Consider the following 105,706-nt stretch of genomic DNA (forward strand, 5'->3'; position numbering starts at 1 on the left):
ATCTAGAGACTGAGGTCCTGTGGTGTGTGCAGACAGCTGCTAAGGACTTTCTATGACACTGTGGCCTCAGTGGTCCTGTATGGAGCTGGGTGCTGGTTGGGGGGGCAGTACAGCATAGACAGGAAGAGACTCAACAAGCTACTTCAGAAAGCGTCTCTGTCCTGGGCTGCACTCTGTCCATGGAGGAGGTGGAGGACAGAAGGATGCTGGTGAACTAGCATCCATCATGGAGAACCCTCCACCCCTGCACCACACGGAGGCTCTGAGCAGCTCCTTCAGCACCACACTGTTACAGCCACCGTGCAGGAAGAAGGAATTTCCAGGATATTGCCATAAGAAAATAGTATTTTCTAGATTGACCTGACTGAAAAAGGACGTTAGTTGTTTTTCTAGTTGTCAATGATCAAACTTTGCCAGACATAGTTTCAAAGGCTCAGACATATATTTATTTCACATATGGCAGCGTATGAACAGAAACCCCTGCTGCTGGCCGACGGTGGATGCCAGAGGATCCTGCTTACTCCCAGGGACCATTCATTCTTTTGCAAGTCAAGCTACAGTAGTTCAGCTACTGTTGCATTCAAACAGATTTCATGAGACAGTACAAACCATCACACTGCAAACCTGTTATTGGGCTGCTCCTTATTTTGATGGATCAGCTCTGTCAGAACCAGCCTTGGTTTTATGAAGCTGGTTTTAACTCTAGACCATATAAAGACGAATTTGTTTTATTAAAACAATTCTATATCCTGGTTCTCAAGTCTTTGTGTTCCACCTCCGTAACCTGAAACAATGTGACGAACCAGCCTCCACCAAGACAGACTGCCCTGAGCGTTATTTGACCTAATCTTGAGGATTCCTGAGTCCAAGGTCTTTGTTGTGTCCGTCGTCGCCATAACCGTCTTTTGTTTCTTGATGTTTTGTTTCATTTTTGCCATCATTCGATCCTTTCTGGCCTCAACCCTGCAAAGATCACAGCAGCCATCACGTTTGTACTTCTCATGTACTTTCCTTTTGTTTTTTAACAGCTGTCTGAGCTCATATACCTCAGAAACCACTGGTCCTTTGGATAATTGTTGAGCCCACGCACCCCGAACTGAGTCCACAGGCACCGTGGCAACCTCCTCTCCATCATCAACGTTGTAGCCACCACCTGCACAAGTGGGTCATGGCTGATGAGTGGACTACTAACAGGGGGTCGTGTGATCTGTGCTTCTCTTAATGTGTCACCTGAGTTCTCCAGAGCTTGTCTCTCTCCTGACCCACCCTGGACATTGTGTCATTCATCATCACCACCAACACATTTGTCAGGAGGACCGAAGAAAACACAGTGAAAGAAATGTGCACCACATAAATGACTGGGGGCGTGGGGATGGTTTCATTGATGGGCAGATTAATGAAGGTCGTGTCCACCACAAATTGTGAGAAAAACATCACAGGCAGACTGGTGTAGTCTGGTACAGACATCGGGTTCTGGGTCATATAATGCGTCCACACGGCTGGGAAGGAAACACACCACGTTCATGTTACAGCTACATAAATGTGTTTGTACGACTTCAGAGGATTAAAGAGCAGCCAGTTACTAACCTGTGGCATAACCAATGATCACAATGATCAGCAGCCACATGAATTTTAGCAGGTCTTCAAATATCATCTAGAGGAAATAAGGCAGGTTAGGCAGTTTAAAGATGTAATCATCAACACAAGTGACCAGTAGAAATGTCAGCCTCATAGGAAACAAATATCAGTACCCGACACTGGACTTACGTTTGTAACTCTGATCAGAGATGGCAGTTGTGTCTGTGTATCCTGATGCCTTCCAACATTTATCTGTCTTTTATGTGACATGATAATAAGCAAAATGCTCCCACCTTCTGTATCATGATGACAAAAGGACCCAGCATTTCAAAACCCCGAGCGAAGAACAAGACGTTGCACCAGCCCAGAACCAAGCACACGGCCATGACGGACATCTCCTGTTGCACCTGGCACAGTCTGAACACGCACAGCAGGACCACCAAGCCTCCGTAGACGATCCTGCTCAACACAGCAGCACAAAGGTCACAAGCTTTTCCCACAGGGGCCTGGTGCTGCTGCCACAAGCCTCGCTTCTCACAGGATGACGTGGAAGGGGCCTCCCAGCGCCGTCTGGCCGAAGTAGCGCTTGGCTCCCACCCTCAGTATGTCTGGGATCTGTGGGCGAGACCAGCACAGCCGGACGTGAGAGCGGCAGCAGCCGGACGCTGAGAGCAGTGAGCGGCTTTGTTCCTTCACCTCTAACAGGATCATTGCTACGGCTCCCACCACGCTGATGATCTCCCCCCCCATCCGCACGTGGTCTCCATACGTCACATAGCTCTCCTGACCAGACAGGACACAGCTGGCTTTACACCCACACTCATTGTTTCAGCTCCACACAACATGTATCTCACTACATTCGTAGGCTTGGTTCTGAGAGACCCACGAGTCGAGGACACGTCCACCTGCTTGTTTTACTTTGACTGACGCACATTGAGGCTTTTCTGGACATAGATGGTGTTGAAGCTGTAGTTGGTGACAGGTTTGGGGTAGTCAGCAGGGATGTCCTTCAGAGGACGCAACACACAACACGCTGTGAAGATGGAGATGTAGAGCAGATACACAAAGAGCAGCATCCTGGACAGAAGCAGAACAACAGTGAACCGAGGCCTCACACGCTGGAAGCCACACACCGACACCTCACGCTACCTGAAGTAGTGTTTTCCGTACAGGTTCCACTTCAGACTGATCAGCTGCTTCACAGGCGTCACCTCCAGGATCCTCCTGGCCTAAAAACAAACCCTTTAGTTGTGTTATTCCTGACTTTACACTATGTGCCTGTGGAGTCCTACCTCTCTGTGGCGACTGCACACCACCACCTCCAGCACAGACTTGTTGTCGGCCCATGAATCTATCTCTGTCAGATCGTAGAGATTAGAGGTCACGGGACCCAGGCTGCACTGGAACACACGGCGTCTATTAACCAGGTGCTGAAACACCTGAGGAACAAACCACAGCAGTGAGGATGTGATGCCGACGCATCTCCTCTAATTCTTCTGCCCATTTCTCTCACCGCAACGTTTCCCTTCTTGGCAGCCAGTTTAAAAGGAGTGAGTCCTCGGACATTTGGAACCATGACGAGTGGCACCGACTGGTCCAGCTCTGCATCACAGGCCATAATCAGGTCCATGATGCGACAGGCGGTCTCCTGGTTGGGCTGCAGAACCAGGACGTGAAGCAAAGTGTTGCCTGAAGAGAAGAAGACATTGTTGGTATCAACTAGTAAAACGAATATAACTCTGCACCGTCTTCCTCCGACAGGAAGCAGCCCGTCCTACCTTTGTGGTCCTGGACTCTGGTGCTGGCTCCTGCATCAATTAACAGGGAGACGATGTCTTTGTTCCCAGTACATGCAGCAAAAGACAAGATGTGTTCACCTGCAGAGAAGCCAGTGAAAGGCGTCACCGTGGTGATCACTACACTCCGAGCTGCTGTGGACTTACGGTACCATAGAAGAAGAGTCCTCCTTTCCTCTTCTGGAAGTACAAGCCGGTGGCCCGAGGCATGTTCACATCAGCACCACGGTCGATGAGATGTTGGACCAGACTGAGGTTCTGGTTGATCACAGCGATGTGGAGCGGAGTCAGTCCTGGACAGAGAACAGACACGGTGAAGGAACCACAACGTCTCACACGGTGACGCGTCGCTTCTCTACCAACCTTGGAACAGTTCCGACGTCATCGGCTCGTCCACAAGTTCAGGAGCCGCGTCCATCAGAGCCACAGCAGCCTCCAGGTTGTCATTCATCACTGCAACGTGGAGCGACGTTTCCCCGAAAGCACCTGAGTCAGAGAGTCCAGAATCCTGGAGTACTACACGTACCTGAAGTACTAGAGGTACCTACAGTACTACAGGTACCTACAGTACTACCTACAGTACAACAGGTACCTACAGTACTACCTACAGTACTATAGGTACCTACAGTACTACATGTACATGCAGTACTACAGGTACCTACAGTACTACCTACAGTACTATAGGTACCTACAGTACTACCTGCAGTACTTCCTATAGTACTACCATAGTACCTACAGTCCTACCTGTGGTACTACCATAGTACATAAAGTCCTACCTGTAGTACTACCATAGTACCTACAGTACTACCTGCAGTACAACCATAGTACCTCCAGTACAACACAGTACCTACAGTACTACCTGTAGTACTACACATTCCTCCAGTACTACACGTACCTGCAGTACTATAGGTACCTACAGTACTACCTGCAGTACTACACATGCCTGCAGTAATACCTATAGTAGAACCATAGTACCTACAGTACTATCTGCAGTACTACAGGTACCTGCAGTACTATATATAGTACTACCATAGTATTTACAGTACTACCTGTAGTACTACATGTACCTACAGTACTAGCTATAGTACTACCATAGTACCTACAGTACTACTCATACTGTAGGTACCTGTAGTACTGTAGGTACGTGTAGTACTGGAGGTAGTACTGTAGGTACTATGGTAGTACTACAGGTACCCACAGTACTACATACAGTACTATTGTGTCAGCCACCGAGTAGCATGTGATTGATTTGGATATTGTGGGTTATTATTAAAGGTCCCTGCACATGCAAAATGTACTTTTTGGACATTCTGGTATGTTTATTTGACTCCCTGGTTCACGTTAAGACACTCCTGGTGTGTTAGAAGTACACTCCCTACTTATTTCACAATTTGCGAGTTTATACAATCCGGTTCAAGAACCATTGGTTTCAAATTTGACGGACTATGTACGTCTGTACTTTATTAACCACTCACAGAAGCAGCTTCGGGCCCGCCCAGACAAACCTGGACCCCTAAATGTACCTGCAACATTGCGTTTCAGTCACTCACTGTGCGCTCTAGCATAGTAGCTGGCGGTAATGCACCTTTCAGTTGGTGTCTACCTGCCATTTAAAAGACAAGAAGAACAAGACGTCACTCACTGCCACACAAACTGACATGAGGCCATTAGGGTGCAGAAGGTGCTACGTTGTTGGTTGTTCCAAACAGCATCGCAGCCTTTTCATTTTACCAGCGGAGCAAAAAAGGAGAACTTTATGTATTAATTTTATTGTAAATGGACCGGTGCTGGCACCGCTGCCTAAATGCTTCTTTGTGTGTGGACACCATTTCACCTCCGTCTGCTTTGAAAACGAGGGTATATTTATTACTGGGCTTGAGGTTGACAAAGGGCTCTGTTCCTACAAGACGTGATGCACTTGCTGCTTCCCTAAACCTAAGTACATGCTTGATACTTATTTGATGTATGTACTACAGAAGTTTCTTTGGTCATAATCTAGCTTCCCTGCTGTGTAAGGAATGATAATTGCTAGAACAGTTGATGCTAACAGCTACAGAGATAGACAGTGTTGCAAGGTGCTGCCAGGCAATTCGGATGAGTCCAAGCCTCTCCAGCATTTGTCCAGTTCGAATCGTGTGATATATGGTACTGAGGTCATTCACTCAGCTCACATTTTAGCTGCTAGCGTCATGTTAGCCGCTAGCTCAGCGTTAGTGGCTAGCATTAGCGGCTAGCACTAGCCTCCACATGATACAAAGTACAACTTGGGTTTGGCTGTGATAGTAAGTTGTGAGAGTCAGCTGTGTTTCTAATTACTACCGAGACTGTCGTGTCTATGTCGTAGCCCAAGTAGACCTGTGAATTTGGGTGATGGCAAGTTCTATCTAAGTCTAACATGTGTGTTGTTGATGTGTACTCATAAGTGTTGCTTATCTGGTCAGCTAACTGTAAATATGACATTGTTTTTTTATACACAAGGAGGTTGCTTCTCAAACTGACGTCACTGCAGGCTGTGGACACACGGGTCAGACGGGCTGTGTGGGTGTTCTACAGAGCTTTTTGACATGAAAAGTTACAGACACCTTACTGAGACATCAAGGTCTAATTCTTTAGCATTGTGTAGCATGAAAAAGGCGTGTGCGTGGACCTTTAATGCATTGCCTCATTTATTGTTGCAATAATGTATGATTAGTTTTATATAGTGCCAAATTGCCTGTTTCCATGTTATTGGCAAGGTGTAGTGCTTACCTCCAAGCAGCAGGCAGCGCTATGATGAGTGGAGGAAAGCATGCGCAGGTGAAGCTAAAATTTGAATTAAAGTGTTGGAACAAGCAGCCCCTGATAACGGAAGGCTTTGTTAGGATATTAGACATCATTCGGCATTGTTTTGTGTTGTGTTCAAATCAATAAAGGGTCTTTTTGATCATAAAGGCAGTGTGTGGATCTTAATACTTAATGGACCTAAATAAATAGGACCAAGAAGAATATACGGCGTGCCAAAACCCGACACCTAGCAAGCTAAGTGGCCTTCAGAGTTGTGGACATGGTAAACGGCCACTAAAACTACAGGTACCTCCAGTACGACACGTACCTACAGTACTACCTGTAGTACTGCACTCACCTCCAGTACTACATGTACCTACAGTCCTACCTATAGTACTACTACTACCATAATACCTACAGTCCTAGTACTGTATGTACTATGATAGTACTACAGGTAGGACTGCAGGTACTATGGTAGTACTACACGTACCTACAGTACTACCATAGTACCTGCAGTACTACCTACAGTACTACCATAGTATCAACAGTACTACACATACCTGCAGTGCGACCTATAATACTACCATAGTACCTACAGTCCTACCTGTAGTACTACCATAGTACCTACAGTCCTACCTTTAGTATTACCATAGTACCTACAGTACTACCTGCAGTACTACACATACATGCAGTGCGACCTATAATACTACCATAGTACCTACAGTCCTACATGTAGTACTACCATTGTACCTACAGTTCTACCTGCAGTACTACCTGCAGTACTACCATAGTACCTGCAGTACCACAACAGTACCTACAGTACTGCCGGTAGTGCTACCATAGTACCTACAGTACTACAGGTACCTCCAGTACTACCTATAGTACTACCATAGTACCTCCAGTACTACAGATACCTACAGTCCTACCTGTAGTACTACCATAGTACCTCCAGTACTACACATACCTACAGTATTAGCTGTAGTACTACCATAGTACCTACGGTCCTTCAGGTACCTACAGTACTACCTACAGTACTACCATAGTACCTAAAGTACTACAGATACCTCCAGTACTACCTATAGTACTACCATAGTACCTCCAGTACTACACATACCTACAGTCCTACCTGTAGTACTACCATAGTACCTCCAGTTCTACACATACCTACAGTATTACCTGTAGTACTACCATAGTACCTCCAGTACTACACATACCTACAGTATTACCATAGTACCTACAGTATAACAGGTACCTACAGTACTGCTAATGAAAACCTTTTTTATTTTATTTTATTTAGTATCTCAGAAAATTTGAATATTGTGAAAGTATTTAATATTCGTTATTACTGTAGACACCTTGTGCCCAACCTAATCAGATATTACCTCAAAACACATGCAAAGGCCATTAAATGGTGTCTCAGTCTGGTTCTGTAGGCTACACAGTCATGGGGAAGACCGCTGACTCGACAGTTGCCCAAAAGACGACCACTGACACCCTGCACAAGGAGGGAAGACACAGAAGGTCTTTGCCAAAGAGGCTTGATGTTCACAGAGCTGTGTCCAAGCACATTAATAGAAAGGCAGAGAGAAGGAAGATGTGGTAGAAAAAAAGTGTCCAAGCAATAGGGATAACCGCACCCTGAAGAGGAATGCAGAACAAAACCCAATCAAAGTGTCACAACCTCAGTCAACTACTTCACTGTCTTAGTCATTTCCGGTCTTATTTTGTCACCACTTCCTGTTTAGCTCCCATATCCAGTCAGACCAGCTTTACTTTCGGCCCTTGTTAACCTCACCTGCACATCATCAGTAATCAGTAGTTCAGTACTTAAGCACCACCTCTCACCCCAGCACCTTGCCAGATTGTCTGCGTTCATTCCATGACCAGCCTTCCAGCGTTGTCGAGTCTCCAGTTCCCGTGCATGACCCAGTTTGGCAATACCGTTTTGATTCTAGCCCAAACTCTGATAGTCCAGTCTAGTGTGTTTGACCTCTGCCTGTTTTTTGACCACGTCTTTGCCCACGCCTTGTCGGATCTTGTTTTTGCCAACCTGTGTATGACCGTTGCCTGCCTGACTACGTTCTTATTAAAACACTCATTTACTCAAGCCTCGCTGTGCATTTGGGTCCTTCCACCATTGTGCCGTTGTGACACAAAGATGTGGGGGAGGTTCACAAAGAGTGGACTGTAGCTGGAGTCAGTGCTTCATGAACCACTATGCCCAGACGTATGAAGACATGGGTTTCAGATACTCTAGAAGAGCAGACAGCGTCAGAAGCGTCTCGTCTGGGCTGAAGACAAAAAGGACTGGGCTGCTGCTGTGAGTGAGTTTTAGAGAACTTAATCCTTCCTGCTGCTGACCAACTTCATAGAGATGCAGATTTTATTTTCCAACAGGACCTGGCTCCTGCACACACTGTCTGAGCTACCAGTGCCTACTTTAAGGATCATGGGATCCCTGTTTGTGATTGGCCAGCAAACTCGTCTGAACTTTTATTGTGAAGCAAAGCATGGTTGGGCTGGGTAGGATGAGGATCGGAGACTGGCTGGCAATACCAGTTGCTATAAGCAGCACAGAGATGTGATATGCCAGAGCCAACAATGGCAAAGTGCTGAAGGCCACTCTCAGAGCAACCTGGGCTCAGAGCACCTGAGCGGTGCCGCAGACGCATGGCCTCCATGCCACACCGCATTGCTGCAATGATTCAGGCAAAAGGAGCCCAACGTAGTATTGAGTGCTGTACATGCTCATACTTTTCATGTTCATACCTTTCAGTTGGCCAGGATTTCAAAAAATCCTTTGTTTGTATTGGTATTACGTAATGTTCAAATTTTCTGAGCTAATGAATTTGGGGTTTGGGCAGTTTTAATCATCAAAATTGAAGAAATTAAAGGTAACTCCTTCAGCGTATCACAGCAAAGCATTCACATTGTTGAATATGGCAAGTTTTTACACCAAATGCCCTTCGTACCGCAACCTCCGTGACCTGAGTGACAGGAGCACAATGCACTACGCACTGCGCCCTGCGCCATGGCGAGGGCCACAAAAAAAGAAATAAACAGTCTGTGTTTAATGAATGATTATAAAATACAATTTACAATCTGAAAGAAAATTAAAATAAATCAACTTTTTAAAATCTCCTAAAGACCAGCACCTGTATAGTACCACATATAGAATATAACATATGTATAGTAAACAGTATATATGAAAATTATAGATTCACACTGAGGGCATCAAAACTTTGAATTAACATGTGGAATAAAATACATAACAAAAAAGTGTGAAACAATTGAAAATATGTCATATTCTAGGCCACCTTTTGCCTTGATTACTGCTTTGCACACTCTTTGCATTCTCTTGATGAGCTTCAAGAGGTCGTTTATACTAAAAAGTTGATTTATTTTAATTTCCATGCAAATTTTAAATTGTATATTATATATATTCATTCATTCATACACACACAGACTCTCTCTCTCTCTCTCTCTCTCTCTCTCTCTCTCTCTCTCTCTCTCTCTACCACACTGTATTCTCACCCTCCGCGGGTGGTCTCATCCACTTTCCAAGCTCGGGTCCTCTACCAGAGGCCAGGGAGCTTGAGGGTTCTGCGCAGTATCCTTGCTGTTCCTAGGACTGCACTTTTCTGGACTGAGATTTCGGATGTTTTTCCAGGGATCTGTTGTAGCCACTCCTCCAGTTTGGGGGTCACTGCCCCCAGTGCTCCAATCACCACAGGCACCACTGTGGCCTTCACCTTCCAAGCCTTCTCCAGTTCTTCTCTGAGCCCTTGGTATTTCTCTAGTTTCTCATGTTCCTTTTTCCTGATGTTGCCATCGCTTGGTATCGCCACATCCACCACTACGACTTTCCTCTGCTCTTTGTCCACCACCACAATGTCTGGTTGGTTCGCCATTACCATTCTGTCTGTCTGGATCTGGAAGTCCCACAGGATCTTGGCTCGCTCGTTCTCTACCACCTTGGGAGGTGTTTCTCACTTTGACCTTGGGGTTTCCAGTCCATACTCCGCACAGATGTTCCTGTATACTATGCCAGCCCCTTGGTTATGGCGTTCCATGTATGCTTTCCCTGCCAGCATCTTACACCCTGCAGTTATGTGCTGGACCGTCTCAGGGGCCTCTTTGCACAGTCTACACCTTGGGTCTTGTCTGGTGTGGTAGATCTGGGCCTCTATGGCTCTGGTGCTCAGGGCCTGCTCCTGTGCAGCCAGGATGAGTGCCTCTGTGCTGTCCTTCAGCCTGGCCCTTTCAAGCCATTGGTAGGATTTGTTGAGATCAGCCACTTCAGTTATGTTCCGGTGGTACATCCCGTGTAAGGGCTTGTCCTCCCATGATGGTCCCTCTTCCAGCAGCTCGTCCTCTGTTCTTCACTGCCTGAGACATTCACTCAGTGCGTCATCTATCGGGGCCTTATCCTTGATGTACTTATGGATCTTGGATGTTTCATCCCGGATAGTGGCTCTCACGCTCACTAGTCCTCGGCCTCCTTCCTTGCGGCTAGCGTACAGTCTCAGGGTGCTGGATTTGGGGTGGAACCCTCCATGCATGGTGAGGAGCTTTCGTGTCTTAACATCTGTGGTCTGTATCTCTTCCTTTGGCCACCTTATTATTCCCGCAGGGTATCTGATCACTGGCAAGGCGTAGCTGTTTATTGTCCGGGATTTGTTCTTGCCATTGAGCTGGCTTCTTAGGACTTGCCTTACTCGTTGGAGGTATTTGGCGGTTGCCGCATTCCTTGTTGCCTGTTCAAGGTTGCCGTTTGCCTGTGGTATTCCAAGGTACTTGTAATTGTCCTCAATATCTTCCATTGTTCCTTCTGGGAGTGAGACCCCTTCTGTGTGGATTACCTTGCCTCTCTTTGTCACCATCCTCCCACATTTCTCGAGCCCGAATGCCACCCCGATGTCTGAGCTATAGATCCTGGTGACACCGGCTCAGACGTCGCCCGGTCTAAGCCGGTGTCTCATGTGATTCATTGTCTCTCATGATATGAGGTAGGCGGTAGCTTGAAGGGTCTTGCCCAAGGACCCACACGGGATGCTTATTTGCCCTAACGGGGATTCGAACCCGCATACAAGTCTTGCGACTTTACCGATTGAGCTATCCAGTGAGCTATATATATATATATATATCTCATCTCGCATCTCAGAGGCCCAGAGAGGTGCAAGGAAAGACCGATGCCAAAGAGGTACAGCCAGATGACCATACCTGAAGCACTCGAAACTGCCAAGCAAAGGCTACAAGCCTTGGCCAGCCGCCTAAAGAGATACACCAGAGACAACGAAGCCAGACAAATAAACCGGCTGTTCGCAACACAACCTGAGAAAGTGTACTGGCAGGGTAATAACAGCAGAGCAGACCCACCAAGGCTGGAAACTGAACAGTACTGGAAGGGTATATGGGAGAGGGAGGCATCACACAACAGTGATGCACAGTGGCTGGTGGATCTGAGGGAAGACCACAGCAACCTCCCTGAACAGAATCCAGTGACTACCACAGTGGCAGACATCCAACAAAGAGTCTCAGGTATGAAAAACTGGACAGCACCTGGCCCTGACATGATCCACGCCTACTGGCTAAAGAAGCTCACTGCAATACATGAGCGCCTGGCAGCACAAATGAACCAGCTGCTAAGGGATGGGACTCACCCTGAATGGCTAACCGAAGGGCGAACAATCCTGATAATAAAGGATCCCTCAAAGGGTACAGTCCCATCCAACTACCGGCCAATAACCTGTCTCTCCACAACATGGAAGCTCATGTCAGGCATCATCGCAGCTAAGATAAGTGGGCACATGAGTCAATACATGAGCGAAGCACAGAAGGGCATTGGTAAGGATACTAGAGGAGCCAAACACCAACTCCTGGTAGACAGAACAGTCGCCCAAGACTGCAGAGTGCGACACACCAACCTGTGCACAGCCTGGATCGACTACAAGAAAGCCTATGACTCAATGCCACACACATGGATCACTGAATGCTTGGAGCTGTACAACATCAACAGAACTCTAAGGGCCTTTATTGCAAACTCGATGAGGTTGTGGAGAACCACCCTTGAAGCCAATGGGAAGCCACTTGCCCAAGTATCCATCAAATGTGGCATATACCAAGGAGATGCACTGTCCCCACTGCTGTTCTGCATAGGTCTGAACCCCCTCAGCCAAAAAATAAACAAGACTGGCTATGGATACCGACTCCAGAACGGGGCCACCATAAGTCACCTCCTCTACATGGATGACATCAAGCTGTATGCCAAGAGTGAGCGAGACATCGACTCGCTGATCCACACCACCAGGATCTACAGCTCGGACATCGGGATGTCATTCGGGCTTGAGAAATGTGGGAGGATGGTGACAAAGAGAGGCAAGGTAATCCACACAGAAGGGGTCTCACTCCCAGAAGGAACAATAGCAGACATTGAGGACAATTACAAGTACCTTGGAATACCACAGGCAAACGGCAACCTTGAACAGGCAACAAGGAATGCGGCAAAAGCCAAATGCCTCCAACGAGTAAGGCAAGTCCTAAGAAGCCAGCTCAATGGCAAGAACAAATCCCAGGCAATAAACAGCTACGCCCTGCCAGTGATCAGATACCCTGCAGGAATAATAAGGTGGCCAAAAGAAGAGATACAGACCACAGATGTTAAGACACGAAAGCTCCTCACCATGCATGGAGGGTTCCACCTCAAATCCAGCACCCTGAGACTGTACGCTAGCCGCAAGGAAGGAGGCCGAGGACTAGTGAGCGTGAGAGCCACTGTCCAGGATGAAACTTGCAAGATCCATAAGTACATCAAGGATAAGGCCCCGACAGATGACGTGCTGAGTGAATGTCTCAGGCAGTGGAGAACAGAGGATGAGATGCTGGAAGAGGGGCCATCATGGGAGGACAAGCCCTTACACGGGATGTACCACCGGAACATAACTGAAGTGGCTGATCTCAACAAATCCTACCAATGGCTTGAAAGGGCCAGGCTGAAGGACAGCACAGAGGCACTAATCCTGGCTGCACAGGAGCAGGCCCTGAGCACCAGAGCCATAGAGGCCCAGATCTACCACACCAGACAAGACCCAAGGTGTAGACTGTGCAAAGAGGCCCCTGAGACGGTCCAGCACATAACTGCAGGGTGTAAGATGCTGGCAGGCAAAGCATACATGGAACGCCATAACCAAGTGGCTGGCATAGTATACAGGAACATCTGTGCGGAGTATGGACTGGAAACCCCAAGGTCAAAGTGAGAAACACCTCCCAAGGTGGTAGAGAACGAGCGAGCCAAGATCCTGTGGGACTTCCAGATCCAGACAGACAGAATGGTAATGGCAACCCAACCAGACATTGTGGTGGTGGACAAAGAGCAGAGGAAAGCCGTAGTGGTGGATGTGGCAATACCAAGCGATGGCAACATCAGGAAAAAGGAACATGAGAAACTAGAGAAATACCAAGGGCTCAGAGAAGAACTGGAGAAGGCTTGGAAGGTGAAGGCCACAGTGGTGCCTGTGGTGATCGGAGCACTGGGGGCTGTGACCCCCAAACTGGAGGAGTGGCTACAACAGATCCCTGGAAAAACATCCGAAATCTCAGTCCAGAAAAGTGCAGTCCTAGGAACAGCAAGGATACTGCGCAGAACCCTCAAGCTCCCTGGCCTCTGGTAGAGGACCCGAGCTTGGAAAGTGGATGAGACCACCCGCGGAGGGTGAGAATAGAGTGTGTATATATACTGTAATGACTCTATGCATGTGTCCATCAGCAGTGGTAGGCAGTGTGTGTTTGTATGTAAGACTTTTGCGGGTCTGATGAGGAGCGAGTGAGTGAATATGTGTGTGTATGTGTGTGTATATATATATATATATATATATATGTGTGTGTGCATGTGTATGTGTGTGTGTGTGTGTGTGTGTGTGTGTGTGTGTGTGTGTGTGTGTGTGTGTGTGTGTGTGTGTGTGTGTGCATGTGTGTGTGTGTGTGTGTGTGTAGTATGAGTGTCCCAGGACTGACCTCGCTCCATCACGTTGGTGTTCCTGTACTGCAGCAGGTTCCGGACGCAACCAACACTGTTGCTTTTAGCTGCGTAGAACAGTGGGATTTCATTGGTGCTGGAAAGTAAAGGACATAAACATAAACTACGAATATTCCCTCAAATCGAGCGGAACGTGGTTCGAGGTACCGACAGTTTGGTGTGAAGCAGAAATGTTTCGTCCAGAAGCTCGTCCCAGCGGTTCTGGTCTCCCCTCCACCAGTGGGTGACGGTGATCAGGGCGGATGAAGACATTGACCTCGGAGGACGTCACTTACTTCCACCGACTGTGGAGCAAAGCGTCCGTCTTTATAAAGGCGGAGCTCCTGCGGGCGGAGCTGCAGACGAGCGGGTTCGTTATCGCTCATCACCTGCAGGTCCAAAAAGCGCTGCGTCATCATTAGCAGCGAACCGAACCGGACCAGTTCAGCGCGTGACGCCCGTCAGCTCGCATCATCCTTCACTTTACGACAGGAAAGAGTGAAGTGATGGTAAGGTGTTTGTGAGAAAAGGCTTTTACAATTGTAAACAAAGAATACAGTTGAAGACGGAAAATATCCATTTTTTCCAACATGAGCGGACAGAAGGCACCAATCAGAGTCGTTGAAACAGTCGCGGTTTTAAAAACGTGACCTCCTCAAAAAATCGGTTTGAACCAACAGCTCCAGTGAAACTGATGTCACACCAACTTTGGTTCTTTTTATTTTTCAGATGTATCCTTGAAGCTTCATATCTGTACACCGTGAACTCAATGCGTAAACTGAACTTCGTACATTTTTTTTGTAGAAGTGAACAGGCGACATCCTGCTGCTAAAAGCCTCGACTTTATCCAGTTTCTCACATTTTTTAGTTTGAGAAAGGCCAGAAGCCGCTTGTCCGTCGTGCTCACGCCACAGAGGCCTGTTTCGTCAGTGTTTTCTTAGGCATCACTGTACCTACGTTAATAAATGATTATTTGAAGGAGAAGACTAAGTAGCACGCAGGTGCTGCTGGACCTCACCTGGTCTGCAGCGCCCTCTGCTGGACGGACAGCAGAGGTTCGGCTACGAGAAAGAGCTACATGGTTCAAGTGTTAATACAGAAGCACACGAACGCAGGAGAAAACAACACACTGAGCATTTGGTTTTACTGTTCTCATGAAAAAGACACGTGTGGCTAGAAACGTGGATTTCGGCATCATGCCTTGTACAACTGCTGATCCACTCATGTCCAACTTTACATGTTTTTATCTGCTATAGCATATATTTCACTGGTTCAACCAGTAAAACAAATTCTTGATATGGTGAAACCTTCACTGTACGTGAAAAGAAAAGCATTTCTGCTTAAAATCTGAATTTATTTAGTCATAGGAAGGTTTCAAAACTGAATGATCAGCTCCATCTTGTAATACACCGACTCAGAGCTGGTTTACTGGTGCTTCTAGAGCAGGTGTCTCAAACTCTGGCCACTCCCTTTCTGGTCTGGTACTGATTAACTGGATCAGGTGTGTTCAGTCAAGGGGAGTCAACAGCTAGATGAGCCAACTGACATCAGCAGAGAACCAGCAGGAACCCTGAGCCTCGAGGTCGGCGGTTTACACTTGTTCTAGAGGTTCTACATATAGAATCGAGCCAAAGCCCCAACTGCCAAGCTCCTCTGTGGAACCAGCTTCAGTTCATGTTCCACTTTTCAACTGTCCTTTGAGCCGGAGAACCGAGGGCCAGACAGCTCTTCTGTGCAGGCAGGGGTGAAGGTTACAGCCAAGAACACTGGGGATTAGACACCAAAGCAGACTGTGGTCGTAGACTCTGTGCAGGTTTAGTCTAAAGTTTATTTCAGCTCAGGTAACGTAGAGAGACCAGTGAGAGGCCGCATGCTGTGAACTGGTCCCAGTTTGACTAAAGCTAGCATCACAGTCAACCACGTGTCAACAGTTACACCGAACATGTTTTAAGGCAAACAGATGAGTCAGTAATGAAAGCGGCACTAACTGAGGAAAAGCATGTAGGCCATAAAAAACAAGTTTTTACATAATACTAAACATAATACTGAACATGGTCCAGAGACGTTCCTCAAGCGTAAAAACACTGTAAAGGTTTCTTTCCGATTGTGTTTGTGCTTTAAATGTCACAAAGCAACACAATGACAAGTCAGAGAACCAGAAAAAACGTTGGACGATGAGAATAATGTCATTCTTGTGTGAAAATGTATTAAAGTCATTCCTAAACACATGAACTTAACCTTCTCTTGTAACATTGAGTGATACAATACTCTTCGTGTCACAAAACTCACGGTTCCTTTTTACAACCGACAGAGTCATTTTCAGAAACACTAACTTTCTTACTGTGGCATCCAGACTTTATTCTCAAACTATTTGACTGAGTTGTTACTAATTTATTCTCAAACTGTCACGTGTCCCACCAGCTGCTTCGATTCATCGCCACTGACTTAACACTGCAGGTGGGAAGCCAAGCGTCGCTGGAGCTGCTAAAACGCTCCACTGGAGCCATGCAGCAGTTTGTAGCTGGAGAAGCAGCAGGCAAGTGTCTGGTCCACTTGGATGTGACTATGTTACAAACTGTTTCTTGTGTCTGTCTTTACATGCCATATAGATCTTCAGATCCAGGAACTGAAGGTCACGTGGAAGTCCTCTAATATCAAAACAGTCAAGCAGTTAATATTCAATTACGGACATTAAACCATTTTGGTAAAAACATTTATATTTTCAGTTTCACATTTCTATCCGTAGTGTCAATCTATAAGTCTCAAAAGAAATCTGATGAATGTAATTTGCAAAATGTGAAGCCGCCCATGCTCATAGTCAGGATTTAGCCTTGTCTCAGTGCTCATTAGAAGAACAGCCACAGTCTGTGCAGCTGCTTGGCAGTGCTGCAAATAAAAAGTGCAAGTGCAAAAAAAAAAAAAAAAAGTGAAGTGTGTCTGAGGGGAAGAGTCAGCGACAGGCCCACTGTTTGCTCCTGCTGGGAGAGAGGTTTCTGTGGGAGCCTATAGTACAGGTGAGCCATTATCTTCTGAGCATCACAGTAACATTAGGTGATCAGGTTTAGCTACACATTTAGACAGCGGGTGAAGTGTCCAGATCCCTCCAAACACCTTACATGAGGCTCTGCTCCAATTGGCCACCTGAGATGATAAGTCCGTTCGTCTTTCAGACTCCCAGCCAATCAGATGTGGGAACAGATGAGCTGATGGTGGAAGACTCAAGGACGGGGAAGCTGGACAACACCGATGTCTTCAAACAGGATGAGGATGGAGTTGTTTACACGTTAGTTTCCACACTTTACCTCCCGATTGGCGGCAGCGGAGGAGCTCCTCTCATCACTGCAACAGTCAAAACAAAGACTTAACTCATTGCGACTCGCTTGTGGTCAATCGGCAGAGAACAATGAATATATAGACGTCACCTCTGTTGGCTTTACTGGGATAAATCTTGGTGAAGTGTCTGAATTCGTCTGGAGGAGGAAAATCGTCCAAAGGATGAAACGAATATTTTGATTCAAAATCATCTGTGGGAAGACAGGAGACATTGATCACCTGCTATTTAATTACAGCTACGTGGAGAACTAACCAATAAAAATCCACAAGTAATTACTGACAAAACTCATGAATCTCAAACGAAACAGCAGATTAATTGATGGAGACTCTGCTGGTCTTCTACTGAAGATGAAAAGACGGAGGCTGACACAGACTCACCAACAAAGGAGTGAGTGATGGTGGATGAGGAAGAGGGGTATCCATTACGGAGTGGGGGAGGAGGCGGAGGAGGAGCGTTGGGGGTGCGGGTCGGCGGAGGAGGGGGTTTCCCTCTTGCAGGGGGGTCAGAGGAAAGGGAGGGACTACCATATGTCCTGTAAGGCGGAGGAGGAGGAGGTGGACCGTCTCTGCCTCCTGCCCTTGAGGATGTGGACTGAACTGGAACAGGGGGAGCTGAGGGGGACAGAGATGGGGACATCAGTACAGTGAAGTTTACCAGGATGCACCTGGACAGATCTGATGGCATCATTAACTCACCTGCTCCCCTCCCTGGAGCCTCTCTGACAGGAGGAGGGGGCCTATTGGTAGCCTGCCTGGAAGGTGTGGGGGAAGCAGGGGGTGGTGGAGGGGCGGGGCCCCGCGTGGGGGTGTGGCCTCCAGGCAAGGGAGCGGTCCTCTTGTTGCTCAGGGAGTTATGACGCTGGGGCAGCTCCGGTGCTGCTTCTCCGCTGGCACCTGTTGGACCATTAGCAATGCGGTAAGTTGGAGGAGGAGGGGCGAGAGAACTGGAGGAAGAGGAGGTGGGGTTTCCTCCAGCAGTAGGAGGACGTCTGCTGTGTCCAGGGGATGGGGGAGGTTTAGAAGGGAGGGGTGGTGTGTTGTTAGGGGTTGGGGGGAGGGGTTTCTCTCTGTTATAACATGTGGAGGAAGATGGAGGCGAGGGCGCGTTGCAACGTCGACCAAGAGGTGGAGGAGGGGGAGCTGAGGAGGAGTGCTTCATGTTGGTGGAGGGGGAGGACACTGCAGGGGAGGGGGAGGGGGACAGGGTGGGAAGCGAAGGACGCTGGGAATCCATCGGCGACGACGCCTGGGATGAGGGGCTCTCTGCGTGACTGGGAGGCCTAGGGGCTGCAGCTCGGGTGGAAGGAGAACGTCCAGAGGAGCCATCTACAAAAAGAAGCAACAAAAACATTGGGTTTTTATTGAATCATTACATCTTCTGCTTCATGTCAAAACGTGAAAAAACAAAAATTTAATTCAAATCTACATCACCTCCAACTGGCCTTAGTTTGGGAACACCGCCTGTGAACAAGCCTCCAACTGGTGGAGCAGAACCCGACGGGCTTGATGCCCCATTGCCATTGGCTCCTCCTGCTGCGGCCCCGCTTCCTTTAGGCTCTGACAACCATAACCAGTGGACAGGTGAGTAAGGCCCCGCCTCCTGAGCGTATGACATTGAAGTACAACTGACACAGATGAGGTTACAGAATGTGTGAATGAATGAAGGTGAGAGGGTGAGGCAGGATGCAGGTAAGACTAGGGAAGCACATCACACACAGCTCAGGTGGAAGGTGGTGGTGGTGGGTAGGTTGTGGGGGGGGTCAGAAGTTGTGGATATAGTTTAAATGGAGGTGTTTACGCTCCCACGCAGTCCCAACAGCCAGCGTCAGCAACAAACAGTGGAAAATGTTAATCAGCATTTTGACATCACAGGTGATCAGAGCTGGTGCTGAAGCTAAAGCTTCCCTGGCTTTATTTCTAGCGTTTATCAGCAGTAAAACCTGGAAACCTGCTCAGAGACCACCTGCATCGCCACGTCTGTGAAGACTTCATGCAGATGATGGATGACACAACCAAAATAAAGCCAGAGTTAGAAAAACTGAATTATCCATTAATACGTTTGAGCAGCTTCAGGTTCAGCTTACACTGCACACATGATCCGGATCAAACGGAAACCAGAACCTTTATAGTTGGGTTAATGCTTGGTGTTTGTGGTGGAGCTGCAGCCAATATGCAGCCGTGAATATTTGTCCACTGCCATGCAGATCGTCACAGCAACCCTGCATCTAGCAGGACTGAGTCAAAGACAGCTACGTTCAGATCGTTCACATCTGAATCCAGTTTGCCTCCATCTGACAGTTTCTGGGATTTTATGGTGTAGACTGAACCTGGAATCATGCAGCATCAGTAAGCAGGAGCTCAGCCGACGCCCCGGCATGTAAAGCAGCTCATGCTACTGTTACATGAAGGCACTATGCTAACACATTCGAGCCGTGCAACGCATCTGTGGAGTTTCATTACCAGCTGTGGTTCAACAAAACAAGTGTCTGCAACAATTTCTTCAGTTCTACCTGAAAACATGCTGCTTCTTAATCTTAGACTCCAAACAATGGTACAACCCTGAGGTTTTCTTCTTCTGAGTTGCTGTTGACTAGCACGTTATGTCCCTCTAACAACTTAATGCATCACCAGAGGAATGAAACTGAAAGCGTTGGCAGCACTGCAGGAAGCTGCAGGGTCGGCTCTAGCAGCCGCTCCATCCCTGTCCATCCACGACATGACAACAGTTTGATGCACTGATATGAATCTGCAGTAAAATGAGTTGATGTCTCAAACTCCAAATTAACCCAAACTCAAAAGGAGATCAGCAGGAAAAAGAAGAAACAGAAATCATTATTATAACAAACGCCAGATGTGAGGAAACAGTAAAATGTGAAACAGAAACAAACAGTAAAATAATGATCAAACAGTGGAAAACGCTTGACGCAGCAGAAAAGTGGTTGTGTGTGTTTGGACTAATCTCACATTTATACACTTATCGCTGGCTCTGAGATGTTCCGCATTAGGAGAGGTTTAACATCGATGGCCGTTTGCATTCCTGTCCATTTCTTACTGTAATTTGCTGATTTTCCGGCTCCTCCAACTGCAGATGTGATGCGGTTTAGGTTTTTATTTTCTGGACAGCTCTAGGTCCAGACAAGCAGTTTGAACACACTGGTGGCAACTATAACGTCTGTGTGTCAACGTTACAAACCATCACTTCTGCATCACTGCATCAAACTGTGGAACGCTGAGAACGGAGTAGAGGCCTTGGACTATTAAAAAGCCCTCACATGAATGCTGAGTTCATTCACCAGCCATGAAGCTCATCTGGGGCCACTTCTGAAAGGGACCTGACCTGGAAAAGGTCCAATTTGGTTCAAACTGAATAGTTTCAAGTCTGTAGTTCTTCTATGTCTCACTGGTAAAGACGTCATTTTATATAGTTCGGCACATTGACAGGTTGGACAGGAGACGAGGCAGCTCTGTCCCCTCTGGCCCTGAGCCTCCTGCAGCCTTAAACCAGAAAAGGTTTGAAGTCTTACTCTCTAGAGACGGACCGGCTGTCGTCCTCTGCTCCTCAGACGGCGCCCCCTGCTGTTTAGGCTGGCTCTGTTGCTGGTGTAGGTATTGGTATAAGCGAATGTATGGGTGCTCTGTGGTAGGTGCTGGGCTCTTACTGTCGAGTAGCGGAGCACTGCGGTCGTTCACCACCGCCACCTTCTTCAGCTTGGTGCCTTTACAGATGTCTGACAGCAGAGCGCCGCGACCATCGGCGTCCTCCCTGCTCCCCTTTGGAGGGCTGGTGTTGGCCTGGAGGGACAAATTAAAGCATTGCTCCCATCATTAGCCTCACAGGAGATGGGCTTTGCAGAGGCCACTCAGTACTTTCAAAGTTACCAGTTTGCCTTCCTCAGAATGTTTGTGCAGAATCTACCAAAACATTTCTTTGAGCTCACATAAATACTTTACGTATAAAAGCAGGATTTGGATTAACTCGTTTGGTTAAAAGGAGGGTGATGTATACGGTTACATGTTTATAGGAAACCTTCCAGTCAACTGGAAGATTTATCCTGGTGTGTGGGGCTTGGTACCTGGCAGAAGGTGGGGGGAGGCGGGGGACCCCCTGGTGGAGGAGGAGGAGGAGGAGGAGGGGGAGGGATGGGCATCCTGCTGCTCAAAAAACACACCTGAAACACACGGTTTTACAGTGTCAGCGCAAAAATCAGTTACCAACAACGAACCCAGACGAAACAGGCCCGGATTAGATTTAAGTGATGTGGAATCATTCCGACAGAAACTCAGCTACCTGGGATGAAGGAAGCTCATGCACGTTATTCGTCCGGGGCACATCAAGCAGAAAATCAGACAGAAGTGGAATTAACAACAAGCCCACAGAGACCGATTCAGACGGGATTTAATATAGTCACATTTGGTCTCCGTTGTCATCGTGGGTGTTAGTGTAGGCTTTAGCTACATTAGCTTAAACACCATCATCAGCACCGGGGGCTCATCCGCATCCCTGCGGGATGATGTGGAGTCAGCGCTCCTGCACCTGTCTGCGTTTAACGGTCAATATATAATTACATACCGGTGTTTACAGCTTCACGCGCCCAGCAAAGCACAAGCTACACATCAAGATGTGCTAGCGGACTAGCTAGCCCAACATTCCTTTTAGCATTAGCATCGCTGGAACGTGTCCGCAGCTGAAATAAAGCTTACCTGTGGACGTTACCGCCTCCTTCCAGAAACAACCATATTTGAACGTTTTCGTTTGCTGGTTTACGCCTGTGAATGTGCAGCTGTGCTTCCCTCTGAGCACGGTTTGCCTCTCCGTTTGCCTCTCCGCCGCAGAGCTGAGATTTTCTTCCCTTGGGCGAAGTCACGGGAGCACGTGACCCAGCGGATGACGAGCTACAGGACGGGGAGGTTCGGTTCCAGTCCACTGTGCTGCTGCTGCTGCTGCTTCTTTTGTGTTTATCGGCTGCTTGCATCCTCATTGTTGCACTACCGCCACCTGTCGATTTATGTCACCCTCAGATTCTTTTCCTCAACTCAGTAACATTTAAAAACGTGAACAAGGCTTCCATCCCTCTCTCTGATCCTCCAGCACACATCTCAAACACATCTTTCATTCCTGCTTCCCTCATCCCTCTCACCATTCCTTCCCTTTCCCTCCTATACTTGTCACACTCCATTATAACATGTTCTACTCCCTCCACTTCACCACAAAACTCACACCTCCCGCCCACGTTTCTCCCCATCAACCGTAAAGTTCAGATACGTGTGGCCTATTCTTAATCTACTTAAAATGACCTGTTCTCTTGTCCCGCGCCCACCTAGTCCTCCTCCTGTCCCCACTTTCTCTTTGATACTATAAAGCTTCTGTCCTTTATCCTCTTTGAGCCAACCATCCTGCCACTCCTTCACAATATTCACCCACACTATGCTTTTCTCTTCACCTTTTGACAATTTAACATGTTCCACAACCTCCTCCTGCTGTTGCCCTTTTCGCCACTCTGTCCACCCACTCATTCCCTTGAATACCCACATGGCCTGGGACCCACATTAACACGATCTCCCTGCTACTATTTATACTTAATAATTCCAGAACATCAAATAACACCTCCTGATGGTACTTTGCTTTTTCCCCGGTAGCGACTGCAACACTGACAGAGAGTCACTGCAGATTAATACCCTATTCAGCCCGTTAAGTTCCACCCATCTCATTGCCACCCTAATTGCAACCAATTCCACCGCAAACACACTTAGATGGTGAAAGGTTCTGTTTCCGAATTCTTTTCCTGCAGTTTCCACTACAACTCCAGCACCCGTTTTCCCCAAATTTTGATCTTTAGACCCATATCCGAACATGCACCTTATACTTATCCACTATTTTATAAAACTCTCTAACAGCCCACTGCTCGTTGGCTGGGTCGTGCACAGACATTTTAAGGGCAGTGGCCCAAAACAAAAAGAAGGGCAGTTACACAATATCCAAATAAAAGAGGAGACTTTTCTGTAATAATCATAAAAGCATTATGATAAGCTATGTTGGAAGTGGGAAGGTGGGGGATTGAAATGCAGACCATCTGCACCACAGCCCTACATGTTACCTACTGAGCTACCAGCACCTATCAAAAATTCTGAAAATAGTATATATATATAGTCTATATAATATATAGAAAAAACATAATATATATAATTGGATAAGTCTTTAGCTTAGCTTTTTATTCAAATACATAAGGTCCCATCATCCACACTTTGGCTTTGGCTTTGGTCAAATAATGATCTTATTGGTAACTGCCTGCTCTGACTGATCCCTCTTTCCCTGACTCACCCTCTGCCTCATATTAAATGAAGGCAATTACCTGCAATTTCATTATTATTGATACTACTTTACTTGCTATACAACACACACCCAGAAACACTTTGAGTAGACAAGGGAACTTTTGAAGATCTGAATATTTTTTTACTTTCCTTACAAAACAAAAAAGCTCCAGCGGCGACCAAAACGAGTGACTTGTGTACAGTCAAATTAGCCGCTACCACAGCAAATATCAACCTATTTTACTGTATAGTTTTGGAGTAATCCCTCAATAAAGTATCATACTGTAAGTTTATTTTACTTTGACTTTCAGCTCATTCTACTGTATACTTTTTCACATATTAGAGCCATCACCCTATCCCCCCAATATGATGCAGTGTCATCCCTAAGAACAGTGGTACTTTACTCAAAGTTTACAGTAAAATGAGTTGATACTGTTTGGGGCAGCAGACTATGAAGTAATCAATAGTACTTTAGGGGAATGATAATCTACCAATTTAAGGAACCGGATTTATTCAAAACCAAATTTTGCTCATTGGTGTTTTGTTATTTACCATATGACAGTTGAGTAGTACTTTACTCATAAAATGTATTGTAGAATAAGTTGATATTTGCTGTAGTAGTAGTCCATAAAGCACTAAGTAGAACTGTGAAGGAACGATGATGTACCGATTTGAAGAAGTCATTTTATTGAAATCCCAGTTTTAGAATAGAGGCCTATTGTCTCTTTATATTTTCATCCGTGAATATTTTAAAACATATACTGTAAATTCCATAATTTCTTAAATTTATTTTGTTTCCTTACGACATTAATCCTAATATCGTCTCAGTTGCTCATTAGAGTGAGTGTATCTGCTCTTCCTAGTGATTGCAACACTGTTACCGTAACTATTGCACAAAAAAGTGAACAGCGGCTCATTTGACCGCGGTCGTGTACCGGAATGAGTGGGAAATACCAGAGCGCACAGGTTTGATTACGCATGCACGCTTCTGGTTACGCATAAACAGATAGATTTACGCACGCACAAATCTAATCTGACCCTAATTTGACTCCATAATTTTTTCCTAGTCAGAATGTAGGTGCGGATATCTAAAATTATAGTTTTTACTAGTCAGAAATACATTCCAGATTTCTGTCATTTTAATTCTTACTGTCTACGGCTTGCCATAGGGAGCCTGTCCTTCTCTAATTTGCAATTCAATATGCAATATCGACATTTTGCAATTCAGTACTCAGTTTCATTAATTAAAAGTATAAATAGAAACTTAAACCGCCTTCTTGAAACGGGCCCCTGTTCATCTACCTGCACGCCACACAGTATCGCTGCACCGTAACGAAACCTGTCGAAATCCACACGAGCGAAATCGGGTCTCACAGTATGAAACTGAGCCCCTGCAGATGCCACTAACTGCAAAGTTTGTAATTTGTAATATTTATTGTAGTTTGAATATAATACACTAATATTGTTAGTGACTAAACATATTCTTACTTTTGTTTTACCTCTCTATTTACGTAGCTCTAACAGCCGCCACTTGGCGGCGCTGTCGTATTATTTTTAATTTCCAGGCAAATTATTTGCGTCACAGGCTTTCTTTAGTAAATGTTTCTCGTGATAGGCTGGAATCGACAGACGTTATCAGAACTGACCAATTGAATCATCGAATCAACTTTGCCGCGGAGATTCGAAAATAAAAATGGCTGAGGTTCGAGTGTAAGTCTTGCTTCTATTGAATGTTTAAGGCCGTCTTTTAATAGTTAACGTTTATTAGACGCACAACAGAGTTGATGTTTTTACACTTATACGTTTATTTACGCCTCTCAGACGCAGTTGACGGAAACGAGAATCTTGACTTGAAATCCTTGCGAGCTAGCTAAAGCTAAAGATAACCCACTGGTGGTAAAGCCCTAAACATTAGCACACAAGTGACGCTACATTATTAAAAGGGTGTAATAATTTATTTACAACTATTGACGGTTCGTGCAAGGTCAGATGTCCTTGATCTGTAATAGCTGGGTAGTTCACGTTCAGAGTAGTTCACTACCGAGTTGTACTTCAGTGCAGTACGTGTTGCAGCATTTATTTACTTTCCATCAGTAAGTTGTGTCGTTCCAGTATAACATGCAGCTTGGTTGTCGGTTGCAGTGTGTTGCAGCGCTGTGATCCATCTCTCTTGGATCCCTGTGGAGAGTCGTATCAGCTAGATTGTTCTGAAGCAGCCAGGATGGTCCTCTACCTCATGGTGTGTGTGACTCTTCATTATATTTTGACATTCACCAGCTCAGAGGTTGTGACACTCAGTTTGCTGTGCTCAGCAGAGGCATCCTAGTGGATCTTACCTGAACCTGTAATATACTGTGAAATGATTACTGTGCAGGATAGTCGCCGGGTCAAGAAGGTTTTGTGGCGTCAGCTGCGTGTTCTTGGCTCCATATTGTCTTCCCTGGAAGGTTTGGAACCCGCCCGGCAACTCGTCACTCAGCCCTACCTCTCTCAACCTGGTGTGCACAGTACTCATAGTACACACATTATAGACTGCTGGCACTAGATGAAATACATGTAAATCCACTACATAGCATACATGCCGTGTGTGTGTGTGTGTGTGTGTGTATGTGTGTGTATGTGTGTGTAGAGGGTGGAGCTCACGGCAGGTGGAAGGCTCTGAAAGTGTGTAGCAGGGAAAACGTGGAGGAGACGGAGACTCTGCTCAGATCACTGCAGGAGAAAGTCCAACAGATCCACAAGAGGCGGCAAACACTTGCAGAGCTGATCCAACAGCTGCATAACCAGGTGCCAGCAAATGCACACGGACACAAGTTTATGTTTAAACTTTTAAGTTAAATTTTTTGTGGTGGACAAATAATATTACATGTACACCAACGAGGAAGAAACGTGCTAGTGTTTATAATGTCCCAAATGTCCCACACTACCCAGAATCCACTGCTGATACTCCTACCTTCCTCTCCTCATCTCTTTGTTTGCCTCTTTCAGAAAGGACAGAGTGAATACCTGGATGAATCTCTGCAGAAGGCCCAGAATGCTTTGCAACTATGTGATTGTGAGCTAATCAAACTGAGGGTGGACTCTGACACAGTGATCAGTCAGCTGTTGGGATGGCACCAGCTCAGAGATGAGTGAGTGTCATCAGGTCATGTGACCCCCCCACTCAGGTGTGATTGATCCCTAACTTAGCTGTTTTCTGTTTACCTGTCAGGTTGCAGGGGTACCTCTCCACTACACAGGATGTAATGCACATCAATCTGCTGTCCTTCAACCAATCAGAGCTATGTGTGGAGCTCAGGCCACGCCGTTCCTCCTCCAGTGAGCTGGAGCCGCTGAAACTGTCAGTCAGCTGGAGCCACGATGACCGTTTCACAGTGCAGGTTCTGTAACACAACCATGTTCAGAATCCGAACCGTCAAAATGCAGCAGGTTGTTTTCTATCTGTTCTGACTGTGACTCACCACGTCTGTCGGTGCTCTTGGTGTTTGTGTCTGTGCAGGTGAATGAGGGGATGGCTGGTGTAGTGGAGGACTGTCTCTCGGGCAGGTGCTCAGAACTCAGCATGGCCCTGGTGGAGGTGATGGAGTGTTATATGGGTCACACTAAGCTGCTGTGTGAGATCCAGTTTCTGAGATCCAGGTGGTTATTACATCTTACTTGTTTAAAGACATAAACCTTCTTTATTCATGAGTCAATGACCTTATTGATAATCTGAGTATCTGATTAAGAATAAGAATAAGAATAAGAATAAGAAAACCTTTAATAGTCCCGCAGTGGGGAAATTACCTCTCACAACAGCAGTACAGATGAGCAAGAATACAGGTACAGAACAGTATGTGTTAGCACAGTACAAAGCAGTACAGTACAGTTAGAGTGAGTATGAGGTCATTGCAGGGTTATTGCACAGTAATGGGTATAAGATTTGTACCGGTAACAATATACATGATTGTTCACAGATTTACACAAATATTGTGCAGAGCAGGTTGCTATATAAACCACTGATGCAGTGGGTGAGTGACTGTGGTGGGATGTGGTCAACAGTTCTGATTGTACAGTCTGACAGCAGCAGGTAGGAAGGATCTACGATATCTCTCCTTCACACAGCGAGGGTGGATCAGTCTGCTACTGAAGCTGCTCTCCAGAGCAGACAGTGAGTCCTCCAGTGGGTGAGAGACCTGGTCCATGATGGATGTCAGTTTAGCCAGGACCCTTCTCTCACCCACCTCCTGCACCGTGTCCAGAGTGCAGCCCAGGACAGAGCTGGACTTTCTGATGATCCTGTCCAGTCTCTTCCTGTCCCTCGCTGTGATGCTGCTGCCCCAGCAGACCACACCGTACAGGATGGCTGATGCCACCACAGAGTCATAGAAGGTCTTCAGGAGTGGCCCCTCACTCCAAAAGACCGCAGTCTCCTCAGCAGGTAGAGTCTGCTCTGACCCTTCCTGTACAGTGCATCCGTGTTATGAGTCCAGTCCAGTTTATTGTTCAGATGCACTCCCAGGTACTTGTAAGAGTCCACTCTCTCAATGTCCCTTCCCTGGATGTGCATCGGTGGGATGAGAGCAGGCTGCTGTCTGCGGAAATCCACCACCATCTCCTTCGTTTTCCCTACATTGATCAGGAGGTGGTTCCGCTGGCACCAGTCCACAAAGTTCTGAGTGAGTCCTCTGTACTCTGCATCGTCATCATCGGTGATCAGTCCGACGATCGCAGAGTCATCAGAGAACTTCTGCAGAACACAGCTGTCCGTGTTGTGTCTGAAGTCTGACGTGTAGAGGGTGAAAAGGAAGGGGGCCAGTACAGTCCCCTGTGGGGCCCCCACACTGCAGGTCAGAGTGTCAGACACACAGTCCCTGGCTCTCACAAACTGAGGCCTGTTTGTGAGATAGTCCATAATCCACTCCGTCAGATGAAGGTCCACACCAGCCTCCTCCAGTTTGTGTTTCAGAAGCATCGGCTGGATGGTGTTGAAGGCACTGGAGAAGTCAAAGAACATGATCCTCACAGTGCTGCCGGGCTTCTCTAGGTGGGAAAGGGCTCGATGTAGGAGGAAGATGACGGCGTCGTCTACTCCTATGCCGTGTCGGTAGGCGAACTGCAGCGGGTCCAGGTAGGTTCCCACCGCAGAGCGGAGGTGACCCAGGACCAGTCTCTCCAGTGTCTTCATCAGGTGTGATGTCAGAGCCACTGGTCTGAAGCTGCTGGGGTCTTTGGCGTGCGGTGTCTTGGGCACTGGTACCACGCAGGAGGTCTTCCAGAGCTGTGGTACCACCCTCAGCTTGAGGCTCAGGTTGAAGACATGCTCCATAACTCCACACAGTTCGCCTGCACAGGACTTAAGGAGTCTGGAGCTGATGCCGTCTGGTCCAGCTGCTTTCCTGGCCTTGATCTTCCTGAGCTCACTTCTCACCTGGGTGCTGGAGAAGGATAGGGGTGGAGGGAGTGTCTTAGTGTGGTGTGAAGTGAGGGGTTGAGGAAGTGACTCAGTGTGGTGTGAAGTGAGGGGGTGTGGTTGGGATGAGTCACCAGTCGTCAGGGCTGAGGGTAGAGGGCTTTGTGTAAAGGTGTGAAGGGCTGTGGGGGCTGGTAATCCAGTGGTATGAGGTGACAAGAGGTTCGGAGGCAGCTGCTGGGAGGTGTGAGTGGGTGCTTGGTCAAACCTATTAAAGTGAGTTCAGCTCGTTGACCCAGCTCAGGTCCCCCTCAGCCTGTGGGTGTGGAGCTTTGAAGCCTGAGATGGTTTTCAGGCTCCTCCACACCTCACTCACATTGTTCTGCTGCAGCTGCTCCTCCATCTTCCTCCTATAGCTGGACTTCCCCTCACGGATTTTCCTCCTCAGCTCCTTCTGCACCCTCCTCAGCTCCTCCCTGTCCCCTGATTTAAATGCTCTCTTCTTCTCCTTTAGCAGAGCTTTAATATCAGGGGTGACCCATGGTTTGCTGTTAGTGAAACACCGAACCCGCCTGGTGGGAACAGTGTTTTCACAGCAGAAGTTGATGTAGTCCGTTACACAGTCTGTTATTGCGTTAATGTCCTCCCCATGTGGGTCGCAGAGCTCCGTCCACACAGTGGTGTTAAAACAGTCCCTGAGAGCCTCCTCGCTCTCAGCTGTCCACCTCTTCACTGTGCGGGGCACCACCGGCTGCCTGTGTACAACAGGTTTATACACAGGCAGGAGATGCAGGATGTTGTGGTCAGCTCTGCCCAGTGGTGGGAGGGAGGATGCAGCGTAGGCCTCTTTGGTGTTGTCATAGAATAAGTCCAGTGTTTTCTTGTCTCTGGTGGGGCAGGTCACATACTGGGTGTATGTAGGCAGAGCAGCTGAAGGAGGTGCATGGTTAAAGTCCCCAGAGATCAGGAAGAGGGCCTGTGGGTGCTGTGTTTGCAGCCTGCTGGTGACTGAGAGCAGGGTCTCAAAAGCTGTGTCAGCGTTAGCGGAGGGTGGGACGTACACAGCAATTATTATAACGTGTGTGAACTCCCGTGGCAGGTACTGTAGAATGGCCTCATGCCCACCGCTAACAGCTCAATGTCTCTGTTACACAGCTTCATTTTGACAGTGCAATGTCGTGGCATACACCACCTGATGTTCACAAACACAGCCAGACCCCCTCCCTTCCTCTTACCGCTGTTCTCCGTTCTGTCCGCACGTAGCAGATGAAAATTGTCCAGTGCGACAGTCGAGTCCGGGATGAGTGACGTCAGCCAGGTCTCCGTGAACAGCAGGACGCTGCTCGTTCTGTACTCCGGCTGGTACCGTGTGAGCGCCGCGAGCTCGTCGATCTTGTTGGCGAGAGATCTCACGTTCCCCATGATAACGGAGGGGACAGCGGGCCTGAAGCGTCTCGTTTTCTCCCGTCGTAGTTTTCCGGCGCGGCGCCCACGTCGGGACTTCACCAGCACCTCAGCGGTGATCTCGTGTCTGTCTCTGGGCAGAACTACGGCGCTGCGCAGCGCGATCAGCTGCTCCGCGGTGTAAACAATGCGCGCTCTGACCCCGACGCACATCGTAGCTTTAAAAACAGCGTTTGTACTGCGCCAAACTTAGAAAAACTATAAAAAAGCTGTGTACAGGTTGTGTACACTAATGTTACTAACAACACACTAGAAAGACAAACTTGAGTAGGTGATGAAAGTAATAAATAGAAGTAAGAGGACAGGAGCTGTTGTGACCAGCAGCCAGCTCGACTGGCGCCGGAGGAAAAAAAAAAAAAAAAAAAGGTAATCAGTGATTAATAATCACTGATTACCTTTGCTGAAACAGACTCTATCTCTCCTCATCAGACCCGCAAAAGTCTTACATACAAACACACACTGCCTACCACTGCTGATGGACACATGCATAGAGTACATTATATATACACACTCTATTCTCACCCCACGCGGGTGGTCTCATCCACTTTCCAAGCTCGGGTCCTCTACCAGAGGCCAGGGAGCTTAAGGGTTCTGTGCAGTATCCTTGCTGTTCCTAGGACTGCACTTTTCTGGACTGAGATGTCGGATGTTATTCCAGGGATCTGTTGTAGCCACTCCTCCAGTTTGGGGGTCACTGCCCCCAGTGCTCCAATCACCACAGGCACCACTGTGGCCTTCACCTTCCAAGCCTTCTCCAGTTCTTCTCTGAGCCCTTGGTATTTCTCTAGTTTCTCATGTTCCTTTTTCCTGATGTTGCCATCGCTTGGTATTGCCACATCCACCACTACGGCTTTCCTCTGCTCTTTGTCCACCACCACAATGTCTGGTTGGTTCGCCATTACCATTCTGTCAGTCTGGATCTGGAAGTCCCACAGGATCTTGGCTCGCTCATTCTCTACCACCTTGGGAGGTGTTTCCCACTTTGACCTTGGGGTTTCCAGTCCATACTCCGCGCAGATGTTCCTGTATACTATGCCAGCCACTTGGTTATGGCGTTCCATGTATGCTTTCCCTGCCAGCATCTTACACCCTGCAGTTATGTGCTGAACCGTCTCAGGGGCCTTTTTGCACAGTCTACACCTTGGGTCTTGTCTGGTGTGGTAGATCTGGGCCTCTATGGCTCTGGTGCTCAGGGCCTGCTCCTGTGCAGCCAGGATGAGTGCCTCTGTGCTGTCCTTCAGCCCAGCCCTTTCAAGCCATTGGTAGGATTTGTTGAGATCAGCCACTTCAGTTATGTTCCGGTGGTACATCCCGTGCAAGGGCTTGTCCTCCCATGATGGTCCCTCTTCCAGCATCTCATCCTCTGTTTTCCACTACCTGAGGCATTCACTCAGCACGTCATCTGTCAGGGCCTTATCCTTGATGTACTTATGGATCTTGGATGTTTCATCCTGGATAGTGGCTCTCACGCTCACTAGTCCTTGGCCTCCTTCCTTGCGGCTAGCGTATAGTCTCAGGGTGCTGGATTTGGGGTGGAACCCTCCATGCATGGTGAGGAGCTTTCGTGTCTTAACATCTGTGATCTGTATCTCTTCTTTTGGCCACCTTATTATTCCTGCAGGGTATCTGATCACTGGCAGGGCGTAGCTGTTTATTGCCTGGCATTTGTTCTTGCCATTGAGCTGGCTTCTTAGGACTTGCCTTACTCGTTGGAGGTATTTGGCTGTTGCCGCATTCCTTGTTGCCTGTTCAAGGTTGCCGTTTGCCTGTGGTATTTCAACGTACTTGTAATTGTCCTCAATGTCTGCTATTGTTCCTTCTGGGAGTGAGACCCCTTCTTATATATATATATATACACACACTCTATTCTCACCCTCCGCGGGTGGTCTCATCCACTTTCCAAGCTCGGGTCCTCTACCAGAGGCCAGGGAGCTTGAGGGTTCTGCGCAGTATCCTTGCTGTTCCTAGGACTGCACTTTTCTGGACTGAGATTTCGGATGTTTTTCCAGGGATCTGTTGTAGCCACTCCTCTAGTTTGGGGGTCACAGCCCCTAGTGCTCCGATCACCACAGGCACCACTGTGGCCTTCACCTTCCAAGCCTTCTCCAGTTCTTCTCTGAGCCCTTGGTATTTCTCTAGTTTCTCATGTTCCTTTTTCCTGATGTTGCCATCGCTTGGTATTGCCACATCCACCACTACGGCTTTCCTCTGCTCTTTATCCACCACCACAATGTCTGGTTGGTTCGCCATTACCATTCTGTCAGTCTGGATCTGGAAGTCCCACAGGATCTTGGCTCGCTCGTTCTCTACCACCTTGGGAGGTGTTTCCCACTTTGACCTTGGGGTTTCCAGTCCATACTCCGCGCAGATGTTCCTGTATACTATGCCAGCCACTTGGTTATGGCGTTCCATGTATGCTTTGCCTGCCAGCATCTTACACCCTGCAGTTATGTGCTGGACCGTCTCAGGGGCCTCTTTGCACAGTCTACACCTTGGGTCTTGTCTGGTGTGGTAGATCTGGGCCTCTATGGCTCTGGTGCTCAGGGCCTGCTCCTGTGCAGCCAGGATGAGTGCCTCTGTGCTGTCCTTCAGCCCAGCCCTTTCAAGCCATTGGTAGGATTTGTTGAGATCAGCCACTTCAGTTATGTTCCGGTGGTACATCCCGTGCAAGGGCTTGTCCTCCCATGATGGTCCCTCTTCCAGTATCTCATCCTCTGTTCTCCACTGCCTGAGACATTCACTCAGCACGTCATCTGTCGGGGCCTTATCCTTGATGTACTTATGGATCTTGGATGTTTCATCCTGGATAGTGGCTCTCACGCTCACTAGTCCTCGGCCTCCTTCCTTGCGGCTAGCGTACAGTCTCAGGGTGCTGGATTTGGGGTGGAACCCTCCGTGCATGGTGAGGAGCTTTCGTGTCTTAACATCTGTGGTCTGTATCTCTTCCTTTGGCCACCTTATTATTCCTGCAGGGTATCTGATCATTGGCAGAGCGTAGCTGTTTATTGCCCGGGATTTGTTCTTGCCATTGAGCTGGCTTCTTAGGACTTGCCTTACTCGTTGGAGGTATTTGGCTGTTGCCGCATTCCTTGTTGCCTGTTCAAGGTTGCCGTTTGCCTGTGGCATTCCAAGGTACTTGTAATTGTCCTCAATGTCTGCTATTGTTCCTTCTGGGAGTGAGACCCCTTCTGTGTGGATTACCTTGCCTCTCTTTGTCACCATCCTCCCACATTTCTCGAGTCCGAATGACATCCCGATGTCCGAGCTGTAGATCCTGGTGGTGTGGATCAGCGAGTCGATGTCTCGCTCACTCTTGGCGTACAGCTTGATGTCATCCATGTAGAGGAGGTGACTTATGGTGGCCCCGTTCCGGAGTCGGTATCCATAGCCAGTCTTGTTTATTATTTGGCTGAGGGGGTTCAGACCTATGCAGAACAGCAGTGGGGACAGTGCATCTCCTTGGTATATGCCACATTTGATGGATACTTGGGCAAGTCGCTTCCCATTGGCTTCAAGGGTGGTTCTCCACAACCTCATCGAGTTTGCAATGAAGGCCCTTAGAGTTCTGTTGATGTTGTACAGCTCCAAGCATTCAGTGATCCATGTGTGTGGCATTGAGTCATAGGCTTTCTTGTAGTCGATCCAGGCTGTGCACAGGTTGGTGTGTCGCATTCTGCAGTCTTGGGCGACTGTTCTGTCTACCAGGAGTTGGTGTTTGGCTCCTCTGGTATCCTTACCAATGCCCTTCTGTGCTTCGCTCATGTATTGACTCATGTGCCCACTTATCTTAGCTGCGATGATGCCTGACATGAGCTTCCATGTTGTGGAGAGACAGGTTATTGGCCGGTAGTTGGATGGGACTGTGCCCTTTGAGGGATCCTTCATTATCAGGATCGTTCGCCCTTCGGTTAGCCATTCAGGGTGAGTCCCATCCCTTAGCAGCTGGTTCATTTGTGCTGCCAGGCGCTCATGGATTGCAGTGAGCTTCTTTAGCCAGTAGGCGTGGATCATGTCAGGGCCAGGTGCTGTCCAGTTTTTCATACCTGAGACTCTGTGTTGGATGTCTGCCACTGTGATAGTCACTGGATTCTGTTCAGGGAGGTTGCTGTGGTCTTCCCTCAGATCCACCAGCCACTGTGCATCACTGTTGTGTGATGCCTCCCTTTCCCATATACCCTTCCAGTACTGTTCAGTTTCCAGCCTTGGTGGGTCTGCTCTGCTGTTATTACCCTGCCATTGAGAGTACACTTTCGCAGGTTGTGTTGCGAACAGCCGGTTTATTCGTCTGGCTTCGTTATCTCTGGTGTATCTCTTTAGGCAGCTGGCCAAGGCTTGTAGCCTTTGCTTGGCAGTTTTGAGTGCTTCAGGTATGGGCATCTGGCTGTACCTCTTGGGCATCGGTCTTTTCATTGCACCTCTCTGGGCCTCTGTCATTTGGCTCACTTCCCTCCGAGCTGCCTTGATTTTTGCCTCCAACCTTTGTTTCCATGGTGGGTATTGTTTCTCATGGCTCCCATGGTTGCTCTTATAGCCAAGCACCTCTAGGATCACTGATGCTGAAGCGTATATCAGCTCATTGGTTTCTGTGATTGTTGTGGTAGGGATCGCTCTCAATGCTGCATTCACATCTTCCATGAGACTTTCTGATGGTACTTCACTTAGCCGTTGTAGTGGGGTTTGGGGTTGCCTGTTCAATCTCGCCATGATCTTATCTTTCAGGTCAGTCGCTGCCTCGCTCAGCGTATCTGTGCTTATTGGGGCTTCGTACCCAATTTCCGGTTGGGGAGATGGTGAAACCTCCCCTCTGACCTGGCGTCCTGGCTCCCCCTTGCCGTAGCATTTGTGTTGTATCTCGTCAATCTCAAGTTGTGATAGCAGTTGCCGTTTGTGGATGTTGGAACACTGAGCTACTAGTTGCTTTGCCGTCAGCCTTGAATGTGGGTTTCTCCGTTCCCATTCACCGCACATTCTTTGCATGTAACCCCTCTGACTAGGGTTACTTGAGTAGTAGCATTCCAACAGAGCCTTGTTCTCTCATCTCAGCCATTTCTTTCTTGTTCCAGTAGCCCACTTCTCGCTGGATGCCTATTCGCCCTAACGGCGACCCTTCAAGCTACCGCCTACCTCATATCATGAGAGACAATGAACCACATGAGATACCGGCTCAGACGTCGCCCGGTCTAACAAGGTCTGCGTCAGGTGTTGGGGAACCAGAGCACCTTGGCGTATATATATATATATATAAAATTACTATTGCAACAACACATCATCAGCACATCATCAGCAATTACTATTGCAACAACACATCATCAGTAGGGTGAGACAGGTTAGTTTTACAACGGTCTAATCCCAGCTCACGTTATATTATGACATGAATACATTTCAATCAGAAGTTTTGTGCCTTAACAGTAAAAGTCTGGGTCGTTCAAATGTCACTATCTAAAGAGCAAATAGATCCTTCCAGTCTTGGTGCTGTGCTGAACACCAAGTCCTGTTTGCATTCTCTTGAGTGATATGATATTGAATTATTACAACAAGATGTGATTGTGAACATCAAACTAACCAGACTGTGTTTTTGTTTCCAGGTTTCCCATTGACTGGCGTCCTGCTCAGCGGCTGCTGATCTACCTGAAATCTGCTTCACTGGTGTGTCACATGGAAGTGGAGGACGGCTACCCAGAGAGTGGAAAAGTCCGACTGCTCTCAGTACGAAGAGACGGACAATCTCTGGACACATCTGGACTGAAAGTAAGAGCACAGTCATTTGAAAACCAAAACACGTTATCCAGTTTTACTATTAAATAGAAAATATATAGAAAAATATTTACTTATTATTAGACAAGATGCAATCAGCGTGTTTACCTTTTTTAAGTAGTACTATCTCTTAGATAGGATAGGATACAACTTTATTAATCCCACAATGGGGAAATTTTTGTGTTTACAGCAGCAGCATTACGGACTGATTGATTGATTGATTGATTGATTGATTGATTGATTGATTGATTGATTGATTTTTGGACAGAAGACTGGCAATCTTCATACAGGTTATTCCCACTAAGGTGGTCAGATAATTGTTTAGCCACGATTTTTTCCAGAATCTTGGAAATAAAGGGTAAATTTGAAATGGGCCTATAGTTGGCTAGTTGTCCAGGGTCCAGGGTTGTTTTTTTCAATAGAGGTTTGACCACAGTCACCTTAAAAGCCTGTGGTACATAGCCTAGTTGTAAAGATTGGTTGATTTGATTTAGAATGGACGAGCTGATTAAAGGTAGAACTTCTTTGAGTAATCTGGTTGGGATTGGATCTAAAAGACAAGTTGACGACTTGTAAGAGTTTATTATTGAGGTTAACTCCATATGAGTTATGGGGAAGAAGCTGTCTAGGTAAGACAGAGGATTTAATAAATTTAAAGTTGATGGATCTAGACAGTGCTTTCTGTCGTTTGGAAGAAGTCGCTGCTGAATGTTTTTTCTAATGATGATGATTTTATTAGTAAAGTAGTTCATAAAGTCATTGCTGCTGAGATTTAAGTGGATAGTAGACTCAATACAGCTATGACTCTTTGTCAGCCTGGCTACAGTGCTGAAAAGAAACCTGGGGTTGTTTTTGTTTTCCTCAAAACGTGGAAACGCTTCACAAATTTGCGCGTCATCCTTTCGCAGGCGCCATGCCAATTTTCTCCGTATCGATTCCAATTTATCATATGTACTGCCTGAGCAAGCACATGTGTTGTGTTGTCAGTCCAGTTTATTGTTGAGGTGAACACCAAGGTATTTAAATGAGTCCACAGGCTCAATGTCTGAGCCCTGGATGTTCACCGCTGTGTGTGGTGGAGGGGACCTCCTGAAGTCCAGAACCAGCTCTTTTGTTTTGCTGGTGTTAAGGGTTAGGTGGTTATTTTCACACCAGACCACAAAGTCAGTGATGACCTCCCTGTACTCCTGCTCGCCCCCCTGACGTGAGCGTCCGATGTGTACAGAGTGCACAGAAAGGGGGAGAGCACCGTCCCCTGAGGTGCCCCTGTGCTGCAGACTACCACATCAGACACAGTCCTTCAGCCTCACAAACTGTGGCCTGTCTGAGGTAGTTGATAGTCCAAGCAGCCAGATGTTGGTCCACGCCTGCCTCTTCCAGCTTCCTCCTCAGCAGTGATGGCTGGATGGTGTTGAAAGCACTGGAGAAACCAAAAATCATGACTCTCACAGTGCTCCCAGATGACTCCAGGTGAGACAGGGCTCGATGCTGCAGGTAGATGATGGTGTCATCTACCCCAATGTCTGGTCAATATGCAAACTGCAGCGGGTCCAGTGCAGATTCATAATCAGTGATCACCTCAGGGTGGGCCATGGTTGGTCTGGAGCTGTGGGTTGTGGGCCCTTTGTTGCAGTCAGAGGAAGGGCAGAGTGGACTGCATGGTGCTATGGTGTGAACAGCTGCAGCCGGAGGGAGACGCCTGGACTGGAGAGGTGTGAAGCTGCGGCCGTGTGGATGGAGACTGGGGGCAGGGCAGAATCAAATGTATTGAAATACAGGCTTGGTCACCCGTGACCTGGAGACCATTTCCAGCCTCACCGTGGCCTGAGATGTGTACCAGTCCTCTCCACACATGTCTCATTTAGCAGAGTGACCCAGGGCTTAATGTTGGAAAAGCACCGCACTGTCTTTGTTGGTACAGTGTTTTTCAACCAAACATTTATTACAGTCCGTTATGCAGTGTGTGATGCTGTCAATGTCCTCCCCATGTGGACTGCAGAGAACGTCCCAGTCGGTGGTGTTGAAACAGTCCTTCAGTTGCTCTGTTGCCTGCTCAGTCCAGATCTACAGTTTTAACCTGTGGTGTCTGCTGTTTCACCCTGGAGTGTAAGCAGGATGGAGGTGAACCAGGTTGTGATCAAAGCGTCCTAAGGGGGGAGGGGGGCGGAGGTATATGCGTTTTTGACATAGGAGGTCCAGAGTTTTATTGTCAGACTGGCAGAGAGGGAGGTGCAGGCATGGTTAAATCAGAATCAGAAAAGCTTTATTGCCTTGGCTTTGTCTCTGGCCGTGGCCACAGTGAACCAGACTGTGATGGAGGACGTGAGGACGGATTCAATGATGGCAGTGTAGAGGTTCACAAGCATCTTCACAGGGAGGTGGAACTTCTTCAGCTGCCTCAGGAAGTACATCCTCTCCTGAGCCTTCTTAGTGATGGAGCTGATGTTCTGCTCCCACTGGAGGTCCTGGCTGATTATGGTGCCCAGGAAGCGGAAGGACTCCACAGAGGATGAGGGGGGGAGGGTGGCTGGGTCCTTCCTGAAGTCCACTGTCATCATCACTGTCTTCAGAGCATTGAGCACCAGGTTGTTAGCGCCGCACCATGACACCAGACTGGCTATCTCACTTCTGTAGGTCGACTCATCTCCGTCAGAGATGAGGCTGACGAGGGTGGTGTCGTCAGCAAACTTCAGGAGTTTGACACACTGGTGTCTGGATTTGCAGCCATTTATGTACAGGGAGAAAGTGAAAGGAATCAGCCTTGCGGCGGATCCGGTGCTGATGGTCCTGGTTTTAGAGACAAGCTTCCCCAGCTTCACATACTGCCGTCTGTGAGTGAGAAGGTCTGTGATCCACCTGCAAATGGAGTCAGGCACATTTAGCTGGGAAAGTTTGTGACAATCTGTTGGCTCTGTAGGTGAATTGCAGGGGGTCCAGGAGGGGGTCTTTAATGTCTTTGAGGTAGGAGAGGACGAGACGCTTAAAGGACTTCATGTCTTACCTTGGTGACATCCTGTTAGCTGTCTATGTCAATGCCTTGGTTTACGTTACCTCTATGTTAAAGTGTGCGCTCTCCACGACAGAGTGATCTATGGACGGAGCGTAGCGTTTAACTTGTGTTTTGTGTCGTGCTTTTTGTAATCGATCAGGAGCGTCTCTCCTTTACCGATGTACCTGTTGCCTGCCGACAGGCGCTGTCAGCGCCTAAGTAAACTGTGAATGAAGCGAAGCAGAGTCAGAGCAGTGCAGGTCTCAGCAGACGGTTGAAAGTGAATCCTGCGAACTAAATAAAGGATCACGCAGACCAAGCTTTCTGCCCGTGTCTTTGGTATTATGACATCTAGAGAGATTCTGCAGCAACACTGGGCGTCTGTCTCCTTGTAGATGACGTTGATCAGTGGGAAGCACCAAGATCCTGCACTAAAATCCAAACCTGTAACAACTACATTACATTTCAGGCTGTTAAAAAGCATTTTTAAAGTAAACGTGTTTATTGTGTGTCTGATAAATTATCACAGAGTCACATACACATGAATATGAGCCGTCATGTCTGTCTGATCATTAAATATAATTAAAGTCATCAGTCAGTGGACTAGCTTGTTGCTGCTTGTGGAGCTTTCAAAATCTGCTGTGCCACGTCAAAGGACTGCGACAACTTCCTGGTTCATTAGTCAATCAGAGCGTGGAGGCAAATTAAGGCCACAATTTGAGCTTAATTTTTTAAAGTGTAAGCATGGTATAGCCCCACTACGTCTAAGGGTACAAATCTGGTTACACACACACAGATTGGTTTACGCACACACAAATCAAACAGATATGATTACGTACACACGCATCTGGTTACGCACATACAAATCTAATCTGACCCTAATTTGACTCCATATAAATCCGTTAAGATCAGAATCCTGTGTGTCCTGACTGAGCCATGTCTTGGTGAAACACAGCAGGCTGCTCTCTCGGTACACGCAAGAAACATAACAACTCTCATTTTAAGTGTTGAGTTTAGAATTAAACCCACTTTCATTTTACTGTAAATAACTGAATCAAATTACGGCTTTGTTCCTTCGTTAGTTTCAAATTCTGATGCTCTGCCTTATGAAACATGTTTGTTTGATAAGCAAATTGAATGACTTTGTTTGTTTCTGTCCATTGTTCTTTTAGCCTCATAAATCTGATCTGGGTCTGACTGACTGGTTGGTTTTTCTAAGCTGCAGTCCACTCGACGACTGACGGACTCACATTTGTCATGTTTTTGTACACATACTAATCTGATTCTGTTCTCATATTAAACATGTGTCTCAGTTTCTCATACCGGTTGCATTTGTTGTCACTATTCCTGTTTTAGCTTTATATTCGTACGTCTAAGTGTGAAATGTTTACACAGATTAAAAACTGGAGATTCTGCAAAGTCTGATTTCTCTAATATTTCACAAAACTTATATACAGATGGTGAAGATGAATAAGTATTAAAACCAATCTGATCTATTATAAATATATAATAACAAATGCCTGTGGGATGTAACAAAAAGTCAAACTCTGATGATGATAATAACAATGATGCAGATTCCAGAAGTTGCAAAACTCCAAACAGTTTCATGCCATCAAGGTCCAAAAACTTCCCGAAGGAATCCTCCCAAACAAATCCCTCTGCATCATACGCTGCACTTACAGGACGCACAGAGGAGTAAAGTGGGTCAAACTGCAGCCTCGTAACTTCCTAATCTGGTTTCTGATTGGTCCAGTCATGTCCTCTCCATTTGCTGATTGGCTGCCTCCACTACACCTCAGCTTCCTCGGGGACCAATCAGAGAACAGCAGGCGGAGACAAGCCGTGTCCCGTTTTTGCAGACTCACCGGTTCCATTATATAATAACTTGACGCGTGATGAGGTAATACACACTGCCTACAGGTAGTTTGGAGCGTTATCTCTCCACAAATTAAACTTTATCTACTTAATCTAGCGTTTGTCCAAGTAAAAAGCTATGTAATAAATTTAAATAAATTGTCTGACTTAATGTGATTACTATGTTTTGGTCATTTGATAAAAGAGCTAGTATTGTCAAATCCTATTTTGGCCTCATTACCACGGTGACATTAGAGAGGACATACTTTAGTAATCCTTTGGGGAAATTCTGTTCTTTGCATTTGACCCAATTCCTCACTGGAGGAGCAGCCACACACAGGGCACTAGTGTGAAGTAGCTTGATTGACTGGGTTCAAACTGGCAACCTTCTGATTCCCAGACTCTACCCATTGAGCCGCCAGGCCAATAACAGTGATCGGTGCCTCGAGGATGCTCTGAAAAAGAACTGAAGGCGGCCGAGTTGTGATACTTATTCATATATATTTGTGATGCCTTTCCAACATTTAGCACAAGTTAAACTTTTATAATATTTTCACAGGCATACATTTATAATCATACTATAACAAATATATAACAAAAATATAGCTGTACAGATTAATATCTGTGAAACGGTATCAGTGGATATTTGTGTTTGAGAATTCACACTTTGTACAGAACATCTGCTGCATATTGAGTGAGAGACGCAGATGCGGGTGATTACCGACCCTTCGCTGTTACTCCTCATTTTGACCTTGGTGTCGGGATGGAAGCAGAGGGAACTTGGGCTCTGCTTATAGACGTTTCCCTCGTTGCAATAAAAAGCCAGAAATAATTTTCCAAATAAAAAGAACTGAGTTTATAGAAACCTCTAAGAGCTAGATCAGAATATATCGTCTGAAAACTCTCAGAATATTCAGACTTTTGAAAGAAGATAGTCTCTTAGAATAAAGTCAAATATAATGAGAATATTTATTGTGTTTTTCCAACATGCACAAGTCAACGAATACTTTGGAAGTTCTGGACTTCCCTCTTTACTTCAAGACTGTTTGTGCTGGAAGAGTCTTGTTTTTTTTTCATTAAACTGTTTCAGGTAAATCAAAAAGCAGCTTTATAAAATGGCCAAACTGCTCCTTTAGGTCAGGACGATTGTGGTACCCAGGCAACTCTTCTGGCAGCTGGAGGCCTTTTTTTGGCAGTGAGCTGTGGCAAGTTGCTGCTGACATCATCGCGTCAGCATTTACAAATGGTCCGTCAGTCACATTTGGTGCCGCTGGTGAACATCACGCGTTGATGCGGAAAGACAGCAGCTTCTCTGAGTGCATGTTGTTGAGCGTCCGCAGGTCGGCGAGCTTCAGCAGCAGCTTGGTGAAGCGCGGCGAGTCCGTGTTGTGATTGTCGTTGCCAGAACCAGACGACTCGTTGACCAGCGAGCGCAGAGCCTGAATCAGCTTCTCTTGAAGTCGTTCCACCGAGCCCACGTTCTCAATACCGGACCGATCTGCAGGAGAAGGACAGCTGTTCAGTCACACAGACCAACTCACATTAGCTGCTGTTAGCTCACTGAGGATATGGTGCAGATTCATGACTTGTGCCTGCGCTAGTGCTTTACACTAGTTAAGTATTTAATATGCCCATGTCTGACTCATTGACCAGCTAAAATGTAACTCATTTCAAACGACTCCACCTGAATCAGGGTCTTGACAAACACTACCAAACATCCAATAACGTCTTCCTCCTATCCATACACTACACATGTTCCTTCTATGCAGATACACAGAGCTGTCCTTCTGTTGGCTCCTCTGAGCCTGTCCATCCTCACCTGCAGACACCAGCACCACAGCAGTGAATAGTCCCAGTTCATCCGTGTTTAGCTCCAGTGCAGCCAGTTTGTGGCTGAAGTCAAACATGGCTCCCAGCAGCTCACCCATCCCCATCAGCTGCAGCTCTGCCAGGCTGTAGGTGGCACCAGAGATGAAGGTCACCGTCTGCTCATTCAGGTTGAACAACGACGCAAAGCGCACCATCAGCACCTGCGGCATGAGAGTGGAGACAATAAGCTGCAGCGTGAAGGATGAGTGCTGCATCTGGACCCGGCTGGACCCGGCTGGACGCTCATACCTCGAAGGTGCCGGCCTTCAGCAATGCCACCTGGTCGTTTTGGGACAGAGCGCTGAATCCTGGAATATGTTTGGCGAATTCCACCACGTCTCTGACAGCCGGGGTAAAGGACAGAGAGAAGTCCTCCCAGATCTCCTGAGGCGTCTTCAGGGGGTGGGCACGGGGCTGCATGTTCATTGGACAGGCCTGAAACAAGGGGCACCATTTAACCAGGTACCTTAAACGCACCACTCGATGCATCTGGACAAAACTAACAAACGGGACGGGCTCCTACCAGAACAATCCCGGTCCGGTTCGGACACGTCTGCTCGTCTCCTCCAGTCACATTACTGTTGTGCAGGATAATCTTTCCGTTGGCATGGTAATGATTTGTGATGTTTCTGCTGTTGTTGTTTTTGTTGTTGTTGTGCTGATAAATGGTGTTGAGGCCGTTGGCATGGTTACCGTTGGGGCAAAGGTTTGGTCCCCAGAGCTCCGTCTCCTCACCATTGTGGTGGGTGTGGTTATTGTAGTGCTGGTGCTGAGGTGATGCGTTGGGGTTGGTGAGCTTGTCATGGGCATAGACGAAAGTCTCACGATGAGCACGGGCGACAGCAAGGATGGTGGAATCCATCCTGAGGCTGGAAGGAGGGGGGGAGGGGCTCTGACCGAGGGGGGGTGGGGGTGAAGAAGAGGAGGCAGGAGCAGGAGGGGATGGGGAGGGAGGGCTGGGCTGGGGCTGTGGGTCAGTGTCCACCCCCAGGCACTGAGTGGAGGAGGAGATGCTGGCTAGCTGGAAGTCGCTCTGCAGTTGGTCGTTGACCACGTTGTTCATGGCGCTCCGCATCTCAGCCAGCATCCTCTGCTTCTCGCGCTTGGGGATCCGGCCGAAGCGAACAGCTGTGGACAGAAGAAGCGGGTGAGACACTGACGCAGCAGAACAAAGGCTGTACACGGAGCGGTGGCGCTGACGGACCGTCTCGGCTCATGCCCACAGACAGGCACTTCTTGAAGCGACACTGCTGGCAGCGGTTCCTGTTGATTCTCACGATGGTGCAGCTCTCATTCTTGAGGCATTTCTTGTACTGGATGTTCTGTTGGATGCTGCGACGGAAGAAGCCCTGCAGAGAGAGACGGGTTAGCTCCCAGTAGGCCCGTCAGGACCCGGACGTGTGGCTGGCGGCTCACCTTGCAGCCTTCACAAGCGTGGACGCCGTAATGGAACCCGGAGGCTACGTCTCCGCACACCTTACACAGCAGCACCATCCCGTTGAGCTCTAAAACAGTGGGCTGGTGTCAGCGCATCTCAACTCATTCACACTCAATAGTGGAGCTGCTGGTGAGTTCTTACTGGTGAGACTGGCCACGGACTTGCTGGGTGACGCTCCATCGTCTCTGCCTCGAGGGGAACCTCCCGAAGAGGAAGCAGAAGAGGAGCCGTCGTCTCCCGTGAAGCCTGAACTGGAGCTGCTGCTGCTGCTGAAGCCGGGCTGGGAGTTGGAGTTCTCACTGTACACGGACACTGGACTGGTTCTGGACGGAGAGCCGCCACAGGAGCCCACGTAAGAGATCACGCCTCCTGCAGGAGAGACGAACGAAGCAGTGAATGACCATTCATTATGTTCATCGTGATCATATTAGCGCTGCTGGGTTTTCCACACAACCCAGTGAATAGCCTTGAGGTGATCTGTCATGGAACTGAAGTGATGCTGAGTGGTACTGAAGTGTGGGACGGACCCGAGGATAGAGCACGTCATTCATGCCAGCAGGATAAACCGATTCGCTGTCCACGTGTTGGAGCTGCTGCACGTGACGCCTGACACGCTCAGCGCAGCCTGGACTCACAGCGGAGGAGGAACCAGCCTCACGTGCCGGCTCCATGTTTACGCCCGCAGCAGCTGAGCAGCAGCTGAGCGGCTCTGAACTCCGGCTCACTTCCTGCGTTTGTCTGCAAACAAACAGCTCATTTGTGTTTTTGTTGATCATTAGTTTGATCAACACTGAGGCGTCGACCCTGGGATCAAATCAAAGCCTCTGTGCAGATTGACGGACAATTTCACAGCTTTTACTGCTTGATCTGTTAACGGGCTTTGACTTGAAGTCAACAGTCACCTTCCTGAAACAAGATCCTGTCTGACCACTCAACCTCTGGGTAGGTTCACCAAGCGTGCCTGTGAGCCTCCTCCTCCTCCTCCTCAATCACGCCCCTGAGCCACGTGCCTCCTCCACGCAGCCGGCTCCACAACGAGACCGGCGTGAGACGGGCCCGCCTACACCCCTCCCACCATGCATCACGTGCACGCACGCACGCACGCACGCACGCACGCACGCACGCACGCACGCACGCACGCACGCACGCACGCACACACACACACACACACACACACACACACACGCACGCGCACGCACACACGCACGCACACACACACAGGACCAAAGGCTGTTGTGTCTAGCTTCACCTACTCACCAGCGGCCCATGTTCCTGGAAAATGTGACGTAATGTCCCCGACTGAATGACTTCAGAGCACGTGTTTACAGCTCGGACATGTTACTACAAAGACTCTGACTGGATCTGTCAACTAATGACGGTTCCACATACAGTATCACCAGCTGCAGACTGTTCAGTCTGCCATGCTGCAGTAACCATGGAGACAACTTCAGGGCTGCTCCTCCGACTCCGACAGCAACAGCTGAGGCTCATTCAGACTGGAGCAGAGCATTTAGGGGATCTTTTCCACAAAGGAGCATGTGTGAAGCTCCGGCCGCTGGAGGACGTGCAGCCTGAGACGTCCAGAGGACACGGGAAGAAGCCACGGGTCCGTGCCGCTCGGATTCTCACCCGTCTGAACAGGAGCAGGAGGAGATCAGGTGGAAGGCGGTGGGAAACGGGCTGCGCCCTTCATTTTTAGTCTTAATAAAAAGCAAAGCCACAGACGTAACAATAGCGTGGATCATGGTCATCATCAGTTGTGTCAAATGTGTCTTAAAACAGCAGAAGAAAACATGTGACACTGTGACAACACAAACACAGAGACACTCAGACAATTAATTCATGGAAGGAGGAGAAAGAAAGAGGGAGGAGAGAAGCATGTTTTCAATTGAAATGCTGGGTTTCCAACAGTTGTGAGGTCTTGAAGCTATTAGTACTTTAAGGTGACTTTTGTTGTTATTTGGCACCATGATAATTGAACTGAACTGAGTCGAGGGGGGGGGGTGTTATGCAATGAGCTCACTCTGACCAGCAGCCAATCACGCCACGGAAGCTCAGTGAAAACAAAGCGCACATGGCTGCGTTTGTGGATCCATGTGAACCGGCAAAAGCAGCGGTACACGTCCGTGCGCGTGCACCCGCCCACGTAAGCTATTCCACCTGACACCGAACGACCCACAGGCCGAGGGCTGTCATCGTGACCCACTTCCCCGCAACGCAGCTGGAACAGTCCCCGCGACGACCCGCTTTAGACGCAAACATAAGCCCAAGTGGCAAGGCAGCACCGAACCCACTGAACCCGAACAGAAGCGCTTCACACGCTAGCGGATGCTAAGAGTTCTGAGCAGACGGACATCAACAGGTCCATCAGAACGTTCAGAAGAACCCGACGACTCGGCCGTTTTAAAGACTGCGTGTGTGATGTTGCATACCTGTGTTGTTTGTGTCCATGGCAGGTGTTGTCATCACGAGTCCCCGCAGATTCACGCGCAGCAGCGTCTTGAGTAAAACCCTGAAAACTGCCGCTCCGCAGTTCGCATAACACGAAGCAAAGTAAAACGGAAAGAATGGAACTCAAAAGAACGAGGAGCTTCTACTGCATTACTCTAGTGTTCTACTGAGGCGATGACAGTCAGCAGCACGAGGACATGTCATTTGCCGCACGCGCTGCTCTACCTCTCTCTCTCTCTCTCTCTCTCTCTCGACCTTCTTTCAAACAGGGCGCGCGCCCTGCAGGTCTAGGATGAGAATTCACCAGGCTGCCGTTCCAGCACGCGGCAGAAAACGGGACCATGTGACCGCGAGGAGAGCCTCGTGCCCCAGTGACACACTTTCCCGCCCCTCCTCTTCGTAGTAGACACTTTAAATCTACAGGCACGTGGCGCTGCCGCAGATCTGTGGCACGGAGGGCGGGGAACTGTGGGAAGTGTAGGCGGAGAGGTCGTTGCCTTTACAGTAACTGGGAAGAAAAGGGATTTTACTGTACGTGAACACGGAAACAGCTTCATGAGTTTTAGAAACGTGAGAAGCTTCATGTACAGATTTATTCAGAGAGAAAAAGATGCGTCATATCAGTATTTATGAAAGAGGAAACATTTACTAAAGTCAAATGTCAAACTTAATTATAAAAAGAAGAAAACAACTACAAAAATGAGGTCCAAAGGTCCAAATCACAGCTACCTGTTTTAGGTACTTTCCGTGTTGCTGATCGAGTGTAATCAGTAATTCGAGGCGAGGTGGTCAATCCATTCATATTTTCCTGTGAAATTCAGAGCACAAAAAGGAGCAACTTATTTAACCTGGACGAGATGTTTGCTCTTTTCAGTTTGGCTGCAGTGATCTGACACTGACCAGACTCTAGAGGCTCTGTGAAATAATCTGTAATAATAAGCTGCTAATAAAAGCATGACACGTTTAATAGTGTCATTCTGTTCTGTGGTGAAAATGGGGTGGGACGTTGCGTGAGGGTAATTACACGACTGAGCTCAGTGAAAGCTGCGTAATTAACCTGGGGGTTCAGGCGGTGGGGACAGGTACAACAGTGGCATCTAGTGGATCCCACAGACACCAGCTGGGTTCACTGGGACAGACACGCAAGGTGGGCAAATACCAGGGAGCTAAACATAAAACCCAGCAATGCCCCTAACCATTTACCTAAACCTGTGTTCAAGCTGAAAATAGGTGGATGGACACTCGCACACCTTATGAGAAACCGGCACCCGTCAGACAGAGAAACATCAGCTCCACAAGACGTGGAGATAAATCAAAACGACCACTGTTCGCCACATAACTAAATAATTAAATAAAAAAGGATTTCAAAGTTTTCCAAACTATTTTGTAACACTGGGGACAGTCAAGCAAACATAACAGGTAAAAGATCTGATTCTGGACAGCACCTGCATGATGGAAGAATCATAACGCATAGATTATGGAGGCAAAGTGCATCAGCAGGTCTGTCTGCAAACATAACCGTGTGATCGTGACTCATAATTCAGCCTGTGGCTAGAGAAATATACAGAAAAGACAGGGTTGTAAAAACAGCCAACTTGGACTCGCCCCCGAAGATGGAGAAACAAAGGAAGGACTGTGACTTAGTGCCAAAGCAGCATGGGATCAAGAGGAGTCCTGCAGCATCAGGCCGGAACCCAGAACCAATCCAGGCCCTTGGATCGTGTCTGAAAGGTTTTTCACGCCCAGCAAACTGTGGTGAATCCCACCCAGACGTAAACACATTTAAAGGAGAGCGTGGGGGTCAGGGCCTGTTCGTGTCCTTACAACGCTGAACTATCGGGGTTTTTCATAGCTTTGCAGTCAGAAGCTTTTGACAGGTGCAGCTGAATACTTAGCTTCTGCTAAACCTCTGGATTGTTTTGTCACTGAAAATGACCTGGACCCGTTTTCTGACTGCACTAGTGATCTTTTTAAGATGTATTTGCCTGAACCCGAGAATTCTGTGTTTGTAGCCCGGCCAGACGACATGCTGACCGCTGCTCGAAGCAGGTGGCTCCACAGGCCGTAGGGGCTGGGACCAGGAGCCCGACCTGCCTCACTCTGCTGTTGTATCTGAGGAAGCATGTGGGTCTCATCCTGGACCTGCTGTACTTTGGTCACGAGGCGTCCATCTTGATCTTTGAATAAGTACCTTTTCTGGAGACTGCTGTCCCCAGTATCATTTGGGTTCATATGTGTAACATGGCCTCATCTCCATGACTCACCAAGACTCTTTATCCAGTCCATTCCAAGTTGCAATTAATGAGCCCATCCTATCAGCACAGAAGTACCGGCCTGTCAGTGCGTTGTTGGAGTAGTGGGCCGAGTTCTGTTCTTCGGAGCAGAGGTTTTAATGTTAAGTGAGCCGTTTTGTGGGTCTGGGTTTGTGTCCTTCGGTGGAAGAAACGGATCACAGACCAACTACTCCACATTCACCCGATGCGACTCTGTCTGTGGGTCTGTGGGACTTCACCGTGGCTCAGAACCAGGAGTTTGACGAACTGCATGTTTCAGTTTTGCATTGCCCTGAGTAACGTCTGTTTTGTTCCTTACACTAAAATAAAGTCAAACTTGGAGCACTGGCCCAGACTTCCGGTTCTCCGACCATCATTCAGTCAAAGCAGAATCTGCAATTCCTGTGAAGGTGTTGATGGTGGAGGGCATCTAATGGAGAACTGGACCTAAAGAGGGAAGTTCTGAGCCCCGGGAACCAAACCGGTTCCACCTGCATCAGACTGAGCCTCGGCGTCTGTTGTGTCTTTCCCATTGTCACTGTGCTTGTGGAGCAGTTTCTTTAAAGCTGCAGAACATGAGCCAACCCGGATCGAAGGTGCGGTTCCCTGACACGGTCTGCCCTTTCGAAGCAGCACTTGTGGGTTTTGTTCTGCTCGTTTGGAGAGATCAGGTTTCTCACGTTGAACCTTTAGTGACGAAATTAATATTCTGTACTCTAAAGCACAGACAAAACAGTGAAACAATGGGGAGTGAAGTGACGTGGAGCAGAACAGCTGTGACGAACGGCATGAACCCAAACTCCAAAGATAGAGGAAGTTTGTTTCTAGTGGGCAGTAAATGAGTCCAAAGTGAAAACACAGGCCACTAAAAGAGTTTCCTCCAAGTGACACGGGCTCAAACACTTCTGTAACCAGATAAAAGAGGAAACGCTTGACCTACTTTCATGTCGCTTCCTCTTTCAACCCGGCACAAAAACCTCCCGAAACCACAAACACTGGGACTTTTATTGAAAACGGGTCTCCCGCGTCACACGTCACGTGACTGCGCGTGTTACAGGTCGCCGCTCGGCGGATTCAGCCTCTAACGTCACATTCAGCTCACTGCGAGTCCTACATTTTACACTTCTGTTTTGGCACTGCATCGTGGGTAACGGCATATCACCAGAATGCAGGAGTGACACTAAAGCATCTAATAAAAAGCCGCTGCTGTGACTGCACACGAGGCCTCGTCGGTACAGCTCCCGCCTCCGTTAGCTCTTGGTGGACTTTATTCTGCAGTAGAGGATCATGGACACGGCCATGGCGCATATCTGAGGGGAGGCTGGGTATCAGTGGCATGTTCAGGTCAAAGGTCACGGTGCAGGCGTGGCGGCGTCATACTGCACCTCCAGAGCTGCGATCCCCAGAGCTGCAGCCACGATGCCCACCGTGTTGCTGTCGATCAGCTGCCTGATCTTCGGGAAGCAGCCCAGGACCTTGGGACAAAGCACAACAGGGCTTTCATTTCAGGGCCCGATGCCTGCGGACGCGGCGCCGGCTTTGGGCCGTACCGTGCTGGTAGCGGACGCCGTTGCGTTACACGGCCTGGTGAAGCCCGGACAGCACGGCGGTGGGAACTGTTGGCTGTAGTTGTAGTACGGAGAGCCCTTGAAGTCGGAGGCGTTGTAGAATCCACAGCACTGGAGCTGAAAAGCAGCGGCACCGGGAGCGTTACACACAGACGGGGGGCGCTCACAAACCCGGCGGACCCACTCACCGTGCTCATGGTGCTGTTCCACAGGCCCGTCACGTCCACGTTCGACCCGTAGTCGCTCCGGATGCTCTGAACCGCCGCTGTGCCGATCTTAGCGAAGAGCTCATCTGCCTAAGGGAGGGGTGAAACCCAAATGAACCCGTAGGTCCAAACCCAGACTCACACCCTTTGAGGTCCAGCTAGCCGCGCTGACGCAACTCACCACGGGCCTGAAGACCAGAATCACGATGGCTCCCGCCACCTCCGCCACGAACACCAGCAGCACTATGACGAAGAACTGGAGACAGACCCGTCACTAAAGGAAGCGCCGGCAGCGGGCCGGGCCGGCCGGGTCAGGACCTACCAGCAGCAGCATGCAGGGGCTCTCTCTGATGGCACCGCAGCAGCCCAGGAAGCCGATGACCACCAGCAGCACCCCGATGGCGATCAGCAGGTAGCCCACGTTCAGGACCTGGCTCAGCTCGGCCGGAGCGTTGGGGATGTTGCCCAGGAAGCCGAGGACGGAACCGCTGTCCACCTTGACCCAGATGCCCACACCCAGGATGGCGGCGCCGGCCAGCTGCAGGAGGACGGCGCGGTAAGATTACTGGGACCCGCTTCCCAGCTGTACTGGGCCGGACTGGAGTGTGGGACTTACAAAGATGATGCCGTTGAACAGGAACATCATGGTTTTGAGGAATCCAAAACAGCCCATTTCTGCTGATCGCTGACCCTGTGAGCAGAACCAGACGTTTGGACTCGTCAGAGTGTTGCTGCCTCCAGCGCTTTCAAACTATCGCTTTACCTTTGTCTGCTCCAATGGAACCGCAGCTGACGTTTCACTATTCAAATCAAATGTAAAATGGTGGTTTGCAAATGAAAAGACACCTGGAAACGCAGACCTGGGTCCGACGTGGCCCCAACGGGACCGGAGCCAACAGGGAGGAACAAACTGAGGCAGAGGCGCCGGGTGTGGGTGATGAATGGTGTCACACATCCGTGTGTTGTGTGTGTTGTGTGTTTTATGTGTTATGTGTTATGTTTTGTGTGTGTGTGTTGTGTGTTTGATGTGTGTGTTGTTTGTGGTGTGTGTTGTGGGTGTGTTACGTGTGTGTGTGATGTGTGTTATATGTTTTGTGTGTGTGTTACAGTATGTGTGTATGTTGTGTCTGTGTTTATGTTATGTGTCCTGTGTGTCTATGTTATGTGTCTGTGTTGTGTGTGTCTGTGTTTGTGTTGTGTGGTATGAGTGTGTTGTTTGTGATGTGTGTACTTTATGTGTTAAGTGTTATAAGTTATAAGTGTTGTGTTTGTATGTTGTGTCTGTGTGATGTGTGTGATGTGTGTTGTATGTTGTGTGTGTGTTGTGTGAGTATGTTGCGTGTGTGTTGTATGTTTTGTATGTTGTGTGTGTTGTATGTTGTGTGTGCGTGATGTGTGTTGTATGTTGTGTATATGTTGTGTCTGTGTGTGTGTCTTGTGTGTGTATGTTGTGTGAGTATGTTGTGTGTGTGTTGTGTGCTGAGTGTGTGATGTGTGTTGTATGTTGTGTATATGTTGTGTGTGTGTGTGTGTGTCTTTTTTGTGTATGTTGTGTGAGTATGTTGTGTGTGTGTGTGTTGTGTGTTGTGTGCTGAGTGCGTGTGTGTCTGTCTCCAGGGAGAACAGAGGCCTTTGTGTAGACTGACAGGTGAGGCTCGTTGTGTGGGAACAGGTTTGATGGACCTCACAGCTTCGTTCTTTCTTTCTGTCCCACCGCAGCTCGTTAGCTTCACCGCTACAGGAAGCGACGGCTCTGTTCCCGTAGAACTGCTCATTGTTAGTTAATGGTGCCCCAGGGACACAAGCAGCTGCTTTGGCGGCTCTTCCAAACTCCCTCAACACTTTCTGACCTGAGTTTGGAGAAGGTCAAACCACGGGTCAGAGTCCAGTAATGAGTCAACTTCATTTAAGGCGTTAATACAACTTCTTCCATCGGATCCAACCCTTTGCTTCTTACTGAGGAACTAGACCTTTTGAGCCCAGCTCAAACCAGGCGCTCTCGTCTCCATGTTTCCCAGTCAGACATTTGTTAGTTTCCTTCGTCACAATTGCCGCTGTCTTTGTTGGCGGTTTTGTTTTCCCCCGTTTTTGATGCTGGTGTTTTTTTATTTCACCCCATTCTGCCACTGTTTGGCTCCTTGTTGTTTCACGTCTGATTTCTTGGAAATTAATTATTTTCACTTTAGGATTAATTCTTCTACAACTACAATAAACCACATCGATAGCAAACGTTGGCAAAACAGAAGACAAAGAAGCGAGCGAGTCTCAGAGTAGGATCATTGATCATCCCTGTCTGTGTTGGCACCAAACCGCTCAACACGGTCAACAGACATGAAACAAAAGGCCCAAATAACAAAGCTGATAGGAAGTTTGAAGCCAAGTGGAGCTCACCTGTCGCAGATAGAATCCAGGTGAGCCGAGGTCCGGGATCAGGTTCCACCTGTGAAGGATGAAAACGAGTGACGCTCTCTGCTTTGTGCCCTTATTTTGATAGAGGGGAGGGAGGGGGAGCAGCAAGGCGTGACCGGAGCTGCTGAGTAACACACATCGCCATGGAAACAGGCCACCCACTCCTGAGGGAGGGGGGGCGCTCACCTGTGGCTCACTACAACACGACTGTTAGTTACAGGTAAGAATAACTTCACACGACACAATGGAACACATTCGCTCACCTGCTGGACTGAACCGGTCCCGATATAAGTCCACATGACGGAACCATCCCCGGTTCATCCCAACCCTTTGGCGAAAACAGACAGGACAACTCTGAAACCTGTATGAAGGTTCTGAGCCAAGCAGGAGTGGACCAGGGTGGATTCTGAGGGGAAGTTGCAGCTTGTCACTGTTCTGGGTCTAGTCGTTCCCCTAGGGGAGCGAAGATGAGTTTACATGCCTGAATGCATTTCCTGGTTCTCTGGTTCACTCAGCCTGTTCGCGGAGCTGCTCGTGGTCCAGTCTGCTGGGATCCAGATGTGAGGTTCTGGTGTCCTACCCCCCAGGACATGAAGCTGGCTGGAAACCTGACGGAGCGCTGGTGCAAATATTCAGTCTGGTGGTTTGTGGCTATGAAAGAAGTGGCGTATCCTGGTATTTGAGCATAACCTTTAGACAACAGACGGGCCGGATGTGGGAAACCGTCAAGACGCCATTAAGACTCAGCAGAAGGAGGAACATGCTACGTGAAATGAATCATCTGCATCCAACATGTTTAGAAAACATCATCATTCATAACGTTTAATCGTTCATCTGAAACATTGACAGAACAAAGACCGAGTTGGAGCCCCGGTCACTCCTCACGGACCGCTGTAAAGCCTCTGGACTCTTCCTGGTCCTGGCCCTGGCCCACTTAGGCATGCAGACCAGCTCAGGTGTGTGGTTCTGCTTCTAATGTGTGTGTTCATGTTCGCCTCAGCGGCATTTACCTGAGTTAATGTGTTTAATTAAGTTACAGCTTATAAAGTATTCATTCAAAGTGAATAATCCAACGGTGGATTAACACAGTTCAAATGGGGCTTGGTTCCGAGTTCGGAGCAGCTGCTGGAGCGGCCCGTGCCGGCGGTGCCACCTCGGGTCCTCCTTGGGCTTCAGTTGGTCTGTTTGTCCGGGTGGCTCTTCAGCTTGTGGAACTTGACGCTGTCCAGCTTCTCAAACCTCTTGTCGCAGAAGTCGCAGGTGAAGTTGTAGTGGGCCTCAGGCGTGTGTTTCTTCATGTGCCAGTTCAGAGACGCACGCTGGCGACACTGGTAGCCACAGATCTCACATCTGATGGAGGAGAGCACAAACAACAAACAGCCGCCATCACATCATCAGCCACTGGTCTGGACTTTACTCAGACTTTACTCCAGATGTCCAGAAGAACCATGGCAGAACCACACTACTACTACTTTAACCTGTGACTGACTGCTGCCTGGTCCTGAGGTCCCGTGACCCGGATGTGGGGGAACCTCAGTTACTTAGATGTGTGGAAATCTGTGAGCTGCATGTGTCAATGTTGGGCCACGATGGGCCCAGCAGACTGCGACCCGATCGGTGCTGGGCGGGTTGCTCCAGCTGTGTGTCGCCACAGCAACTCACTGCAGCGGCGTCTCTCCGGTGTGCGTCCGTCTGTGAACCTCCAGGTGATTCTTACGCTTGAACGACTTCCCACACGTCTCACAGATGAAATCCCGGACCCCTGTGAAGACACAGCGTTACGCTTGGAGGTTTACGGAGACGCCGGCGGTACAAGGCGTCGCGAGCGTCTACCTGAGTGGATGATCATGTGACGATGCAGGTGGTTTGACAGGTAAAACTTTTTCCCGCAGCCTGGATGAGGGCACACCTTGGTCCGGCCTTTCCTGTGAACTAGGTTTACGTGATTCTACAGAGAAAAGCTAGATTTGATTTTTGTTCACGGAGACAGAAGCTGGAAGGATGAACAGGACATCCTCACCTGAAAGCTGCTGATGGCCACGTAGACCTGACTGCAGCCCTCGTACGGACAGTGAAACATCTTGAGCATCCCGTCGGCCTCAATGACCGGCCCTCTTCTGCTCCTCTTTGACCTGTAAGATATATGCTAGAGACTCAGCTGATCCCGTCTTCATTGTGTTGAGTGTTTGGGCCACGAACCTGCTCAGACTCCTCTGCAGCTCCCTGTTACGACTCAGCTCCAGAGCTTCGACAGACGCCTGCAGCAGCTGTTTGTCACTTAAACCTGCAGAGAAACAGCACAGATCCCACTTCAGCAGGACTTCACGGGTCCAACTGTCTGAATGGAAGATGCGTGAACAGCACGTTAGTGGGTCACCACCAGTAGAAAGAGGCAAGTGTCAGGATAAATGACCCCAAGAAGCAATTTGACTTAGTTGACAATAGCCTAAAAGGTTCTTACTGGGTTTCAGTGGGTGTTTACTGGACCTGGACAGTCTGAACTTTTGGTTTCCTCCTCTTTGAATTTAGCCAGTTCTGAACACAGCTCACCTGTCATGGAGTCTTCTTCATCATCTGCCGTTTCTTGCATTTTGGAGTCGGGCGTGCACACCTGGTTGTAGACGCCCCCGATCACTGTGCAGGTGACTTCCTCCACGCCGCCGCCGCCCACATTAAGCTGGATGCCCTCTGACGCCAGGGCCTCATAACTCGGACCAGTGATGATAATTAACTGGGAAACAAGACATTGGTTGAGTAAATAAAACCTTTCATCGGGTGACTATGGTACCCAATTACAAACAACTAGGTCCTAGGTAAGTTCAGTTTACAAAAGTCAGATTCTAAAACCACCTCAACCAAATGAAAGCAAACAGGGAGCAGCTGACAGCAAAGAGCCCGAGTAGCCTGGGACAGGGCGAGGTGCTCGGGGCCCTACCTGTGAACCTTCCAACGTTGTCCTCTGGTCTGGGATCTCACAGCTGCTCACCACCGTCGGCAGATTCTGGGGGTCAAACAGGTTACTCTGCTCCTGAACCTGGAAGGGCGGGGGGACCGACAGCTCTGGCTCAGTGTCCAGCAGCACTGAGCCACTGAGGCTCGGAGGCAGCACCAAGTCCTCGTCTGTCTTCTCTAGTTTGTCCACTATCGACGTGGGCCCACTTGTAGGACACTCGTAGCTGTGTGATGTACTCCTGGTTTCTCCTTGTCTGTCCCCTTCCTCGGCTCCATCACGCCTCAGATCCTCCACCAACTCCTCCTCCTCCTCCTCCTCCTCCTCCTCCGAGGGGACGGACTGAAAGACTGCACCAGGGGAGGCTTGCTCTGGCTCCATGACCATCTCCCACAGGGGCTGATTCCTGAGCTGAGCAACCCTGGAAGCTGCTTCTCCACTGGGTTGGTGGCCTGAAGCTGTAGCCTGCTGCACCAGGTTCATGCTTGGGTGTTGGACCTTAGAAACGTCCACATTTTCTGTGATATCTACAGAAAATGAATAAAAACTGTGTTGATCACTGAAGAATCCAACAATGAGCAGCTGCTAATAAATGGTTTTCATTCAGCACCTTTAACATTTCTCCTCCTCCTGCCCACTTTTGCCACCAGCTCATCTGGTTTTGCTGCACCCTCGCCATCAGCCTCTGCAGCTGTTCCTTCTTCGTGCTCCGAGTCTCTGGCCTCCCACTGTGGTGAATACAGGTACTGCACAAATGCATGGTTGGAGTTGCACTGCCAGATGGCTGCAGTGGAGAGGTCCGGCTGTGGCTCCAAGGCTCTGAGCTGGGGCTCCAGTGGGCAAGAGTGCGAATGTTCTTGGTACCAACACATCAGACTCTGTAGGCTGGACCCCGACTCTTTGCTGCCTGGGAACCAAGACAAGTCCATAGATGCAATAATTCAACTGTTTGGAAAGATTCTGAGCATTTTACGTATCCCATGAACACATTATGCAGCAAGTGGAATCCTTTGACCATAACCGGATGCCTGCCTGCACAAGCTGCACCTGCTGCATAGTCCTGGGACTTTAAAACTCCATCTATCAGTGGATAGATGGATCAGTGGGCACTGAGGTGTGTAACAGTCCTGTACTGAGCCTTCACTCTGTAAACTCTGGCACTCTGGTAATGCCATCATCAAATGCAGGTACTGAGATGAAACTGCCTGATTAGTGCAGGGATCAGCTTGGTCCTCAACATCACCACAAAGAGGTTGTAGTGGACTTCAGGAGAACCGAAGCAGACACTGACCCCTGTTCTTTAGTGGGGACAGTGTGGTGAAGATGACCAGCTCATGTTCTGGAGTATCACCACAGAGGGCAATCTAACAGGTGGGGGCTTTTCTTCCTCAGACTCGTCCTCACACAAAAAAATTATGACAAGCTTCTCCCACCATCTACATATCTCTGCATATTTCACCCTTTACTGTACACATTTTAGCACATTCAACTTGGATATATCAAAGTACATATTTACATACACACTGTACATTTATATAGAAACCATCGTAGATCTGTTGACAGTAAATCTATTTGCTGCCCACTGCACTTCTGGTTAGACACAGAATGCATTTCGTTCATACTTTCGCCTTGTACTTGTACTAGTGCAATGACAATAAAGCTGAATCAAATCTAATCTAAAGCCATAATACTCTACAGAGAACATTCATTCATGTGTGGTTGTATTGTTGCTTTCTGTAATGTTTTAAACTTTGTAAGGTGGTTTGTGATGAGTTTTGCTGTAAATTGTCACTAAACAAACAGCATTGATGTATGAAGTATTAAATCTGTTAACAATTCATTAAAATTCACTCACCCTCTTTCTGTTTGGCCAGCGGCTCAGGAACAGTTTTCTTCCTTTAAGATAGAAACATGCCGTTTATATTGAATGTACTATTTGTATCATAAGAAATAAATCTGATGTCCAAAAGGAGTGGGGGCCGTAACACGCCTGTGCCCAGGGACCCAGCGCGTTACAATCCGCCCATGCGTCATGTAACTCAGTGATGTTCGGGTCTCAGAATAAAACCCCACCAACAACTGAGAGCGGTCCGGACGTGTCTGACGGGTTCGGTGGTGCCTACCCGGACTGGTGTTGCTCTCCGTAGGTGGAGTGGAGCAGGATCAGGTACTCCGCCAGCCCGGCATCGCTCAGACTGGTCCGCCGGCGGAGCTCGCTCCACAGCCGGTGGGACTCTCCCAGGTACACCCGCCGCACGTCGTACTTCTTACGGGATTCAAGGCGCCTCTGGGCCCGGTCCGAGTCCGTGAGCCTGGGACGTCCTCTGCACCGCCTCAGAGACGCCTTCCCTCGGTCCCCAGCTGGGTCCGCATCCAGGGGAACCTCCAGCTCCGCCATCTTGGCCGCTAGAGCTGCAGCGTCCCGGATGTTGTGTCCATCCCAGCTGGAAACCGCACAGAGACGGTTCGGTTCCTGTGGTTCCGCACTACGGGGCTATAAGAATTTATAAATTTGTCACACGCCACACATTTGCTCCCTTCTGTCACTAAGCGAAGAGAGACGGTCAGGTTTAAAGGACCGGAGCGGAACCAACGGTTGTCAGTAGTTTCCACACGGACGAGGAGTACCCACACCAGCGTGCAGCATGTAAACAGGCACGGGGATCACGTTCCGACATAGCTAGAGAACAGTGATGGCAGACATTCTGACCCTGACGTTAAGCACCTTGATGTCAGAACCGGGTCTAAAGAGATCCACTTCACCCAGTAGCAGCAGCACCCTGCTGGTCGGGGGCCGGGGCATCAGCCGGTCCCTGCTGCTGCTGGCGGCCGTCACAGCGGCCTCTGAGCTGCGCGTCAGAGTCGTGTTCTTCACGCGGACACAGATCCAGAGTCTGCCGGCGCCTCTGCAGAAGCGGCTCCCGAATCAGAGTCCGGAAGGCCTGAAGGTAGAGCCTGCTCACCCTCCGAACTTTACACATCTGTACATGTGTTAGGAAGGTTTCCCTCAGCAGGACCAAGAGGGAGCAGCTCAGGTTCCATTCAGACACCAGTGATGCAGTTCAGGGCTCAGACAGTTCAAGCTCTGGGGGTAAACACTGAAACCTCGTCTCTGGGGACCGAATGTGCAGTTACCAATAACTCCAAGTGTGTATCAAAGTTTAGCTGATTCAAGTGAAGAAAAGTTTGAAGCAGTACATCACGAATCAAATGGCCAAAGTGACAGCATGGTAAAAGCCACAGGGTTCATTGGAGCTGCTCTGACTCTGGACTCTCGTTTCTGTTTTTGAAGAAAATCACCTTTTGCTATCCCAGGACTGTGGAGGAGCTCCTGCAGCAGGTGGCCAGCCTTCACGATTCCCCCCCCCCGTCTCTGATTGTCGTGGACAGGCTGGAGGATTTCCTGTGTGCTCCTGGGCTTCACCCAGGTGAACGGTCCTGTGCTGCTCACCTGTCCGCGCTGCTGTGTGACACGGCCGCCTTTCTCACACAAGTCCTGGAGCAGCGGCCGTCTGGGTCGGCTCCCTGTCGCATCCTCGCCTCTTACCACTCAGAATTGGACCCTGGACCGGCTGAAGCGGACGACTGTCCCACAGACCCTGTCCTGGATGTGCTGGATCGCTATTTCCAGATACGCTGCACTCTGGACCAAGACAGAGGCTATGGAGCTGCAGCAGCTGGACTGCAGGAGCTGTGGCACATTTACGTGTCTGGTGGAGAAGCGACCGCCTGGGAGGACGGGCCAGGCGGCGCCCAGGACTGGCAGCTGCTGGTTTCCCCTAGTGGTTCGATAGAGTTTAAAGTGGTTTGTAAACATCACTGTCGCTCCACACATCAAGCTCACGATTTGTCTCCTCAGTGATGATAAATCACTGTGTTGATTTCGAGCCTTTCCAGCTCTAAACAGCAATCTTTCATGTAATATTTACAATTCTACTGTTCAAGTGTAAATAAACTGTTTTGAAAAGCTGTGCTAAGGTACAACAGGCCTGACTGACTCAATGTTCAGATTCTATTCAGTTGGAACCTGCTGTTTAATGCTTCATGTCTGGGGACCTTTCTAACCAGAGCTCCGTGACCCGGACTTGACTCAGACATTTCTACTGCAAGTAAAAAAATGCAAACACTTGGGAACAAAGTCCCAGGTTGTGATGTCAGCGCTACCAGTGTCGAGCTGCACTTGAGACCAGAACCAGTCTTTGGCTACACAATTAAATGTTTTATTGGGGTTTTTGACAAAGAAAATGACACGATGAGTTATATTCTTAAACAAATGTCATGGTGAAGGAACGAGCATTTACACGATAACAGGATGTCAACAAATGAAACACTTGAATCGGTCACAAAGGGTCAAGTTATATGAGCACATGTGGACATATTTACAGGTCGGGTTCTAAAGATGGCACTGAGCCACCCCCTCCGGTTCTGGTGTAAGGACCAGTGGTCGTCGGCGGGTTTTGTCCACAGATCAGGACTGGCTGGAACCTCTGAACCGCTGGTGGCAGATGGCGCAGCTTCAGGTGAAGGTTCACTTCGTCCGTCTTCAGCCGTCATCGTGGATAGAGTTCTGCCTGGTCAGAACGGGCCTTGAGAAAGCAGGCATGTCGTTCTTGTAGTCGTTGGCATAAAGAACCACTTTCCCAGTGTCATCTGCTCTGCTCATGGGGCTGTAGTCCATAGACACGCCAGAATCGGCCCCTGCCATGTAGATGTAGCCGGGCCCTTTGGGCATCCAGCTATGGGTTGGGTACTCAAAGCTGGACTGAGACGACAGGCGACCCGATCCGGAGCTCTGCGGCACAGAGCCCAGGTCCGAGTGGCACTCGGACAGCGCTGCCTTTCTGGGGGCAAGGAGCACCTCCAGGGTTAAGGCCTTCTCAGCAGGGTGCTGACCGCTGCACAGGGTGACGTACGCGTCCTTGGACTCCAGCAGAGACGACTGAGGGCTGGGCTCGTGCTGGTGAAGTGCTCGTAAACGGTTCATCAGGCGGTCACGTGGTGCAGCTCCCCAATCCTCTGCCGCACCACAATCCTGCTCCCTCCCGTCTGACGCTCTGGAGGCTTTGGGCGACGGCAGCGTTGGGCACACGCTGAGCTCGGACAGCACCTCCAGGGGGAACGGACATTCCTCCGAGTAGCAGAACGCTGGAGTCAACCACAGGCCTCCACTGCTCTGTCGCAACCACTCCTGTAGAGAACAAGGACTATGGAAGCTCAAAAGCTCACATTCTGGCCTGTTCCAGGACGCAGAGCGGGTTTGGACCCTACAGGAAGTGGCTGGCCTGGAGTCGGTTCTTACCTTGAAGTCGCCTCCGTGAACGCTGAAGAGACCGTGGAACTTGTTGTCTGGTGTTGGAATCGTTGGCCAAATCTTCTTTTGAAGAAACCTGAGATGAACACAAAGTCCAGTTCTCAGTTTACAATGTCCAGAACCAGAAATGTCTGAGTTTCACAAATGATCCGATTAACTGACCTGCGATGGGACAGGAACACACTGAGGGACAGCACAATGAGGATGAGAGAGATGATGAGGGTCAGGGAGATGATGAGCGGGTTGGGTTCTGGAGGAGACAGGGACCCGTCAACATTTGGAAGCGTGGCTTACTGAGCTGTTCAGTGTAGCAGATGCTGCTGACCTGCAGGCAGAGTCTCCGTCAGCACCGGCTCGCTCCAGGCGCTCCAGAAGCCGCCGTAGGTGATCCCGTCCAGCTTCACACGCACCCGCACGCCGTACGTGGTACCGGGCTGCAGGCCTCGGAGCCTCAGCTCAGTGCTGGCCAGAACCGTCTCCACCTGAGTCAGAGCGTCACAGCTCATTATGGGATGCGCTTGGCTTCTCGGCGCCTTGGAAAGCTAAGCGGGCCTCGTACCTGCTCGGCGCCGCCGCCGGCCGCTGCGTAGCTGACCTGGTACATCAGGCTGTCGTCCATGTACTTGATGGGGGGCGGCAGCCAGCGGGCGTGGAGCTGGCACCGCTGGCCCGCGCTGCTCACCGTCACGTTAGCAGGAGGGTCCAGCAGAACTGACACAAACACACCAACATTAGGACGCAGCAGCTTCGTCCAACGTGTGGAACCGGTGCCGCCACTTACACAGCTGGTCGATGAGGAGGCTGCGGTTGTACACCGGTTTCCCATCACGACTAATGTGGACGAACATCTGGACAAACATCTTGGTTCGGTTCAGATGGCAGAGGAACAGCCTCCTGCCGCCCGCAGGCTCGGCTCTCAGCCGGCACCTGCTGCTGTTCTCATTTCTGCACAGAACAGGGCAGGGTGAGCTGGGCCGCGGGCCTGCTGTTCTGATTCGGTTCTGTGTGAATGGCTCTCTACACTCATCATTTGCTTCTTACTGGACTCCCACTTTTATACCATGGTGTATTTTTCCCTCCATTCTCTCGCTCACAGAAACAACAGCTGCATGAATTATTGATCTTACTGGAAACCATGGTTCCATAACCTACTGGTAGCTGTATGTGAAGGTGTACTGGTCCACGGAACCAGTCCTCTCCTCGTCGTCCTCCCAGAAACAGGTGAAGTCCGTCAAGGATTGAGCAAAGCACTTTGGGTTTGTTGGTTCCTTTTCCAGCAGCAGAGACACTGAAAGTCAGAGAGAAGCACGACAGACTCAGACGTGTTGTGTTTACGCGAAACCAAGAGTTCGTTGGTTCCATCAGACCCACGCGGAGTCTCACCCTTCCGGTCAAGCCCTGCGACGGACGCCGCTCTCACGGCGCAGATCGCCACGCAAAGAAGCAGAACTCGGCGCAGGTGCTCACATGTCATCCTTTTGTCACCGGAGAACAATCTGCTAGAAACGCAGCTCCTGCCTCGCAGACGCGTGTGCTGCGGGCGGAACCCGCGGACGGAGCAGCGCCGTTACGAGCCTGCTGCCGAGTGATAAGGCGTCAGAGCTGAGCTGTTTACGTCCTGCCAGAAGGGGGGGCCGGGGGCGCGCGCTCATTCATGTTTACCACTGCTGCCACGTGCCGTGCGTAAACGCCAGACAGACAGACAGGCAGGCAGGCAGACAGGCCGGACGGCAGGCAGGTAGAGAGTAAGACAGGCAGGCAGGTAGACAGACAGACAGACAGGCATTTAGACAGACAGACAGGCAGGTAGGCAGACAGACAGGCAGGCATTTAGACAGACAGACAGGCAGGTAGGCAGACAGGCAGACAGACAGACAGACAGGCAGGCAGGCAGACAGGTAGACAGGCAGGCAGGCAGGCAGGCAGACACACAGACAGTCAGGCAGGCAGGCAGGTAGACAGGCAGGCAGGCAGGCAGACAGGCAGGTAGACAGACAGAAAGACAGACAGGCAGGCAGGCAGACAGGTAGACAGGCAGGCAGAAAGACAGACAGGCAGGCAGGCAGACAGGTAGACAGGCAGGCAGGTAGACAGACAGACAGACAGGCATTTAGACAGACAGACAGGCAGGTAGGCAGACAGGCAGACAGACAGACAGGCAGGCATTTAGACAGACAGACAGGCAGGTAGGCAGACAGGCAGACAGACAGACAGACAGGCAGGCATTTAGACTGACAGACAGGCAGGCAGACAGAAAGACAGACAGGCAGGCAGGCAGACAGGTAGACAGGCAGGCAGATAGACAGACAGGCAGGCAGGCAGGCAGGCAGACAGGTAGACAGGCAGGCAGATAGACAGGCATTTAGACAGACAGGCAGGTAGACAGACAGGCAAGCAGGCAGGCAGGCATTTAGACAGACGGGCAGGTAGACAGACAGGCAGGCAGGCAGACAGACAGACAGACATGCAGGCAGGCAGACAGGCAGGCAGGTAGAAAGGCAGGCAGACACACAGACAGTCAGGCAGGCAGGCAGGTAGACAGGCAGGCAGGCAGGCAGACAGGCAGGTAGACAGACAGAAAGACAGACAGGCAGGCAGGCAGACAGGTAGACAGGCAGATAGACAGACAGACAGACAGGCAGGCAGGCAGGCAGGTAGACAGGCAGGCAGATAGACAGGCATTTAGACAGACAGGCAGGTAGACAGACAGGTAGACAGGCAGGCAGATAGACAGGCATTTAGACAGACAGGCAGGTAGACAGATATGCAAGCAGGCAGGCAGGCATTTAGACAGACAGGCAGGTAGACAGACAGGCAGACAGGCAGGTAGAAAGGCAGGCAGACACACAGACAGACAGGCAGGCAGGCAGGTAGACAGGCAGACAGACAGACAGACAGACAGACAGACAGACAGACAGGCAGGCAGGCAGGCAGGCAGGCAGGCAGACAGACAGACAGACAGACAGACAGACAGGAAGGCAGGCAGGCAGGTAGACAGACAGATAGACAGACAGGCAGGCAGACAGGCAGGTAGACAGGCAGACAGACAGAAAAACAGGCAGGTAGACAGACAGACATGCAGGCAGGCAGACAGGCAGGCAGGTAGAAAGGCAGGCAGACACACAGACAGTCAGGCAGGCAGGCAGGCAGACAGGCAGGTAGACAGACAGAAAGACAGACAGGCAGGCAGGCAGACAGGTAGACAGGCAGGCAGATAGACAGACAGACAGACAGGCAGGCAGGCAGGCAGGTAGACAGGCAGGCAGATAGACAGGCATTTAGACAGACAGGCAGGTAGACAGACAGGTAGACAGGCAGGCAGATAGACAGGCATTTAGACAGACAGGCAGGTAGACAGACAGGCAAGCAGGCAGGCAGGCATTTAGACAGACAGGCAGGTAGACAGACAGACAGACAGGCAGACAGGCAGGTAGAAAGGCAGGCAGACACACAGACAGACAGGCAGGTAGACAGGCAGACAGACAGACATACAGACAGACAGGCAGGCAGGCAGGCAGACAGACAGACAGGAAGGCAGGCAGGCAGGTAGACAGACAGATAGACAGACAGGCAGGCAGACAGGCAGGTAGACAGGCAGACAGACAGAAAAACAGGCAGGTAGACAGACAGACAGACAGACAGACAGACAGACAGACAGACAGACAGACAGGCATTTAGACAGTCAGACAGACAGGCAGGTAGACAGCCAGACATGCAAGTAGACATGCAGACAAATAGACAGACAGGCAGACAGTCAGTCTGGTAGACAGGGAGACAGGTAGTCAGACAGACAGCCAGCCAGACATGCAAGTACACAGGCAAGCAGGTAGACAGGTAGCCAGCCAGCTAGACAGACAGACAGGCAGACAGACAGACAAGCAGGTAGACAGATAGCCAGCCAGACAGGCATTTAGACAGAGAGACATGCAAGTAAACATGCAGACAGATAGACAGACATGTAGTCAGCCAGACACGAGAGTAAACAGGCAGACAGAAAGGCAGGAGGACAGATAGACATGCAGATAGACAAGCTGACAGACAGGCGGAAATGCCAACAGACTGGCAGACGTGCAGGTAGACAGGCAGGCAGGCAGTTCAGTTTTAGTTGCCCTTAGCTCCATTTCTTTGTGGACGTCTGGTCTACCTCTGAGGACATGTGTCCATCAGTCTTTGCAGGTGGCTGAAACCAGCTGACCCCCTTTCAGGTTGTGAACTAGGTCCTGGAGGCGCGCAGTTCTGGCAGAGCTGATGAAACAGATCTAAACGGTTTCTTATCAGCGTTCTGCACGCGCATGTTTTCTTCATTTGAGGGTCATTATCAGCTCTTTCTCCACTCTTGATACGTAACTGAGGGAGTGGAGGCCCAGTCAAAATGTTAGAGTTTACAGAACCTCTGGTCCAGAGTCCAACACATCCAGCAGCTGCATCTTCCTCACTGAAGATGAGGAAATCCGCATTGTTGTGGCAGAATGTGGTTTGTTCAGATAAAAGGAGGAAAAAAGCTGTGAGCTCATAAATCACACTTCATACTCAGTGGAACCACAAACTGCAACTCACTAAAGCAAATAAGCGTTAAAAGAAACTGAAACCGCAGGGGCTACACAAAGACTCTGAGTGAACATGTTCTCATTCTGGATTTCACATTTATTCATGTTTATAGGACAAACTTTGAACAATTTTTCCATCGAACCACCACAAACAACTGTCATGATAAATATCAGAAACACGAGGGTGAGAGGAGCTTGGATGGAGCCTTCATCCCAGCAGGTGGATGCACAGACTGGAGACAGGACGTCCTGGGTCCACCTCAGTGTTTAGGGCCAACTGTGCCCGATGAACAGTAGCTTCTGGTGGAACGAAGCCAGATCACGGCTCAGACACATAACTGTAACTGAGTGGCCACTCTATTAGGAAAGAACTAAGAGGCAAAGGGCTCTGTTTGCAATGGACCACCACAAACAGAACCATCAGCATCAAAGTCAAATCAGGTGAAACGATTCCTGCACTGAATCCAAAGTGACTGTAGTGTTAACATAGCGTATATTCAACAACCAAACTCAGTGGAACCATGTCACTTTAGATCTGCGGCAGAACCTGAACCGGGTCTGCTCAAGTCCACGAACAGTATTTACTGGCCCCAGCAGCCAGGCTACTGTCGGAAACGCCCATGGAAACGGGAACATCGGATTTCCTCAGTTCATCTGTGTTTACGCAGCAGGCGGTCACGTGCAAGTGAAACTAAGCTGAGCTGAAAGCGGATCAATGGTGTCAGGCAGGTTTGGTACTGACGCCGAAGCGAGGAGCTGTGTGTGGAGTCACAGCAAACAGGCTGACGGACCCAGTTCTGTTGAGCACAGGTCAGTGATGGGTCTGAGCCGCGCCAACGCTGCTGACAGGGACAATCTGGTCCAAGTGTCCATGAAATGTGGAGCTGAAGTAAGGAGAGGAAGAGGAGCACACAGCTGTGTGTGTGTGTGTGTGTGTGTGTGTGTGTGTGTGTGTGTGTGTGTGTGTGTGCGTGTGCGTGTGCGTGTGCGTCTCTCTGTCTCTGTGTGTGTCTTCAGCAGCCACATCCTCCCTGGTTCTCTGCAGCAGAGTCTTTGAGGCCCAGGCTGTTGTGGCTGGTGGTGAAGCCTCCATCTCCCTCCACGCTTTCGTTCATCTTGTCACAGATCACGTCCACCAGTCGCTGGAACACCTGCTTCACATTGATGTTGTCTTTGGCGCTGGCCTCGAAGAAGTGGAACCCTGCGGAGAGCTTCAGCTTAGTACAGAGACTAAGACCCGTTGTAAAACCCCTGCTCAGACCCAACAGCACCGAGTGTAAGAGGATTCAGGAAGAAGTCCTTCAGTGGAAACTAAAGAAAAGGCTCTGGACCAACGCCAGCTTCTACAGAACCGTCCAGTCGTGTGCTGTGACCCTGTGACTGAGCCGTGTTACATGATTGTCACCTAGCTCGTCCGCCAGCCGCTGGCCGTCCTCGGTGGGCACCAGCCGCTCGTCCTCCAGGTCGCACTTGTTGCCGACCAGGATCACCTGAGCGTTGTCCCACGAGTATGTCTTGATCTGCGTGGCCCTGCACGACAAAGGCACAGGTTCACTGCAGACTCCAGCTGCTCGCCGACTGACGAGGAAGACGCCCGACTCACCAGTCCTGCACCGCCTTGAAGGAGTCCTGGTTGGAGATGTCGTACATGAGCAGGAAGCCCATGGCTCCTCTGTAGTAGGCGGTGGTGATGGTGCGGTAGCGCTCCTGGCCTGCCGTGTCCTGCAAACACAACCGAGCATCATTCATACAGTCCCACATGTCACCACCAGGGGGCGGTACAGCGCCCAAACCAGTCCCAGCTGTGGAGCAGTGGCTAAGGGTCAGACGGGTCGAGCCGGTCTCTGCTGGTTGCTGGGTAACGTGTCCTCGCTGCCCTCGCAGCCCTCGCAGCAAGCAGAGGGGTTGTCAGGGAAACCGGAGACTGAAGGGTGGTCCGAACAGACGGGCCCAGTCCGGAGGGGCAGCTTGTGTTTGCTTGTCGGTTGCCAGGGTTACACTTCCTCGTGTACACGCGTGATGGAGGAGACGGGATGTCAACACGGTCCTGCAGAGCCGAGCTGATCATTAACGAGACGTCACCCTGTAAACACGGCCTCCTGGCTCCACACTGATCCAGGATCAGCTGACAGACATGTGTGCTTTGGTGTGTTCGCTGCTGCTTTGTCAGGTTTGTGTGGGCAAACGAATCACCTGTTTGAACAGCTTCAACCATCGGATCAACAGGATTTATAGGCCCAGAGGAAGCAGCAGGAAGCCACGCAGGCGCCCACGCCCTCAGGGATCGGTGAGACACCGGTACCGACCCGCGATGCACACCACTACCACTTCACCTCACTCCGAACCGGATCACAGCGGCTTCACTTTTTGCCTTGAATCTACAGCTGGGTCGCGTTTGTCCATCACTTCTCTGATGTAAAGAAGCTCACAGACAGAGTGCTGTTCAGCTGTAGTGGGTTCAGTCATTAGTAGGTTTCCTGCATGCCCGGCTCACTTCCTGTGTTTGTTTTAACCTGATGACGCATCATTACAGGCTGACACTCACCCAGATCTGCAGCTTGATCCTCTGGTCGTTACGGAAGACGGTCTTCACCTTGAAGTCGATGCCCACGGTGCTGACGAAGGCCGAGGTGAAGGAATCGTCAGCGTAGCGGAACAGGAAGGAGGTTTTCCCAACACTGCTGTTGCCAATGATAAGCAGCTTGAACATGTAGTCAAAGTTCTGGTCGGCGGCATCCTTCTGGGACGGCTGCTGCTGGATCCGTGAGTCACTGGAAGCCATCTGAACATGAGGGAGGAGAAAGGTACAGACAGGAAGTCAGCGTCATGATCACTTTAGCACAGGTATCAAATGTGGTGGAAGGCCTCCATCTGCTGCTGCTGCTGGGAGTCACACTGGAGACAGTCAAAGCTCAGTAACGTTGTGACAGAAAGCATCGTATTCTGTGTCAAACTAAAGAACACGTCACCAGAACCAAACTGGATTTCTTCTGTGGGTTCTAAACTTATGAAAATACTAACTTCCATAAGATGCTGAGGTTTCTCATTTAAACATGTTCTGTTCTTTAGTTCGCTCGCTAGCCACAAAGCAGTGAGTGACAGGTTCTGCTGTCGCCCGGCTCTGTGACAAGGCTCATGACGACGATGATGATGATGATGATGATGAGTGAGCCACCGCTGGTGCATTTCTCCATCTGTCAGCCTAATCTCTCCTGAGGGCAGGTGTGACGACCTGCCGTTAAACCTGGAGTGGGGGAAGGGCAGCAGCAAAGACAAACAGCTGCAGCTCCTGTCACCATGGAGACCAGGTCTCAGCTGCTGGCAACAGCCATCAGTGATCAGAGAAACCAGTGTAGGAGACGAGACAGGTCTATGGCCTCCACCCTCCAGAACCAGCAGAACGTGGACCACACACAGCTGAAGTGACCAGGTTGTCATAGTGTGGAGCATCTTCCATCACCAGAAGCTGCTGCTGCTAAATCCTCTGCTCTCGGTCACAAGCAGCCATGACAGCACGTTAGCTCTGCTGTTAAATGAACTGAGCTCCAGAGCTGCTGGGGCAACCTCCAGACCCCCGCTGTGACGTCACCAGGCGCACTGAGCCAAATGTGAAGCTCCAGCGGAGGTGATGGCGTCCAGTCTGCGATCAGACTGATTCAGAGCAGCTTGTCTCAGGTCTAATAACGTTATTCGGGTGACGACCATGGACCCTTCTGTCTGACTCCGTTTATCGTTAACGACTTCCTTCGAGAAATAGTTAGAATAGAATGGAATCCAGTTCTGAGGTAAAACTACGCGGTTTGAATCCGTTTCAAAGACTCCTAGACGCAGTCGATGCGACGCTCACAGGTCGTTTCTGCGTCAACTGAAGTAGCAGGTTTGTGCTGAAGGACCCGGTACCAGACCTGTATTTACGGTCCAGCGAGCAGGAACGAAGAGCTGGAACCAAGACAAAACTTCGTCTGGCAACAGTCGGGACTCACCTTCCAGCAGAAGAGCTGACGCCTCGTCGGTCCCGTCGACTCTGAAGCAGATGCTGGAATAGTTCGTCTCCAACTCGCTTCCTGCTCGAGCAGCGGACCTGGTTTCCGTCCTCAGCAGATCCGGGATCTGTGCGCACGGTGCTGGATCTCGACCGGGACCTGGAGCTTAATACGGATCCAAGAGGTTCGGTCTCTACACGGCCCCAGACAACTTTGGCTTTGGTGCTTGCGCACGAGAACGCGCACCGCACCAGCGCACACGCCCCAAAGGCGCAACATGAATATTCATCCAGTCAAAGAGGAGTCAAGCTGCCGGGACACGGTCCAAACACGAAAGTTCGAGTTCAACTAATGGCTCTAAAATCCAGTGATAGTGTGTGAAAGTTGAGACAGAAGGTAAACACGATAGAGAAGTAAAATGAGCTTAGATGGGTCACGGCTCAGAACTTCTGACTGACTCGGTCCAGAATCAGTAGCGTCTGGACCTTAGAGTACCGTACAGTACATCACATGAAGCTTTTACACACAGCCACCAAGAGACGGAGGAGTCGGTTCTGAAACGGGAAACAGCCGCTCCTCGTCGTTCATTTAATATCGGTCCTCGGTACAAACCCCATCGCTCACACTGGGAGCTTCCTGCAGTCATTTCCTGGTGCCCATCAGGAACGAGGCAGACTTCCTGGTGGTTCACTTTGAGTTGATAAACGTCAGCTGTGAATGTTCTGGCTCTTTCCAGCTGTTAAGTTAAACTTAAGCATCCCAGGTATAAACATGGACCTGAAAGGTGCCAAGGTGAAGGTCAGCCTGAATGAACACAAGGTTATGTAAACAATACATGTACAAACAAATGTAATCTGCTTATTTATTACACCTGTCAGTCAGCTGGAACCTGAATTTTCCTTATGCAGGACTTTATTCTATAACCAGACTAATCTGATTTTTTCCTTATCTGTTAAACACAAGATAGAAACCTGGTCACAGCTGATGAGGCTACAGCAGAAGCTGTACCTTCACTTTCTTTTTCCACATCACAGGGATCCATTATGTTCCATTAGTGGTGATACAATGTCTAGAACAGTCAAGTCACGTGAGAATAAAATAGCAGAGTTGAATGTCCCAATCACAGCTCACACGTTTTCATTACAACATACAGTGTTGATGACGTGTTCATGTGTTCAACATTGCCCCCTGCTGGAGATACAGCGTCCACACAGCTGCTAAGGCTCAGCTCAGACATCATCTCAAATGAATGAGCTGAAGTCAATTGAGTGTACACTATGTGTCCTGACTGGAGCCCTCTCTAGATGGCGGACAGCTTCAGGGCCGTGTAGATCAGGTTAACGGAGGTGCAGATGATCCCCATCAGGTTGCAGAGGCTGGACAACCCATGGTAGCGGCCGAACGTTCTCCTGTAGGTTCTGTACTTGGGGTCCTGCTCTGTGAGTTTGGCGTACGCCTCCTTCTGGCTGCCCAGGCCAATCTGGTTCCCCAGGCCATGCTCCTTCTCCACCTCCCTCATCTGGAGCATGGTGTCGGTGACCGCTGGGCCGAACCACTGGGAGTTCAGACCGGTCACAATCAGAGCCAGGAAGTACAGCGTCATCTGCCAAACAACAACAACACACTTTTACTGAGACACAAACTACAAATGAAAAGCACAGAAGGTGGCGACGTCGCACCTGCACAGTCTGGTGCCAGTCCAGCAGCTCCCTGGGGTGGTACACAGCGAACACGGCCAGGCTGACACAGGTACTGCCCAGCAGGCAGTAGAAGTACACAGGGAAGAGTTTACTCTGCACCAGACCAAAGGTGTGCCGGCTCACCTGCCACACCAGCGCCAACCCTGAGGACGTCAGCAGCGACAACGCTAATGGTGTGGATGTTCTGGACCTTGGTTAGGTTTGTTCCTTTTAACACACCTACAATAAACCCTAAGAGAGGGGAATCAAACCAGCGGCGAGGCCCTAACGTCCTACCTGCGATGAAGGAGACCCACACCTGCATGCCCCAGGAGAAGGAGAGCACCAGCAGGTGCAGCACTTTGACCAGGTCCGGGGCTTCCTCCGTGGCCATGATCACTGGAAGCTCAGCACCTTACGTTTACAACACAACATTATATGTATGACCTATTAATACCGGCCCGAACGTCAGTAGGCGCAGATTAGCAGCTGCTGCTCCAACGTGCAGGTCGCGATAAGAACACGCCCAAACACGTCACAGACACGTCCCAGGGAACGCAGTAGGACTAAACTAAGCGCACGTGTTTTCTGTTACCACGTCGGCTGCGTGAAGGTCCAGCTGCGGTTCCGAGGACACAGTCACGCTCCCCGCCCTTCTGGACCAGGGTTCACAGCCTCCACCGCACGACTACGAAGATTTTAACGCGTTTCCACAACCCGCGCCTCTAAAGAGTGAAGCCGCCATCTTTGTTTACATTCAGACACGCTGTCGCGCCTTGGAAACGCGTTCAGCGTTAATTTTTCTTAATACGACATTATCCAGATCATTAAACCACATCATGGTTTCACAGTAACTATCTGAACAATTACTATCTAAATATTACAGTTGACGTCCACAGCTGAGCTTTTTAATTGCCATTGTTTTTTCTTTTCTCTGCACTATTAATAATGTTGCACAGTTATTAGTCATTACTCTTATTCGCTTCTTCTGTCTGTTTCTGTACTGTTAGACTGCTGTTGAAACGCAGGAATTCCCCCATTGTGGGATCAATAAAGTCATGTGTTATCTTCTTTACACGCGTCGTGAGCTCTGTTAACCGAGTAACTATGTTTGACAACTTCCAGCTGTAGACGCTGAGCTATAGTTCGGGTTCGGCTTCGAACGTCTTACCTCCGTATCAGTTTGCTTCACGTGAAACCTGAAGTTCCGAAACAAACCGAGGTAACGTTGCTCAGGATCCAAGGTCCAGAAGAGCCACTTCCGGGGTCCACAAACACCGCCCCTCCCTGCTGACGCGGTCCAATGATAAAGCACTTATTTATATTGTGTTTTATTTGAAAGACAGAAGCAAGGGGTGACAACAGTTTATAAAATAAAAAATAATTATTTAAACTAACATTTCTGTAAAATTCAGAAACAAATTGAAAGGTATCAATAATCTGACCAAATTTGGGTAACTGAATCTCAATCTCCACTTCGCTGCACTGTACAGGAAGGGTCAGACAGACTCTACCTGCTGAGGAGTCTTTTGGAGTGAGGGGCCGCTCCTGAAGACCTTCTATGACTCTGTGGTGGCATCAGCCGTCCTGTACGTGTGGTCTGATGGAGCAGCAGCATCACAGTGATGACAGGAAGAGACTGGACAGGGTCATCAACAAGTCCAGCTCTGTCCTGGGCTGCACTCTGGACACGGTGCAGGAGGTGGTGAGAGAAGGGTCACATCCATCATGGACCAGGTCTCTGAGCCACTGGAGGACTCACTGTCTGCTGTGGAGCAGCTTCAGTAGCAGACTGATCCACGGAGGAGATATCGTAGATCCTTCCTACCTGCTGCTGTCAGACTGTACAATCAGAACTGTTGACCACGTCCCACCACAGTCACTCACCCACTGCAGCAGTGGTTTATATAGCCACCTGCTCTGCACAATATTTGTGCAAAATCTGTAAATCCGTAAATAATCATTTATATTTTTTTACCGGTACAAATCTTATACCCATTACTGTGCAATAACCCTGCAATGACCTCATATTACTCCAACTGTACTGTACTGCTTTGTACTGTGCCAACACAAACTGTTCTGTAGCTGTATTCTCGCTTGTCTGTACTGCTGTTGTGAGAGGTAATTTCCACACTGCGGGACTATTAAAGGTTTTCTTATCTTATCTTACTTCTGAGCCAATCACGTAGCGAACAAGAATTAACCTGACCAATCAGAGGAGGCCTAAAGGGACCCAGTGTAACGGAGTTAATATTAATTCCACTTGTGGTCAGCTGAGGGCGCTGTCTTCCCCCCTCCGGGGTGGGGTGTCACCAAGAAGACAAGGGAGAAGAAGTGGACTGAAGAGTTGTGGCGGGGAAGAAGTCAAGAACGACGCCTGATGACCCCACTGAAAAAGTAGCGATGGCAGCGTGAACGGCCAGACTGTTGTTCAGTCCAGGAAGTTTGTTTGAGTGTTTTGCACATGCGTATTGTTCTCTCTTTTTGGGAAAGGTTTTGGCTTCAAGGATGCTAACTGCATGGAGATGAGTACCTTGTGCTAGTTTCATAAATAAACGTTACAACGTGAACAGACGACGTCCTCCCGACCGTCATTTAATATATAAAACACAACGCAGAGTCACTAAAGGAGGGTTGCTAAACTAACCGGTTGGACGCAAAGTTCAATTGAGTTAGTTACATTGGTGCCGTGACCCGACGTCAAGATCATTTTTTTTTCGGCGGAGGGATTCGTCTAATATCTGGCGGTTTCTGGCGCGACTGAGGAGACAGGACCTTCCAGCGGGACTGTACTGTTGGTGAGGAGCTCTGCATTCCAAATTATCATCAGTGACACCAAGTACTGAATCTACAGGGACACGACCGAACTCATCGGCGCATATCGAGTTTTCATCGTGTCCGCGCAGCAACGGAATCGACGACGGACTTTGGGTGCAGTACCGGCTTCGGTCACGAGGGGGTGGTGTTATGCCACTTTTGAGAGAATTGTGAAAAGACACTAGCTACGGTATCCTGCCCGTTTCGTCTGGACAGTAAGGTTGGATATGAATGTTTAACTTTTTTTCCCTTTTAGGTGCAATTGCTGTTTACTTCCTGATTGTCTACACATTGACTGTCACAGTGTAGAGTATTAAGTTTCTTTTTTTTGATAATTGCACAGTAACATTAATCTGAGACTCAATATGGCGGGTAATGGAACACATGGTAGGGGGAGAGGACAGGTGACGTTCAGCCCAGTATCGCCTGTTGGCCGTGGCAGAGCAAAATTTCTATTTTCTTCTGATTCATCCACTCCTAAACCAGTTTTCGATGATCTAGCTGCTAATGAAAACATTACAGAGACCCCACAAAGTTTTTCCCCCACTCAAGGATTAAACAGTGAGGGCAAAACAGAGGAATTTCTGGCAGGCATAGCATCCCAAATTGGCCTCTCCATAGGAGAAAGCATAGCATCTTGCATTGAGTCACGTTTAGGCTGTGGGACAACTGGGGTTTTGAGAAACGCTTCTATAGATCCATCTCTGCTGAATGTAATAGTTAGGTCAGACATCACAGAGCCAGTAAGTTTTAAAGGGGACAGCCATGACACCCATACTGTTCAAGAGTGGGAGGCGGTGATGTTGGCTTACTTGAAGAAGAAGGGTGTTCCCGTGGCTGAACAAGCTGATGAAGTGTTGAGTAAGATCTGTGGAAGGGCACGTGAGGTGGTTAAAGTAGGCATACGGAGTAATCCAAGCCTGACACTGACCACAGGCCCAGGTCCCATCTTTGAAATACTAAAGCAGCACTTTAGTGACACAGTTTCATCTGGGATGCCTCTAGCAGATTTCTATGCCACATTGCCGACCCCAAATGAACGCCCTTTTGACTACTGGTTGAGACTTAATAGAGCTATGGAGGTGACAGAAGACTGCCTAAAGAGACAAAATAAGACATTTGACAACCTGTGCCTTGACCTTACTGCCATGTTCATCCGCCATTGCCCCGACCCTGAACTATCTCTCTTATTCAAGTGCAAGCCACTACAGCAATGGACGGTCACTGATGTACATGAAAAGCTTGTTGAGCATAGTAGGGACCGGAGGCAGGTGTCCCAGCTGAGAGGGGCTACGGCGATAACTGCCCAGCAGCAGGAAGCGGAGGCCCACACATGCAGTGTGAAACCTGTCACTGAACATGTTTTAGCCTCACCGCCGACTCAGGGGAGAGATGGAGCAGCTGACCGCCTTGACCACCTAATCACAATGCTGGAGCGGGTGCTACAACACGGGCCACTTCAGCCTGGACCAGTTAGTAGGAAGGATGTGAGAAATCAGCCAAGCCATAAAGCCAGGGTCAGACATACAGTGTCTTGTAACGTCTGTGGGGATGTTGAACACACCACTCACCAGCACTGCCGAGCTAACCACCTGTGTTTCATCTGCTATGCACCTGATCACACACGCAGTAGCTGTCCCAACGCTATGACCTCAAAGACCAGGGCTTCTAATCCCACACTTCAGCAGGAGGAAAACTAGTTGGCCTGCATGGGGTGGGGGGAAGTGCTAGGCCTGACGAGGATCCCCTGGTGATTGGTAGTGAAGACTCTGAGTCTGTCCATCAGAGCTTGTGCGAGGAGAGAGAACTCGGGCGATGTCCCATTCTTCAAAACATACAAAGACTGAAACCCCATGACAATTTGTTTTATGAGAACGTAACTTTGGGTGGTAAAGTGTCAGTCAAGGCTATGCTTGACAGTGGGTCTATGGCTTGCACATTGAGTTCTAATGTAATCCAAAGGCTGTTACAACAGGCTGTTATAAAGACCCCCACTCTGGAACCCACTGATGTTGTGTTGATTGGTTGTGGTGGATCAAAGACGATACCGTCAGGAACATTTGACTTGGAAGTTGAGGTCTGTGGTTGCAGAGCGCTTGTGCCAATGTTAGTGGTTGATGGACAGAGTGAAGACCTGATTATTGGCAGTAACCTCCTGAGATATTTGGTTCAATGGCTAAAACAGGAGAGAGGTTCAGTGGACTGCACCCCAAGAGTGTCACGTCGTGGTAGCGACAGCCAGACAAAGTTGATAAGTTTAATGGCCGAAGTAGATAGGTCTCTGGATGGCCTCCCTGGCAAAGTTGGGACAGTTAAGTTAAAGAGAGCTGTCACTCTGGAGCCTATGACTGAGCACTTAGTATGGGGTAAACTTGAGCATACAGGTGATGTGTCACCTGGCTGCACAGTTGTGATGGAGCCCACTGGTGCTAGGACAAGACCAAGGTCAGTTATAGTAGGAAGAACCGTGGCAGTGATGAGAAGCGATGCGTGGCTGCCCCTGAAAGTGATAAACCCCTTTGACAAAGCCGTTACCCTGAAGCGAAATGCTAAATTGGCTGATGTGTATCCTTGTGCAGCAGTGGAAACATTTAACAGTCCCAGAATGGCCGCTCAGCAGCAAAGTAACTTGCAGCAAAATGCACAATGGTCATCCACCAGGCCTATGGAGTGCTACGATGTGCAAAGCTTAGCTACAGAGGCGTCCAGCTTACCTGATCATCCTCCGCTGGAGGAACACAGTAGCCATGCTGACTCACCCCATCCAGGATTGCACAACATAGGTTTGTCCGACATAGATGTTGACTCCTGTGAGGTGTCGTGTGAGGGCAAAGAGAACTAGTAAGACTCGTAACAGAGTTTGAATCCATCTTCTCCAGAGACAGGCTGGATTGTGGGAAAGCCACAGGCCATCTCCACAGAATCCGTGTTGTTGATGAGAAGCCATTTCGGTTGCCATGCAGACGTGTACCTCCCACTCAGTATGAGAAACTAAGGCTAGCATTGAATGAGATGGAAGAGAAAGAAATCATAAGAAAATCAAGCAGTGACTTTGCTTCACCCTTGGTGTTAGTTTGGAAGAAGTCAGGTGATGTTAGGATCTGCAATGATTTCCGTTGGCTCAATGCTCGAACCATCAAAGATGCGCACCCACTTCCTCATCCAGCCGATGCTCTTGCTGCCTTGGGTGGTAATGCCTTTTTCTCCACCATGGACCTTACCTCGGGATACTATAATGTGGAGGTCCACGAGGAAGACAGAAAATACACAGCTTTCACATCACCATTTGGGTTATATGAATATAACCGCATGCACAGGGCTGTGTAATAGTCCTGCAACATTCATGAGGATGATGTTACTATCTTTGGGGATCAAAACTTCCTTAGCCTGCTGTGTTACCTGGATGATGTCTTGGTGTTGCTCCCACGGAAGACCTGGCACTGAAGCGTCTGGAGATGGTATTTCAACGGCTCAAGATTCACAATCTCAAGCTCGCACCTAAGAAATGCCATTTTCTGAGGAGGTCAGTGAGGTTTCTGGGACACATTGTGAGTGCTGATGGCATAGCCACTGACCCAGAAAAGGTAGCAGCCATCACCTCACTGACTGAGGCAGATCTCATGGAGCCGGGAACTAACATCCCTTCACCAAGGAAGGTCAGATCCTTCCTTGGAATGGTGGTATTCTACCAGCAGTTCATTGAAGCCTGTTCATCAATAGCCAGACCACTGTTCAGCCTCACAACTGGGACCAAAAGCCCTCGTGGAAAGGGAAGAAAGCGCCAGCAGGTTCACAGGAAACTCACTGCTGCTGATTGGACAGAGGAGTGTAGGGAGGCATTTCACCAGCTGAAAAAGGCCCTGTTAGACCATGTTCTTTTAGCCCACCCGAACTTCAGTGAACCATTTTTGCTCTCAGTGGATGCATCTTGTAATGGCCTTGGAGCTGTACTGTCACAAGTCCCAACTGGCGAGTCAACAGCCAGGCCCATTGCTTTTGCAAGTAAGTCACTCAGCTATGCACAGTCTAGGTATCCTGCTCATAGGTTAGAGTTTTTCGCTTTGAAGTGGGCGGTGTGTGACAAATTCCACCACTGGCTGAGGGGACACACGTTCACCGTATGGACTGATAACAACCCTCTGACGTACATACTGTCCAAAGCAAGGATAGATGCCTGTGAGCAGAGATGGATCGCTAAATTAGCTCCATTCCAGTTTGACATCAAATACATACCTGGTCCTAAAAATGTGGTTGCGGATGCTCTGAGCAGGGAACCCTTTGTGCAGCCAAGTACATCTCATCGGCTAACAAGGGTGCCCTATGCAAAACTACTGGCCGAAGCTGCCGCAGTGTGCGATCAAGGTGTACAGGAAGCGTTCCGCTGGTCAGCTAATCCACCTGATATGCCCCTTGAGGACAGCCAGCTTATCTCCAATCAGTATGCAGCTGTGGCTCGACCGGGAACCGTGTCATCACAAGAGGTGGCAGCGGTTCTCCAAGTCCATGATCAGCAGGATCCCGACGTGTGTCAATATGCACTTTTACTGCCACAGTTCCCACAGACTGTTAAGACATCGGAGTGTGCTCAAGCGAAAGTGCTATCACATGATGTGCTCTTGGAGAAGCAGAGGTGTGACACTGTTCTGAGCAGAGTGATCTCCTTTGTAGAAAGAGGACGGAGACCATCAAGGAGAGAGCGTGACAAAGAAACAGCTGAAGTCATCAAGCTGCTGAAAGGTTGGGAGAAACTGACACTTAGGAATGGAGTGTTGTATCGTGTGACACAGAACACTGTTTCAAAGAGGAAGCTGTATTCATATGTTGTCCCACTGTCACTGCGTATCACAGTGCTGAAGGGTGTTCATGATGAAGCCGGCCACCAGGGGCAGCAACGGACACTGTACCTAGCAAGACAGAGGTTTTATTGGCAGGGTTTGAGCAAAGATGTAGCAGAGTATGTCAGGCGTTGCAGGAGGTGTGTAGTGAGTAAGTCACCAGAACCTGAAGCCAGGGCACCCCTGGAGAACATCAGAACATCAGAGCCTCTTGAGCTAGTATGCATCGACTTCTGGACAGCTGAAGATGCTTCTAATAGGTCACTGGATGTGCTTGTCGTCACTGACCACTTCACAAAGATGGCACACGCCTTCTTATGCCCTAACCAATCTGCAAAAGCAGTGGCGCATCAGTTGTGGCACAACTATTTCTGCATCTATGGTTTTCCCCAGCGACTGCATTCTGACCAGGGAGCCAATTTTGAGAGTGCTCTAATAGCTGAACTGTTGAGTGTGGCTGGTGTCCAAAAGTCTCACACTACACCTTATCACCCAATGGGTAACGGATCATGTGAAAGAATGAACAGGACACTGGGAAATATGATTCGTGCTCTGCCCCCTAGAGTGAAGCGTAGGTGGCCAGAAACTCTGAAATCTCTGACATTTGCATACAACTGTACTGCCCATGAAACGACAGGTTATGCACCGTTTTTGCTCATGTTTGGCAGAGTCCCAAGACTCCCAGTTGATGTACTCTTTGGCTCTGTCATTGACAACCCTGAGGTCACAGACTATGACAGATATGTCCAGTCATTGAGAAAAGAGTTGAAGGAGGCTATGGACATAGCGCAAGCCACGGCGTCTAAGCAGTTAAAGCGGCACACAGATCTCTATAACAAGAAGGTGCGTGGAGCCCCAGTGGAAGTGGGAGATCGTGTGTTGTTGGCCAATAAAGGGGAGCGTGGAAAGAGGAAGCTTGCTGACCGGTGGTCAAAGACTGTCTATATTGTGATGGACAAAAATGAAGAGAGCCATACTTTCAGGATTCAGGATGCTACCACGGATCGGGAAAAGGTTGTGCATCGTAACCTAATAATGCCAGTGAACTTCCTTCCTCTCCAGGATCCTGACTCTGAAGAAGAGGTGGACACTTTCTCTTTATCAGGTTCTGGAGAACTTGATACTGAGGAGGAGACAGTTGCTGAAGTGTCTGCCGACTCAGTAGCCTATCGCACTAGAGAATGGGTGTCTACCATACTATCTGAGGCCTCTAGCATAGTTGATCAAAGCTGTAACACAGAGGCTGCCACCGGCTCTTCACCTAGCGAACAGGATGATCGTGGGCAGGCTTCTATTGTCAGTGAGCGATCACTCCGGAACACTATGCAGACTGACCCTACTGGTGACATGATCGTGATGACAAGTGAGGGATGTTCTAATGGTGCAGACAGGTTAGTTGTTGCTGATGTTTCACCTGTTCCAAGCACTTGCGCCGACAGTCATGGTGTAGTAATCGATGGTGTTCTAGAGAGGGCTGTTGTGACAGGAAGAGACCGAGTTACGACCAGAGCAGGTAGATTTTTGAAACCTGTTTCTAGACTCATTGAGATAATGCAACAGAAGACAGGTATTGCAGTGTAATACTGTATGAGCAGTGGGGCAAATTCTATTCATGTATTTATTTTCCTTTTTACATCTCACGCTGCATGATTTTAAGATGTGGTTGTTTTTGGTTTGGTCCGGATCTTTCAGGAGATGGGTTTATTGAATCTCTGATGTCATTTTCTTTCTCTCCCCTTGGGAATGAGGTATTTTACAGTTGTGATTTGTGTGAAATGTGTAACGGGCATGTTTTTCACTGTGTGTGGTGATGGGGTCTGGCCAACCTTGTCTCATACTGATTCCTTGATGGATGGTCTTTTGATTGTGATTGCACTTATAACTGTAATTTGGTATATGTAACCTCATTAATGCGATTGTTTTTTTTATTATTTTCGTTTATTGTTGTCCTTGTCTGCCTTGTGCATAGTTGTGTTGTTCTCTGCCTGGTATGTCATCTTGGTCATTCAATTTTCTTCTCGTCATTTTTTTCTCTATTGCTTGTAATACAAGTGGAATTCAGCGGGGGGAATGTAACGGAGTTAATATTAATTCCACTTGTGGTCAGCTGAGGGCGCTGTCTTCCCCCCTCCGGGGTGGGGTGTCACCAAGAAGACAAGGGAGAAGAAGAGGACTGAAGAGTTGTGGCGGGGAAGAAGTCAAGAACGACGCCTGATGACCCCACTGAAAAAGTAGCGATGGCAGCGTGAACGGCCAGACTGTTGTTCAGTCCAGGAAGTTTGTTTGAGTGTTTTGCACATGCGTATTGTTCTCTCTTTTTGGGAAAGGTTTTGGCTTCAAGGATGCTAACTGCATGGAGATGAGTACCTTGTGCTAGTTTCATAAATAAACGTTACAACGTGAACAGACGACGTCCTCCCGACCGTCATTTAATATATAAAACACAACGCAGAGTCACTAAAGGAGGGTTGCTAAACTAACCGGTTGGACGCAAAGTTCAATTGAGTTAGTTACACCAGCATCCGCGTCCAATTTCTGAGGACAGATGACAATGGTTGTGATCCAGCAAAGCACGGCGTTTGTTTTCACGAGGGTACAGTATGTCAGATTAGTTGCAGATGATCAAAATTAATGATTTTGTTTTCTCTTTTTTGCAGTAAAACTGAGCTGACTGAATTTAACTTTTCAGATGGTGTTTTTTATTGGCTTTGGATTTAAATTACAAATCATGTAGTTGCTATTTCACACCGAGTGTGTATTTTGAGCTACTGATGAAGACAAACTAAAGCAAAAACACATTTTTCAAGTGTTTTTATTGCACAAAAGTCATGTTTGGTGAAACGCGCATAGAAAAAAGTCAAGAGGTAGGAAAGCGTCAGGGTGAAATGCTGCTGTACATTTACTCAGTGTGACGTTAGTAACGGCAGAAAACAGGGTTGTCCTCTAGATGGCGCATGGACCCTTCAGCACATGTTGATGAATGATGATGATGAGGTGTTTTCAGCCTTCTCTTAATAGTTTAATGTGTAAAGTGAACAAATGTCTCATCTGCTCCTTAACTCAAAACATCAAATAAAACAAGACAAACAAATAAGAATCTCTGAATTTGTGTATTTGGCATCAACAGTAATAATACATAGTAAAAGCTGCAGACGTGAAGTTCTATGACTGTGTACATTGTAGCACGACCTGGCATCAGTAGTGAAGTACAGAGTCTGAGTAAATGTACCGAGTCATGTGTCACCGCAGTTACTGCACACGGTGAAGCAGGAAGCAGAGGTCACGGAGACGCAGCAGCGCAGAAAGAAATCACCGTACTTTATAAAAGCAACGATTGGTGCTGCACGTGGTAACGACCCTGAAACAGCCACTCAAAGCTGCTTCAGGACCCGGGGCCGGAGCCGAACCCGGACTCGGGGCAGACTGCGACAAAGTTCAATATAGCACCAAGACTGTCAGTGGTTTCTGTTCAGTGAGGGCTGAGAGCAGAAAATCAAACTTCTATAAATAGCAAACATTAAAATCGGACCTTCGGAGCGTCTGGGTATTTTTGGCAGAAATAAAATTCACCAGATGCAGAAGTTAGTCTCTTCTTCTCGTGGCGTAAGCTCAGTGTAAACACTTGTTCTGTTACTGCTGGAGAGTGTTTAGACGAAGACGGCGCGACGTGGGTCCGTGTCCGACGGCCGTCGGGGACAAAGGTGCTGGGTTTTCTGGAGTGGAAGCGGGGGACGGAGGGGGCGGCTGCCGGGACGCCTCTAGTCAGAGAACTGGTTGTAGCCGTCGAAGTCCAGCTCGCTGCCGTTGTTGTAGGAGGCCTCGGCCGGGTTGGCGCAGTACTTGGTGTCGTAGACCTGGCGCGGCAGCCCGTACGTGGTCATGCCCTGCTGCGACGCCACCTTGTTCGTGCCCATCTGCAGGGAGATGGTGGTGCTGTCACAGTTCTCCAGCTCCAGCTTCTTGTCGAAGATGTGCCTCCTCGTCCCCGGAGCCGTCATTCCAGCCTGAGCCCACAACAACACGGTCAGAACCCAGAAGCGAGCGCTGGGAGCGCAAACGGGAGCCGCGCGCTCTCCTCACCTGACTGGCGCCTTTGTTGGTTCCCATCTGCAGGCTGATGGTGGACTGGTCCAGGGGGGCGTCCATGCCCATCTTGGCGTCGTACAGATGGCGCCGCGTGCCGTAGGAAGTCATTCCCTTCTGGCTGGCCAGCTTGTTGGTTCCCATCTAGGGCACAGAATCAGGCTGAGCACTCACTGACCACACATCCCAGACTCCCGCTCAGCGCCGCCGCTCTGACCTGCAGCCCGATGATGTTGCGTCCTTCCCTCAGCTTCTCTGGAGCAAAGCGGCGCTGCTGCTTCTCAGCGTACTTCACCCCTAAATCATACTTGGAGTGAAAACCTTTGGATTTGGCCTGAGACAGAAAAGAAAGTTGTGGAAGTGGATAATCAGTAATCTAAGCACCAACAATGAGGTTTTAGGAATGAAAAGGGAGAAAGGAGGAGGAAACAACAGGACAGGTGTCTGGTGTTTATTATAGTAGCATCTGTGTGTGTGTGTGTGTGTGTGTGTGTGTGTGTGTGTGTGTGTGTGTGTAGCTCATGCCTGTATGTAGCAGCGTGTGTGAGTGTGTGTGTGTGTGTGTGTGTGTGTAGCTCATGCTTGTATGTAGCAGCATGTGTGTGTGTGTGTGTGTGTCTGTCTCTGTGTATGTGTGTGTCTGTGTTTGTGTGTGTGTGTAGCTCATGCTTGTATGTAGCAGCATGTGTGTGTGTGTGTGTGTCTGTCTCTGTGTATGTGTGTGTCTGTGTTTGTGTGTGTGTGTAGCTCATGCTTGTATGTAGCAGCATGTGTGTGTGTGTGTGTCTGTCTCTGTGTATGTGTGTGTCTGTGTTTGTGTGTGTGTGTAGCTCATGCTTGTATGTAGCAGCATGTGTGTGTGTGTGTGTGTGTGTGTGTGTAGCTCATGCCTGTATGTAGCAGCGTGTGTGTCTGTCTCTGTGTATGTGTGTGTGTCTGTGTGTGTAGCTCATGCCTGCATGTAGCAGCGTGTGTGTGTGTGTGTAGCTCATGCCTGTATGTAGCAGTGTGTGTGTGTGTGTCTGTGTGTGTGTGTGTGTGTCTGTCTCTGTGTGTGTGTGTGTGTGTGTGTGTGTGTGTAGCTCATGCCTGTATGTAGCAGCGTGTGTGTGTGTGTGTGTGTGTCTGTCTCTGTGTATGTATGTGTGTGGTTGTGTGTGTGTGTGTGTGTGTCTGTGTGTTTGTGTGTGTGTGTGTGTCTGTCTCTGTGTATGTGTGTGTGTGTGTGTGTGTGTGTGTGTGTGTGTGTGTGTGTGTGTGTGTGTGTGTGTGTGTGTGTGTGTGTTCTCACCATTCCGGCCAGAGCGATGAGAGAACACTGGACCTGCGTGTGGTTGACGTTCTCAAACAGGTCGTTGGCCTCAAAGATGTCGTGTGGCTTCAGGCCGTAGTCTGTTATCGCACGGACAAAGTTCCCGATGTTTTCTAGCTGAAAAAAAAGGAGGTTTATCACAAATAAAGTGATTTATGTGTTCTGAGAATCGGATAATAAGGGGTCAGAAAATTGTGAGGCCACATTTGGAACATTCTGCTGATGGTTCTGACAGTAAGTAACAAACCAACGTCTTACCTGGTGCCAGTTCTGGCTGGAGTGGTTGATCTTCCTCACAGAACCAGGCTGGAGAACGTTAATGAGTCTAGAAGGAATTGGACGCACACGTCAGGACACTTCCTGTCACCTTCAACAGGCAGAACCAGGAACAGAACCACTCACTCGCAAAGCACGGCTCCGTCCTTCAGGCTCTCCATGAAGTTCTCCCCGAGCCGCTTGCCGGTCACGTCCTGGATCCACAGCCGCAGCTCCTCCTCCTTCTGGGGGTCGTACTTCCCTGCCAGCTGCCAGCAGAGGTCAGAGGTCACAATATGTGGCACCACCAGGAAGTAAATGGCTCTGACCCATTTCTGTACTTGTGTTTATGAAGAACCTGGACGCAAACTAACTGCAGCTGTCGGACGCGTTTCCATCTTGGCGCACACGTGGTCCTAATACTCGGAATTCTGGCGTGAGGTCCGAGCTGGGCCCCTCCCGCTTTTCCTGAAGGTTCTGCAGATAAGTCTTCCCAGTCTGAGCTCGGCCGCCAACACAAACACGCGTCTCGAGGCTTCCAGTCCATCACACCAAACTTGGGAGAAACGGCTTTCCTCCCCCTCCCATTGGCTGCGCTCAGACTTCTCCCTGCTGCCCTTTTACAGAGTAACTGATGAAGTCCGGCCCGGCCCACAGAATCCACGTGTGGTTCCTGAACACACTGGAGCCCAGTTCAAAAAGAGAGTGTGCGAGTCCCGTGGGTCAGACGGCACCGCTGACCAGAGTTCAGTCTGTTCAGTTTCTACTCAACACAAAAAGCACACAGACCATCAGCAACGCTGGACCCACACGGAACCGCTGACCCAGGACATTTGCATGAGGCCAACCCAGAAGGGAAGTGTCTTCTCTGGTGTCGGGCTGCAGGTTCTTTTGTTTCTGAACCTGAAGCAAAGTGAACCTGCTGAAGAGAACCACTCAAGTTCTTTAAGCAGGTGATCCAGTAAATATGTGCTTTGCTGCTTAGAGACGGCCCGGTTCCTGACCCGACTTCATGAGGTGTACTTAAAATTTTTTTTAAAAAGTATTTACGTGAATGACCCAGCCAAACTCCCGGTGGTACCATACCAAATAGGGCGTAGCTCCACACAGTCGGAACCCGGCTCGACCCGACTTGCAGCCTGACGTTCCTAATAACTGACAGTTCATTTGCAGCAAAGTGTTGGTCCCCGACCCGAGAATGTCACATCTGGACATTAAATCTCCTTGTGTGGCGTTCACAGGTCTGTCTGTGTAAACTCTATAGTGTCTTTGCTGGTGGCTCCTTAAAAGGCGGCTGAGGGTCCTGGAATGACCCTGGATGACCCGTCAACATCGGTACCAGCAGCTCAGGGCTGCAGAGTGAGTTAAATCAGTAAGAACAGGATTTCGAAGCTTTAGTCAGAGAGGCGATAATGACCACGGCGACGATGATGATGATGATGATGATGATGATGATGATGTCTCAGCTCAGCAACACTTCCCGGAAGCTTCAGAACTCGGACGTGGTGCTTCGGACTTAATATGTAAATATTTCTACTGCAGATTTTTACTTCATATGTCTGAGCATACGTACAGAGTACCAGCACCTCTGACCCAGTCACATTATTCACTAACTAGTGGGTCTGGGCTTCTACCATCAGTCCAGAACCAGCAGAGCCAGCACAGCTCATTCCCAACCAACAAGCAGCTCACACCAGAACTTTGTCCATATAAGGACTCCAGTGCGCCCAGTGCTCACATTATAGGAAACCTCCATCACCCCGAACCGGTTGCTACTAAACTGCCTCCGAACCCTTCCTGGAGGACTTACCTTACTCTTGACCTCGGCGGAGAGACCGAAGGCGGGTCCACTCTTGAAATGTGTCGACATCCTGACAGCGGGTCGCGGTTCTGTGTGCGGGCAGCGAGGCAGGAGTCCGGAACCAATCCGCGAGAGCTGCTTTTGCTTTGCTTGGCGTCGCGTCGGGACCTGCGGCTCAGGCGTCTGGACGAACCGGTACCTTCTCAATCTGCTTTAAACGCGTCCCACGCGCCTGCGCGCTGATTGGCCGAGGCACCCGGCCAATCGGAGGGGAGCTCTTCGACCGACGAGTGATGTCATCGCTCAGCTATTAGACGCAGCGAGTGTCACTTTTTCCACCGGGAGCGTTTTCACAGGAAGTTCTTTGATACCTTATTGGAGTAAAGTTACTATAAGAGCTGTTCAGAAAATAATATTACAACCACAAGACACCAACAATCGAAGAGACTGAGTCAGAGAGTTATAATCAGCTGTTAGAGTACAACCTCAAGTGGAAGCTGTGTGAGGGCTCGAACCAGCAGACGGACCCTGTAGAGTCCGTGTTGAAGCCCGGTTTGCACCGTTCTTTGCTGGAGCTTTGTTTTGGAGCGGCCTCCATGCAGCTGTGAGGACTGATGTCAGCTCCCGTTTTACTCCGTCTCCTCGGCTGCAGATGACAAGGAAAGGAATGCAGCCGATGGAGGGGGGTCCCTGGACATCATCACAGGCTCCGAGCCAGAGGATTTGCCTCCAGATGACTCGAACGAACCAAATGATTTTTTTTTTACTATCTCACAAACCATGTTTGAGGAAGGACACATTAATCTCGGCGTTTCTGTCTGTTGTGGACACATTATATTTCACAAACAACTTATTGTCCAATACCCATGTTTATCTCATGGAAGCAAAGTTTTATCATGTCCAAACAAATATTTTCTTGCATTGAGACGCTTTCCTCTTATAATCTAGTATGAACAAAGTGATCAGGCCCAACATCCAGCATCATCATCACGGGGCGGCCGAGCACCACCAGCATTGTTCTGCTGCTAAAACTTCATAGCTGAGCTTCACCAGAGCGAGCAGGAGGATGGAGGTGGAATGGATTAAAGACAGAATAGTGCAGGATTAGAGGCTGTTGTCATGGAGACACACAAAGACTAGCGGACAGCCATCGTTAGTCTGCAACAATACAAAGGTTCATACACAGCTGAGCAGAGCAACCAACAAGATCCAAGACCCAGAATGCACTGCAACATGTGGCAGCTTACTGAGCGTGTTTGTATGAATGTGAACCAAAGGCTGCTTAGAGTCAGATTTGGAAAGCTCCAACATCAAACTGATGCTTCTGTATCAAGAACCACAATCAGTCAGCAGAATCCAATGTGGACTCATCAATGACCTCGGTACCAAGTGACCAGCTGTAGGAGACGAGTTAAAAACGCTGCAGTCTAACAAAGAAAACCTGCTTCACGTTCTACTAACATGACATAAGTCTGAACCAGGACAGAAACACACAGTTTTATAAACACGTCGCACGGACAAGAAGAAGCAGCAGCACAGTTGGAATGTGGACACTTTATTTGGGCATGATGGGAGTCGGGTCGGGCCTGAGCCCACAGAGCCGCTGCAGTAGTGTGTTGTGTAAGAGGCTGAAAATACAAACGGAACTCGTCTCACCCCGAGGACGAGCTGCTTCATCAGGAGGAGCCTCTGCTTCCTTCCTACGGCCCGTTGGACAGTGAGGTAGAGGTGACCTGCACAAGATGACACGCTTCATACAAGTATCATCTGACAGACTGAATGTACCTGCTCCCATCTCAGTGAGCTCACACTAATCCAGAACGGTTTTCAGTAGCTTCCTATTGAATCAACTAACACCATGTAGTCAAAGACAAACTGAGTTCCAGCAGCAGCAGGTGGAGGATGCAGAGTCTCACCAGCGCTCTCTGGAGTCCAGGGGTGGTCAGAGGGTGGAGTGAAGCAGGAAGTGAGAGTGTCACAATAAAAGCTGGGACCTGGCACCAGTCTGCCTGAACAGGGAGGCCAGGATCAGTCCAGGGTCCAATGGAGCACGTCCAGAGGGATTAGCCATCGGCCCGATTCACACTTTCGCTGCTGAGGCGGCGGCGACAGGTCGGTTCCATCTGTTAACAGCAGTTACAAGCTGCTGCCTGTAAAACTGGGCCAGTCTGGATGATTCGCTAGAAACCCACTTAAGCTGATGCTACGACACAGGTGAGGTCCTCAGCTGGAGCGCTGGCTGTGGCAGCCGCAGGAACCTTCAGGCTCCGTTACGTGACCATGTTTGGTAAAGCTGCTCAGGCCCGTCTGGCCGAGCCCCCGGTCCAGTCACTGCACACAGAGGAGGTGCTTTCGATCCCACTGACTGTGGCTCAGTCTCCAGCCTTTCATCTCCTCCTCAGTGGAATCTCGCCAGCAGCGGGTGAAGCGCTGACGAGCTTGTTTACTGCCTGGCAGAGCACAGGGTTTGGCTCCTAGCGACTACATGGAAGCCGGTAATAAATTGAAAGGCAAAAATTAATCAAGGAGGAAACGTTTTAAAGTCAGAATAAAAATGAAACCATGGATCCTTTCATTTTGTCTTCAACTTTATTGAAGAACAACACTTTCAAGTAAGTCTCAGCTCTCAGCACAAGTTACAGGATCATTAGTGGTCAGCGCTGACCCAGACACTGGTGTCGACTGCTTCACATTAAAACCTCCAGAAAACAAGAATCAACAAACTGAATCTCATTAAAAAGAAACAAAGTTTAGTATCAGACATTAAACTGAGATCAAATTTGCCCATTTTTAAATCGTACACGTAGAATCACAAGCTCATTTAATTAGATCGGAAATGGAGCTAACCTGGAAGAGTCGACCTAAAGTACCGATTTGTGAACTCGTCTGTTTTCTCGCGTTTCCATGTAATGATTGTTGAAACGAAGGCAGCGCGCTCCGACCGACGCAACCCGTCAAACGACCATCCACTTCATTTGTAGTGTGGAGAAACAACGTGGACATCTAGAAAATCCCAGAAAGTACAAAAACTCCCAGTTCAACAGCTCACGAAGAACCAGGCGACGTCCTGCAGCGTTGGAGGTGATCGTCCGCTCCGTTTATTTCACAGGTTTACTCTACAACTATTCACAGTTTGAAGTTTGGGAAGCTGAGCCAACCATCGACCACTGGACCTGTAGCTTATATCAAAATATATCCCATCACTTCCTAATGCCACTAAATAACCCAGTGCAACATTCATGGAGACTGCGGGACCCCGGAGGACCAGGAGGCTCCCAGAGGCTTGGCTTTGGATTAAAATACTTGGCCGGATTAATCGTTGTGCAGGCAGATTATAAAAATATATACAGAGTATAGACGTTGTACAGAGAGAATCACGAGGCATTACATTAGAAAGGTCATGCTAATCCAACAAGACTGCATCACATCCACCATGTGTGTAAAGGCACAAGTTACTGTAGCCCCTCCTCAGTGCTGACAGACAGAAATACAGGAGATCACTGAGTGATTGTGCTTTATGCTCCACCACAGCCTCTCTGTGGAACCACACACATTTTACATCAGGACCTTCACAGGACGCAGAGAGAAAAGCTCCTCAGCTCTGCAGGATCCACGACCCACATTAGGTCTCAGGTGATGATCAGGGAAGACAGGACACTATGGATCTGCTCGATTTATGCATGTTTTCAACTGAGATGAAACCCTTCCTCCGACGTCCACTGAGCTTTACTCATACAGGCCTGCTAGCATCTGTCTGTCGTCTTGTATCTCTGTCTGTCATGATACCATGTCTGTGGTTATTAGCGACTAGAATGGATGAATCTGTAAAAAAAGGTGCAGCCACAGGCGGTGGAGACGATAAGTGAGCTGCTCATACAGCACATGCTGCTGGAGGTCCACATGCAGGGAAAGGAATCAAGAAACATGCATTCACACCAAGACGCTGTCAGCTTTAGACTGATGCAAGTCATACTTAGATGAGCTATCTACACTATTCACTAAGGCATCGCATAGATGTGTCAGTCGAACCGTGCCGTGGTTCGATCTCATGCGGATTCACGGATCGGGAAAATGTCGCATCGCTTACATTCTGCAAGAGGAGGAGTGGCGCCCTGTGACTAGAAGGGCACACGTTAGCATGCTACGCTACACATCCACAGACAGACGAGGAGTCTCCTCCTCCTTCGCTAGCGACGTGGACATGTAACGGTCTCCTGCGCTTTCACTGCAGGCAGCAGGAGGGACACAACTGACGCAGCGACGCGGTCAAAGGCTGAAATAAGAAATAAGACGATGAAGTGACGGCGGTCTGATGGCGTCTGTAAGGCCGGGTGAGGTAGAACAAAACCAAAGGTTCCAGCTGGACAGCCTGGCCGGTCCAGTGAGGCAGAGGGTTGGATGAGGACGACATGAAGTGACACGTTGGAGCTTCACAGGACAAACACCAAGAGGCGAGAAGCCGTGTGCTGGGAGGAGCTGAGGGTCCGTCCTCTGTCCTGCTGCATATCGTCAGTGTCAGGAGCTGGGAGGGGCATGGCTGGTGATACAGACAGGAGGCCACAGCAGGTGAGTCTGTAGAAGAGGCATTATGGTGGTTTGCTGTCTCTTTGAGGTCTGATGAGTTTAAGACCAGAGCCCTATAGTTTCAAACACTGTGTGGGTGTGACGGTGGAAGGGCCAGAGTCTGAGTGACAGGAGACAACCAGGAGTGGGGGGGGGGGGGGGGGGGGTCTTGAGAGAGATGGGGGCGTCATCCTCCACTCTTATTGCTTTCCTGTCTTTCACAGGCACTTCAGAGGACGGGGCTATGGGGGGTGAAAGCGGCTGGAGCCCGGTCCAGCTGACGGACTGGTGCGAGGGTCCTCCTCTCCTCCCTGTGGGTCCACGATGCTTGGTTCTGGCCGGTGTCAGTCCGTGTGGCTGTTTGCGTGCTCCTCCGCTCCCTCCTTCACCTTGCGTCCTCCTCTGCCCGTCAGGACCTTGTAGCAGCCGCGGGCGATCTTGTACATCCACACGGTGTTCAGGATGTCCAGCGCGATGCAGGACGTGATCCAGGCCACCTGTGCCCCGAGGCCCAGCCGCTCGAAGTCCGGCGTGCCGAACGTGGCCAGCACGCTGGCCCAGTAGGACGGCATGACAGCTATACGCACCAGGAAGAAGACCATCGCCATGACGACCCCATTCAGAACCACCAGCCGGTGTGAGCGCGGGTACTTTAATGCCTCAAAGAACCACCTGAGAGGAGCAGACGAGGGTCAGAGCTCGGCTGCGTCTCCACCTACAAGTGCTTTAATGCAACTCTCACCTCTGGTTCACGAACGGAGTGGAAAGCTCCGAGATCAGACGAAAGTTGGCGAAGTAGGGAAGAACTCCGCGTGTCTGCAACAACACAGGCAGGTGTGAATGACTCAGAACCAGCTGTCAGCAGCAAGTCCAACAGACGGCACGGGTTCTCACCAGCACATATCCGTAAGCGTACAGCGCCGCCAAGTGGTGGCAAACAAAGAAGCCGTCTCCCATGGCGCTCCAGTTACAGGCCAGCAGCACCAGGTCTGCAACACACACAGGTTAGTGAGGCCGGGGCGGCGGCGGCGAGCTGCGGCAAACGCCAACTCACCGTACAGCAGGTACCCACAGGTGATGGCCACGTTGAGCTTGACCAGACTCGGGTCACCCCTGTGAACAGAACACACCGGTGAGGTCCACACGGGTCGGCTCGGTCGCCAATGACAGAACCAAACAACGTCATCGGCCCGATCCACCTGAGGCTCCACCCTTCAAACTGTCGGCTCCTGAGGCGTCGCTGAGGGGTGCTGCCTTTCAGAATAAAGTTCTCTTTAGACACAGACAAAACGCTAATGAGCTTCTTGGAGCTTTGGGCTCAAAAGGAGGAAAACCTGATAATTAACCAGCAGCAACATGTCAGTCAGTCAGTAGAGTCCACTGACCTGCGGTGTTACGTGTCCTGCCAGGAAACCGGACCCCACAGCACAAGTGACCTCCAACGATACCACAACAGAACACGAGGGTGAAACCACTAAAGGTCAAGCACCAGATACTGTGTCTGTTCTGGCGCTGTATCACTTCACTGCTGGGCTTAGATGAGCAATAATGCGATAGAGTCCAAAGGCTTCCTGCTAATCACGTCACACGACCCGGCTTCACATAATTAAATGTACAGTGGAGCCGCAACCCCAGCGTGTATCACGAACCGAGTTGAAAACTTAATGAAACGCTGATCCGGACTCGTCTGGACCCAGTGGCTGGACCCGAATGGACCAGGCCCTTTTCAGTGCTCGACTTAGACCCAGGACCACATGAAATTGTCTCTCCACTTCCACAACAGGACACACACTTGATGACTGGATCGTTTGGGTCATAAAGGCTTTAAACCAGAACCAATGAGCTCATAATCTCCAACAAACAGCTGCTCCTGAACAGATGAGTCAGGAGGCTGCTTCAGTCCAGATAAAAGGCAGCGCCGACACCCGCCCCACCTCAAGCCAGTGCCTGGCTCTGAGAAGGCTGCACACAGAACTGAGCACGCAGAGAAGAACCACCTGAACCCGGCGCCGCTGAGGGGAAGGGGACAATGAGAACGAGGGAAGAGCAGAGGAAGCGAAACGTACGGAGGAGGAAGTGATGACAGACGGGAAAGTTCTAAATGGAGCCGGGTCGTTTCAATCAGAGGCCTTGAATGTAATAGGCCTCATCTACAGGCTTGTTTCGGTTCCTCTTACCAAACCGGGTTGGCGTTGACCACGTCATCAAACCACAGGATGTAGAGGCAGAACAGGCCCACGATCAGCGCGTGCACCGTCGACACCAGCCTGCAGGAAACGAGATGACAGTGAGCACAGAACAACATGACCCGGTTCTGGTCTGCTCTGCAGTGATGTGTGATGATCATCTCCAGTTCAGTGGAATAAACAGAACCACGGGGATCCACCAATGATCTGAGGACAGTGCTTTTATTTCCTACTTTTTAGGAAAGAGCAGATCTTTGTGTCAGAGATGTGGACCAGAACCAACATTAGAGGCAGCTGTAACTACATCTACTTGTCCTGTGTCCATCTGAGTTGGACCCGTTTGACCTTGACATCTAAAGTGGATCCTGGTCCACCTCTCTCCTGCAAGCTGCAGCTGCCCGGCTGGGCTGAGCCGAGCCCTGATCAGTACAGGGCCGATCTCGGACCCACTCTCTCCCTGATGGTTTGCACTCGAGCTGTGGTTACATAAACTGTTACGCAACTTTCAGCAGCAGGCGTTTGACTCCCACCTTAAATATGGAGGCGGTCCGAGTGAGTGCACTCTGACCCTGAGGCCTCACTTCGGACCTGAACCGCTCTTAGACGAGTCGGCCCGAGGCAGGTCATTAAAGCTGGCAGGACGTGATCCAGGAAGGAAGCTGGAAGCTGCAGGGACGGAGGGCTGGCGGCTTCCTGTTCTCAGGTTACAGCTGCAGGTGAACGTGTGTGTACCGGTTCCCTACAGAGTCACAGTCTCCTGGGCCAGAACCAGCTGATGACTTCATCAACTTGGAGCGAGCTCTCTCGGTTCGGTTCGGTTTTAATTCACCAAGACCAAGGCCTTTTAGTCAATTCCACCTTAAGTGCAGTCAGTTGATTGGCAGCCTGACGTCTTGTCACAGAATAACCAACCAAGCTGCCAGTGCTCCATAGTGTGTGCTTGTTTAGACAATGCTAGCTTAAAGACCTGCAGCCATAATACAGTGACAGCATGGAGCTTGAGGACGCACCTGGAGTTCCACTCTGTGAGCTTGGTGGGCGGCAGCTGTCCGTAACCCACGATGCTGGAGGAAAGACGGGGGCTGGCCACCGAGAACAGGAGCTGGAAACCCACGAAGCTGCCGGCCACCACGGCCAACTCTCTGGTGTCCATCACTCACCTAAACGCAGCAGGCAGACAGACAGGTTCACTGGAGCCGCTGTCCGAAAAGGCAGACAGACAGACAGGTTCACTGGAGCCGCTGTCAGACAAACAGGCAGACAGACAGACAGACAGGTTCACTGGAGCCGCTGTCAGACAAACAGGCAGGTTCACTTGAGCTGCTGTCAGACAGACAGGCGGACGGAAAGACAGACATACAGACAGGTTCATTGGAGCCGCTGTTAGACAAACAGGCAGACAGACAGACAGACAGGTTCACTGGAGCTGCTGTCAGACAGACAGACAGACAGGTTCACTGGAGCCGCTGTCAGACAGACAGGCAGGTTCACTTGAGCTGCTGTCAGACAGACAGGCGGACAGACAGGTTCACTGGAGCCGCTGTCAGACAGACAGGCAGGTTCACTTGAGCTGCTGTCAGACAGACAGGTGGACGGACGGACGGACGGACGGACGGACGGACGGACGGACGGACAGACAGACAGACAGACAGACAGACAGACAGACAGACAGACAGACAGGTTCACTGGAGCCGCTGTCAGACAGACAGGCAGACCGACAGACAGGTTCACTGGAGCCGCTGTCTGACAGACAGACAGACCGACAGACAGGTTCACTGGAGCCGCTGTCTGACAGACAGACAGGTTCACTGGAGCCGCTGTCTGACAGACAGACAGGTTCACTGGAGCCGCTGTCTGACAGACAGGCGGACAGACAGGTTCACTGGAGCCGCTGTCAGACAGACAGACAGACAGACAGACAGACAGACAGACAGACAGGTTCACTGGAGCCGCTGTCAGACAGACAGGCAGGTTCACTTGAGCTGCTGTCAGACAGACAGGTGGACGGACAGACAGACAGGTTCACTGGAGCCGCTGTCAGACAGACAGACAGACAGGTTCACTTTAGCCACTGTCAGACAGACAGGCAGACAGACAGGCAGGCAGACAGACAGACAGGTTCACTGGAGCCGCTGTCTGACAGACAGACAGACAGGTTCACTGGAGCCGCTGTCAGACAGACAGGCAGGTTCACTGGAGCCGCTGTCTGACAGACAGACAGGTTCACTGGAGCCGCTGTCTGACAGACAGACAGACAGGCAGACAGATTCACTGGAGCTGCTGTCAGACAGACAGACAGACAGACAGACAGGTTCACTGGAGCCGCTGTCTGACAGACAGGCAGGTTCACTTGAGCTGCTGTCAGACAGACAGGTGGACGGACAGACAGACAGACAGACAGACAGACAGACAGACAGACAGACAGACAGACAGACAGACAGGTTCACTGGAGCCGCTGTCAGACAGACAGGCAGACCGACAGACAGGTTCACTGGAGCCGCTGTCTGACAGACAGACAGGTTCACTGGAGCCGCTGTCTGACAGACAGGCGGACAGACAGGTTCACTGGAGCCGCTGTCAGACAGACAGACAGACAGACAGACAGGTTCACTGGAGCCGCTGTCAGACAGACAGACAGACAGACAGACAGGTTCACTGGAGCCGCTGTCAGACAGACAGGCAGGTTCACTTGAGCTGCTGTCAGACAGACAGGTGGACGGACAGACAGACAGGTTCACTGGAGCCGCTGTCAGACAGACAGACAGGTTCACTTTAGCCACTGTCAGACAGACAGGCAGACAGACAGGCAGGCAGGCAGGCAGACAGACAGACAGGTTCACTGGAGCCGCTGTCAGACAGACAGACAGGTTCACTGGAGCCGCTGTCAGACAGACAGACAGGTTCACTGGAGCCGCTGTCTGACAGACAGACAGACAGGCAGACAGATTCACTGGAGCCGCTGTCTGACAGACAGACAGACAGACAGGCAGGTTCACTTGAGCTGCTGTCAGACAGACAGGCGGACAGACAGGTTCACTGGAGCCGCTGTCAGACAGACAGGCAGGTTCACTTGAGCTGCTGTCAGACAGACAGGTGGACGGACAGACAGACAGACAGACAGACAGACAGACAGGTTCACTGGAGCCGCTGTCAGACAGACAGGCAGACCGACAGACAGGTTCACTGGAGCCGCTGTCTGACAGACAGACAGGTTCACTGGAGCCGCTGTCTGACAGACAGGCGGACAGACAGGTTCACTGGAGCCGCTGTCAGACAGACAGACAGACAGACAGACAGGTTCACTGGAGCCGCTGTCAGACAGACAGGCAGGTTCACTTGAGCTGCTGTCAGACAGACAGGTGGACGGACAGACAGACAGGTTCACTGGAGCCGCTGTCAGACAGACAGACAGGTTCACTTTAGCCACTGTCAGACAGACAGGCAGACAGACAGGCAGGCAGGCAGGCAGACAGACAGACAGGTTCACTGGAGCCGCTGTCTGACAGACAGACAGGTTCACTGGAGCCGCTGTCTGACAGACAGACAGACAGGCAGACAGATTCACTGGAGCTGCTGTCAGACAGACAGGCAGACCGACAGACAGGTTCACTGGAGCCGCTGTCAGACAGACAGGCAGACCGACAGACAGGTTCACTGGAGCCGCTGTCAGACAGACAGGCAGGTTCACTTGAGCTGCTGTCAGACAGACAGGTGGACGGACAGACAGACAGGTTCACTGGAGCCGCTGTCAGACAGACAGACAGGTTCACTTTAGCCACTGTCAGACAGACAGGCAGACAGACAGGCAGGCAGGCAGGCAGACAGACAGACAGGTTCACTGGAGCCGCTGTCTGACAGACAGACAGGTTCACTGGAGCCGCTGTCAGACAGACAGACAGGTTCACTGGAGCCGCTGTCAGACAGACAGACAGACAGGCAGACAGATTCACTGGAGCTGCTGTCAGACAGACAGACAGACAGACAGACAGGTTCACTGGAGCCGCTGTCAGACAGACAGGCAGACTAAGCTGGCGCCGAGGACGGAACGAGGAACAGAATGGAGCAGAGACGGTGCTACGAAGGCTCCATTACTATGGAGGATTACAGCAGCACCAAAGATCCGCCAGAAGACAAAGACTCAGGAAAAACACAAAACAGGAGCGGTGCGGTGTGTGACTGCAGAACTGTGTATCTGACAGGCACTGGGTCGGGACCAGCTCAAACTAACCAGAGCACAGACGTGTTCACCTGGACTCGGGTCAACCGCTCGGGCACGTGGTTTGACCGGGTTCTGGCCTTCAGCTACAGCACTTCAACTCTGCCTCTGCAGCCGGTTCTTCTCAGTCTGACGGGACGTGCGTCCAGAGAGCCCACAGCAGACTCTGGACTCGGCCTGATCCTCATTATCCTTTAGAAACGCTGCAGTTGCGACACCGGACTCTGAACCCAGATTGAAACGCAAGTGACGCAAGCTGCTGAAGCCACTTATTTATGTTGAGCTGCTGCCGGTTCTACCGATTAGCACTCAAAGTGAGCCTCGTGTGACTGGCCTCCAGAAAAGCCCATTGTCGTGCAGTTAGTTACAAAACGCAGCCACACAAAGCATCTTAGGCTCACAGACCCTGGATCAGCCGCCACGGTGGGCCACACGTGTGGCTGTGATGCTGTGGAACCCAGCGGCCTCTGACCCACAGCCGCTCTGCATTATTCATGGCGTCGTCGCCGCTCAGGCGGCTCCCCGCTCCCCGGGGGAACCGCTCACTGCGGCTGTCAGCCCGGACAGGCCGCTCCTCCGCCGTCCACGTCTGACCTTGGGCGGCTGGACTTTGTGCTGCCGTCAGCAAACCGCGATCCAACATGACACCCCGGTTCCGGTGAAACCCGAGGCAGGCGCTGTGTACCGCATTGCTACAGCGGGCGGCAGCTTCACGCCACCACAGTCTAGGGCCCGGTCCAGTAATGACACGAATACTGATCAGGAGCCGCTGCCTCCACACGCACACGTGCGCGCGCGCGCACACACACACACACACACACACACACACACACACACACACACACACACACACACACACACACACACACGGCTCCGGGATCCGGAGCTTTGTGCACAATAGGACGCGCGGCACCGACTACCTTTAAGGAACGGTGTCGCTGCAGAGCGAAGCACCGCGGGCGGTTCTGGCATCAGACAGCGCCAGGCGAACAGGCAGCCGAGCCGAGCCGAGCCGAGCCGAGTCCGGAGAGGAGCCGAGGGACCGACGTACGGCCGCGGTCCCGGCTTTGCCTGCAGAAAACACGGAGCAGCAGATGGACCGTACCTGTTCCGCGTAGGTCCGACTCCTCCGCTGCGGCTAGCAGCTCGGCTAACCCGACGCAGCCCGCTGGTTCCGCCCGGGCCCCCCTCCTGGGGAAGACTGAAGAACAGCTCCGCCGCTACGCAGACAAAGCCGCGTCGGAACACGCATCACAGCTCGGACGCGCACGGCTCTGGTCCCCGCCCGCCTCCCGCGCTACCACGCGGTTCCACGCGGTTCCACTGCCCGACCAACACCAAACTTTGGACTCGCTCTAATTCGGCGTTGACAGTGAAGGACCGAGGTGACGTCGCCACGCAGCCGGCTCCGCCTGCGCACGCCCCCGGCTCCGGCTCCGGCTACACCCCCAGACAAAGAGCGCGCACGGGCAGGAGGGCCGGGCCGGGCCGGGCCGGGCCGGGCCGGTGTTGGTTCGGTCTACCGATGAATCTGCTTCCACCGGCGGATCATCGCAACCATTTCACGTCTAATATTCAGATTCCGAACTCACGAAGTCTCTGCTATTCTGACTCCGTTGTTTTCTCACTTAAATGGTTGAAAAACACGCGGCTCCGAGTCCAACGAACGCACAACAGAACCCCAGGCGGTAGATTACCCCGTCGACAGCTGTCATCGAACTTTACACGGTGGAAACGGGTGACGTAGAGCTGGTTCAAGCCATCAGACAGACAGGTTCTGCTCCAGTGGTTCCTGTTTGGGCCCTTTGTTGATGATAACTTCGTTCAGGTGGAACCTCGGTGAAGGAAGGAACTGTCCCGAGTCTGTGTTAATGATTGTACTGAACCCGTTTTACCTGAATGCTGCAGCAGTGGGAGCCTCAACCAGTCACACAGACTTCGGAACGTGTTCACCTGGGTCTAAACAGGTGGAACACGTCACCTGACGCTAAGCTCCACAGTCAGAGATGATGGTTCTGGTTCAGACGATCTCCGTCCCGTCACTGAGTCGTGTCTGCTTTGTGTCTCTGACACAGACCAGAGATGACTCTATTAACTGTGTCAAGGGTGAATCATCCTTTGGTTTGTTGTTACATTGTTGGAAAGACCCACTCAGTGGACTTGACACCAGGTGGAGCCAGAACCCAGCTGAACCAGGCCCAGTGGGTCAATCACAACCTGAAAGCACAGAATGAGTTTATGATTTGATCCAATTCAAATGTAGAGAATTAGATTTGAGCATGAAGCTCGTCTTCCGGACTCAATGAAGGAAACAGAACCAGCTTCACGCGCCGTAGCAGTGCAGATAGCCTTTCATTCCTGCTGTGCTCATCAGAACCTCTGGGCTGACTGGTACATGAAGCTGGTTCTGCTCAGCCATGGGGCCAACATCCTGGTGTTGCTCGTCCCGCTGCAGCCAGGAAGCAGAACCAGCAACTGCAGCCAGAACCTGAAACTAATGCAGAACCTGTTGGACTCACTGGGTTTTTCTGCTGTTACCTACTGGTCCTAGTAGTTCATTTACTGCTGATGAGTTCTGGACCGTGGCACAGTACTAGTGCAGCTGTGAGCACCTCTCTCCTATTTAGCTGATGTTATTAATAAAGTACAAAGTGTTCCTCAACTCTTCATTTGAATTCACCAAGTACCTGTGTGTCTTTGCACATTTAAAGCTGTTTGTTATTGTTATTTGTCCTGTTTCTGTGTGTTGTTCTGGTGGTTGTCTACCCCTGCTGCAGAATAAAGAATTTCCCCTTGGTGAGATGAATAACGTCATATCCTATCCTGAACGCTAACGTGAAAGTACCCAACCAAGCAGGTCAAATGTGGTTGCCAATCACCTCACATTCTGTAGCAACTGTTTCCTAGGCAACGGAGAGATCTGGTTGCCAGGCACCAGGAGCAATGCATGTGATCGCTGCTTATTTATTTAATTCTATCTTTATCTATTTGCACATTCTAACTTTGTCACACACACACACACACACACACACACACACACACACACGTAAACGTGTGCTGCTGATGACACCAGTGAATGCAACCAAATGGACTGACCCATCGAGGGGAAACCGGTGAATGCACCATGCCCGTCCACTGTGTGAGGGAGACGGGGGGGGCAGAGACGAGGTCAGCTCACATGTAAGACGCCGGTTTGTCGCAGCCTGAGAAAAAAGATTAGTCAAACACTGGTGATGTGAGTACGAGGCAGTGTTGGCAAGGACTGGTGCTACAGTACTGCATGCACACGGTAAAAAACAGTACAGAGCCACATTCTGCTGAGAACAAAAACCAAAAACATGTTTCATGTTCCCCAGAGGGTGAACCCGACTGCTGCAGAAACCTGCCACGGCTGAAGACAAACCCTCTCCAGGTACCAGGTGGGAGGTGCTGAACCCTGTGATGGCTGGAGCAGACCTCCCTAATGGGGCCCCATCCCACAGGCAGCCCAGCGCCTCCTCCAGAGTGGAGGTGGAGAGAGAAGCGTGTGGAGTTTAGCACTGATGCGAACATCTTTCTGCTAGTGAAGGAGTTCAAAGGAGGACGGAGGACAACACACAGAACAAAGCAAACCCATCCAGAGCACACACACACACTCCTTGTCTCTGAGCACGTTAGTTTGACTAAATCAACAACGATTAACGAGTAAATAACCTGAATGTTCTTCAGTGTCTGTTTCAGCACCCGACTCCTCCTGCTGCTGTCTTTTCTTTCAGTTTTATCATTTTATTAACGCGTTTCCTCCGGTTCCGGCTCGTCTGGGTATTGGATTTGCTCTTATTTAGCAAACCACTGGAGCGGGTCTGGCTGCTGGACCTTCTGTCCTGTGGCTCTGGTTGGATTCCTGCAGTCACTCTGATGAGGGCGTCAGTCCACGCCATGAAGACTCGCAGCTCAAAAGGTGTGTGATGCTCGTTTACTTGCTGCAGAGGCCCAGAGGATGCTGGGAACAGGGTGGGAGGATCACACCTCATCACACAGAAGTGCTGCACATGATGATGATGATGGCTTCTGCTCAGCTACGCGTATTCTCAAGCAATAACATCGACATCTGTATTATCAACCCAAGAATACCCGTGGTCGAGACAGGAGCAGACGCTCGCACCACCGCCCCCCTCCAGCAGGAGGCGCTGGAGGGAAGGGTGGTCCTGCAAGAGAAGACACAGTCATTTAAACAGGTCATGAACGGCTACAGTAAAAGTTAGCCGAGTGTTAGCATCTGGCTACTTACACTAACAGGTCAAAGGTCAGGTCCACCACACTCATCTGCATTTTATTATTGTCTCCATTGTTGTTAGCAGCGTCTGTTATTAGCTCATCCTTTACCACTGTGTTGCCTTCCTCCTCATCTTCCTCCTTTTGTCACAGGGAGCTGCCTCCGCTTCATGTTCCCTGAGTGACTTTGTTTCATTACACCTGTTTGTTTACGCTGAATCAGGCTCTAACGACATGGGGCTACTTTAGGGGGGGTCAGGTCCGCTGCAGTCATTGCAACCTACAAATGCAGGGTTTCTCTACCAATCAGAACCAGAACCTTTAGGATAAACATGACCTGGTTGAAGGAGAACCTTGCTGCCATACTCTGCAGCAAGGAGAAGGGTGAGGAGGGGTGAGGAGGAGACATGGCAGGGAGACTGACAGGAAGTGGACTCCCTGGAATCGAACACGTCCTTCAGCTTTACTCTCAGCTGAGGAGTTGCTGTAGAGCTGTTCCACTCACTGGGTGTCAGTCGGCTCCTAACACGACCAGCTTCCTCCACCAGTGCCCTCCTCCTCCTCCTCCTCCCAGGCAACTCAGAGCCCATGAGACAAGGAGATGTAACTTTATGTCTATGCTGCTTGATTAATAGGAAATTGAATGAACAGGGATGAAGTTCAGGAGTTCATGCTGCCAACGTGCCTGAAGGCCTGAGCACAGGTACGTGCATGCGTGCAGCCTCATTCAGACAGATGTTCGTTCTCATAGGCACACACGTGCACATCAGGCTGCTACATGCTCCCACACGCTCTAAGGGATCGAACTGTCACCGAATCAGCCTCGTTCAAAGCCTGACTGTCCATGAACACTGGCACCAGGTGAGCGTCAGGCCACAGCTTCAGCTCCACAGCCTGTGGACACAGCCACATGTCTTACTGGAAACGCTGCAGCTCCATCACGTCCCTCCTCCTCCTCCTCCTCCTCCTCCTCCTCATGGTGGCTTGATCGTCAAGCAGAGTCCGCTCTGTCACGTGAGCAACGAGAGAACCACTTTGAGCAACTTGACACATACTATGTGAAGGAAAGAATGAATGAGGACGAAGGGGTCTGACGCCTGCATCCTGTGCGTTTTCATGGAGACGCGTTTCTGTCGAACACTTGAATGAAGCCACCTGACTGCGTGGAAGCTCCGCGCGCTGCTCTGTGGCCATATTGGCCTCACGCTCACGCTCCAGCGTTCATTCTATTACACAGCATTTATGAGGAACATCCGCGATTTGCTCCACACTCACCCATTGTTGGAAGTCTGTCAGTTCCTCCTCGTGCTCTCAGGTCGACGCCAGTGCGCTGGCAGCATCTGGGGAAACGCCCCCTCCCGAACCTCGTCCGTCCATCCCAGAAAGACGAAGGTAAACGAGGCGGAAACAGATCGGAGAGGCACAGACTTCCCAGCCGTTTCCTCCCGTTAGGTCCTGAATCCGTGGCTCTGCTCCTGCCCTCGTCTCTCTCCCGCAGCCTCCCTCTCTCCCCTGTCCTCCCATTGTTGCGATTCAAGCGTGGTCAAAGGGGCGCGGCGGCGTCAGACGGACCATCACGGTGCTGGTGATGCGCACTGGTCAGGAGCAGCAGCAACAACAGGAATCACGCTCTTCGTGTCGGCTCCGCTTCGGAACCGGTTGCCCCGAACATGGTTAATTAACTTTTGACAGACGTGTTCGTTAATGCGAGGCCACGCCCCCTTGCTGCTAAATCTTACTTGCTGACATAACAAACCCGTGAAGCTCCGTCCTGCTCCTTGTCGTAGCAGCGTGTGCGCGTGAGCACCGGGTCCGTATCCGTCCTAATCCAATCCCGGGGGATTCCCCGCGTTGAGCCTCCGCCGTGAGGCCCCGCAGCCTCAGCGGTATCTCTGCTCCCAAATCCCCCGAAGCGGCCTGATCTCCGGGGATTAGAGCTGCTCAGCAGCAGCAGTAGTAGTGAGGCTGCTGCATGAACGCTGCCGAGGTGGGGCTGCACCACCATTCATCAAGACTTTATTGTGTGTCACACGTGCACGCGCGCGCGCGCAGTGCATCTGACCGTCCATCAGTGTGTGGCAGCTCTATTATTACATAACACTGCTGTCACGCTTCGTTTCTTCCTCCACGTTCTCTGCACCGAGGAGGAGCCAACATGGTCCAGGCGCTGGTCTGGTTCCGAGTCCTGGTTCCTGACTTCTCTAAGTGCTCCCCTCCGTTTGCTCTCTGCTCACACCTCTGGTTTGAGCTCAGTTCTCCCTCCAGGTCGCCGCTTTATTAAACCCTTCCTCGTCATGGCTGGTGATGCTGCAGACAGACAGGCTTCACCTCCTTCTCCTCCGGAGCAGCTATATTTAGAGGGAGGTTAACTGCTGATGTCAAAGGTCTGATTTGTATTCTGTGCATGTGTGTGTGTGACTCGGCTTCACAGCAACACAAACAAAAGGCCCCGTTTGAATAGGCACTGAACCGAGTGGTGAGGTATCAAAGCCAGTGGCACCACCTGCTGGGGGGGGGTCCTCCAAGCAGTGTGAACACACATTCGTCTGGGTCGAACCTCCTGTAACCCACCTGGTTTGGTTCTGCACCACAGTAGAAGTCATGGAGTCCCTCCGCTGCAGGAGTCACAGCTTCTCCTGGTACATTTCACTGCTTTACGTTGAACTTCCTCCCATTGAAAACAACCAGCTGCTGATTTCGGGCCTGAACACACCTCAGTTGAATTTCATCCTAAAACTGTGTATCGATACAAAAAGCTGGTGTGAGTGTCAAGTTTCCATAGCGACAGACTGTTTGTGTGCAGCTTTCTCCCCCCATTCATGAGCCGTTGTCTAATTGGCTGAACATTTAACATAAAACTGGAATCTCTTGAGTTTGAAAGTTAAAGTCCTGTCTCAAAGTTTAGGACAGTTTTTCTGAAGATGCAGATTTTTGCTTTAAGCTTTATTCTTTGTTAAGATCTTTTTGTTGACGTTGGAAGTTGTTTTTTATTTAGTGAAAGGTTTGGCTTCAGAGTGTTGTCATGGTTCCCCTTTTTTGCTGCAGATGAAAGTGTTTGACAGACTTCGCCGTTCAGCAGTTTGCTTCCTGCTTCACCAGCATGTAGAAGTGGACCTTTCTGATCATCTGCTCAGTGAATATTCAAACAGTGACGGTTGGTGTCCAGGCTGCTCCGCCGAACAACATCAACAAACGTGACCAACCCACAATTCTACAAGTCTGAAAGACGAAGGCTCTGGCTGGTTTAATCCAACAGCAGGTGTGGTTGTTTGCAGACGATGCAGCTCTTCTTCTGTTGTCCAGGCCTCAGCAGACAGCACAGCTCAGTCGACAGGACCGAGTGTCAGCGCACAGTCTCGATGGGGACGCTTCATTATTCAGTTGTGCCTGTCTGCCCTTCACCTGTACAGCTGTACAGCTTACATAACTCCACCCACCTCCCAAGACTCCTCCA

General features: G+C 49.9%; 12 protein-coding genes and 1 non-coding gene across 24 annotated transcripts; 2 read left to right on the plus strand and 11 right to left on the minus strand.

Annotated features, from left to right (window-relative positions):
• Window positions 1-423: 423 nt before the first annotated feature.
• On the minus strand, window positions 424-15,822 carry LOC114860175 (transient receptor potential cation channel subfamily V member 6-like). 2 transcript variants are annotated; one of them, XM_029158566.3, is made up of 16 exons: window positions 14,324-15,822; window positions 14,151-14,219; window positions 3,738-3,860; window positions 3,527-3,667; window positions 3,357-3,455; window positions 3,092-3,267; window positions 2,871-3,017; window positions 2,728-2,807; window positions 2,511-2,655; window positions 2,275-2,361; window positions 2,117-2,193; window positions 1,872-2,037; window positions 1,588-1,654; window positions 1,231-1,499; window positions 1,047-1,153; window positions 424-963 (listed from the first exon to the last, which is right to left on the minus strand). In XM_029158566.3, the coding sequence occupies exons 2-16, from the start codon at window positions 14,158-14,160 to the stop codon at window positions 732-734; spliced, it is 1,926 nt and encodes a 641-aa protein (XP_029014399.1). In that variant the 5' UTR covers window positions 14,161-14,219; window positions 14,324-15,822; the 3' UTR covers window positions 424-731. The 2 variants fall into 2 exon arrangements, with proteins under 2 accessions (XP_029014399.1, XP_029014398.1); XM_029158565.3 differs by having other exon boundaries at window positions 14,151-14,248.
• A 137-nt stretch (window positions 15,823-15,959) lies between these two features.
• On the minus strand, window positions 15,960-22,423 carry LOC114860219 (WAS/WASL-interacting protein family member 2-like). Of its 2 annotated transcripts, none has more exons than XM_029158644.3 (8): window positions 22,186-22,423; window positions 21,558-21,653; window positions 21,009-21,276; window positions 18,916-19,041; window positions 18,181-18,810; window positions 17,863-18,096; window positions 17,574-17,675; window positions 15,960-17,490 (listed from the first exon to the last, which is right to left on the minus strand). In XM_029158644.3, the coding sequence occupies exons 2-8, from the start codon at window positions 21,630-21,632 to the stop codon at window positions 17,450-17,452; spliced, it is 1,476 nt and encodes a 491-aa protein (XP_029014477.1). In that variant the 5' UTR covers window positions 21,633-21,653; window positions 22,186-22,423; the 3' UTR covers window positions 15,960-17,449. The 2 variants fall into 2 exon arrangements, with proteins under 2 accessions (XP_029014477.1, XP_029014478.1); XM_029158645.3 differs by having other exon boundaries at window positions 21,144-21,276; window positions 22,186-22,421.
• Window positions 22,424-25,394: 2,971 nt separating this feature from the next.
• si:dkey-225f5.4 (uncharacterized) lies at window positions 25,395-40,712 on the plus strand. 2 transcript variants are annotated; one of them, XM_029158726.2, is made up of 9 exons: window positions 25,395-25,503; window positions 25,936-26,032; window positions 26,168-26,291; window positions 26,423-26,580; window positions 26,782-26,924; window positions 27,005-27,173; window positions 27,293-27,432; window positions 36,235-36,397; window positions 40,565-40,712. In XM_029158726.2, the coding sequence occupies exons 1-9, from the start codon at window positions 25,487-25,489 to the stop codon at window positions 40,631-40,633; spliced, it is 1,080 nt and encodes a 359-aa protein (XP_029014559.1). In that variant the 5' UTR covers window positions 25,395-25,486; the 3' UTR covers window positions 40,634-40,712. The 2 variants fall into 2 exon arrangements, with proteins under 2 accessions (XP_029014559.1, XP_029014558.1); XM_029158725.3 differs by lacking the exon at window positions 25,395-25,503 and adding an exon at window positions 25,548-25,853.
• LOC114861220 (U6 spliceosomal RNA) lies at window positions 37,267-37,373 on the minus strand. The gene has a single exon (XR_003786763.1). It is a non-coding gene; the product is annotated as a U6 spliceosomal RNA (small nuclear RNA).
• Window positions 40,713-42,196: 1,484 nt separating the features above from the next.
• On the minus strand, window positions 42,197-50,118 carry nr1d1 (nuclear receptor subfamily 1, group d, member 1). Its single transcript, XM_029158608.3, has 8 exons — window positions 46,986-50,118; window positions 44,695-44,922; window positions 44,532-44,620; window positions 44,320-44,464; window positions 43,639-44,243; window positions 43,365-43,550; window positions 43,066-43,276; window positions 42,197-42,744 (listed from the first exon to the last, which is right to left on the minus strand). The coding sequence occupies exons 1-8, from the start codon at window positions 47,017-47,019 to the stop codon at window positions 42,527-42,529; spliced, it is 1,716 nt and encodes a 571-aa protein (XP_029014441.1). The 5' UTR covers window positions 47,020-50,118; the 3' UTR covers window positions 42,197-42,526.
• A 146-nt stretch (window positions 50,119-50,264) lies between these two features.
• Window positions 50,265-54,120, minus strand: tspan34b (tetraspanin 34b). Its single transcript, XM_029158758.2, has 9 exons — window positions 53,724-54,120; window positions 53,443-53,491; window positions 51,668-51,742; window positions 51,374-51,589; window positions 51,233-51,307; window positions 51,034-51,141; window positions 50,828-50,962; window positions 50,663-50,752; window positions 50,265-50,587 (listed from the first exon to the last, which is right to left on the minus strand). The coding sequence occupies exons 1-9, from the start codon at window positions 53,768-53,770 to the stop codon at window positions 50,528-50,530; spliced, it is 855 nt and encodes a 284-aa protein (XP_029014591.1). The 5' UTR covers window positions 53,771-54,120; the 3' UTR covers window positions 50,265-50,527.
• Window positions 54,121-54,255: 135 nt separating this feature from the next.
• znf653 (zinc finger protein 653) lies at window positions 54,256-58,808 on the minus strand. Of its 2 annotated transcripts, none has more exons than XM_029158584.3 (10): window positions 58,534-58,808; window positions 58,266-58,306; window positions 57,021-57,317; window positions 56,396-56,937; window positions 56,011-56,191; window positions 55,660-55,744; window positions 55,481-55,592; window positions 55,294-55,408; window positions 55,123-55,222; window positions 54,256-54,810 (listed from the first exon to the last, which is right to left on the minus strand). In XM_029158584.3, exons 1-10 carry the CDS (start codon window positions 58,806-58,808, stop codon window positions 54,633-54,635), a joined length of 1,926 nt encoding a protein of 641 aa, XP_029014417.1. In that variant the 3' UTR covers window positions 54,256-54,632. The 2 variants fall into 2 exon arrangements, 1 of the variants encoding a protein (XP_029014417.1); XR_003786596.3 differs by having other exon boundaries at window positions 54,669-54,810; window positions 55,294-55,385.
• A 271-nt stretch (window positions 58,809-59,079) lies between these two features.
• On the plus strand, window positions 59,080-60,394 carry swsap1 (SWIM-type zinc finger 7 associated protein 1). The gene is made up of 2 exons (XM_029158768.3): window positions 59,080-59,358; window positions 59,703-60,394. Exons 1-2 carry the CDS (start codon window positions 59,104-59,106, stop codon window positions 60,270-60,272), a joined length of 825 nt encoding a protein of 274 aa, XP_029014601.1. The 5' UTR covers window positions 59,080-59,103; the 3' UTR covers window positions 60,273-60,394.
• Window positions 60,395-60,614: 220 nt separating this feature from the next.
• Window positions 60,615-63,582, minus strand: epor (erythropoietin receptor). Of its 2 annotated transcripts, none has more exons than XM_029158636.2 (8): window positions 63,189-63,582; window positions 62,874-63,009; window positions 62,503-62,666; window positions 62,281-62,432; window positions 62,047-62,203; window positions 61,884-61,971; window positions 61,710-61,797; window positions 60,615-61,598 (listed from the first exon to the last, which is right to left on the minus strand). In XM_029158636.2, the coding sequence occupies exons 1-8, from the start codon at window positions 63,193-63,195 to the stop codon at window positions 60,954-60,956; spliced, it is 1,437 nt and encodes a 478-aa protein (XP_029014469.1). In that variant the 5' UTR covers window positions 63,196-63,582; the 3' UTR covers window positions 60,615-60,953. The 2 variants fall into 2 exon arrangements, with proteins under 2 accessions (XP_029014469.1, XP_029014468.1); XM_029158635.3 differs by having other exon boundaries at window positions 63,105-63,573.
• Window positions 63,583-66,344: 2,762 nt separating this feature from the next.
• On the minus strand, window positions 66,345-70,949 carry rab3db (RAB3D, member RAS oncogene family, b). The gene is made up of 5 exons (XM_029158791.3): window positions 70,252-70,949; window positions 68,814-69,050; window positions 67,872-67,990; window positions 67,674-67,798; window positions 66,345-67,469 (listed from the first exon to the last, which is right to left on the minus strand). Exons 2-5 carry the CDS (start codon window positions 69,048-69,050, stop codon window positions 67,282-67,284), a joined length of 669 nt encoding a protein of 222 aa, XP_029014624.1. The 5' UTR covers window positions 70,252-70,949; the 3' UTR covers window positions 66,345-67,281.
• Window positions 70,950-71,339: 390 nt separating this feature from the next.
• Window positions 71,340-73,227, minus strand: tmem205 (transmembrane protein 205). 2 transcript variants are annotated; one of them, XM_029158801.3, is made up of 4 exons: window positions 73,102-73,227; window positions 72,228-72,344; window positions 71,931-72,094; window positions 71,340-71,854 (listed from the first exon to the last, which is right to left on the minus strand). In XM_029158801.3, exons 2-4 carry the CDS (start codon window positions 72,322-72,324, stop codon window positions 71,552-71,554), a joined length of 564 nt encoding a protein of 187 aa, XP_029014634.1. In that variant the 5' UTR covers window positions 72,325-72,344; window positions 73,102-73,227; the 3' UTR covers window positions 71,340-71,551. The 2 variants fall into 2 exon arrangements, with proteins under 2 accessions (XP_029014634.1, XP_040927787.1); XM_041071853.2 differs by lacking the exon at window positions 73,102-73,227 and adding an exon at window positions 72,526-72,664.
• A 9,446-nt stretch (window positions 73,228-82,673) lies between these two features.
• cnn1b (calponin 1, basic, smooth muscle, b) lies at window positions 82,674-89,469 on the minus strand. Its single transcript, XM_029158748.3, has 7 exons — window positions 87,043-89,469; window positions 85,380-85,501; window positions 85,236-85,302; window positions 84,957-85,094; window positions 83,883-83,999; window positions 83,663-83,809; window positions 82,674-83,586 (listed from the first exon to the last, which is right to left on the minus strand). Exons 1-7 carry the CDS (start codon window positions 87,100-87,102, stop codon window positions 83,341-83,343), a joined length of 897 nt encoding a protein of 298 aa, XP_029014581.1. The 5' UTR covers window positions 87,103-89,469; the 3' UTR covers window positions 82,674-83,340.
• A 134-nt stretch (window positions 89,470-89,603) lies between these two features.
• tlcd4b (TLC domain containing 4b) lies at window positions 89,604-102,249 on the minus strand. 6 transcript variants are annotated; one of them, XM_041071851.2, is made up of 7 exons: window positions 101,095-102,249; window positions 94,793-94,942; window positions 93,774-93,863; window positions 92,651-92,709; window positions 92,491-92,585; window positions 92,339-92,412; window positions 89,604-92,268 (listed from the first exon to the last, which is right to left on the minus strand). In XM_041071851.2, the coding sequence occupies exons 2-7, from the start codon at window positions 94,933-94,935 to the stop codon at window positions 91,941-91,943; spliced, it is 789 nt and encodes a 262-aa protein (XP_040927785.1). In that variant the 5' UTR covers window positions 94,936-94,942; window positions 101,095-102,249; the 3' UTR covers window positions 89,604-91,940. The 6 variants fall into 6 exon arrangements, with proteins under 6 accessions (XP_040927785.1, XP_029014609.1, XP_029014607.1 ...); XM_029158776.3 differs by lacking the exon at window positions 101,095-102,249 and adding an exon at window positions 99,894-101,011; XM_029158774.3 differs by lacking the exon at window positions 101,095-102,249 and adding an exon at window positions 99,696-101,011.
• Window positions 102,250-105,706: the final 3,457 nt, after the last annotated feature.

The sequence above is a fragment of the Betta splendens genome, chromosome 8 (genome assembly GCF_900634795.4).
Source record: "Betta splendens chromosome 8, fBetSpl5.4, whole genome shotgun sequence".
NCBI classification, from domain to species: Eukaryota; Metazoa; Chordata; class Actinopteri; order Anabantiformes; family Osphronemidae; genus Betta; species Betta splendens.

What these genes read in the sequence shown, in the direction of transcription:
- cnn1b (XM_029158748.3), bottom strand. Translation starts at nt 87,102, where the DNA reads ATGTCGACACATTTCAAGAGTGGACCCGCCTTCGGTCTCTCCGCCGAG. An exon ending in CCGCCGAGGTCAAGAGTAAG is followed by an intron (nt 85,502 to 87,042) that starts GTAAGTCCTCCA and finishes CTCTGCTGGCAG; the next exon opens with CTGGCAGGGAAGTACGACCC. An exon ending in CCAACAAAGGCGCCAGTCAG is followed by an intron (nt 83,587 to 83,662) that starts GTGAGGAGAGCG and finishes TTGTGGGCTCAG; the next exon opens with GCTGGAATGACGGCTCCGGG.
- tspan34b (XM_029158758.2), bottom strand. Translation starts at nt 53,770, where the DNA reads ATGGTTCCGTCATGTGGACTTATATCGGGACCGGTTCAGTCCAGCAG. An exon ending in TGTTCAACGGCATCATCTTT is followed by an intron (nt 51,590 to 51,667) that starts GTAAGTCCCACA and finishes GTCCTCCTGCAG; the next exon opens with CTGGCCGGCGCCGCCATCCT. An exon ending in GCCCCTGCATGCTGCTGCTG is followed by an intron (nt 51,308 to 51,373) that starts GTAGGTCCTGAC and finishes GTCTGTCTCCAG; the next exon opens with TTCTTCGTCATAGTGCTGCT.
- epor (XM_029158635.3), bottom strand. Translation starts at nt 63,195, where the DNA reads ATGACATGTGAGCACCTGCGCCGAGTTCTGCTTCTTTGCGTGGCGATC. An exon ending in CCGGCGGCGGCGCCGAGCAG is followed by an intron (nt 62,204 to 62,280) that starts GTACGAGGCCCG and finishes GCTCTGACTCAG; the next exon opens with GTGGAGACGGTTCTGGCCAG. An exon ending in GACGGAGACTCTGCCTGCAG is followed by an intron (nt 61,972 to 62,046) that starts GTCAGCAGCATC and finishes TGTCTCCTCCAG; the next exon opens with AACCCAACCCGCTCATCATC.
- LOC114860219 (XM_029158644.3), bottom strand. Translation starts at nt 21,632, where the DNA reads ATGCCCATCCCTCCCCCTCCTCCTCCTCCTCCTCCTCCACCAGGGGGT. An exon ending in CTCCCCCCACCTTCTGCCAG is followed by an intron (nt 21,277 to 21,557) that starts GTACCAAGCCCC and finishes TTGTCCCTCCAG; the next exon opens with GCCAACACCAGCCCTCCAAA. An exon ending in GGCTCCAGGGAGGGGAGCAG is followed by an intron (nt 18,097 to 18,180) that starts GTGAGTTAATGA and finishes TGTCCCCCTCAG; the next exon opens with CTCCCCCTGTTCCAGTTCAG.
- tmem205 (XM_029158801.3), bottom strand. Translation starts at nt 72,324, where the DNA reads ATGGCCACGGAGGAAGCCCCGGACCTGGTCAAAGTGCTGCACCTGCTG. An exon ending in GTGGGTCTCCTTCATCGCAG is followed by an intron (nt 72,095 to 72,227) that starts GTAGGACGTTAG and finishes TGACGTCCTCAG; the next exon opens with GGTTGGCGCTGGTGTGGCAG. An exon ending in ACTGGCACCAGACTGTGCAG is followed by an intron (nt 71,855 to 71,930) that starts GTGCGACGTCGC and finishes GTTGTTTGGCAG; the next exon opens with ATGACGCTGTACTTCCTGGC.
- nr1d1 (XM_029158608.3), bottom strand. Translation starts at nt 47,019, where the DNA reads ATGACAACACCTGCCATGGACACAAACAACACAG. An exon ending in CATGGACACAAACAACACAG is followed by an intron (nt 44,923 to 46,985) that starts GTATGCAACATC and finishes TCTCTCCTGCAG; the next exon opens with GAGGCGTGATCTCTTACGTG. An exon ending in TGTGGGCATGAGCCGAGACG is followed by an intron (nt 44,244 to 44,319) that starts GTCCGTCAGCGC and finishes TTCTGTCCACAG; the next exon opens with CTGTTCGCTTCGGCCGGATC.
- rab3db (XM_029158791.3), bottom strand. Translation starts at nt 69,050, where the DNA reads ATGGCTTCCAGTGACTCACGGATCCAGCAGCAGCCGTCCCAGAAGGAT. An exon ending in GGATCAAGCTGCAGATCTGG is followed by an intron (nt 67,991 to 68,813) that starts GTGAGTGTCAGC and finishes TTGTGTTTGCAG; the next exon opens with GACACGGCAGGCCAGGAGCG. An exon ending in TTCAAGGCGGTGCAGGACTG is followed by an intron (nt 67,799 to 67,871) that starts GTGAGTCGGGCG and finishes TTTGTCGTGCAG; the next exon opens with GGCCACGCAGATCAAGACAT.
- LOC114860175 (XM_029158565.3), bottom strand. Translation starts at nt 14,424, where the DNA reads ATGTCTTCATCCGCCCTGATCACCGTCACCCACTGGTGGAGGGGAGAC. An exon ending in GACGTCGGAACTGTTCCAAG is followed by an intron (nt 3,668 to 3,737) that starts GTTGGTAGAGAA and finishes TTCTCTGTCCAG; the next exon opens with GACTGACTCCGCTCCACATC. An exon ending in TACGGAAAACACTACTTCAG is followed by an intron (nt 2,656 to 2,727) that starts GTAGCGTGAGGT and finishes GCTTCTGTCCAG; the next exon opens with GATGCTGCTCTTTGTGTATC.
- swsap1 (XM_029158768.3), top strand. Translation starts at nt 59,104, where the DNA reads ATGGCAGACATTCTGACCCTGACGTTAAGCACCTTGATGTCAGAACCG. An exon ending in AGAGTCCGGAAGGCCTGAAG is followed by an intron (nt 59,359 to 59,702) that starts GTAGAGCCTGCT and finishes CTGTTTTTGAAG; the next exon opens with AAAATCACCTTTTGCTATCC.
- tlcd4b (XM_041071851.2), bottom strand. Translation starts at nt 94,935, where the DNA reads ATGGACACCAGAGAGTTGGCCGTGGTGGCCGGCAGCTTCGTGGGTTTC. An exon ending in CTGTGGGTACCTGCTGTACG is followed by an intron (nt 92,586 to 92,650) that starts GTGAGTTGGCGT and finishes TGTGTGTTGCAG; the next exon opens with ACCTGGTGCTGCTGGCCTGT. An exon ending in ACTCCGTTCGTGAACCAGAG is followed by an intron (nt 92,269 to 92,338) that starts GTGAGAGTTGCA and finishes TGCTCCTCTCAG; the next exon opens with GTGGTTCTTTGAGGCATTAA.
- si:dkey-225f5.4 (XM_029158725.3), top strand. Translation starts at nt 25,783, where the DNA reads ATGTCCTTGATCTGTAATAGCTGGGTAGTTCACGTTCAGAGTAGTTCA. An exon ending in CCGAGTTGTACTTCAGTGCA is followed by an intron (nt 25,854 to 25,935) that starts GTACGTGTTGCA and finishes TGTCGGTTGCAG; the next exon opens with TGTGTTGCAGCGCTGTGATC. An exon ending in GGATGGTCCTCTACCTCATG is followed by an intron (nt 26,033 to 26,167) that starts GTGTGTGTGACT and finishes ATTACTGTGCAG; the next exon opens with GATAGTCGCCGGGTCAAGAA.
- znf653 (XM_029158584.3), bottom strand. Translation starts at nt 58,808, where the DNA reads ATGGCGGAGCTGGAGGTTCCCCTGGATGCGGACCCAGCTGGGGACCGA. An exon ending in CTGCAGAGGAGTCTGAGCAG is followed by an intron (nt 55,593 to 55,659) that starts GTTCGTGGCCCA and finishes TATATCTTACAG; the next exon opens with GTCAAAGAGGAGCAGAAGAG. An exon ending in TGGCCATCAGCAGCTTTCAG is followed by an intron (nt 55,409 to 55,480) that starts GTGAGGATGTCC and finishes TTTTCTCTGTAG; the next exon opens with AATCACGTAAACCTAGTTCA.